At 61.4% G+C, this 138,276-nt stretch overlaps 3 protein-coding genes across 10 annotated transcripts in view; 2 read left to right on the forward strand and 1 right to left on the reverse strand.

The window, feature by feature from the left end:
- Positions 11,581 to 73,637, forward strand: MROH5 (maestro heat like repeat family member 5). The gene is made up of 34 exons (XM_021090549.1): positions 11,581 to 11,611; positions 13,672 to 13,719; positions 17,087 to 17,126; positions 18,215 to 18,396; positions 19,493 to 19,638; positions 20,213 to 20,341; positions 23,970 to 24,129; positions 25,666 to 25,718; positions 33,172 to 33,279; positions 33,568 to 33,684; positions 33,962 to 34,081; positions 34,988 to 35,134; positions 35,693 to 35,815; positions 36,531 to 36,610; positions 38,777 to 38,917; positions 40,148 to 40,325; positions 42,151 to 42,255; positions 44,067 to 44,202; positions 44,499 to 44,671; positions 48,301 to 48,450; positions 48,951 to 49,105; positions 59,564 to 59,723; positions 60,672 to 60,855; positions 64,939 to 65,026; positions 65,180 to 65,329; positions 65,532 to 65,669; positions 66,100 to 66,214; positions 66,857 to 67,000; positions 70,132 to 70,308; positions 70,815 to 70,970; positions 71,346 to 71,468; positions 71,595 to 71,697; positions 71,902 to 71,976; positions 72,250 to 73,637. The coding sequence occupies exons 1-34, from the start codon at positions 11,581 to 11,583 to the stop codon at positions 72,345 to 72,347; spliced, it is 4,233 nt and encodes a 1,410-aa protein (XP_020946208.1). The 3' UTR covers positions 72,348 to 73,637.
- On the reverse strand, positions 74,580 to 106,226 carry PTP4A3 (protein tyrosine phosphatase type IVA, member 3). 8 transcript variants are annotated; one of them, XM_021088813.1, is made up of 7 exons: positions 93,832 to 94,152; positions 93,015 to 93,243; positions 80,293 to 81,159; positions 78,498 to 78,590; positions 77,167 to 77,297; positions 76,599 to 76,673; positions 74,580 to 75,297 (listed from the first exon to the last, which is right to left on the reverse strand). In XM_021088813.1, exons 3-7 carry the CDS (start codon positions 80,395 to 80,397, stop codon positions 75,180 to 75,182), a joined length of 522 nt encoding a protein of 173 aa, XP_020944472.1. In that variant the 5' UTR covers positions 80,398 to 81,159; positions 93,015 to 93,243; positions 93,832 to 94,152; the 3' UTR covers positions 74,580 to 75,179. The 8 variants fall into 8 exon arrangements, 7 of the variants coding, with proteins under 7 accessions (XP_020944472.1, XP_020944476.1, XP_020944474.1 ...); XM_021088817.1 differs by lacking the exons at positions 93,015 to 93,243; positions 93,832 to 94,152 and adding exons at positions 83,245 to 83,322; positions 83,679 to 83,800; XM_021088815.1 differs by lacking the exons at positions 93,015 to 93,243; positions 93,832 to 94,152 and adding an exon at positions 106,163 to 106,226.
- Positions 124,756 to 138,276, forward strand: part of GPR20 (G protein-coupled receptor 20) — a 13,534-nt gene continuing 13 nt past the window's right edge. The window contains exons 1-2 of the mRNA XM_013996444.2: positions 124,756 to 124,842; positions 134,494 to 138,276. The exon at positions 134,494 to 138,276 is cut by the window's right edge and continues 13 nt beyond it. Coding sequence (XP_013851898.1) covers positions 134,520 to 135,578 — 1,059 coding nt within the window. The 5' untranslated portion in view covers positions 124,756 to 124,842; positions 134,494 to 134,519 and the 3' untranslated portion in view covers positions 135,579 to 138,276. The remainder of the gene's footprint in view (positions 124,843 to 134,493) is intronic.

Here is a 138,276-nt window from a genome sequence, read left to right on the forward strand (position 1 = left end):
GAGGGGTACAGACAAGCCTCGAGGACTCAGGACAGCCCGGACCGCTCCCTGGGCACAGGTAGGACTGGGGGGCATGGGAGGAGGCGATGGATGAACCTATACAGGGCTGTGACCGTGGATGCTCAGGTTTCCAACACCCCTGCAAGGGGGTGACAGTGTTCAAGGGGAGACAACGCTCAGCTGTTTTACTGCTGAGGATACAGACCCAGAGAAGCCACGCACTAATCCGACCGCACTCCCAACCGTGTGACCATGCGCCACTGTGCCACACTGTCCTGGCTCAGCACCTCTCCTCCCTTCACCCAAGGACCCGTGGGGCTCTGGCTTGTGCCAGGCACCACCACAGCTTCAAGCAACACATGCTCAGCTCCTCCCAAGTGCCAGGGCCAGGAACTGGCAGCCCTGGGTCGGACGGCCTCCCGTCCACCTGGAGAGCCTGTGCCTTAGATTCCCCTTCTAAAAAAAATGGAGCCGCCGAGCCTGTTCTCCCACCACCGCAGCTGAACCTCTTTGTCACTGGAAAGTGCTTTCCTTGCTAGACGAGCCAAAGCAGCTGCTCCCAGAGCCATGGACATGGGACGTGGGACTCGGGAGAGGCCGTGGACCAGCTCTGCCCGAGGTGTGAGGCCAGAGGGACCAGCTTGGGGCCCGTTGCACTCAGCACCATGGACAGATCCAAGGCAGCCTTGCAGGCGCTTCAGATTCTGATGGACAGAAGGGCAGTGCCCGCATCCCAGGCAGCCTGTCCTTTCCACCAGGCCACTCCTCCCTGAGGGCCTCCAGGATGCGTGGCTGAGACACAGGGCTGCCCTGGTGTCTCCACCACTGGCCTGGCCTGGCAGTTAGTACTAGTGCGTGGGTGGGCAGTCAAGGGGAGCTGTGGGCTGTTGAGGTGGGGGTGAGAGAAAGCTGGGGGAGGGGAGTGTGGATGGGCCCTCGGGAGAGGGGAGGGGAGGCTGCTGGATGCAGGGGAGGAGTGACCCCTCTGACTTGCAGTTAACCAGGCGAGTCCTGCGTTTGGGGTGCAGACACCTGAGGGGGGAAGGGCAGCAGCACAGAGACCAAGAGGCAGCCAGGGCCGTGACCCAGGGAAGAGGGCTGGGGGCTCGGTCACGATGGCCGAGAGAAGCTCGCAGATTCTGAGCGTGTCTTGAAGGTGGGACCCACGGGCCCTGCTGATGGAGGGGAAGTGGCGGGGGCGGGGGTGTGGAGGGAAGATACTGAGGTTTTCAGCCTGAGCAGCCGGAGGAAAGGGGCTCCCGTTTGCCGAGAGAGGAGCAGGGCGAGGAGCCGAGCGTCTCATTTTGGAAGGGGATGTCTTCAGACAGGCCGGGAAGAGTGCAGAGGCCCGAGGCTGGAGTTGAGACGGGGGCTGCAGGCTGGAGCTACACAGATGCCTCGGAGGGAGGTGGTATTTAAGCCACAGAACTGGATGGGACACGCCAGGACAGAAAGAGAAGAGGCCTGAACAGCCAGCCTGGGGCCCCGGCTCAGCGGGTCAGGGAGAGGAGGATTGGGCAGTGACGCAGGGGGACGACCAGGAGCGTGAGCAGTTGTGGGAACCACGCGAAGAGGCTGGGAGACCCCCAGAGCAGAGAACGGACCCCAGGTTTGGCAGCGTGGAGGTCACCGATAACCCGGAGCTGCCGTAGCCAAATGCTAGAAAGAAGGAGGTGGCTCCAGGGGCTTCAGGAGCAGAGAGGGGAAGGTGGAGGCAGCAGGTGTAAGTAGCCTTTTCCAGGAACTTGGCTAGAAAAGGGGGGCGGAGGACTAGGGTGGTAGCTAAAGGGACGTGGGTCAGCAGACAGGACATACAACCGCATGCTTTATGCGGGAAAGGTCTCAGGGTACAGGGGAGGAGGGCGGGGAGGTGCTGGGGCGGTGGGGAAGACCCGCCTCGCTGGGGAAGGGGTGGGCCATGCGGGGAGCAGGCGGGAGACGGGGGCAGGCACAGGTGCGGGCGGGCGGGCGGCCCGTGGTGCTGGGAACCTGTGGGAATCCTCTTTCTCCATGCAAAAGGGAGCAAGGCCAGCAGCTGAGTGGGAGAAGGGAAGGAGGGGTGGGGGCTGCGGGCGGAAGGTGCAGGGTTGTTGCTAAGAGAGACGAGTGACTGGACAGGAGGAGCGAGGCAGTGGGACCCGTGGCTCGTCACGAAGCCTCCCCTGCAGCTCGCAGTCAGGAATTGAAAGAGAGCATGAGCGCGGTTGAGTTTATCCCCAGCTCCGCTCATCTGTATGGGTGCAGGTGAGGGGTGGGCGGAGAGCTGGGGCTTGCCAGGCTGTACAGTCAAAGGACAGGCCCGGGGAAGGGTGGGGGGAGGACGTGAGGAGCTGGTTCAGCTGGGGGGGGGGAACAGGCGGGAGGAGGCGGGAAATCTGCTGGAAACGGGACTGCGGTTCTGCCCACGGAGCGCCCAAGGGCTGCTCCAGAGACGGGGGTCAGGGCCCGCTGCAGTTTGGATGCCGCCAAGGCCAAGGACATGACCAGGGTGTGGGTGGCTGGGGAGCGGGGGCGGGGGCTGGGGACACGTCTCCTGGAGAGGAGTCTGGGGACGGAGGGGCCAGGAGAGGAAGGAAAACCCCAAGGTGATGAGAGAAGAGACAGAGAGGGGGTCAGTGGCCAGAGTCAAAATTCAAGCAGTGGGGGACAGTGACCTCTGGGGTGGGTGACTGCCCCTCCCCAGCACCAATGAGAATGAACTTCTGAGAATCGAGGCCCAGCACCGGGGTTTTAGGGAGGGGAAGGGAGGGGGCTCTGAGGAGTGAAGCGGACCCTGACCCACCTCCAGGTTCAGGGGCCCAGGGCTGCAGGACCCCTGGGAGCGCAGCAGGACAGCAGGAAGAACGGTTGGGGATGAGGTCCATGCCCCCTGGCCTAGCCCCCCGCCCAGGGTAGAGTGGCTGCCTCCTCTCGCCCTTTCTCAGAGCCTGGGATGCCGCGGACACCCCTTCTCCTCCATCCCTGCCCCCGCCACGCGTCTCACCTGGAGGGGCTACAGGACATGGGGGCAGACCTGCCGTGCTGGGGTCCCCGGAACAGGGGGAAGCCATGGCAGCAGCCTGGGGTCTGGCTTGTTTACCTGGCTGCCCGGGAGACCGGGGGAGGGGCTTTCTGAGTGGAGAGAATCTTGCATTTAAAGGGGCCCCACCTGGAATCATGGAGGGGGAGGGTCAGCAGACACAGGGGCCCCTCCCCTGCACCCCCCAACTCACCTGCTCAGGAGCTATCGGGACCCCACCCCAGCACTCAAGAGACTCCCCCTGCACCAAGCTAGTAGGCCCCAGGAGGCCCTCCCTGCTTATTCCACACCTTAGATCCTACAAGGCCCAGCTGGCTGTCCCATTAGCAGTCACCTTGTCAGATTAGGTCCTGCCCCTGCCGCCTGTGGGCTCCGTGTATCCTGGTGAGGACACCGAGGTGCAACAGGTGACATGCAGCCTCTATCTCTGAGTCCCCAGCCCCTACCGCTTAGCCACCGCCACCTGACCAGTTCGGGCTCTGCCCGCCTCATTGGAGTCACCAGTCAGGTGCCACCCTCAGGCCTTGGAAGATACGTGAGCTGGAGGTGGGGACACTGTGATTCCCAGCCTTGTCCTCTCCCCTCCCTGGAAGCCCCTCAAGGGCAGGCCTGGGCATCTCCTCTGGGCCAGCCCCTGTGCATGGGCACCCAGTCCTGTGGGAGGCCCAAGTCCCTCCTCCCCAAGTGAGCACACCCACCCATTCCCACTCGAAAGAAGAGGAGATGGGGCAGGGGCTCCTGCAGGCTGGAGGCAAGGTACCACCCTGAACCTGTTCCCATCTGCAAAATGGGCTCAAACCAGCCTGCCTGAGGTTAAATGGGAAAAGCCGTGAGCTTAGGGGAGGGAGGATACCCGGTGACAACACGGGGAGACTCCACCTGCTCACAGATTGAGCTGGCTGCCCTCCAGGTGAGGGATCTTGGTGCCAAAGGGCCTCCACCTTACAGGGCATCGGGGCTGGACCGGACCCTCCAGCTCTCCTCTGGAAGCCCACCCTAACAACAGAGGCAGCACGGGCACTAGAGAGAATTCCCGCATTCCTCAAGCTGGCAGACGGGGTGGCACGGTGTGCCCTACCCACCCCAGCTGGCCCGCAGCTACCCTCTCCTGTCCCAAGATGCCCCAGCACCAGCACCAGCCCCGAGAACCGTTTCTGGGGTCCTGCCTCTGGCACAGAGGCCCACGCCCTGAGTGCCCTTGGGGACCCAGAGCCCCATCAGCCCCCATATGGGGCTGATACCCTGCCAGGTGGGCCCTGGGCTGGGACGCAGAGGAGGCCTGGAGGCTGAGGGCTTGGCCCTCCCAACTCGTGGCAGGAGCCTAGCCAGCCCTCAGGGCTCAAAGGCAGCTCTGGGTGACACGTGGCCATGTTTCACAGCCCCAGCCGTGTTTTCCATGGCCCCATGTTCCAGCCATACGGGCCCCCAGATGCCGGCTCTGGGGGGAGGCGTTGTACCGGCTCAGTTCAGCCTGGTGAGCTCCCGGCAGCGGCTCGCTAACCACATGGAGGGGCTAACACTGGAGAAAAACCCTTGAGTGACATTCTCACTTAAAGACGGACACTGAGCAGACAGGACAGGCGTGTTCGTGCCGCTCAACCACAGTGTAGTAGGGGGACATCTCAACTGCAGTGACAAAGAGACCCCGACACAGTGGCTTCAATGACGTGGAGTCTTGCCCCCGGCCCCACAGGACCCAGGCAGCCTGGATGCCCAGGGCCGGTCGGGCCCAGGCTCCTCCCCGCTGTGGCTCCGCCCCTCGAGGGCGTGGTCTCCTCAGCGGATGCCCCAGGCATCCTCACCCAGGAAGAGAGGGGTAGGGGGCAGTCACAGGCCAGCAGCTTCCTTTAAGATCAGTAGCGGGCGACCAGGCACTCGCTTCTCAAATGCCAGGGTGAGGATTAAGCCACGTGGTCGCTGTCGGCTGCAAGCGAGGCTGGGGAATGTAGTCCATACCTGGGCAGCCAGGTGCTCAGCGTTGGGAGGGACAGCTTGCCGCCTGCCACCGTATTCAAGTCAGACCCAGTGTGTGTTCGTGTGGGCCGCCGTCGAAGCACGTTGTCCTGTTTCCTCCGGCCTCTGTTGACAACACAAACTTGGTGGTTTAAAGCTGTGTCCCTGGGGAGTTCCCTAGTGGCCCAGTGGATTAAGGATCCAGCGCTGTCCCACTATGGCGCAGGTTGCTGCTGTGGTAGATTCCATCCCTGGCCCCAGAACTTCCGCAAGCCGCGGGTGCAGCCAATAAAATAAAACAAACTAAAAGAAAGTACAGTAGTACCACTGGGATGTCATCAAGATGAGTGCTCCCCCAGCCCCCAGAGAGAACCTGCTTCTGTTTCTGGCAGCTGCCAGCATCCCTTGGCCCCCCTGCCCTGTGGGCACACAGCCTCCTCCTCTTCTGCCTGTGTCGGAACTTCCTCTGTCTCCCTCCATAAGGATGCTGCGATTGCTTTAAGGGACCACCTAGATAATCCGGATAATCTCCCCATCTGGAGATTCTTATCTTAATCACAGCCACAAAGCCCTTTTTTGCCATATAAGGCAACAATTACAGTTCCAGGGATTGGAACTTAGATATCTCTGGGAGCCATTATTCAGCCTAGCTCACGGTAGAGACAGAAGGAAGCCAGTGATAAAGGGTGTTATCTGGCAAGTGGTTATCTCTGGGAGCCACTGGGACTCAGTCCCACAGGCCAACCTGTCAAGGGGTGAGGGGCTAGTCTCCCACCTGCCTCATCAGTCATGGGTCAAGCCCTGCTCCCAGGTGGGGTGACTCCCTGGCACCTTCCGCCAGGGACCAGAGAGCCCTTCAGACAAAGAAACACAGGGCCTGGCATTGAGCAACAGGAATGGGAAGGCTGGCATTGAGCTCCCAGGCGATGGGTGGGAGTTCTACATCACCTGCCCCAGCCCCCACCTCAGGGGGCCTTCAGCCTGCTGGTGAGAGGGACACGGGACAAGTCAGCAAATAAGCGCCAGCGGTGATGGATGTGGAGGAGCAATCAGAGACCGTGTGAGTGGCAGTGGCAGGGGGACGTCCATGCACTGCTCCGGGTCAAGGGCAGCTTCCTGGGGAAAGGATATTGAAGCTGAGGGTAAAGATGGGGTGTCCCGTGAAGGGAGAGAAAGAGGGTCTGAGGACGTGCAAAGGCCCTGTGGCAGCAAGGAGCTCAGTACCCTGAGGAGCCAGAAACAGCCCAAGAGGCCTGGTGGCTGGCGAGCAGTGAGCGGAGAGAGGGGCAAGGGCATGAAGCCAGAGCGGGGGAGACCCGTGGGGAGCCCGCCGAGGGCCTTCTGCAGCCTGGGGTCCACACCCAATGCTGCTCCCTCCTCCACCAGCACCTTTGCCTCCCTTCTCAGCAGCGCCCCCACTGCACGCTCCCCCCACCTCCCCCAGCAGGGGAGGGAGGGGCGGAGGGGGCCAGGCTGAGGGCAGCGGGCAGCATGGGTGCAGGCTGCGGGCACAGAATGGGGAGCTCGGGGGGGGGAGCCAGGCCCTGCAGGACCCGTGCAGCCCACACTCCCCGCATAATCCTCTCCGGGCGCTGCCTCCGCCTCCTGGTTATTTTTAAAATCTCATTTTCAGAAAGTGGAGGAGAAAACCTCTTTCTTTGCCTTTCTTCCCCTCTTTTTTCTGGGAAAGCTTAGGAGAGGGGTGTGGGGGGAGGAGGGAACTGGCGGTGCGCCTGGTGGCAACCAGGGCCCGGCTGACTCTGCACCCATCCCGTGGGCCCCAGAGATGCAAGGCAGGCCCCCTCCCTGGTGGTCTTCTTCGAAGGGCTCATCTCCTGCTTTCACCCAGTGGGCGTTTTGTGGGTACCTACCAGTGCGGGGGCACTGCAGGGAGGGGATCCTGGGTCTCCACCTTCATGGGGCAAAGAGTCTTATGGGGAGAAGGCCCAACGGGGGAGCCCCAGGGCTGGGAGCTGGGGGAGGGCAGCGGCTGCCTGGAGCAGGGCCGGGGTTCTAGCGGGTGAGGACTGGCTGCATGAGCAGGGCCCGTGAGCCTGGCGGGCTGGCAGGACCCAGACGGACCCAGGGGCCAGGGACCCATGGGCCTGCCAGGCAGGTGCTCCCGCAGAGATTCAGCAGGGGAGGAACTCCCTGAGCCAGCAGGTGCCAGAGCCGAGGCCGGAGGAGGAGAGCCAGGGGAGGTCCCAGGGCCCAGGCTTGGCGTCCCAGCTCTGCGACCTGAGGCTGGGCTGGGCATGCGCTCTGGTTTTAAACTTGGGGGAGGCTGTCAGGTGGTCTGATGGAGCCACTGTGCTCCTGGGAAACCATCCTTGGGGAGGAGAGCCTGCCTGCCCGGCACCTCCCCTTGGTACCCCGGCCTCCACCACCAGAACTCAGAGAGGTCATGTGGAACCAACCACAGCAACAAAAAGAAATGCTACGGGAGCCCAGAGAAATCAGGACGGCATCACAGAGGAGGTGACCTGGGCTGGGGTTCTCCAAGGGCGATACGAGAGCGCAAGGAGTTTCTTTTTTTTTTTTCCTTTTTACAGATGCACCTAAGGCCAGGGGCAGCACTGGAGCTGCAGCTGCTGGCCTACGCCACAGCCACCGCAATACCCGATCAGAGCCGCGTCTGTGACCTACCTCAGAGCCGCATATGTGACCTACCCCAAAGCTTACAGCAATGCCAGATCCTTAACCCACTTATCGAGGCCAGGGGCAAATCCACATCCTCCTGGAGACTATGGCGGGTCCTTAACAGCTGAGCCCCAGGGAACTCCACCAAGGAGTTTCTTTAGGAAAGCAGGGATGGCGGCACGGGCTTGACACTGGAGATGGTATAGCAGACTTATTGGAGAGCAGGGACCACAGTGATAGAGCCGTGCAGGGGGAGAGACTGGGCTCGGCTCTAAATACAGCAGGGCCAGTGGGGGTTTACAGCCAAGGAGCGGGATGGCTGTGGGAGGCCAGTGGCTGGAAGATTGCTAAGAGGAAATATCGGGCGTGGGGGTTCCAGCTGCACTGCTGGATGCTCACGCCTCACCTGGGGGAGGTGGTGAATAAGCAACCTGATCAGGTGGGGGCAAGCAGTTCTTGCTAAAGCTGCATTTTCGAGGAATGCACAGATGGGCCAGGAGAAGGTTCCAGGGCCCGACTAAAGCTTGGTCAAGCAGAGAATCTTTGTCAGGGGTTCCAGGAGGAAGCACAAAGGCTCAGTGGGCTGAGCTGGCAACATCTGGGAACCAGAGGAGCTGGATGGGTGGGGGTGGGGGATGGGGGGCCTGGGTAGCAGGGCAGGGGCTGGGCTCCTGGGCCCTGGCTCAGGCCCCTCCTCTTTGGGGCAGTAACAGCAGCCTCCCGTATGATCCCCAGCAGGAGCTAGAGCTCGAGGCTCCCAGGAGGGGGACACTGGGCCACGGCCGGAGGTGGGATGAGCAGGAGCTCTCCCACAGCTGCCGCCCCCAGTGGGTAGCAGTGTCACACCCCCCAGGTCTGCCGGGTACCCGGGTGATGGGATGCCAGGGCCCCGTTCCCGACCTGCTGTCTGGATCAGGAGGGCTGCAGGTGGGGAGAGCCCATCACTGCGGACGCCTAACCACCCTCCCCTCCCGGCACCTCCCCTGAGTCCTGCCTGGGCCGGCAGCGCCATCTGCTGACAGATCCGGGAGGCGCGGGCAGGAGGGGCCCCAAGGCCAGGTGAGCTCTGCTACCAGGAACGATGGGTGTGCTGGGGAGGCAGGTGTGAGGGGGCCCAGAGCCCTCACGCTAACTCTGGGCTGAGGCTTGAGGGCCTGCGTTTGAACCTGGCTCCTTCACTGACTGCTGTGTGACCACCAGCCAGTTCCTGACCCTCTCTGAGCATCATCCCGATCCCAGGGTGGTGAACACACCTGGTTCCCAGGTTGCCGTGAAAAGTGGCCTCCAGGCTGGGAGCCCACAGCCAGCTGAGGCTGTGCCCCTGATGCTGGAGGTGCTCCCCAGTTCCTGAGAGGTTCACGTGGGAAGCAGGCATGAGGCATGACCCAGCCAGGAGCCCGCAACCCAGATGTCTCCATTTTCAAACCAGGTGAAGGGAGCCAGAGATGGACGAGGGTGAGATCCAGGTCTCAATAGGTGTCCTTCCCCCTGTCCCCTGGGGTTAATGTCTGTCCACCCCCACCCCCACCCCCATGTGATGCTGGAATCCCTGCCCCCCACCCCTCCCCCTCCCCGACCTCCAGCCTCCAGGGACCCTGCAGGCATAGGGGTGCACTCCCTCTAAAGCAGCCTGTTCATTGTCCGGCCGGGGCTCGCTGGAAAGTTCTCCCGTGGAAATGAGGTTGCAGAAAAGCACTGTCATCCAGATCTGAATTAGTCTAGGGCCTTCCAAGAGCCCAAAGGCCCCAGGCGAAGGTCTGGGGCCAGGACACACGAAGCCCCAGAACTCATCCTCCTAAGAGGCCAGCCTCTCTCCCTACCCTACTTCTCCTCCCCGGAATCCCATAGAGGGTGGGTAGCCGTGGAGGACGCACCCCCACATCCCTAAGGGGAGGACTGGGGGCCCAACCTGCCTGGTCCAGATCTAACAACCACTCACCGAGAAAACAAATAAAAAAACAGACACCCTGGCTTGAAGCATCGCATGTCACCATGGCGTAGATGCCCCAGCTGCCACAGCGTCGGGCAGAGATGCTCGATTCCTCGCCACGTGTAGCTGGAGAGCCGGCTCTAAATAACCTCTAGGACAGAGGTGACGGTAAAACACTCAAATCAGCAGGAAGGATTGAGTTGGGGCTGCTTACTGAATCTGTTTTTAGTAGAGTCCACCTAATTGGAAGCGTCTATGGCGGGACTGAACAACCACCTCTCAAAATGGCTGAGAATTTCAGCACCAGGCAGGCAAGCCTGCAGGCCACCAGGCGAAGTGGCTCAGGAACACATCGGGAAGACTTGGGGGCCTCAGAGAGGGGACACGGCCAAACGCCACGACCTGTGCTGGGTCAGGTCTCCCAGGGACCCTCCTTCTCCAGCGGCATTGGGGACCCAGTTTTCAACAGTGCCCTTCATGAGGCTGAGAGGAGGGGAGAGTGCAAATCGGGCTACGGGAGGCTACCTTCATTTCAGAGCCACCTGAGCAAACAGCAGCCCCTCTGTACCTTGGAGAGAATCTCAGAAGCCAGCTCCTGGCCTGAGGTGAGGGTGAAGACGTGAGGGGTTCTGTGAGCCCCCCCATAAATACGCCCTCCTCCTTCTGCTCCCCGCGGCCCTCCCAGCCCCGGATCCCCGCATCTCAGGTGGGAACCCGTGATCCCTTTTTACACGTGTTGTTCATCAAGTTTACAGCTGGTGCGGCCGCCCAGGCATCCCGCTTGTGCTAAGCGCCTTGCAGAAAGTGATTTGAGTCTCAGGACAGGCCGGGGAGGGGGCACTGTCAGCCCGTTTGTTAGGTGTCACAGCCTCAGAAAGGTCACCCAGACCGCCGAACCAGAGCCGGGGGTTGAACCCGGGGCCAGCTCTAAAGCCCCCGAGGCCTCGGTGGTGGGCAGTTGCCAACTGTTGTCCCTGAGGCTGTCCCCGCAGTGGCCCTGGCCCCGTACCTGGCTGTCTCCAGGATGCAGTGTGGCCACAGGGACTCTTCCAGCCCCTGGCTGGGCAGGGGAGGGGCCAGTGAGCCAGAGCAGCAGGTGCAGGTGCCAACCGCCTGTGGGCCCTGGAGCCTCCTCTCCGGTAGCCCCTCCGTACCCAGCCCCGTGCCAAAGGCCTCCAACAGCTGAGAATGGTGACAAGGGCACACGCTGGGAGTCCCGTCTGCCTTCTGGACCCAGCTCACCTGCAGCCATGCAACTGGACCACAAGCGGGAATCCCTGGGAGTTCCTGTTGTGGCTCAGAGGTAAGACGCTGACTAGTATCCTTGAGGATACGGGCTCCATCCCTGACTCCTGCGTTGCTGTGGCTGTGGTGTAGGCCAGCAGCTGCAGCTCCAGTTCAACCCCCTAGCCCGGGAACTTCCATATGCCGTGGGTGTGACCATAAAAAGTAAAAACAAAAGCAAAAACAAGGGGGAGCCTGCTGTGGAGCAGCCCCGAGACAGCTTCTGTGCGGCAGGCCACTCACAATCCTGTCTCTGCCACCTTGTCCCTGCGTGGAGCAGGTGGTAGTTATAACTGCTGCGTAACAAACGACCCCAGACTTAGGAGCTGAAGACACACATTTACTGCCTCACGGTTGCTGGGCTCAGGAATCCAGGTGTGGGTCAGCTGAGGCTCCCGCCTCTGGTGTCTCGCAGGTTCATCTAGGTGTCTGCTGGGGCTAGCACAGGTGGCCAGGAGACAGCTGAGAACCAGAGGTGGGGGGTTAGGGCCCAGGCCACACGGGGGAAATAGACACACACACACACACACACCACACACACACACACACACACATACGTGTCGTGCCCAGAGCACAGCGGCCAAATCCACCTTTCCTGTCCCTGGGTCGTGGAAAGGTGCCGTGGGTGCTGGCACCATTATGACCTCAGGGGTGAGGTCAGGGCTGGCTGGGGTGGGGGAGGGGCACTCAGAGATGGGGCTGCCCCCCCAGGCATGAGGACAGAGCTGGCAGCACCTCCAAACTGCACTGCAGCATGGACAGGCAGCACTCCGAAAAGCCACACAGCCACTCCACGGCTGACAGGACTCCTTAGCCAGGTCCCAGAACCCCAGGTCAGCCCAGTGCCAGAGGGGCACGTGCGAGCCAGGGCAGCAAGGGGCTGAGGGGGAGGGTCCTGCCACCAGAGCAACCTGGCGGCCCTTGACCTGGTGCAGGGAAGGGGGAGGGAGGGGATGGGGGGGACACGAATTCCAGCAGTGGCTTCACCATCTTGCTGCCCAGTGACCACTGACTGCTGGTGGGGGCAGACGAGCGTGAGTGAGCGAGTGGACAGATGGACAGACCCCGGACAGACTGTCCACCTGCTTCCCTCAACTTCAGCTTCTTTGTCTGCAAAACAGAGGACACGGCAGGGCACATCCTCACAGGCTCAAGGAATGGACACAGAGGGAGGCTCCTCCTGGGTTCCAGCCCCGCATCCCTGGGGTCCCGGGCAGGCCCAAGGGCAGCTGCACCTCCCAGGTCCAGCGGTGGGTCGGCAGCTGCCCAGCGGGCTCCCTCCGCTGCCTCCCCGGCCCCCCATCCCTGGGTGTGCGCCTCGGGGCGTTCCCGGCCCCATGGCTCATGGCCCCATGGCTATGGCTGTCACCGAGGGGGTGGCTCGTACCTCCTCTGACGCAGCCACTGACTCTGCTGCGTCCCGGCTCACGTCCAGGGTGGGAAGACCTTCCCCCACATTCTCTGTCTTTAGAGATGCCGTCGGCTCTGGTCGCTGGGGCTGGGATGCAGCTCTGGGCTGAGTCTCAGAAGCCTCCTGGGCACAGAAGGAGGCTGGCTTGTGTGAAAGGCCAGCTCTCTGAGAGGCCGTGGAGGCCGGGCCTTCCAGGAGCCGTCCAGGAGCACTGAGCCCGCGGGCCATGGTCCGTGGGATACAGGCCTTGGAGATGGGAGGTTGGGGACAGGCAGCCTCCTGCAGAGGCTGCGCGTCCTGGGACGGGTCCCTGAACCTCTCTGTGTCTCAGCACCTTGTGGGCTTGCGGTGAGGACAGCACGGACAGGATCGAGCCCCCAACACATGGTCTTCCTCGTTGGTGGGCGGAGGCGCTGGGGAGAGGGGTGGCAGGTGGAGGGGAGGTGCTGGGAAGGGAGGCCCTTGGCCCCTCTCAAGCAGGAGGAGCAGCCCTGTTCCCCAAAGGCCTCCGTCCACCCCCACTCAGCCATGTCCTCAGTCATCCCTCTGGGCACCTCCTGGACAGCTTTACCAGCCAAGCCTCCCTGACCCTCCTATTTAAAATAACCCCCACGGGAGCTCCCGCTGGGGCCCAGCAGGACAGCCCTGGGACACAAGTTCAATCCCCAGCCCGGTGCAGTGGGTTAAGGATCCAGTATGGCCACAGCAGCAGCTTGGCTCTGATCCCTGGCCTGGAAACTCCATATGCCAGGGGGTGGACAAAAAGAGAAAAAAAATAACCCCCGGAGCTTGTCCACTGCCTGTCTTACTTGACTTTTGTCCTTGTCACTGTCCCCAGAGCATGAGTGCCACAAGGGAAGGAGTTCGTGTTCTGTCCCCTGATGAGCCCCCAGGTCCTGGAGAGGTGCCTGGTGCATAGCAAAGCCTTTGCTAAACACTCACTGAAGGGAGGCAGGCAGGAAGGCGGCTGCTCATGGCACCGCACTGGGCTCAGGGACTGCGGAGCTGGTCAGCCATCCTCGAGCCCCCAGTCTCCATTCCCTACACTCTGCCGCCATCCCGGCATGTCCCCTGGGCACTGGAGCTTCCTGAGGACAGCACTGAGGCCACAGTGTCACCAACACTCAGACGTGCAGGAATACAACTCCTTGGGCAACCCCGGGAGTGTCCCCTGCCTGGCCACTCGTCCCCAAAGAGGCAGATGGTAGGGAGGTAGGAGGGTCCCCAGGCTGGGTGAGGTCAAAGGGTGGGGAAGGGGGTCCCCCCACTGCAAGCAGGAATGCCACCTGGGAGGGGCTGAGGGAGGCAGGGCAGCTGGTAGCAGCTGCAGGACAAGAGGGGGTGGTCCCACCAGCCAAGGAAGGACCCAGGAGCACGCCCTTGGCAGCCTTTGCTCAGGGCCTGCGCTGGGACATGCCGGGGGCCCAGAGGCAGCCAGCACACCCACAGGGAGACTTGGGAGGGAAAAGGAACCGGGGGTTAGTCAGTGATGCCACCAGGGTTCAGGCACCTCGGGGAGAGCCACAGGGGACCATCGACCAGCCAGGGAGGCAGGGACACAAGCCCGGATGCTCCTACCCAGCCAAGAAGGCTGAAGGGTGGCTTCAGGTGGCCCTCGCAGGGGACAAGGAGGAAGCAGGGTGACCAGCGGCCGTGGCTCAGGCTCCCTGCGCCGCATCCTCACAGCCCTTGGTGTTTTCCGGGTTTTCTGGCTTCATCCGTGTTGCAGCAGACGTGTACCGATCCCCCACTGCGGTTCTGTCCCTCGTGAGGCCTGACGCCACGGGCTTTAGGGCTAATTTGCCACTCGCTTTTCCCCTTTGGTGAAACATCCATTTGAATCTGTTGCCGGTATTTTCTTAGGTGTTCATGTTTGTGTTGCATCGTGTGCGTTATTTGCATATTTCAGATACAGTCCTTTATCAGATGCGTGATTTGCAAATACTTCCTCCAAGTCCGAAATTTCTCTTTCGTTTTTTTTATAGGTGTCTTTCAAAAAGAAGCTCTTCATTTTGGGAAATTGATCCACGTTTTATTTTACAGATAGTGCTTTTGGTGTTACATGCAAAACATCTTTGTCCAATTCAAGGTCACAAAGAGTTCCTCCTATATTTTCTTCTAGAAGTTTTAGGATTTTTGGTTTTACCTTAAAGTCTGCTATCTATTTGGAGTTCACTTATATAAAAAAAATGAGGTATAAGTTGGGATTTTTTTTATGTGTATATCAGATTATTGCAACACTGTTTGTTGACTCGACTATCCTTTCTTCTTTTTTTAGACCATCCTTTCTTAACTGAATTGCTTTTGCACCTTATCACAACGTGTATCTTTCTCTGGACTCCACGTTTCGTTCCACTTGTTTATATTTCTGTGCTTTCATCAGTATCACACTGTCAGGATTCCTATAGTTTTATAGTAAGTCATCAAATCAATAGTGTTGATCCTCCGTTTGGTCTTCCTCAAAATTGTTTTGGCCATTTTCTTTCTTTCTTTTTTTTTTTTTTTTTTTTGTCTTTTGTCTTTTTGTTGTTGTTGTTGCTATTTCTTGGGCCGCTCCCTCGGCATATGGAGGTTCCCCATGCTAGGGGTTGAATCGGAGCTGTAGCCACCCGCCTACGCCAGAGCCACAGCAACGCAGGGTCCGAGCCGCGTCTGCCACCTACACCACAGCTCATGGCAACGCCGGATCGTTAACCCACTGAGCAAGCGCAGGGACCGAACCCGCAACCTCATGGTTCCTAGTCGGATTCGTTAACCTTCCCCTCAAAATACTGCCATCAAATAGTAGGTTAATATCTACCTTGTCAGTTTTGGAGAGAGGGATATTAAAATCAACTGTGGCTGTTGATTGTCTATTCCTCCTTTCAGTTGTGTCTTTTTTGCTTCCTGTATCTTGAAGTTCCTTATTAGGTTCCTGAACATGTACAACTGGTAAGTCAAATTGATGAATGACCTTTTATCGTTATAAACTGATTCTCTTTATTCCTGGTTATATTATTTGCCTGAAAATATCCTTTGATATTAATATAGCCACTCCAGTTTTCTTTAGATTAATGTTAGCATGCTGTATCATTTTCCATCCTTTTATTTTTGCTCAATTTGTGTGAATTATATTTCAAATGTATTTCTTATAGGTAGCATATAATTGGATCTTGCTTCTTTATTCAGTTTGACAGTCCCTATTATTTGATGGCAGTATTTTGAGGGGAAGGCCATGCCCATGGCATGCAGAAGTTCCAGGCTAGGGACTGAACCCACACCACAACAGTGACAATGCTGGATCGTTATCCCACTGAGCCACCAGGGAACTCCTTGATTGCAGTATTTAAATCATTTATATTTAATGTGACTATTGACATGATTTGAATTTAATCTTCTGACTTGATATTTCTTTTCTCTTTGCCTCCTCTTGTCTTTGTTCTATTTTTCCTTTTTATTTTCTATTTTTGAATGTTGCTTCACTGTCCTTTGCCTTTTGCATCACTTCTGACAAGAACTAATTCTTATTCTTACGGCCCTCATTCTTACCTTTTTTTTTTTTTTTTCATTCTTATCTGCATACCTTCATACAAAATGTGGGGGTTTTTTTCCTCTGAATGTTTTTAAGATTTTCTCTTATCATTGGTTTTAAGCAATTTTGTTTCACTGTGACTTGGTGTCATTTTCTTCATATGCTTTTGCTTGGGATTCAATGCGTTTCCTGGCTCTGTGTTTATAGTTTTCATTAACCTGAAAACCTCAGATATTATTTCTTCTTTGTCCTCTCTCCTTCTCCTCTGAAGACTCAAATTACACTATGCCCTTTTCCACTGTCCCGCAAATCACTGATGCTGCTCCCTTTTTTTCAGTGTCTTTCTATTAGTATTACATTTTGGGATGGTTTCTGTTTTATCCTCAGGTTCACTCATTTTTGCTTCTACAGTGTCTAATCTTCTGTTAAAACTCATTCTGTATATTCTTAATCTTAAACGTTGTATTTTTCGTCTTTTTTACAATTTCTGTGTCTTTCCTTACTGTGCTTGTGTTTTAATCTCCTGTGTTGATCATAAGGAATAGAATTACAATAGCTTTTCATGTCCTTACCTGTATCATTTGTGTCATTTGTGTGTTGCTTTTGATCAATTGATTTTTCTCCTTACAATGGGGGTCATATTGTCTCGCTGTTTTTGCACACCTGGTAATTTTCTATTCAGTGCTAGGCATTGTGAATTTTTACCTTTTGGGGTACTGAATATTCCTGTACTTTATAAATATGCTTGAGCTTTGTTCTGGGATGTAATTCGATTATTTTAAAACAATTTGGTCCTTTGAGGCATGCCTTTAGGCTTTGTCAGGGAAGGAAAGGCATTCTTGTCTAGGGCTGCATTTTCTCCTCCGCTGCTGAGATAACACCATTCACAGCGCTCTGACTAATGCCCTATGAATTACAAAGTTTTCCACTCCGGCTGATGAAAAAAAGGAGCTGTTCTCAGCCTGGGTGAGCTCCAAGGATTGTTTCCTCTGCTCCTTTTGGGGGGCTCCTCTTTGCACATACACTGATCAGCACACAGATAAAGCCTTGGGCTGGGGGTCGGGGCAGGCGGGCTGCTGGAACCCTCCGGAGCTTGCATTCCTTGCCTATGCCCTACAAACTCCGGCCACCTTGGCCTCCCCCGACTTCCACCTCCATTTGCTCCACTCAAGACCACTGGGGTTTCTCAGGCTGCCTTCCCTTGCACTGCAAATCGGAACTTTCTAGGCAGGAAGCTGTGGCAATTTGGAGCTACTTTTGTTGGCTTTATACCGCTCAGGGATCGCTGTCTTGCCCTGCTTGCTGTCTGACATTCCTGATTTTGTGTATTTTTCCCAGTGTTCCAGTCGTTTAAGGCAGGAGGACGAACCTGGTCCTCGTGAGTCCATCTTGGATGGAAGCGCCGGAGTCACCACCGTCCTTTTCAGGACTTGGGCCCTTTCCTCTTGTGCAGCGGGCACCGTGGGAGATTCTGAGTGACGTGATTTGACACACGTTTCTTATTTCACTGTGAAGAGGGCTCAGCCACACGTTTCTTATTTCACTGTGAAGAGGGCTCAGGCACACGTTTCTTATTTCACTGTGAAGACCCCACCTTCTAATACACCACATCATGCCCCTAATTAAGTTGTCGGCTCTTGGTTGTCTATCTTGGTCCCTGTTCCATCCCTTGGCCCTAGAAGGAGCAGACCACTGCCCCCACGGGACGTACAAATGGAGAGTGAACACGAAATGAGGTCATGAAGCAGATGGGGCCCCCACTCCCACCACAGGGGCTCCCTGGGGGGACCGGCACCCTCGACGGGCTCCCTGGGGGCACCAGCACCCTCGACGGAGGGTGTTTTCTTTTTGGCCCTTTACGACAACGTCCACAGTCTGAAGGGATCTTTCTCCACAAGAAGGGGAAGAGGAAGTGGGAGGCAGGCGAGGGAGAAGCGGCTTCACGGGGCCCACATCCCCTTTGCTCCTGCTGCACATGTCTTCTCAGAATCTCTCACACAAGAGGCCCCGAAAGGGTGGGGCCTGGGCACAGGTGAGGGGGCCCCATACACCCAGCTTCATGGGTCCTGCCCCTGCAGCTCTCACACCTCCCTCAAAGACCCCCACCACGAGGTCTGGGGAGCCAGGGCATTCTCAGGTGTGGTCCTGAAAAGACTGGCTCCCCCAGGTCAGGGAGAGAGCTGGAGCAGGGGTTGCCAAGCCCTGTGCCCTCCACATCCTGCCGTGTCTGTCCCACCAGCACGTGCTAGGGAGCCAGGCCCCACCAGGCCCACGCAGCAATGTCCCTGGGGTCTCCAGACCCCCGCCTCCTCCAGGATGCAGCCAGTCCACTGAACAGATGGGCAGGTGCATTGAAGGGTGGCCCTGGTCCTGACCGAGGTGATTCCCAGGGTCTCTGCACCTGCATCCAGGAACACACCCAAGGGCACCCTGGTGTGTACACCCGGGATCCCTTTTCCATTTCAGAATCTCCTTCCCCATCTCCGAATCCGTGAGGACCCAGGCATCCACAAAGGTACCCCAGGCTTCTGCCCACAGGAACAGACAGACGCACCCCACCACCATCGTGCTCTGCAAGTCATGGAGCAGCCAGGCTGCCCTGGAGCCCAGGGAGCACACGACGGTCATGGAGGAAGCCTACAACTCAGGTACCGCCGGCCTGGGACTCAGGCAGGGCAGGGGTGGTCAGGCACCAGCCGATCCCACAGTCCTTCCATCCGAAAAAGTCCTGGGGAGGACTTCGGCAGAGGCCGTCCACCTCCGGGCCCTCCGGGAGGTGAGAGGTGTGGATGTAGTGAAGCTTTCAGCAGGTGCCTGTCCATCCTCCTTGGCTCTTCATGCTCCTGAGGCACCATCCAAAGCCAAAAAGGGCCCCCTGTCCCCCCCCCCAAAGCCCTTCACATCTTCAAGCCCCAGCGTGGGCCTGGCCCTCCCTCTGAATGCGCCCCTCCTTCGAAGGGTGACTGGCCCGCATCCTTCCAGGCAAAGTTCAAGTGCCGCCGCCTCTGAGAAGCCAGGTCTGACTGTCCTTCCAGCTTAGGATTTATTGCCTCTCCCCTCTCTGTGTGCCCAGGGCCTCTTACACGACTTCCCCACCGAACCCAAGTCCACTGATGTGGGGTAGGGTCCCCTGGGCTGGGGGCTCCTTCAGAACAGAGCTAGACTGGACTCCCCTTCGAGTCTCGCACAGCCCCACGAGCACATAGTGAACAAACATCAGTGAACGCCGGGTGACTGGATGGAGGGTGAAGGAAGGAGGAGAAGGAGGGATAGAGGGATGGATGATTAATCCATGAATAGACGGGTGGAGGGATGAGTGAATTCGAAAATGGATGAGCAGTGAGTAGATGGCTGAAGGTGAATGTATGAATGGGTGGGTAGCGGGATGCGTCCATGGGTGGAGAGATGAGTAATTTATTAATGGATAGATTGCGGATGAACAAAGAGTGGGCAGGCAGGTGGATGGACGGGTGGATCGCTGAAAAGGTGAATGAAAGATGGGTGAGCAATGGATGGATGAGAAGGAGGCTGAGTCTGAACGGATGGAAATGCACGTGGGAATGCGTTCCCGCGCGCCCTAAACTAGCTCCATCCCCGGAAGGACCAACCGAACACTCAGGAGGCTGAGACCCTCCCAGTGTGTTCGGCCGGGTCACATGTCCCAGCCCCACGCCTTCCTCGCCCACGCAGCCCAGCGGGCGCACAGGACCCCCCACACCCCACCCTCCCACCTTCTCGCCTTAGCCATCTGCTTCAAGATGCTGCGGGACCTGACTGACTCCGACCCCCTCCACCTGAAGCACATCACCAAGAAAATCAAGAGCATGGCTCGCGGGGCCCCCAACCCGGTGCTGGAAACCATCCATGAGTACTTTGTAGACAACCCGGAGGTGGGGGCCATTCGGGCCCTTCGGGGCAGGCGTGGGAGCAGAGGGAGGGTGGGATCCGGGGGGATCCGGGGGGATCCGGGGGGATCCCGGACCTCGGAGCGGCTCAGCTCCTGATCCCTCCGCGCGGCAGCGCCGTGATCTGGGACGAGTCAATCGCCCCATGGGTCCAGCCAACCGAGGGACGGGGGAAGAAGGTGGACGCCCCTGTCCTGTCCACAGTCCCCTGCCACGAGGTCATGATCAAGGAGACAGGAACCTGAGGCTCAGGGAAGGGAGATGATTAGCCGGAAGTCACAGAAGGATGGACGCTCTGGCGGCGTTTTAATGGATGAGTGTATGAATGAGCGGACGCAGTGCTTCCAAAACCCCCCAGCAGTTCCCCGAGGACAGGGACACATTTTCACTCTGCAGCACCTAACTCGGGGCTCCTGTGGTTGCTGGATTCACGGCCAGATGCATCTACTGTGCTGTCTCCTCTCCTGCCTCCTCACGTGTCCCCCCCACCCCGGGATGCTCCCACAGGTGCCTCCCTGCGTGGCAGACCCTGAGCCTCTGTCCACGCTGTCGCCCCCAGATCTCCGTGAAGCACAAGTTCCGACTCTTCCACGTCCTGGAGACGGTCATCAGCTCCAGCAACGCCCTAGACGAGAGCTGGGAGAAGACCTTCATGCAGCTGGCCCTGGAGAACATGACCAAGTCCACGGTGGGCCCCCCCGCCCCGCCCCCAGCAAACAGGCTGCCCCACAAGGGCTCCGGGGAGCGCAGGCAGCTGCCCGGAGACCCAGATGTGCCCAAGTGATTCTGCCCGATTTCTCACTTTCTTACCACCAACCCCTTCAGAGAGATACCCTCACACACCCACTCTACAGATGAGAAAGGTGAGGCTCAAAGAGCTCTTTGCTGGCTGGTGCCTCTCGGCCACCCCCCAGGCTGTAACTCAGCCCTCAGCCGCCTGCCTCTGGGTCCCCGCCTGATGCGGGCCACGAGTTTGGACCCAAAGTGCCCCTCCCCTGCCACCTCGGCCCCGGGCTCAGCAACAGTCTCGGCTGATTGCTGCTCCAGGGGCTTGAGGGTCAGCGGCTGTTATTCAGACAGATGAGCCCAGGGCTGCCCACGGCAGAGTGGACACTAAATGCGAGTCGTGGTTGGAGAGCAGTGACAGGTTCCCGAGCCCTGGGCCCCACGAAGCAGCAACAGGCGTCATTTAACCCTCCTGCCACAGCTTTACAGCCCCGTTTATAGATGGTGGGGCCGAGGCTCAGAGTTTTGGACACGTGCCTGAAGTGATTGCCCAGCTGGCAAACGGCAGGGGTGACAAGCTCCCACGTGCCCCACCCGGAAGGTGTGGGTCCGTCTGTTCTACTGTGAACATCAGAACAAAGCGGGAAACAAAGTCCATATCCACCTTGCTTGTTTTCTTTCTAGAATTGCTTTTAATTTTAAAAAATCATTCATGATTTTAAAACATATCAGGCATATTTTATGATATTTTTTAGGGCCGCACCCATGGCATAAGGGGGTTCTCAGACTAGGAGTTGAATCAGAGCTGTAGCGCTGGCCTACACCACAGCTCATGGCAATGCCAAATCCTTAACCCCCTGAGCAAGGCCAGGGATCGAACCTGCATCCTCATGGATGCTAGTGAGATTCATTTCCTCTGAGCCATGATAGGAACTTCATATCAGGCATATTTTAAAAGTTCAAGGCATCTAGGTCCAAATCACAGCCTGTTAATCATACAAGGCTGTGGGCGAGGGGCGGTGGGGACCCAGGCTGCCGAGGCCTAGGGGACAAACAAAGCCCGCCAGTGTCTGGGTGACAAGAGCCCCCCTGGGCAGGGCCAGGCTGGCGGGGCTCCTTTGCACTTTCTGCTTCTAAATACACCGCAGCCAGCCTCCAGCTCTCCAGCAGCTGGGAGCAGGCACTTCTGGGGGTCGCACGAGCTGGTCCAGGACTCACAGCAGAGAGCGGGGTCAAGCCTCACTAAGGTCAAGCATCTCGGTACCCAAAGGCCAGTCTTCAACTCCAGTTGCCCCCCCACCAGGGTCCCCTCTCCCACACTCAGGCCGCCCTCTTCCCTCTCCTGTGTTGGAGACTCGATCTCGGCGGCTTTCTGAGACAGTGTGCTCAGGACGTGCCGTTTCGAGACCATGAGTTTGTCTGCTTCCCCTCGGACTGTGTGTGTTGATGGTGAATCACACCCTCCTCCTCCCCCAGGGCTGCAGTGGGGACTCCAAGCCCTTCTGAACGCTGGCCCTTCATCCACCTGCCTTCTGCAGGCAGGCTCGAGACACCTCCGTCCTGCAGGGCGGGGCTGGCTCTGCATCTGTTTTAGCCACCGTGCTTGGCCGTTCTGCATCCTTGCAGTCTGGCCACTTGCAGTCTTTTGCTTCTGGAAAATGCTCGCTTAATTCATTGATGACACCGTCGCCCATGTTTCTCTGCCCCAGGCTTCGGAAATGCCTAACGCTCAGACGTGGAACTTTCGATAGCTCCTGAGATTCTTATCTCACCTCTCCCTTTCCACGGCTCCGTCCTTGTTCCCGTATCTGAAGCTCCATTATCTTCCTAACCTTCTACTCAGCTTTCCATGCATGTCTGTGAGTCTTTAACTTCCGAGAGATCTCTCCTTTTGTTCTCAGAATGTTCCCGTTTCATCCCGTTTATAGCTTCACGGATGCTGTATCTTCTCTGATCTCTCAGGATATTAAAGAGTGTTTGGCTTGAAGTTTCATCTCTCCACTTGGCCTCTATTGCCCCCAGTAGCTTGTTTCTGGATTTCATCAGGTTTGTGGTTGTGGCTGTGTTTTAGTCCCTCCCGCGTCCTCGGCCCCTGTGTGGGGCTTGATAAGGCGCTCTGAGCGCAAGGGTGGGTGATGGGTTGGGGGTCCATCACAGAGTTATGAAGTGAGTCCGCTGCTGGCCTCTCCATGTCCCCTTCCCCCACATCAGCACCTCTGTGTCTTTTCTCCTGCGCCGTCCAGATCGCCCAAAGAAGACCCCAATCCGGTGCCCAGCCCCGGGCGGTGTTGTAGAGGGCCTGGCCCAGGAGGCGTCTAGCCCCTGGGCTTGCAGGCTTGGCCTCCCGGCCCGGAGACCCTCCAGTGTGCAGAGTGGGGACAGTGTGTGGACACCTGACCCCTTCTTAAACCGCTTTACCCTCCCCTCCTCCTCTCTGACTCTCGCATCTGGGAGACGCAGCATCTAGGACTTCTGCCCAACAGTGGGACCCCGTGCAGGGTAGCTGGGGCTGGTTCTCGGCTTAACCGACGGCCAGCTGGTGCTCAGCCAGTCACCTCTCCCTCATCTCCTTTGCAGCTTCAGAATGAGGTTGCTACCGTCCTTTTGAAAAGTCTCCTGACTGTAGTGTCATTGAGGCCCTTTTTTGAAAGAACAAAATCAGATTCAATCCGTCACCTTAACAAGAAGCCCTCATAGCCACGCTTTCAACAAATGATAAATGAAATAGCAACTTCATCGGCTGATTCAAACAGCAGGGGAGGGACCAGAGACCCCTCACTTTCAGATGCCACCTGATGCAGGGCAGACGCTGGTCGTAACCCAGCCACGGTCCCGTGGCACCTCCCTCACACCAACAGCCAGGGAACGCACCCGACGCGCCACCAGGAAACCGAGACGAGGGCGACTCAAAACTGGGGCAAGATCCCCAGAAACACCAGCACCCTGGTTGAGAAAGTGGTGGCCGTGGCAACTCAGAGCCAGGCTGAGCCCTCTGGTAGAGTGCGGCGGGCCTGGCAGGTCTACGGAGGGTCAGGGGCCCGGCCAGCTGGGCCTCTGCCCCCGAGCAGCTGACACTGTCTCATGAGGCCAGGGCACTTGGACAAAGCACAGGCTCTTGTTCCGAATCCGTGGTGATTAAGACTCAAAGGATGTGACCTTGTCCTGAGCTTCAGGAGCTCAGGACGAGGTGACATCAAGCAGAGGCATGCAAGCAGGTGCGTCTCCTGAGTATGGGCCTGGGAGTGAGCTTTCAAAGTGGACGAGGAAATTAGAAAAGAAGAAAAGAAAAGCGGACCGGGTTTGGATACACAAGGTGGGAAGCACGGCGTGAGCAACGCCTCAGACGTAGGAAGAATGCCAATGAGTTTCTGGAACGGTCAGAGGACCAGGCGCGGTGACAATCACACGTAGCTCTGAGCCCCGAGGTTGAATCTGCTCTTCGCCCGCCAGCTGTGTTCACTGGGCTTCCTCCCTCAGTTTCTATCCCGAAGCTGAGCTGACAGTCGCCGTCTTCCCCACCGACCCAGAACGTGTGTGTGAGACACCAAGGCCCGTCTGAGCGCCCGCGCTCTCCTTCTGCCCCCACCCAGGAGCTGGAGGAGGCGTACCAGGACGCGGCCAGCAACGTGCTGCTGGCCATCTGCAGGCACTCGTGGCAGGGGGTGGCCCGGCACCTGGAGACCGAGCTCCTGAAGGGCGTCTTCCCGCACCGCAGCCTCCTCTACGTGATGGGCATTCTGTCCTCCAATGGTATGTCCTGAGCTTGGGGCCCAGGCTGGGCCCCCTCTGTCCCCAGCCAGCAGGCGGGATGGAGCGGGTCATGGGAGAGGTCAAGGGTGCTCAGCGGGGCTGCTGACCAGCGGGATACACACAGACCGTGCATCGGCTGCACAATAATGAAGCATCTCTGTGCCAGAGGGTCTCAGGCTGCGGCATGGGCACCCCCTCAGCCCACCTCCCCTCAGCCAGCCTGGGTGCACTGGGGACTTCCAGGACAGGGCGCCAGGGCTCAGCGGTGCTGCCCGACCTGACCGGCCCAGCGCACGCCCCTGCTGCCAGCATTTCAGCAACAGGCCTGGAGGGAACCAGGATGGAGCTGGGAGGTGCCAGGCGGCAGCCCTGCACCACTGCAGGCTCCTCTCCCTCGACCCCCCAGCAGCCAGGGAGGCTGACTCACGGAGGCTGTGTGACGGGGAAGGGGACCCAGCCACCATCACAGGCCTGCAGGGCCAGGTCTCCGTGCTTGCTCTGTGGCCACTGTCTCTGAGCCACTGGAATGGCCGCCCTGGACAGTGGGGGGTCTCTGAGGATCCCGAGGGAGGAGCTGGAGGGAGAGGTCTTGCCAGGAGGAGGGCTCAGCTCCTACGAGACCCCACACACCAAGCACCTGCCCCGTGCCTGGCTCTGCCATCAGGCGCTCACAGCCTCACCAGGGAGGCAGCTGCCAACTTTGATTTCTCATTTATTCGTTCATTTATTTGTTCACAAGCATGAGCTGAGCTCACGGCTGCCCAGCTGGGGAGGTCCTGGGCCACCCTGGTGGCCATCAGGGAGGGCTTCCCAGAGGAGGCAGCCAGCCAAGTCTGAGCCACGCCTTGAGGGATGAGCAGGAGTTTGAGGAGGGAATGTGGTGAGCATCCCTCAGGGCCTTCGGGCGGAGTTGGTCCACAGGCTCAGTGAGGGCCTGAGGTCGAGGTGGAAATGGGTGTGCAGGCCCTGCTCCCTACAAGAGGCCCAGCCCAGCAGGGAGGCCTCGAGGCCACACTTGGGACTGTAGACTCTAAGCCTTGGGGGAGGCAGGCCCCAGCCTGGCTCAGCTTTGCATGCGCTGCCCGGGACTGGTAGGCTGGGTGGAGGTCCCCCATACCTCAGGGACCTCCGAGACCCCTGGGGACATCCCGAAGCAGCCCCTCCCTCTGAGACTGGGTTTCCAAAGCACATTCCAGCCTCCCAGGGTGCCCCCCTCGGAGCTTCCTTTTCCCACCCTGGAGGGGACTCAGACACAACCCAAGGGACCGTGCCAGAGAGCCCTCCATTCACCATCGATGAGCCTGAGGCCCAGAGAGGGAACGCTGCCCACCTGAGGTCTCCAGCCAGGGTGGTGGGGCCACAACTCCAGCCAGCTCACCATCCTCCAAGCTCGCTTCCCCACGGAGCCGGGATGGGCAGAGACAGGACACTGTCACCCTGACTCAGTCATGTCCGGGGGTGGAGGAGATGGAGTCCAGACCCAGCCCTGGCCATGGACATCAGGCCTGACCTCCAGTGACCCCCTCCCTCTCACAGACGAACTCTTAAAGGAAGGAGACAAGGCATGCTGGGAAGAGCAGCTGGCCAAGGTAGGAAGGGCCACCAGGGCCCTCTGGGGGAACGGTGGGGAGGCAGGCAGCAAACCAATGTGGGTGAGACCCTGCAAGGTGGGAGGAGGGAGGAGGGGGCGGAGGAGGGGGGAGGGAGAGGCCCACTGTTACAGACGAGCCCAGGCTTGGCGGGGAGAGGGCTTGACCACAGTCACAGGACTGGTCTCTGGGCAGTTGAGATTATTGGAAACTTGATCCCAAGACTCCTGGGAGAGCTAAGTGTCCAGCACACCCAAGGGCCTTCCCGGCCATCCTGGGGGCTGGTCCACGATGAGGGGCTCAGAGAGGATGCAGAGGCCAGATCTGGGGTCAGAGGAGGACACAGCGAAGGGCAGGGGTCAGGCTGGTCCATCTCTGACCACACACCCAAGTGAAGGGCTTGTGTGGCTGGGAGAAGGGATGTGGAGCCCTGGCAGACCTGGGTTCAAGTCTAGATTTAACCAGTCACAGCCGTGTGTCCTGGGTGACCTGCCTCACCTCTCTGTACCTTAGTCTCCTTGTCTGTCCAGTGAGGGTAAGTGCCAACCCCAAACGCTGGTTGTGAGAGGACGGGAAGGAATCCACAGGGTTTGGCTCTGCACCTCACAGACGGGAAGCCTCCGATACCTGGTAGCTGATACCATCACGTAGTAGCAGCACGGTGGTAACTAAGTGGCTTTCAGTAGAAATAATACCAGCAGCAGCAGCAGCAACACAGGTAATTAACAGAAAAAGAGGACAGAAAATCAGTAAGGATGTGGAAGACTTGAACAAAGCAATTAACCAAATTGATGGAACTGACATTCCTTTCAAATGTAAATAAAACATTCACCAAGATAGATCATTTGCTGGGCCATGTATCAAGTTTCAATAAATTTAAAAGGGCTGGAATCAAACAGTACATTCTCTGACCAGAACATAAATTAGAGATCAATAGCAAAAGTATATCTGGAAAAATTCCAAATATTTGGGAATCAGACGACACGCTTTTAAATAACCCATGGGTCAGAGAAGGAGTCACAGAGGAAAAGAGAAAATATTTTCAATTGAATGATAAAGGAAATGCGACATGAAAGATGGTGGAGGTCAACAAAAACTAATGCTGAGAAGGAAATTTCTATTTTGTAATGCCTCTATTAGAAAAGAAGAACGGTATAAAATCCCTTATTTAAACCTTCATTTTAAGAAGCTTTCCAAAAACGTGCAAATTAAGTCCCAAGTAAGTAGAAGGAAGGAAAAACTAAAAGCTGAAGTAGAAGTCAAAGAAAATTTTTATACAGACCAAAAAAAAAAAAATAGAGAAATTTTAAAAATAAGGCATAAACCCAAAAAGTAAGGTATTCAAAATTTTCATGAAATGATAAGCTCCCTGATAGACTGATGAAGAAAATAAAAAATATTTAATATCAGAAAAGAAGGAACACCACTGCACATGCTTTAGACATGGAAGAGTAATAAAAAATGATTCCAATAAATTAGTCGACCTAGACTGAATAGACAAATTCCCTAGGAAATGCAAACTGCCAAACTGACACAAGAAGAAGCAGAAAATCTGAGTAGCCCTGTAACAAAGAAACTGGAATCCTTGGCCTTACCCCAAAGGAAACTCCAGGTCCAGGCACTCCTGTGCTTAATTTTATCACAAGTTAAGGAAGAAAGAATACCAATCCCATACACATTCTCCTAGAAAACAGAAGAAGGAGCAACACTTCCCAGATCATCTTACAAGGCCAGCCACGACTCTGACACCAAAGCCAGACAAAGACATTACGAGAAAACTGCAAACCAATATCCATCATGAAGACGGACTCAAAAATCTTCAAAAAAAAAAAAAAACACCAAAATCAACCCGGCAACATAGAAAAAACATCCACATGTGTTTACCAACCTGGAAACTGTCAGACTCCCGCCCTTTGGGGCTTTTATGGGGCTTCGTTAGTAGGTGTGATTAATAACATCCTTGGCCACTGGAGTTCCCGTTGTGGCCCAGCAGGTTAAGAACCCCACACGGTGTCCGTGAGGACTTGGGTTCCATCCCTGGCCTCTCTTGGGGGGTGAAAGAAGCGGCAGGGTGGTGCACAGATGTGGCTCAGACCCAGTGTTGCTGTGGCTGTGCTGCAGGCCTGCGGCTGCAGCTCTCATTTGACCCCTAGCCTGGGAACCTCCATGTGCACAGCACAGTGATAAAAAGAACAAAAGAAAAAAGAAATCACTGACCACCGACAATTAAAGCCCACATCCAGCCCCTTCGCCTCCCGAGGTTTAGGGGTGAACGAAGGTTCCAACCCTCTAACCACGATTGGCTCCCCTGGCAACGTGCCCCCATTCCGGGGTTATCCAGGGTTTTGAAAGTGGGACCAGGCTTGCTGTGAATAGCAAGAGACACCATGACAGTTCCAGTCTCTTAGAGGAGTGCTTTAGTTCTGTGCTAGATGAAGACGGAGCTGAAGACCAAATACATATCTTATTCTCCGTTTAATTTTAATATATGTTTACATAATCTTATCTAATTACGTAACTTTATCAAACATTTATCATAAGTGCATCACAATATCATAACGCGAGAGGCCCTAACGAAGGAGGAGCAGGCGGAAACTGACATCGATGAAAACCTTCCAGTGAACGTAAGTCATGAGGAATGAACAAACCCCTTCCCACCGGAGCAAAGTAAGGCAAAGGTGTCCACGCTCCACTTCTGGTCCACACTGCCCTCGAGTCCCATCAGCGCCATCAGGTAAGAGGAGGGAAGCAGACACACAGCTTGCAATGGAAGACGGAAACCTTCTTTCTTAGCAGTCACCATAATTGCAGGCAGAGCAAATCTCAGAGTTCCCTCGGGGCTCAGTGGGTTAAGGATCTGGTTTTGTCACTGTGGCTTGGGTCACTGATGGTGCAGGTCTGATCCCTGGCCCCAGAACTTCCACAGGCAGAGAGCATGACCAAAAACAAAAAAAAAAGGAAAAAGAAAAAAAAAGAAAATCTTGCAGAAAAATGTCTTTTTAGGGCCACACTTGTGGCATGTGGAAGTTCCCAGGCTAGGGGTCAAACAGATCTGCAGTTGCCAGCCTAGGCCACAGCCATGGCAGTGCCAGACCCAAGCCACATCAGCAACCCAAGCCACAGCTTGGGGCAATTCCAGATCCCTAACCCACTGAGGGAGGCCAGGGATCAAACCTGCATCGTCATGGACACTCTGTCAGGCTCTTAACCCACTGAGCCACAATGGGAACTCCACCACAGAAATTTTTTTAATTCTAGAACTATTTATTACTAATAATTGAATTTAGCCAGATCTTAGAATAAAAAATCAATATGCAAATGGCAGTCAAATTTGTATGTACTTACAACAAACAATTGGAAAATAAAGCTTAAAAAAACAATGACACAGCCCTATTAAAAACATAAAAACTCTAAGATAAATTTAGCAAATATGTGCATGATTCTTACAAAATCTTGCAAAAAGAAATTAAAGGAAACCTAAACAAATGGAGCTATGTGGTCGCGGATAAAAAGAGCCAATAATGCTAAGTCTTCATTTCTCCCAAAATTAATTTACAAGTTTGATGCAATGCCAATCAAAATCCAAACCAACTTTATTACAGAATTAAATATATACATATAAATATATATATATATATATTTTTTTTTTTTTTTTGCTTTGCTTTTTAGGGCCGCACTTGAGGCATATGGAAGTTCCCAGGCTAGGGGTCAAATCAGAGCTGCAGCTGCCGGTCTACACCACAGCCACAGCAACACCGGATCTTAGCCGCGTCTGCAACCCACACCACAGCTCACCGTAACGCCAGATCCTTAACCCACTGAGCAAGGCCAGGGATCAAACCTGCATCCTCGTGGATCCTAGTGGGGTTTCTTAACCATTGAGCCACAAAGGGAACTCCCATTATAGAATTAAATACAATTTAAAAATTAAAATTTTTACATGGAAATTTCAAACGACCTAGAACAGAAAAACAATCTTCAAAAAGAACAAAGTTGCAAGAAGTACGCTACCTGACTTCAAGATTTCCCACCTAGCTACATAGCTCAGGAAGACAGTGAGGGTACATCCCCTCGTGGCGCCGTGGGTTAAGGATCCCACATTGTCATTGCAGGGGCCTGAGTTGCTTCTGTGGAGTGGGTTCAATCCCTGGCCCAGGAACTTCCACATGCCATGGGTGTGGCCAAAAATAAAAGACAGGGAGGAACTGACAGATTAAACAAGTAAATCTACAGAACAGAATAGAAACTCCAATATAAAACCACACGTACATGGTAATTTTTTTTTTTTTTTTGGAAGGTACCAAAGCAATTCAATGGGGAAAGTCTTCTGAACAAACAGTTCTGGAACAAACCATTTTTTCAAGGGGAGGGGAAAAGGAACTTTAACGCCAGCCTGGAACCATACAAAAATTCATTTGAGATGGAACCAAGGCCCAAATACAACAACGAAAATGAAAAAGCTTCTAGAAGAAAACACAGGAGAAAATCTTGCCAACCTTGGAGTAGGAGAATATATCTTAGGACCCAGAGAACCCTCATCATAAGAAAAAAAAAAAATGGATAAACTGGAACTCATCTGCATTAAAGCCTCTGTTCTCAAAGAATACTACGAGAAACATGAAAAAGGGGAGCCAGAGACATGGAGAAAATATTCACGAGACACCTTTCTGACAAAGGATTGTGTCCAGAAGAAATAAAGAAATGAAGGGAGAAAAAGACACCAGCCCAACCGCAAAAATGGACCAAAGATCGAAAAAGGCACATCGCAAAGAAAGGCAAATACATGACCCATCAGCCAAAGAAACCACGGTCGGCGTCTTGAATCCTCAGGAAAAAGCTGGTTAAAACGGGTGTGAGCTGGCACCACAGGCCCCGGCCGAGCTCAGACGGGAGAGAAACCCCACCAATGCCAGCGGGGAAGCCCACGCTGCTCGTGGGACCGCGAGACCTCCTCGGAAAACTGACTTTTTCGTATAATGTTAAACCCCTGACTCAGCAATTCCACTTTCAGGCTTTAACCCCAGAGGCATGAAACCCTCGTGCACAAAATTACACACACGAGCCCGTTGCCGGCAGCCTGATTCCTAATAGTCTCAAACTGGAAACAAGCTGTACTTGGCCCACGGAGTCCCTCACCTCGGATCTAAAATCAATTACTTGCCTGTCCACCTGAGGAAACGCGAGAAAGCCCAGCTGGTTCAACTGAAACCGAGCCTCAGAAAGGAAATCAGAAAAACGAGAGCAGAGAAAGAGAAGCGAACTTGCTGATCCACGCAGCAACACGGGCGGATCTCGAGAACACGCGGAGGAAAAATCCCAGACACACACAGGTGCGCACGGCACGACCCCAGACCCCATGGTGTGAACCTCTAGAAGAGGCAAAGCTAACTCGGGCGAACGAAATCCAGTCAGTGTCGCAAGGATGAAGCTCAACTGGGAAGGAGTAGAGAGGGTTTTCTGAGGCAGCGGAAAATGTTCTAGATCCTGATGGGGTCTGGCCATCCGACGACACTCATCGCACCGCACACTAAAGATACGTGTGCTTCGGTGTAAACATACCCAATTTAAAAATCATTAAAACTTGGAGTTCCCGTCACGGCTCAGTAGTTAACTAACCCAACTAGGAACCATGAGGTTGTGGGTTCGATCCCTGGCTTTGCTCAGTGGGTTAAGGATCCGGTGTTGCCCTGAGCTGTGGTGCAGGTTGCAGACGCGGCTCGGATCCTGCCTGGCTGGGGCTGTGGTGTGGGCCGGCGGCTACAGCTCTGATTCGACCCCTAGCCTGGGAACCTCCGTGTGCCACAGGTGTGGCCCTAAAAAGACAAAACAAAAAGACAAAAAAAATAAAATATTTAAAACTGAAAGAGATTAAGTTTGGAAACAGATGTGTTTCAAATTTAAGAAGAGGCAGAATTGCAGGGAGAGGTCGAAGAACTATGTAGTTTATGTACAGTCAGTAAACAGCCTTAGCTGCATCTGGGGCAGATGCAGAATCAAATATATGAATTCTCTCTTAACAGAAACGGGCAAAAGTCCCGCTCGTTCCCATAAACAGGGTCACATCAGTTTGCACCAGCTTTGCCACCAAACGCTGGCACGTGCAGCAGCGAACAGAAGAATATGGTCGTTTGGGGGAGGGCACGGGAGCCCCTGGTGCTTCTAGAAACCTAGGAGTTTCCAGGAGGCCGGGGTCCCATGGGGATTCAGCAGACACCTGTCCTGTGGGTAAGTGAGAGAGCACCCAGGTTCTGCTGTACCCCAAAATCCTGTAAATGGGCCAGATGGGGAGCATAACCAAATCAGACAAGCTCCTCCGGATTCTGGCATAAGCGAGAGCAATTTCCATTTCAGGGTCCGAAGGAGTGTGGCCAGAGGGGGTGCAAGGGATCCTGCCTGGGCGGGGGCGCAGGGGCACTCTGGGCAGGTCTTGCATCCAGCAAGGCTGCGGGGAGCTCCTGAGCTCCAAGGGTGGCACTCTAGCACTCCTCCAGGGGCGAGTCCCGGAGATAGACTCCCGCGGGGAAATGCATGCACGTTATAAACTTCAGTCAGCGCTGCCAAACCCTGCGCCTGACTGCAGTCCAACCACCTCCCCGACCCAAGGTCAAAGCTACGTGCTGAAATTTGGCGGTTTTACTTTCTGCCAGTCTTGGTCAACATGATATGCTCTCTTCATTCCCATTCCTTAAATATTAGCAAGGCTGAGTTTATGCAGCTCCGTTTTTATGTGCGTTGTCATCCCTTCCGGCGCGGTTTATAAAGCGTCCTTTATCCGTGACATTAACTCTTGGCAATAGATCACAGGCAAAAGGCTGCTGCGTCTTTCAACTTAATTTATGGCAGCTCAGCTGAACAAACTTCTTGAGATGTTCATCTTCACTTTTGCCAACCTTTTCTTCTTGTAAGATTTTTTGGATTGGGAGCAAAATTAGAAGACCTATCTCCACCCCCAAAAGAATCTTAGGATCAAACGTCGCGGAAACGTTGGAGACGTTTGGTCCCGTCTCAGTCAAACCATAAAATCATGTGAGATCAGGGCCGAGGTTTTAGGACTTTATAATTTGAAGGGATGTTTCATTTATTTAATCATCGATTCCCTCATTAAAACATATTAATGGAGCGTTGACGACTTGCTGGAGAGACAGCTGTGGACACACAGGACACACACACTCTGGAGGAGCCGCCTTCCGTGGACAGGGGCCGAGCATCTCTGAGGACCGAGCCCCTGCCCAGCACTGGGGACATGCTCGGGCTCCCGGTCTCCAGCCCCCCACCAGAACACCTCCAGGGAAAGGAATCTCGAGGAATGAGGGCTGGCTAACAAATCAGGGAGCAGGCCGTGGAGCCTCAGAAGGGGGAAAGGAAGAAGACAGCGTGGTCGGGGCTCTGCGGGGCCGGGGGTGGCCGGGCTGCTGGGAAATCACTTAGGCTGCCCACCCCCGTCTGCACACAGATGGCCATCAAGTCGGTCCAGTTTCTGGACAGAGAAGCGTGGTCCAAGGACCTGCTGGAGGCGCTCACCAAGCCTGACCGGACACATCAGGAGCAGCCCCCGGAGAAGGTGGCCCCAAGCCCCCCTGCTGCCCACGGCCAGGCCCGGGCTCTGTCCCTGGGCCGCACACCTAGAGCGAGGCCTGGGCCCCTGGAGGAAACTGGAGGGACGGGGGCTGGCAGCAAGGCTGGAAGCCACACCCTTGGAGCTTTGCCACCAGGCAGGGGGTGGATGGTCCATCCCCAGGCTGACGAGGGCCAGGAAGGCCAAGGCGCCCGGACAGGGGAGGGGCTGGTGCCCAGGGTGGACAGGGAAGGGGGGGTCCGGCGCAGGACTGGACGCCAGACCCGCCCCCAGGCCTTCCTGTTCATCTTCTACGGGCTGGTCCTGCAAGCCGAGGAGAGCGGCACCACGGTCAGGACACACCTGAGGAGCCTCCTGGAGACGTCGCACCAGTGGCCCAAGCAGAGGGAGGTGAGGCCCCGGCCCCGCCCATCCCCCACCCGCCTGCCCCGACCACGGCGTAGCCTGAGCCTGGTCCCACCCCGAGCCCGGACCCTGCTCACATGCGAGTCCTGACTCCGGTCACCTGCCGAGCCCCTCACGTCTGGGTCCTCCTCCTTGTCACATAGCTACTTCCTGAACAAGTCCCCTCCCTCTCTGGGCCTCGGCTTCCACCCCGCCCCCCAGGTGAAGGGGAGGCCTGGTCCTGCGACCCTGCCTCAGGGACCCGGGTCCCCTGTCCCCGCAGGGCATGGCCCTCACTGTGGGACTGGCCGCAGCCCGCCACCTGGACCACGTCTGGGCCGTCCTGGAGCAGTTTGGCCGGAGCACGCCCATCAAGTGGAGCCTGCACAGCTTCTCCCCGAAGGTATCGGCTCCCCAGCTGTCCGAGGCCTCGGCCAGAGGGGGGAGGTTGGGACCCCTCCCTCCATGAAGGTTTAGGCCTCCCCAGGGAGATCTTGGAGCCAATTAGGGGACCGTCCATCTCTGGGCCCCCTGTGGGGTGGCCCCTGGGCCTCAGCCCTCTCCTCCCGAGCAGGGACTCCCGCCTCCCGCTGATGGGATGCCAGTGAGCCTGGCAGGAAGGCCAGCACAGCAGGTGCCAGGACGACAGGGTACCTGTTGCGTGTTGGTTAATGGCTCTTTGATCTCGGGCCGCATCTGACACCCGAGGCACAGGCCAGAGGTCAGCCCTGGTTCCGGTCGATGGACGGAGCAGCCACCTCGCCCCGGGCAGAAGCAGAGCCTGGGGCTGCAGGAGGGGAGCCGGGTTAGACAAATGGGGGAAGAGCCATAACTAAACCACGGCCTCCTGGGTGCCCCTGGCCAGCAGGTGGCAGAGCAGCACTGGGGACGTATGTCCACACCTCAGGGGTCCACTCGGCAAGGGAGCCATGACATCCTCAGGGGATGTGGGTGGTGTCCCAGGTGTCCCCTCACCCTCTGGTCTCGCCCAGAGCCAAAGCCCAGGGCCCTGGGCCAACTCCCTAGGTCCGGGCAGGACCTTTCCAGGCCCCCCGGCCACCCGAGGAGGGGGCAGGAGGGAGATGGGTGCTGGGCTCCTGAGGACAGGGCTGCCAGTTCCATGCACCCCCAGGTGACCCCTGAGGCCCATCCTGGGGCGGTAAACCAGGCCGCCAGCCCTCAGACACCCTGCCTCCAGGCCCCTGCCGTGCCTGCGGTCCCTTCTGTTCTTGCTCCCAGAGCAGGGATGGGGGCGGGGGGTGTCAGCAGGGCCCTGATGCTCTGCCTGCCCCACCCGCACCCCGCCCAGCATCCCGAGGACCTGCGGTGGAAGTGGGCCAGCAGCACCCTCCTCCTCGCCTACGGCCAGATGGCAGACAAGGCCAGCGCCCACGTCCTGCCCTGGGTGGACAGCACCCTGTCCCGGCTGGTCTTCTACTTCCACTACAGCACCTGGGTACCGGCCCGCCCAAGCTGGTCTGCGCACTGCCACCCCCCGGCCGGGAGCTCCCTCCCCACCCGCCTGCACCCCGGGCTCCCGCAGGGCCGGGTCCGGCCTCCTCGCCTCCTCCCCACCTAAAGCCTCCTGGCCTCGTCAGGGCCCCACCCCGCCTCCCCTTGAAGCAAACCCTGGCTTTTCCCTTGGCTGCTGGGGGGCCGGGCACCTCCCACCACGGCCTGTGACAACAGACCCTGCTACACCCCCACCAGGACCTCTCCCGCACTCGGGGCCCGGAGCCTGGGGGGCCCCACAGCTGGGGGGGCGTGCACAGGTGCCTTCAGGACTCTTCCTGATGCCAGAGGGCCATCCGTGTATTCTTACTTTTAAACAAAGTCGCATGGGTTCCCCCCCTTCCCCCAACTCCCGTGGGGCCCCCGTGGGAGGTCTCTGCCAAAGCCCCTCCAGCCGTGGCCCTGCTGCCACATGTGACGGGGCTCTCCTGCTCTCCTGCCCCTCGGTGCCTCCACTCCGGACCCCACCCCCTTGCTCGGCGACCTGTGCCCCCCGCCCCAGGACGAGACCCTGAAGCAGAGTTTCCTCACGGCCGCCCTCATGCTGGTGCGGGCCCTCGGCCGCAACGCGGGCGCCCAGAGCTACGAGTTCTCCCAGGTCCCTGAGCTCCTGGAGTGTCTGACGGTGAGCGCCAGGCCCCGGGCGGAGGAAGGGCTCCCGGAGGGGGCCTCCCGCGAAGCAGCGTGAGGGGCACCACCGGGAGACGGTGGGCACCTTGGATTTCGAGTGGGCACAAACCCTTCACAGGCCTCCACCCCTCATCACTCACTTCTTACCATGCCCCTGAGCTGGAAGGTCCCCTTCCAGCCGACGTGGCTGAGACCCAGAGAGGCCAGCGCCACCCGTTCTGCTGAGACCAACCTCGTTCACAGCATGGTTCCTTGAAACGGGGCCCCAGAGAACCGCTCGGGGAGCGGAGGAAAGACACAAGGGGTGCCCAGTTAGAGCAGAGATGACAAGGGTAACAACAGCTCTAATTTACCGAGCTCCCGCTGTGACTCAGACATTCTGCTTTGCATGCCTTGCTTCACGTGCAACACAGGGGCCACGACGTGGTGTTATCTGTGAATGGACAAAGCTCAGAGCAGTTGGGAGACCTGCCCAGCGTCCTGCGGCTAGTGGCAGGGCAGCCAGGGCTCAGACTTGACCTGTCGATTCTAAAGTCTATGCTCTAGTTAAGTGGGGGCCAGGGCGCAGGGGCTCCCTGGGAAGGTGAGGGGTGTGAGCCTGTGGATTCCAGGGATGCTGGGCCCCAAGGTCCTCAGGCAGGGAGAGGACTCGGGGTCAGAGGTGGGAGAGGCCAGGCCTGAGTGACTCCGCCCTCCCCTGGGATTTGCAGCTTCTGATGGAGAAGGAGCCCCAGGACTCGCTGTGCACGTCCGCTCGCCAGCAGAGCCTCCAAATCATCTCCAGCCTCTGGTAGGCTTCCCGGCCCCACAGAGGCCCTTCCTCCCATCCAACACAGCCGCTCGCCTCGGGCTTGGTGCCAGCCAGACAAGTGAGATGAGAGAGACCAGACATCAAGGCCCGACTGGGCAGGGCTAGGGACCTGAGCCTGTGCGGGCCAAGGGGGCGGTGAGGACGGGCAGCTTATGGAGACCAGAGCATGTGGTCTCGGCCACAGCCACTGGGCAGAGTAAGCTGACCGTCCGACCCCCACAGACACTCAAGGTCAGAGCAGTCAATTCGTGGCAAGACCCCAGCCACACGCAGAGTCTAGAGCAGGCTCTAGCGGTCGGGGAAGGAAGTGCCAAGGGAAACTGAGTCTAGACGCCAACGACCTCCTAGGGGAGGGAGGGAGGCTGGCTAAGGTCCGGAGGGAATCCCAGCGCCAGAGGTGGCTCCCGACATAGCAGCTACAGGTGGGGCGAGGCTGGACCAGCCTCCCCGCTTGGCCAGATCAGAGTGAGCCTGACGAGCCAGCGGAGGCCGGGGAGTTCAGCTGCCTGCTCTCAGACCGCAGAGCAGGTGCGGGCAGGAGCCAGGCATCCTGCGGGCCCTGCGTGGCCCTGGGCACAGTGGCAGGTGGAGCTGGGCGGCCTTCCCCAGAGCAGGTAGAACAGGCCGTGAGCTCTCCGAGCCTCAGCTTCCGGATCCGGTCATTCCCAGTGACCTCTGACCACCTGCAGCATCCCAGGCACTGTTCTGAGTCCTAGCAGCCCGCTGGGAACCCGCAGGGAAGGTCCCTGTGCTCTGAGAGCTGACAGCTGGGGAGGGGGCACAGAACGAGCAAACCATACATTTCAGAGACTGACGAGAATAATGAAGAAAAATGAGACGGGATTAACGAGACAGGGAGGGAACGTGAAACCCTCGGGCTGAGAACTAAATGAGGCTCAGGGCCGCGACAAGGAGAATCAGTCGACCGAGTATCGGTTGACTGAGCACCTCCCTGGCGCCAGGCACCCCGAGGCTTCTGTCGGAACGACACTAAGCAAAGACCTGAAGGTGAGAGAGGGAGCCGTGTGGGTAGCCGGCCGGCCGAGGGGAAGGCAGGGGCAAAGGCCCGGGGGCTGGAGCACAGCTGAAGAAGAACCAGCGAGGGCTCAGAGTGGTTGGAGGGGAGTGAGAGAGCGGCGGGCACGGCCGATGCCCCGGGGGTCACAAGGAAGGTCGTGCAGGGATACTGGCTCTTGGCTGAGCGAGGCGGGGCCCCTGCATGGACCGCCTTTGAGAAAGACGTCTGGCAAACATGGCGCGTTGATGGCACGCACAGTGGGCGGGAATGGGGAGCCCGGGTGAGGCCCAGACGGCAGGCCCGAGGGCCCGAGGTTGTGGTCGTCGGCATCCGGATAGCATTTAAGGCCAGGGATGGAGGAGAAAGGGCCGAGGCCTGGGCATGAGAGGGTGAGGAGGGGGCCAGAGCCAGCAAGGGAGTGGGAGCAGGTGCGTGGGAGATGGGGGCAGGGAGACCCGAGCCCGGGAAGGCCCTTCTGAGAAGGAGGCGGTCACCTCTTCAAAGCTACCGATGCCCCCGAGACCAGGCCACGGAGCTGCCAGGTGGAGCCCACCTGGGACAGGCCAGGAGCAGGGGGTGCTCGGGCAATGTCTGACCCGGTGGACTCGGGCGGGCAGAGCGGTCAGTGCAGACCACCCTTGCAGGGGCGGGGGGAAAAGCGGGAGGAGAGAGGCGGGCGCTGCCTGGAGAGGAGTGGAGTCGGGGAGGGTTGTGGGAAGCAGGAGAAAATGCCACTCACGGGAGTGCCAGGCGGCCGTAGCCCACGTAAAACGCTGGATGGTGCTGGCAAGTAGGAGGCAGGCAGTCAACAGAGCTATTATTCCTTGAGACCTCGGAGAATGAAAGTTTGGCATCAGTCGCTGAAACGGTGCTGTTAAGGTCCCAAAGCTGGCTGGGGCAAGACCAGCCTGCGCAGGAAAGGGAGCTGGGCTGAGGGCTGCTCGAGGCCCTGCTCCCAGGCCCAGCATCCCTGACAAATCCTGTCCAGAGGTCCACACAGCCCTGGGGGCAAAAGGCCGGCAGACAGTAGTGTGCCCGTGAGCCGCTGGGCAAACGCAGGAGGGCCTGGGTCTGTTCTGGCAGGTGCCTGGCCCCCACACCCCGTCCCTGCCCTTGTTCACACACAGTAAGCTGAGGCCGCCCCTGGACTTGGAGAGGAAATCTCGGCTTCTGTCCATCAGCCTCCACAGTGTGCTGTCCCTGCCACTGATGGAAGTTCTGGAAAAACACACCTGCCTCTTTCTGGAGCCGCCCAACATACAGGTGTGAATCTAGCATCCCCACAGCCTACAGGAGGGGACCCTCAGGCAGGGTATCCAGCTTTGCCTGCTGCTCTCGGCTCGGGAGGGGGCAGGCTGGACGGGCAGAGGGCCTTGACACCACCCCACCCCCCTGCCCCAGGCCGGGAAGGAGCCCTGACACGCTCTCCACCCGCTGGCGGAACACCCACCCCACCCCAGATTCCGCCGCGGAGAGATGAAGCCGCTCAACTGGGAGGCGCCTGCCATTGCGGGCCTCCGCCACCAGGGGGCGCGCGCCATCTCACCAGGTCCTGCCAGCCCCTGGCGCCTGAGTGTGGGCTGCAAAGGGCTGGGAGGCCTGTTAACTGAGCACCTGCTGTGTGCCAGGCGCAGCATCTGCGTTAGCTCATCCTTCCAGTAGCGACTGTCCAGAGAGTGAGGAAACCAGTTCAGAGAAAGAGGGTGTCTGGAGGGAGGGTCAGCGTTGCCCCACCCCCGACCCCGGCCCTGCTCTTCACACCACACCCCCAGGCCGGACCCAGGCTGGAACCTTGGCTGAGGGGTGAGAGTGAGGGGCCCCATGGGCCGGGGGCAACACCACTGCAGCAGCCCTCCAGAAGGGAGGGTGTCTGCCTGCACCCCAACCCTGCAGGAGTCCAGGGTGCCACTGTGGCCAGATGACTTCACAGCTGGCTGCCCCAGAGAGCACAACCGTGGAGCCAGGCACTGAGCAGTGGGGCTCTGTCTATTCACAATCAGTGTCCACCTCCACCCTGGCAGGGGGCTGGCTCCAACCAGTTCTCAGGTGACAAAGGCAGCTCAGAGAGCCGAAGTGAGCTCCCCAGGACCCCCAGGGAGTTGATGGTCAAACCACCCCCCTGCCACCGCTCTGCTCCAGTGGGTCCTTCCTACAGCCCCTCCATCCCTGAGCAGACCAGGCTAGCAAAGCAGCAAAAGTGGGGGGCTCCTGTGTGAGACCCAGGAATCAGGACCAATGTAAAATGAAAATGTGACTTCCATTGGAAATTTTTTGAGAATTTCAAGATGGCAAGAGCAGAGCGCTAAATCAAGCACATAGAGCCTTCTGAGCCAGGTCTTGTGCAGGTTGCATGCCTGTGAACTTGGAAATGATGTTGCCTCAGCCACCTGAGAAACCTGTGCCCAGCTGCCCAGTGGGGATTCCAGGGGCCTCCCTGGGCATGATGTGAACTCACTGGTGTGCAGCCTGGCCTGGGGAGTGTGCAGGAAGTGGGTGCCGCCAGCATCGGGAGGCCACTCGGCCAGCCTCCATCCCACCTGGGCTCGGCGGCCACCTGACCTGCTCCACGTCCCTGCACAGACCCTCTATAACCAAACCTCGGAGGCCCTGGACCAGATGCTGCAGAGCTTCATCGTGCAGAACCCCACGGCCGACGAGCTGCACTTCCTGCTGTCGGTGAGGGCGGCAGTGGCGGGGCAGCTGGGGGTGGCACAGGCAGGGCAGAGGGTGGACAGAGGAGGATGCCCCAGAGGAGGCAGGGCCTGAACCAGGGGTAGGAGTGACCCAGGAGCACAGAGGCTCGAGGACTGTCCGTCACTAAGGATCACGGGGGTTTGAGACAACAGGTGCAGCCTGGCAGCAAGCGGGCCATGAACACCACACCAAAGGGAGCCAGTGGCCTGGCCTGGAGGGAGCTGCCCTCCCCCCAAGGGACTTCCCCTGCAGCAGTGTCCCCAGCCATGAGGGGGCTCATAAGCCCACCACCCCCACTCCTGTCACTGCCCTCTAGGAGTCCCTTCCTGAAAGGAGAGGCTACCCAACAGGAGGGACAATCCAGTGTCGGTGGGGGGTGGGGGCAGACAGAGGAGGCTGCCTCTCCTGGGAGGGTGGGAGGTCGGGGCCAGTGGCCTTCACCTGGGTGATGACAAGAAGGCCACTAGGTGGGAAGGGAAGGGAAGGGCCCAGCAGGCAGAGGGCACAGTGGGGGCAAAGGCGAGCAGCACCAGTGAGCACAGTGGGCCAGAACGGAGAGAGGGCCCTTGAGGCTGGGGCCTAGGGAGGGTGCTGGGGGGGTGGGGCTCCGAAGCAGGGGCAGCCAACCCGGAGCACAGATGGGAGTCGGGGTGTGAGCGCATCCAGGAGGAAATACTGTCTGCATTTTCCTTCACCTTGAGCTGCAAAGCAGTACGCCCCTCCCCGGCAGGGTGGCAACAGACCCCAGCAGTGCCAGCAGTGGCTGTCTGCCTCCAGTGGAAGGCACAGTGGTTGTCACAGGATGTGACCGAGTCACAGAATTTCCAAACACGTTATCCTCGGCCAGCGTCAGAATCACTAGCTCGATGATCATACATACATTCCCTTAACAGAGAGGCTCAGACATGGCTTAGAAGTGCCCAGCATAACTGTTTTTTGTTTGTTTGTTTGTTTCCCGCTTTTTAGGGCCGCACCCAAGGTACATGGAGGTTCCCAGGCTAGGGTCCAATTGGAGCTACAGCTGCTGGCCTGCACAGCCAAAGACAGCCACACCAGATCTGAGCTGCGGCTGTGACCTACACCACAGCTCACGGCAATGCTGGGTCCTTAACCCACTGAGTAAGGCCAGGGATTAAACCTGCAACCTCATGGTTCCTAGTCGGATTCGTTGCCACCGAGCCACGACGGGAACTCCAGCATAACTGTTTCAATACGCCTCAGTATTCCTTTGTGATTCCATGCCTTCATTTATGGCGTGCATAGAAAAGCATGGTTCTGGAAAGAGGTGTACTGCGAGAAACCAGTAGGAACCAAGAGACTCAAAGGGCTTTGAGCAAGAGGAGCGTGTCTGCTACAAAAAAAATGACTCTTCCTCTTGGTGCGAGGTGGCCTAGAGCCGGGGGATGAGCCGAGGCTGTGCCAAAGGACAAGGAAGGGGAGACGGGAGAGGGGTGGAGCCCGAGCCTTGGCTGGGAGTGAGAGGGGCCTGATCCGAGGCGGTGGTCTGGTCTCGGGCGGGTGGTGTTAGGCCCCTGAGCAGAGCTGGAGAGCGAGTGAGCTGGAGAGCGAGTGAGCTGGGCCTGAGCCAGGAAGTGGCTGGGCATGATGATGGGTGTGGCTTGAGCCAAGGGGTGTGGCCTAGGCTGAGGATAGGCGAGACCTGGGCCGGTGGGTGGGGCCTGGGCCAGGGGTGTGGTCTGGGTTGGCGGTGGGCGTGGCCTGGTCGGTGAGCAGGGCCTCCGCCCAGGGCAGGGCGGAGCCAGCCCCGAGCAGAGGTCCCAGGTTGCAGCACCCTTCCCACCTGCAGCATCTGTACGTCTGGCTGGCATCTGAGAAGGCACACGAGCGGCAGCGGGCTGTACACCTATGCATGAGCCTCCTCAAGTTCCTGAGCCACAGCCTCTACCTGGACGTGAGTACTCGGCTCTGCAGCCCCACACCCACACCCCCTCTGCTCCCCGCGGAGCCACCCTTCTCCCAGAGGCTGCGAAGGCTCATGGGGTTCAAGGCCCGTTGGGTCCCTGCCATCAGGACAGGCTGGGTCCCGGACTCCCGTGTGGCCCGGCCAAGTAATCCTCCTTTTTATACGTGAGGAAACAGGCTGGGTAGGGGGTTGGGGACACGGGCTCAAGGCTGCCAGCTGAGCGCTGAGCCCACGTGCCCTGAAGCCTGGTCCAGGAGACGGCTCTTACCTCGAAGCCTTGGGCAGGGTCTCCCCGCTGAGCCTGCGTTTCTCGGGAAGCGGGAAGAAAGGAGACCTCGGAGGGCTACAGTGGGAGTCAGGTGGGGTCCGGGGCCGTGAAAGGGCTCGTAGAGGCTGCAGTGCTGCCCTGGGCTCAGGTCGACGGCCTCGCGGGAGCCGCCATCCTCCCCGCGCCCTCGCGCATCCCAAGCCCATCCTCACGGATCACAGCGTACCCGCCGTCTGCCACGAACACCCTTAGGGTGAATGAACATCAGCATGGGTTCAGGGAGCGAGTGGTGCTGCGTTCCTCAGCCCAAACCAGCATCAGCTCCTCAGGGAGAGGAAGAAATGAGTTCCCCGGAGGAAATGAGTTCCCCCACCTGATGCCTGGCGGGCAGCGCCTTTTTAAGGGAGGCGGAGAGGCAGGCGGACTGCCAGGCGGTGCGGGCTGGCTCTGCCCGAGGAAATCTCCCCGGACAGACCTCCTCCAGCACTCCTTTGATGAGGGGGCCTCTCTCCAGGGGTTCAAATTGCCTTCAATTTACTCAAAATCAATTTCCAAACACAAGACTGGATCCGGAAGAGGCAAGAGAGGCACTTACCTCTGGGCACAAAAAATTATGGAGACACCAAAATACTCTCTCTGCAAACAAGATCAATATTTTAATGTGCGGTTTGGAACAATCGAATCGCCAGACTATGGCCACCTGTGGTTGGGAATAAAGTTGCATTGGAACCAGGGCTGGGGTTAGGGTGAGGTGAGTGGGGCCGGGCGGTGGATGTGCCGGTCAGAGCCCGTCTTTACAAAGTTTTGAAGCGTTATTCCTCATGGGTTTTTTGCCTTCATTTTGACTTTTATAAATATCACCTTAAAATACTATTTCTCAGAGTTCCCTGGTTGCCTAGGGTTAAGGATTCTCACTTATTGTCATGTATGGTCACTGCTGTGGTGCGGGTTTGACCCCTGGCTCGGGAACTTCCACGTGCCATTGGTGCAGCAAAAAAAAAAAAAAAAAAAAATACATATATAGGAGTTCCCATCATGGCGCAGAGGAAACGAATCCGACTAGGAACCATGAGGACACGGGTTCAATCCCTGGCCCTGCTCAGTGGGCTAAGGATCTGGCGTTGCCGTGAGCTGTGGTGCAGGTCACAGATGCGACTGGGATCTGGCATTCCTATAGCTGTGGTCTAGGCTGGTGGCTACAGCTCCGACTGGACCCCTAGCCTGGGACCCTCCGTGTGTCGTGGGTGCGACCCTAAAAAGACAAAAAAAAAAAAAAGCATACATACAAATATATACACACACACATATACTTATATGTTCGTGTATATGTATAGATGTGTGGGTGTGTATGTATGTGTGTATATAGTGTTATTCCTCTTGAGTTCTGAGTTTTTGGTGTACATTTTGCCAGACCCAAATCCCAGCCCTGGCACACGATTTGAGGGGATCCATTCTGACACTGGCTGTGCTGCCATGAATGTGTGGCGGGGCAGGATCTGCCGCCAGTGGTTCCCCTGTGCTCTCACCACAGCCAAAAGAGGACCTCAAAAGGATGGGGCAGCTGGTGGGCATGCTGGGGATTCTGTGCCAGGACCCGGACAAGGCCACTCAGGGCTCCAGCCTGGAAACAGTGGGCCATCTCTACCAGCTCCTGATGCGCCAGAGAGGTGAGCTTCTGCCAACCTGCACAGCAGGCCCGCTCCCACCCCAACCACAGCCTCAGCCCAACCCACTCCCGCACCCCTCAGCTCACCTCCCCGCAAACTTCCTGCCGACTCACGTCTAACCTCAGCCAGAGCCCAGCAATGGCCTCCATCTGCCTGCCACACTCTGACTCACAACCCCAAACTCTGACACTGGTGTGACTGATTACAAACAACCCCACCCTACCTCCTGCCGGCCCCAACCTGGACCCCAACCCGCCTTTGCCTGCCCTCACCCCTGCCCAATCCCACCTGGCCAGCAGGGGGAGCTTCACAAGTGCGAGCCCCGGCCCCCAAGCACCTGTCCCAGGCCAGTGAGGATGGAGCCCCCTTCTGGAGCAGCGGGGACCAGAAAGCCATTCGCTACAGCCCCCAGGAGATGGAGCTTCCAAAGGAGGGCACCTTCCAGCCCAGCAGCTCCCAAGTCTTCAAGGTCAAAGCCCTTAGAATCCTGGGCAGGTCTGGGCAGGGCGGGGTGGGGGGCGTGGCCATGCTCTGCCCCAACCCCCACTCTGCCTCTCTGACGGAGCTCCCCCTGGAGCCGGGTATGAGTATTAAAACCGAGGCCAGGACCTGGCCTCCGCCTCTGGTGCTGAACGGAGAGCTCTGGAGAGCCCTCAGCCCCCAACCCCTAGCCTGGGAAGGGGTGGATGGGGGAGGGGCCTGGGGGAGGGCTGGGGACAGACTCTGGGTGGGCAGCGAGGCCTGAGCCCCAGCTCTGTTGCTCGTGGCTGTGCAACCTCGGACTAGCCCCTTCTGCCTGAGGCTCAGTTCCTCTTTGAAATGGGCACAGTGGTGCCAATGACGTTCCGGGTGCCAGGAGCTCCTAATTATCGGTGGTGCTGGCAGGGCAGCTCCCACAGTGGGCATTCTCCTGGGCACCAGGGGACAGCTTTTCAGTTGGTCTGATTTTGCAGGTTGACCGCTCTGCAGCTATAGCCCCAGAGGCCTCACTCTCCCCCCACCACACACACCCCGAAAGCCAAACCCTCCTCTTTTGAAGGCATAGCCTGTCTCCCCTCTTCCACGGTCCTCGGATCTCCCGCTGCCACACCCTCCTCGGTCAGTGGCTTGGGGGTGTCCAGCAGTTCCAGTGTCCAGCTCAGTGAAACTCCGTGTCCCTGGCACAGTCCGTATCTGTGTGAATTGTGTCCTTTTCTGAAGATGAGCGAGGCTGGGGCACAGGGTGTAGGCTGGATGGGGCTTCGTGTTCTGAGGGGTCAGTTCACGACGTCTCCACTACGGTGACTTCGGCTTCTTCTTCCAGTTGAACCCCCGCCTGATGGAGGCCCTGTCTTGCGGGGCTTGTCAGTCTCCTCGTGAGACCTCCAGGCCAGACAGGGGCCTCGCCAGGGCCCAGCACAGGGCCGGGCTTCAGCAAACACCGTAAAGTTGAACCAAATGATGAAGCAGCAGCACAGGGCTAGTAGGTGCCCAGCGGGTTTTGAATCCAGCCCTGCCTGACTCCAGAACCCGTGCCTGCTGCAGCTGCAGTGGGTCGTCAGCATGCTGAGGCTAATTGGAAGTTTAGTACAGAAAATCTGAAGCCCTGGGGCCACTACGTCAATTTCCAGGCCCAGAATGGGGACACCAGGCGTGGCTTTGGTTTCTGCCAAAGATCCTGGGCTGAGGGCAGAGGAGGGGCTGAGAGGAGGGCTCCCTGGGGACCAGCTCGGGGGAGGGGTGGACCCTGAGTGCACTTGAGCTCTCAGGTGGGCTGAGTGGCTAGGAACATAAGGTCCAGGACCCGGGAAAGGCGGTCCGCCCCACTCTGCATGGTGCCCACACAGGGGGAGCGGGCTTTCAGCTCTGGCTCTCCTTGGACAGGAAGCATGACGGACAGAGCACAGAAAGGGAATAGGAGGGAAGAGTCTGCTACTAAAGGGATGGTAGTTCTGGCAAAGTTTAAGATGGAGAACAGACCTAGATTCTGGTCCCAAATAAGTCCCGGATTCCGCGTGTTGTCTTATATACACGATACCTTCCTCCCCACCGTCATCACCATCATCACACCATCATCTCACCACCATTGCATCACCATCGCACCATCATCACCATCATCTCACCACCATCGCACCACCATCTCACCACCATCAGACCACCATCTCACTACCATCTCACTACCATCTCATCACCATCGCACCACCATCGCACCACCATCTCACTACCATCTCACTACCATCTCATCACCATCGCACCACCATCTCACCGTCATCGCACCATCATCTCACCACCACGTCCACCATCACCATCGTCACTGCCACCACATTAACCCCCAGAACCGCATCCCCACCACCCCCATCAGCCCCCCACCACCACAACTGCCGTTACCATCTCACCACCACCACCACCACCAATCCCATCACCTCCATCACTGATACCTCCATCTCACGTTTACCCATGCCCTGGGTTAAAACAAGATACCTCAGGAGTTCCCCTGTGGTTCAATGGTAACGAACCTGACTAGTAACCATGAGGTTGCGGGTTCAATCCCTGGCCTCGCTCAGTGGGTTAACGATCCGGCGTTGCCGTGAGCTGTGGTGTAGGTTGCAGACGCGGCTCGGATCCCGCGTTGCTGTGGCTCTGGTGTAGGCCGGTGGCTACAGCTCCGATTCGACCCCTAGCCTGGGAACCTCCATAAGCCTTAGGTGCGGCCCTACAAAGCAAAAAAATAAAAATTAAAAGTAAGATACCTCAAAATATCTACCAATCCTGAGATAGTAGTCTTCTGGATTTAGCCAGAATTTAACAGTATAGGGAACAATTTTAAATGTAATATAACAAATGTTCTCACCAGATTTATGAATCTAATAGTCTAACACAAGAAGTTCTTTTTAGCTACAAATACTCCATTAAAATTATCTTAACATTCTAACCAATAACTAATAACCTAACCTTCTCCCATTTTACCAGAATTTTAGAATAGTGAAATCCTAATAAACCTTCTAACATTATTTCACACTGATTCTTATGTCTAACGTACATACAAACATCCTCGCAGACTTTCAAACACCTCAGCAAACGCCTTAACCTGCAAAGAAACAGTCTATCGTCCTAACATCCTCGCAAGCATACAGTTTTCCATCAGGCCCCCCAACCATCTCTCCCTCAGCAACATCTGTCTTCTTTGGTCTCCAGGTGCTCAGAGTCGGAGCTTTCCAATAGGACTTTCTGGGAGAATGGAGCTCTTAGCAATTGAAATGTGGCTTGTGCAACTGAGGAGCTGAATTTTCATTTTTACTTAACGTGAAATAGCTCCGTGTGGCTGGTGGCTACCCTCTTGGGCACCACTGCTCTGTCTTTCCAGAAGGTTCCACCCCTAAGCACCTCCTCTAGAAGACTGTGGTCTGAAGCTGTACAGCAGGGACCCCACCTCCCCATCTTGCGTTTCCCAAGAGCCCCTTCATCCCCCGGAGTGGTTCATGGCCTGGGGTCAGAGGTGACACTCACCCCCCTGGACCTTCAGGGTCCCTCCCGGGAGAATGTGAGCAGCAGCAGAGTCAGGTTCCCGGGCAAATCCTGCTGGGGACAGGAGCCCTGGGTTCTGGACACAGCCTGGCCCTGCCCAGCCCTACTGTGCGCCATAGACACACCTTCTCAGGCCTGGGCGGTGGCCAAGGTGACCTTGAAGATCCTTCAAAGGGCTGGAGCTGGGTTGCTCTTGACTGAAACTCTGTAAGAAGCAGGACTGGGTGGCAGCTAGCAGATGAGGCAGCCCCTGAGGTGAGGCCAGGGCAGAGGAGGGAAGGAGAGGACGCTGGCCTGGCTACCAGTGTCCCAGGACAAGACTGGGGTCCGAGTGAGGAAGGGGGCTGTGTCCTGGCCCTTCCGTGGGCATCAGCCCTCTCATCCTGCCGCTGGGGTGTCATGGGCGCAGAGACGTGCAGACGTGAAAAGTGGGTGACATGCTGGGCACCCAGAGGAGTGGGGCTCAGGCATCTAGATTCTAGTTCAGAGACTCAGAGAGCCTGGAACAAAGAGGAGGAGAAGCAGTGGAGGTGGGGACATGGGCGCCCAGCCCAGGTGGCCACGGTGACCCGGGCCTCCATCCCGCTGCTACAGGAAGTCATGAAGCAACTCACGATGGCAGAGCTGGCCGACCTCATCTGGACAGCCGTCAACGGCCTGGGCTCCTCCAGCCCCTTCCGCGTGCAGGCGGCCGCCGACATGCTGCTGGCTGTCATCCAGGAGCATGGGGCCAGGCTGGAGACCGTGAGGGCGTCATCCGCTGAGGGCCCGCCAGGACGGGGCAGGGGGCAGAGGGACGGGCCCAGTAGTCAGCACCCGGGGGCTAGAGCCTCAGGGCCAAGGCCGTGTCCCTGAGCATGGGCCTGAGGGGGGAGATACAGTCCCCACTCTCAGCAGTGACCACTCTGAGAGGTTCCAATGGGGGGCGGGGAGGAAGGGCCTGAGCAGGTGTCCCAGGGCCCTGGGTGTCGTGTGCAGGGTCTGGGACAAACATGCATTGACTGAGCGGCTGCTCCACGCCCAGTGGGGCAGCAGGGGCGGTGGAGGGGGGGGCACATGCAAGAGCGAGTGGAACTCGTCTCCCCATCAGGCTGGGACACCCTCTCTGACCTGGTGTCAGCGCAGACTCCCAGGGCAGGGCTGTGCCACCCGCTCAGAAGAGCACATATCTGAAGTGGCTCCAAGGGGGGGCCTGGCCTCCCCCCAAGACCAGCCCTCGCCCCATACGCCTCCTCCCTGCACAGGTTGCCAACCTGAGCCGGGCCATCCACCTGCAGCTCTGCTCCGTCCGCATCCCCCAAGCCAAGCAGAACGCCCTGCAGGCCATCACCCTGCTGGCCCGGAACCACACCCCCGAGCTGGTGGCCGCCTTCCTGGACTTCTCCATACCTCTGGACAGGTGCCCAGACCACCGCCCTCCCTGCCCCACGGCCACGCCCCCATCCTCCCCGGGGAGGGGGGACCCTCCCCCACCCAGGGCTGGGAGCCACATAGCTGCTCATTTATCGTGCACCTCCTGGGGCCGGCTCTCGGGAGGCACTGCTCACCGTTCATTCTGTCGGTTGTAGCATCCAACACTCCCACCCCAGCCTCGACCCCTGTCACCTGACCAGAGGGCCCGGAACCCTGGGTGCTCCTGGCAAGACCCCAGCCAACACCACCCCTTGCCATCCTTCCTGCTCCTCCAAGGACCTCCCTTCCTGCCCCACGGTGGCCACCACAGCCCCCAGACCCCTGAGCCTGGAGATGGTACTTTCTCTCCCTAAAATTCCAGTTCCGAATCCTGGGTCTTCCGTCTCTACCACCTGCTACCCATTCACCACGTGCCTGCCTTGAGGCACTCCCTGGACCTTGAGGACGTAGAGTGACCTTGGGAAATCTCACCATGTTTCCCTGGCCACGATGTCGCTGTGTCTGGATCGCCCCTCTTCCAGCGATCTGGCCTCCATCCCCCCCTCAGCCCCCACTCCCACGGTCATGCCCTCGTCTCCATCACCCCCAGATTCAAGCATCTCTCCCCTGCTTCTGACCACCGCCCACCTCACTGTCTCTGGTACCCAGTGAGCCTCTGCCCTCCAGGACCTGCCCATTCACCGCCTTGCCCACCTTCTCGTGGCCCCTCGCCTGTCTTCATCTCCCTCCTGCCAGCATAGATTCCATCTTCCCGGGTTTAAGGAACTCCCTGGACACACGCCAAGCCCCTGGGCCCCTCTGTCATGTTTGGCTGGCAGAACTCACCTCCAGTTAAACCTGCCTCTACCCTGCACGCCGGCACCTGTGCAGCCAGGTGCAGGAAGAACACACCCCACCCTGCGTATCCCGGTCGCACACCTCCACAGGCCCCTCAGTGCTGCCTGGAAACGAGCTGCCTGTCCCCGCCTCTCCCTCTCCTCAAGCCCCGCCCCTCTGCCCCTCTTCGCACCCAGCTGCCAACCTTGGTTCCATTCCACTGAAAAACCAGAAGCCACCAGAAGAGAACTCCCACAAGCTCCCAGCACCTGCACCTGCTCCCAGCATCTGCACCTGCTTCCGGGAAGATTTCTAACTTCCTTGTGACCTTTTTGGTTCCGTTAGTAATGTCTAGTTTTCTTGCCTTGTGACCCGAGACTGGCATCTAAAGTGTCTGCTTTCTGGAATTTACTGATCCTTTGAACAGTTTATGTGAATATTCCACGGGCAGCTGAGAAGCTGTCTTTTCTGTTATCAAATGCAGGACTGGCTGTACAGCCACAGGTTTTAGCCTAGTGATTGGTGCTAGGTCTTCTGCCTCCTGACTCAATCTGTGTCCATTTGATCTGTCTTGCACTGAGAACAGGGAATTAAACCCGCCTGTTCTTCCCATGTTTCTCTCTGTGTATCCTGCCATCTCCTGGGGTTTAAGTCACAAGGTCGCCGTGTTATTTGGTGTGTACTTATTCACAAGGGTTCTGTCTTCTTTATGAATTGTGACTTTCAGCATTAAAAACTGCCCTGCCTGTCGCATTTAATGCCCGGAGGGCTCGAATCCCACTTTGTTGTCAGGAGCACTACCTCTGCTTTCAGTTGTTTCCTACCGGCCCAGCAAGCATTCGTCCATGTTTTAGTTCAACCTTCCAGAATCTCTTTGTTTTAGGCGCTATCTTGTAGACAGTATATAGTTTGGTCTTGATCTGTGATCTAAGGTGAAAATCTTTTTCATGGGTGAGCTAAGTGCATTTACATTTTTTGATATGAATGAGAGGCTGAATCTCAACTCTGTCGTAATATTTTGTAATTGTGTGTGTTTTATGTGCTATGTTTTTTTTTCCTATGAGACGTGTATTCTTTGATCTTTAGCTGTTTTTTTTTAAGAAGGGTTGTGTTTTTGTTCCAGTTGTTGCCTTTGTACTCCTAACCTATTTCAACACCCTTAGCCCCTTGTTTTCCTATTTAATCTTTCAATATTAACTAAGAACATTTATCAGTTTTCACGAATATCCTTAAACGCTCATCCATCCATCGCCCTGTAACAACCAGTGAGATAATTCTGTCTTCCTCTCAGCACTGCCTTCACTTCTTTGTCCAGATCTTTCCCTGTGATGACAACTCTCAGGACTTAGAACAACTTTCACATAAAATAGACCTCACATGTTATTATATATTATAACACAGGGTATACTATTAATACTATATTAATAATGTGGCACATGGCGTCCCTGGTACTTATCTGTCTTATAACTGGAAGTTTGTACCTTTGACCCCCCTCATCCAGTTCCCCCTCCTCCCCTACCTCCCACAGCCTTACCGCTGGTCTCTCTTTCTATGAGTTTATTTGGGTGTTTTTGGTTTTGTTTTTGTCTTTTTAGGGCCGCACCTGCGGCATACGGAGGTTCCCAAGCTAGGGGTCAAATTGGATCTACAACGGCTGGCCTACACCACAGCTCACAGCAACATGGATCCTTAACCCACTGAGCGAGGCCAGGGATCGAACCTGCATCCTCATGGATCCTAGTCGGGTTTGTTACCACTGAACCACACTGGGAACTCCCTGATTCACTCTTTCTATGTGTTTCAACATGAGCACCACGGTAAGTCAAGTCGCCACCTGTCAGCACACAAAGATACCACATTGACCCTGTGCCCCACACGGTAGAGTCGTCCCCATGACTTAATCATTTTGTAACTGGAAGTCTGTACCCCTTAATCCCCCTCTTCTCTTTCTCTCTTGATTATAGTTTTGAGTGTTAGTGGTGCTCCATTTTTGGGCGCCGTCTTCAGAGGCTCCGGTCCCTCGAGCGCCAGTCTTGCCTCTTGCCTGTCTTCCACTTCCACGACTTTCTCCGTGGCCCCTTCACGCCTGTCTTTAACGCATCTTTATTTTCTTGGTGGTCAGAACGCTTCCTCAATGCCCCTTACCACGGTTTTTCATTGGAGCCTTATCTTTCCTGAGCACCTTGTAAATTTTTTCCACTTCTAAATTCAACTGGCTCTTTCCTTTCATATTAGAGGCTCTTTTTTTTTTTTTTTTTTTTTTTTTTTTTTTTTGGTCCTGTTTGAATTTAGAATTCAAAGTGGTTTTTTATATCTTCAAATGTGTTCTGGAGTATATTGGCCCGCATCTGGAGTGCTGTCCTAACAACTTTTCTGCTTCATGGTCGTTTTTCGGGGAGGAATTTTCTCATTTGATGTGTGTCTTTTTGTTTCCTGGGAGGTTTTTGCAACAACTCTACAACCTATAACTTCTCTCCGGTTCATCTACAACACTGTTGGAGTGTTTGGTAGGATTTCAAGTTCAATGGCACCCTCTTCTGTCAGTCCAGCGAAGTCTGGATAACCTAGCAGGTTTTCAGCTTGGAGGTAGGTGGAAGGAAAGGCTAGGAATCCAGTTTTGGGTGCTTGTTTCTCTTGCGGGTCCTTCAGTTTTTCCTTTTTGCACCTTTTTACCAGCCGGTTTCCAATGGGGACGTTTTTCTCTGGTGCCCTTTTTTCCTCCCCAAAGCTGTGTGTCTTGAAAGCTGCCCTTCAAATGAGCCTACTTCTCAGTCGCCTTCCTGTGGTCCCTTGGTCTCCCTTTTCACTTTTTTAATATTTTCAGACTTCAGACGGACCTCGTCTTCCCGAAGTGATCTAGATTAACTCTGAGCCCGCTGCTGGCTCTGTCTGCTCTCCTCTCCTCTCCGTGGCTCCTCCCGTGCTGCCTGCACCTGCCGCAAAGCCTTGCCGCCGAGCAGAGCTGCGCTGGGATGGAAGCGGCTGCAGGCTGGGGCAGGCAGGTCGCTTTCCCGCTTCTTGCGTGTTTCTCGGAAGTCACGGTGGGGTATAGTTTTCCTTTCCCTTCTTGTTTTTCAAGGAAATCCTTATCAGCGGGGCACCCAGACGGCCACAGTGGTCCTTAGTTGCCCAGGTCTAGAATTCAGTTTTTTCCGTGCTGGAATCCACATCTTATTACCTCAGTTCTCAGAACCCCATCTTTTCCCGCTTCAACATCCGTGAGGTGGGAGCGCGTTTTACACTGATGGTCTGACGTGGGGTCTCAGTCACCTGGGGACCCTCTCAGCCCGAGACCCTTCACATGTAAAAGTCTCTACTGGAGGGGGTTTTTTGTGGGGGCACTGGTGATGTGAATTCAGACCCCAAAGTAGACTTTATGGCTCGGATTCTCAGGAGACCCCCTCTGCTTTCCTCAGGTGCTGAGGGAGCATCAGGTTTTCTTGCTGTTTCTTTCTGCAAAGGCAGGGTTTTCATTTCCTTCTATCGCCTGCAGCCCTTGGGGTGCCCCCATTAGACTCCCACCTGGATAACTTTTCTTTCTTAGAAGCCCATGAAATCATAGTGATGTGTCCTGAAAGCATAAGCAGAGTCGAGTGGGAGGTGCCTTCCAGGATTCTCTTGTTATCTGTCTTTTCTCTCTCACGTTGTTTCATGCCTCAGTGTTCAGTATATCTGGAGTTTGTTCGTGTTCGTTGCTGTATAGTATTCCATCGCTGGCTGCGAGCTGCCCAGTGACCACAGTTGGGCACTCAGGTTTGGGTCTTTGGTTATCAGTGCCACTGTGAATTTGCTCATACGGGTGCCCCGAGGCCCATCCACACCCATTTTCCGTAGTGCTGGCACGTAGCCACCTCCAACATAGGATGCAAAATGTTGACAAAGTGCTAAAACCCCCACTGGCTCCCACAGCAAGAGTTCCTGCTGCTTTACATCCTCACCAACACTTAACAACAATGCTTTAGCCACAACCATCAAAACCTTAGCCCCTCCGGCAGGTGGGATGAATCATAGTTGCATATCGAGGTTCACTTTGCTGATTCGACAGTGAGGCTGTCCGTCTCACACGCTTTTGGCCACTGAGACGCCGCCTTTGGTGAGATGCCTGTTCAGGGATCCTACACACTTTCCTATTGCGTTGTCCCTCTTTTTCTTACCCATTTCTAGAAACTCTTGATGTAATCTGCATACACATCCTCTGTTGCTTATCATGTGACCTATCTCCTTCCGTTCCGCAGCTTTCCTCTCTCTCCCTTACGAGGGTCTTTGATGAAAAGGAGTTCCAAGTTCCATCAGCCTCAGAAGTGACCTTATACAACAAGGTCCTACTCTACAGCACGGGGAGCTGTATTCAATATCCTGTGATCGATTACAATGGGAAAGAACCTAAAAAATCAGGTAGCGTTCCCTGGTGGCTCAGCGTGTTAAGGATCTGGCATTTCTGCTGTGGCTCAGGTCACAGCTGTGGCGCAGGTTCAGTCCCTGGCTTGGCAACTTTTGCATGCTACAGGCATGGCCCATAATAACAACAATAATAATAAATAATGTATATGTATATATACGTATCCCTGGATCACTTTGCTCTACAGCCAATACTAACACAACATGGTAAATCAACTATACTTCAATATTTTTTTGTCTTTTTTTGCCTTTTCTAGGCAACTCCCACAGCATATGGAGGGTCCCAGGCTAGGGGTCTAATCGGAGCTGTAGCCACCGGCCTACGCCAGAGCCACAGCAACGCGGGATCCAAGCCACGTCTGCGACCTACACCCACAGCTCACGGCAATGCCGGATCCTAACCCACTGAGCAAGGCCAGGGATTGAACCTGCAACCTCATGGCTCCTAGTTGGAGTCGTTAACCACTGAGCCTCAACGGAAACTCCGACTATACCTCATTTTTATTTCCTAGAAGTCCTAGGGTTTGCCTTTCTCATTCAGGCCTCCACCCACCTGGAAGTGATTTCCACGTAGATGCGAGTTGGGTTCCAGCTTCTTCTACTGTCCGGCATCCTTTCTGGAACACCCCTGCCTCTTCCTGCAGCTCTGGGTGCTTCCTTCCTGGGGTCGAGGGCCGTATGCTGGGGACCTGCGTTCGGGCTCTCCCTGCTCAGCAGTGCTCTGCTGGTCTGTCCCGCGGCCATCACCTGGGGTTCTAATTCCTACAACTTTATAATAATTCACCTCCCGGATGCAGAAAGGGCCCCCTCCTCCGCAAAACTGTTTGCATGTCTGCGTAACTTTTAGAATCGTTTTGCCAAGCTTTCTGCTTTTCCCTTTTTCCTTCTTCACCCTTGGCCGGCTGCCCTAATTAGATCGGCCCTCGACGTTGGGCCAGGAGGAATCCTTGGTTTGTCAGGCACATCCATCATCGCTCTATGCATGGCCTGCTTTAATTTACTTCTCTTCTGAGAGCAGGGATTCTTCTTGGTAACGGAAGACACGCCTGTGCGGCCATCACCCGGCCACAGCGCGGGCCTTGGTCAGGAGCCACGTCTAAGGACAGGGATGCCAGCCGTCCCTGCTTCCTCCCCCGCCCGCTCAGCCACCCAAGCCCCCTCATTCTTTCTTTTTAGACAGTGTGATTGCATCTAAACATAGTCCTAAAAACTTTCTTATAGCTCTTATAATTATAGTTTTTATAATTTTTTATAAAGAGTATCATGTCACGTGTAGCCTTTGGAGAGGTGGTTGCTGGCCGGAGAGCAATAGAGACGTTTAGATCCGGGTTGTCTGTTCGAATATAAATCTATTCTACTATAAATTCCCTTCTTTAGTGTCGCGTTGTGTGTCCCTTTCCATCTTTTTAATAGGCTATCTTTCTTTCTCGGGGCGTCGTAGGTGTGCGGGAGAATTAGGCAGAAAGCACAGCGCTTTCCCCCACTGGCTTCCTCCCTCGCTGGGCTCCTGCCTCGGCGCCGTCTTGCCTTGGTGGGGCTCGCTTGGCGCAGCGGCTGAGCCCGTGCTGCTACATCGTCACTCACTGACGTCCACAGTCTACCTGGGGTTCACTCTCGGTGCCGCACGTTCTGTGGACGTGGACAAGAACTCACGACTACAGTATCACGCGGACTAGTTCCCCCGCCCTAAACCCCCTGCCCTCTGCCTCTGCCTCCCTCCGCCCACAGCCCCCTGGCAACCACTGATGTTTTGACTGTCTCCATGGTTTGGCCTTTTCCAGAATGTCACGGAGTTGGGATCACTCTATTCCAACTCTGTGTGCAGCCTTTTTACGTTGGCTTCTGTCGCGTGGTGAATGCAGTTCAGGTTCCCCTGTTTCTTCCCGGCACTCACTCTCACCCTTAGGAACCCTTTCTTTCTTATTTCCATTTTTTGGGGGGAGGGGGGCAAGGCGACATGATTACCATCGTAAGTCCAGTTAACGTTTGTCATCATACATAGTTACGGATTGTTTTGTTTTGAGAACTTTTCTTTTTTTTTTTTTTTTTTTTTTTTTTTTTGTCTTTTTGTCTTTTTAGGGCTGCTCCCGCGGCATATGGAGGTTCCCACGCTAGGGGTCTCATCGGAGCTGTAGCCACCGGCCTCCGCCACAGCCACAGCCACTCCAGATCTGAGCCGCGTCTGCGACCCACACCCCAGCTCACGGCCACGCCGGATCCTTCACCCACGGAGCGAGGCCTCATCCTCACGGATACGAGTCGGATTCCCACCACGATGGGAAAGTCAGGTTTGTACCTTTGACTCGCTCGCCAGTGTCACCCCAGCCCTCGCTTCTAGCAGTCGCCAGCCCGTTCTCTGCACCCGTGAGCTTGGGTTGTTTGGTTGGGTTGGGTTTTGGTTTCATTTTCGATTCCACATCGAAGCAGGACCATACGGTGTTTGTCCTTCTCTGTCTGACTCAGTGCCCTCCGCACAGTGCCCTCAAGGTCCATCCGTGTGGTCCCACCCGGCAAGTGGGCCCCTCCTTATAGAGCTGAATAAGGGGTAGATTTTATATATATATATAAAGTGCTGTATATGCTACCTCTTCTTTATCCATTGATCACCTGATGGACAGTTAGGTGGTTTCCATATGTGGGCGATTGTAAATAACGCTGCTGTCAACATGGGGGGTGGACAGCTCTCTTTTCAAGTTAGTGGTTTCATATTCTACAGATAAATACCCAGAAGTGAGGTCGCTAGATCGTATTTCCGGCTCAATGTTCAGTATTTCGATGACTCTGCGTGCTGTTTTCCGCAGAGGCTGCGCCACTTTACATTCTTGCCGACGGTGCACGAGGCTCCCTTCCCCACAGCCTCACCAGCACCCACCGTTTCCTCTCTTCTGGGCCACAGGCGTCCTGCAGGGGCGAGGTGAGGTCTCCTTGTGGTTTGACGAGTGATGCTGAGCATCTTTTCATGGGTCTTCGGCAGCTGTATGTCTTCTTCGGGAAAATGTCTCTTCAGATCCTCCACCCATTTCTCAGATTGCGTGGGGGTGTTTTTATTTGCTTTTGCGATTGAGTTGTGTCATGTGTTTGGATAGTGACCCCTTTCATATATACAGTCGGCAAGGGTTTTCTCGCATTCGGTACGTCGCCGTTTCATTTTGTCGGTGGTGTCCTTGGCCAGGCAGACGTTTTTGGTCTGAGGTGGTCCGGCTGGTTGGTTTTTGCTTTCGTCGCCTTTGCTTTCAGATCCAAAAGACGATTTTGACAGAAATGATGCCAAGGAGCTGACCACCTGGGTTTTCTGGGCGTTCTATAGTTTCCGGTCTCGCATTCACGTCACCGATGCCTGTTGAGCGCATCCTGTGTGTTGCCAGATAGAGGCCCAGGTTTATTCTTTCGCCCGCGGCTGTTGCGTTTTCCCAACACCGTCCTTTCTCCGGTGTGTGTTCTTGGTTCCTTTGTTGTACATTAATGGACCATGTTTGTGTGGGCTTATTTCTGGGCTGGGAACACTCTGTTGACTTGGCTCCCAGAAGCCCACGCCTGGCTCTCCCCCCAGCGCCCCCTGACTTTCGTAGCTCGGAGGCCACAGGGCTGAGCCTCACGCCTCATCTTCTCTAGTGGCCGCTTCTATTCCCGTGGCTTAAATATCACCTAAACCCCGACGCCTCCCACGTGCTCACCCCTGCTGATGGCCGCACTGGGACGTCTAAGGGGCAGCCCACACTTGGCCAGCGCAGACCACAGCCCTGACCTTCCCCTGCACCTGCTGGTCCTGCAGACTCCCTGTGGCAGACGTGGCGATTCCATCCACCAGCTCGGCGTCATCCTGGCTCCTCCCTACCTACCCCCACAGCCCGACCTCAGGGAAATCCTGCAGTTCCCTGCCGCTCCCCCCCCACCACCCCGTCAGGACACGACCAGCCCTCACCGCGAGTCTGACCCATTTCCACCCCCTCCCTCCTAGCAGTCCTTTACATACAGGTCAAACCACCTCTGGCGCCAACGGAGCCCCAGCCCGCTGCACACCCTCGCTCCCAGAGAACATATCACCTAAGCCTCTCTAGGCAGCTTTGCCCCCAAGACGCGGAGTGACTGGCCTGGGTCACCCGGCCAGCTCGGGGCAGAGTGGAGATTGGAGCCCAGGCCCTTCAGACACCGAAGGCCCCCCTCCTTCCAGGTGGCTGGTGACCTCAGTCTGGAGTCCCCCAGTGTCCTCTGAGCCAACGCAGCCCAGCATCAGACGGGACTGGGGTGGCCTCCCCAGGGGTCAAGGGCAGCCTGCCTTGGGTCTGTCTCAAAGCTGGGGTGGCAGCTCATCCGGCCCCCAACTTTGCTCTCCCAGCCCCCACCCCATCGTTCCAGAGTCCCTCCTGCCCTTCCAGCCCCTTCCACCCAGTGCTCAGGCCAAAGACACCTAGTGCAGAAAACAAGAGGTCCGCCACAGCCGCTGACGTGGGAGAGCCTCAGGGCCCCCGCCTCCGCAGGCCTCACAGGACCAGGCCGAAGGGCTGTGGGACGAGGCAGGCCTGACCCCAGCACCGGCTTCCGGGTTCCAGGCAGGGCCCTGATCAGGGCACATTCTGCCCCAGTCCTTGGTTCCCTCACGTACACAATGGGCACAAGGACACTGCAAAGCTCTGCACACGACAGTGAAGGCCCCTCCCTTGGCCCAGGTTAGGCCCAGGGGAGCTGGATTCCAGCAAACCCAGGCCTAAGAGGAAGCACTCAGGGAAGGCTTCCAGGAGGAAGAGACTGCACAGTGAGCCTTAAAGGCTGAGCGGGAATAGGCCAGGTGAGGAGGCCCAGAGGCAGGAGAGGAGGGAAGGCAGACAGGCCCTACAGGTCAGAGGGTAGGGGTCAGAGGGTGACAGATTTGGGCACCAGCTGGACTGGTTCTGATAGTACTTGGGAGCCATTGAAGGTGACAGAGTCAGAGTCTGAGCTGGGGTGAGAGGGGCCTGGAGGAGAGACCCTGAAGGTGGGGAGACCCCGGAACACAGTTCAGGGCAGCTGGCCCAGGCTCTGCCTCGTCGCCCAGGCAGTGCCCACCCTGTCCCGCCTCCACCCCTCCCCCTCCTCGAGATGCTCTCATCCACCCTCACCCACCCACCCTGCCGGGGTCCAGCTCGGGATCCAGCCTGCCCCTCCCACCCCAGGCCCCTCACCCGAGGCCCTGGTCACGGTGGCCAGCTAGGTGTGACCCAGCACGGCCCTCACGGCCCCTCTCTGCCCACAGCCACACCTCCCTGCTGTGGAAGGCCCTGGGGGCCGAGCAGCCCTCCAGCCATCTGGCGCTGGCCATGCTGCTGGCCTGGCTGCAGGAGCGGCCCCTGCCCACCAGACCCAGCGACAGCCGCCCCCAGCCCAAGGAGAAGGGCCACCTGCTCTCCATGGCCGTGAGTCTGCCACCTCTCCCAGACGCCAGCCCCACGGCCCTGCCGGGGGCCTTCAGCCAGACCGTGCACCAGGCCCCCATTCCCAGGCCTCTGAAGCCCAGCCCTGCCCAGCCCTGCCCAGCCTGGCCTGGAGGAGGGGGCCTCCTCCACACAGGCCCTGGGTCCAGGCCCGGTTCCCCGCTTCCGGCTCTGACCACCCCAGCCGGGTTCAGCTGGAGCGGAAGGGCGCGGAGAGATCCGTGAACCCCCACACTTGGTACTGTAAGTGGTCGATTCTGGAAAGATCCTAGAGGCCGCCTCCCGCAGCTCCCACCTTCCCACTGGAACCTCCCCTGACCCCAGCTTTCCCCACAGGCCCTGCACGCACAGCCCCAGGAGCAGGGAGCTCACCTCCTAACACACCACACCTGCCCCCTGGGCTGCACCCCAACCCTGTTTTATGCCAGGCTAAGAACGCCCACCCCACCCCACAAGCCCCCGAGCTGTGGCCCAGAGCCCATAGCTGCCCGCCCCCACCCGGAGCCCCCCAGACAAGCTGCTGCCCGCAGCAGACAGGCGCAACGGCTGAACCTGGCCAAGGGAAGCCCCAGTCTGTTCCCACGCTCACCCAGGGTCAGCCCTGCTCTGTGGCCCCCAACCCCCCACCCTCCCGTAGAATATCACACCTAGTGTGGGGCCAGCAGGGCAGCCCACACAGGGGACAGCGACTAAGCTGGGCAGGCAGAGTGACAGGGTCAGTGGGATGCAGGGCCCAGGCCGCAGGGGGAGTGGCAGGAGATGGGGAGGCGGCCAGAGGGATGGCCGGGCCGGGAGGGGGGGACGTCTCGGGGCCTTGGCTCTGGCCCTGGGGGCTGTGGCCAGGGAGGCGCAGCAGGACAGGGGTGTGGGCAGAGGGCTGCTCGCGGGCCTGGCCACCAGACCCCTCAGCAGCCCCCGCGGCCCCAACAGGCCATGAACGTGCTGCACGAGCTGCTGTTCGCCCGAGAGTTCGAGAAGGCCACGCGGGAGGCCTTCCCCGAGCTCCTCCTGGTCCTCCTCACCCAGATGCACTACGTCCTGGAGCTGACCCTGCCCGAGGAGCCACAGCCCAGCCAGGAGGCCCCGGGGGCGGCCATGCCCCGGGCCCAGAGGTAAGGCCAGGCTTCCAGTGGAGACACTGGCTTTGGGGCTGAGTGCAGGTTCCAGGCCGGGCAGCTCGGAGCAGCAGGCATTCATTCTCGCACGTCCAGGGCGAGGGGTCGAACCCCCTCGTGCGCCTCCGGCTTCGGGCGCCTCTGCTGTGCTTGCTGTTGCTGGTCGGAGACGCGGTCCTTGTGTTTCCGCCTCATCTTCACTGTGCGTTTCTGTGTCTAAATTTCCCTTTTCTTCTAAGGACACCTGCCATGATGAGTTAGGGCCACCCCAATGACCTCATCTTAGCTTGATTCCATCAGCAAGGCCCCAACTTCCAAACGAGCGCACACGCATGGGGACCCAGGGTCAGGACTTGAAACAGCTTCTGGGGACACAACTGCGTCCCCATCAGATGTGACTCCACACACAGCTGTGGCCAGTACGGCAGCCAGCACGCAGGGGGCATCCTGCCTCCCGGTGACCGTGGGTGCCTGGCAGCAGAGACACCCGGACACAGCGGGCACATGGGGACTCCAGGTGCCACAGGGGGCACCATGTCTCACCCACTGTGGTCCCTGCGGGATTCTGCGAGATGAATGTGCCCCTTTCATAGATGAAGAAACTGAGGCTCAGAGAGGGTCAGAGGCTTCCCCTGAGCCACACAGAATGTCCACGCGTTGCTAAGCCAGAGCCTATAGGATGGTAGAGGTGTCTGCCCTGCCACCACTCGGCCCCTGTCCACAGGGCTCTGGACCCTGGCACGTTTTTGCTCTGGTGACATAGACGGTTGTCCGTCTGCCCCACATGCCTGACCGGCGTGGACAGGATTTGCGTGGGAGGATCCGTGCCCCGCCAGCCACGTTCAGGCCATGGCACGAGCTGGCATCCTTGCCTTCCCTCTGGACAATAGGTCACATCTTGAGAAACCCACCAAGCAACTCTTTCAAAACCGCCGGGGCCCAACTCTTTTCATTTGTTTGTATTATGATGTGAGCTCCCGACAATTTGTCAGTTTTAACAGCTCTCCCCAAGGCACGTCACAGGAAAAAAATGTCACTTCTTCTCATATTGCTTCTGAATTCGAATGTGCATTAAGTTCCTTTTTTATTCAAATCAACCATGCAAAATGCATGAATCTTCCCTAATAAGCTAATAAAACATTCTCCTCCCAGAAATAGGAGGGTTAGGAGAAGGCTGTGATGAGCCGCCTCCATCCATCAGCTTCCTCCCCACCCCGCACAGGTCCAGCCTCCCCAGCTGTCCCTGCTCCCCCCTTCCCCCCGCCCCCACTTGCTCCCCGCCCCAGCTGCCCCTAAATCAGATCAGGTGGTGCCTGTGCTCAGAAGCCTCCCTGCTCCTCCCCAATCAAGCCGAGAAGGACGGCACCCTTACAGTGGCCCACTGGCCCTTCTCATCTGGCTCCCCATTGAGGAGGGCAGCTGCTACCCCGGGCCCTCGGAGGGCAGCACTGCCCAGGTGGGCCACTGTGGTGATGCCAGGCAGGTGCGATGTTACCATCAAGGAAGTCCAGGGCCAAGGAGATCAGGGCACTCACTACCGAGAGTGCCCCTGTCTGGTGGGGGGTCCCCGCAGAGTGGTTTGACCCGGGACACCTGCGGCAGGCTCAAGGCAGGGTCAGACTGGTGCTGGGGTCTGGAGTTCCTGACATCCTGCTAAGCTGGACTGGCCCCAGGACCAGCAAGTAGGGGTTGGCAGGGCTTGCTGCCAGGACAGGAAAAAGTGTTACCAGCCCTGCCTATGGGCCCTTCTCATTCCTCTGCATCTCCAATGAACAAAATCCCTTTCTTTTAGAGACACTTTCTGCTTTGGTCCATTCTCAGCCAGGCCCTCCTCAAGCCCAATTTCCATCCTGCCCCATGTAGGACTTCTTCCTCTTGTTTCATCCCTTGTGGGCTGAGTCTCTTTAACGGCAGTGGAGCGTCTCCTTTCTCTTTATTTCAAAGACACTCCCTTCAACAAATTTCCTTTTTTTGCCCTGGCTGCCAGGAAGCTCCTATATAAAGTTAATGTTCAGTAATCCTTCACTGCAGCACGGGGACGCTTCCTTTTGTTTCTCACCTCCTGATCAGTCCTCTTTTAAACATAATTATTAAGTTTAATTTAAAGCTCTTGTATTTAAAACACTATACATGGTCCTGGGTTTTGGCAGTTGACCCGCGATGAATACACCATTAATACTGCTATGCTGTTTGGGGTCCGGATCTGAGAGCTAAGATCACATCCTAACCCCCCTGCGAGCCCACTGAGCTGCTCTCTCCAGCTCACGGTCTGGTTTTTCCATCTGTGCCATGCGGCCGCTCCCCACCGGGTGCAGCAAAAGACCGGGCTGCTCTTTTCCGGCCACTCTGGGCCTCCATTTAGGGTTCGAGTTCCTCTCCTCCACTTGCTCACTTGGGCTGATGTGGCCTCGGGCCCAGGGGGCCTCCTGCTTCCTCGGATCCGCAGAGGGTGGTGACTTCCCAGGGGGGAGCAGGGATCCTGAGCGGAGAGGGACCGACGGGGAGGTGTGCTGCGCCGTCCCAGCGTGTCCTCCGCTTACCTCCCTGGTGTCCCCACAGCCCTGCGCGGACCTGCCTCCTTCCCCGGCCCCTGGCCCCACCTCAGCCTCCCTTTCACTCCGTGCTCCCCACAGCTCTTGGTGGAAAAGAGGAAAGGACTGAAGGGACTGTTGATGGTTGTGCCAGCGCTTGCCAAGCATGCCGTGTGCCCCACTCTTTTACTTAATGAATGCGGTGGCGCCTGCTGTGTCACAGACGGGGCTCACCACGCCACCAGGGAGCTGTCTCTGTGCTCAGGAGCTCACTGCCCCAGGGGAATGTGGACAGCATCAAGTAACAGCCCAGGGACACATGACACACCATGGACAGTGCCCTGATGACCCGGGGGCGGGGGCGCCTCCGGCACACGGTTGCTGAGAACTGGGCCTCTGAGCACAGACCCGAATGGTGGTTAGAGCTCACCGTGTGGGGCAGAGGGCCTTCCGGGCCAGGGGACCCCAACGGGGAAGGGACAGGAAGGAGGTGACCCCAAGGCTCACCCCAGAGCAGTGGGGAGCCTCGGGGAGCCCGTGCAGAGGGAAGGACGAGCTGCGGTTGGCACTGGGGCGACGTGCAGAGACGAGGAGACAGAGCGCTGCCTCCTGCTGCTCACGTCTGATGCGGGGGTGTCTTTTGGCTCTGGGTCCAGAGGAAAGGATGGTGTCCCACTTCCTCATCACCTGGGGACATCTGCAGTCCGTGCCCGGTGGCACTGGTACACAGGATGCCTCAGCTCTGAGCGGACCCTGCAAGCTCCCCACACATCCGCATCCTGCCTCCCACCCCGTCTAATGTGCCCCTTGGGGTGAGGCTCCAGGAGGGCACGACCTCGGCCACGGAGGAGAGAGGCGTCCCCAGGGGCTCCATCTTCTGCTGGTCACGGGGCTGCAAGGACTTCAGGCGACAGGGTCCCTCTGTGTTGCCAGGGATCCTGGGCTGGGGGTGGTCTTAGATTTTGGGACCCGCAGGGGGTTTATTCACCCCAGCCAACAAGGGCGCTCCCAGCCCAGCCGAACTCATCTTCCCAGAAGCCCTGGTGCGGCTGCAGGGACACAGTGACCGTGAAAGATGGGGCCCAAAGCGCCCCAGGACCCGGAGTTTCCAAGAGCCGTCACAGAGCAGACAAAATGCCACCGCGCCCAGAGTCCCCTTCTCCGGAAACCGTCGTCACTCTGGCTGAGACCAGTGACCTGGAAAACCTCTTTGAGTGGCACCGCTTGGGGCCGGATGACAGGCCGGCTGACATTTGAGTTGGCGCCACCGGGGACTTTGGCGGAGTGGCATTTCAGCCCTTCATATGTGGTTTTTGCAAATTCCATCAGAGCCGTGCGTGGTCCGAGCCGACAGCCCAGTTCCAGGGCTGCGCCTGCTCATCCAGGTGATGCCCCCGGGCAGGGTACCTGGGGAGGCAGACAGGCCACAGAGCGCTCTTCCCGGGCCTCACCTGGCTGCCTGCGGCCCAGGGCAGCCCTGGGCCCGCGACTCAGCCCCACTGTGCAGGGTTGGAGCCAGAACCTGGCCAGACTCTGCTTCTGCCACCCCAGCTGGGCTGCGGGACCAGGGCGGTGCCTGGGCAGCTCCTGTCCCTGACCAGCACACCACCTGGCCGTGCTTCCGCTCTGGCACTCCTCCGTGAGTGCAGGCGTGCAGGCAGCCCAAGGAACCCGGGTTCCCTGGTCCTCAGGAGTCGCTATGAACCCTCCCCTGGGCTCCCACGATGCCACAGCCCAGCGTCCTCCCCTCTGCTGCACCCCCTCTGCGGTCTCCCCGGCCCTGTCCCCACAGCTCCAGCCCTGGACAGCCAGCTGTGGACACAGCTATTGCCTCCAGAGGCACCACCCTCCAGATGTGTCTAGAGCGTCCCCTGGGCCCGCCCCCTCAGGAGTGCTCCGCTCTCCAGCAGCACCCTGGGGTGCTAGGCCTGGGCCTGACTGGGCACGTGCCGCCCCCACCCTCAGCATAGCCCACACCCATCCCACACGCCAACATTTCTGTTGAAGGAGGGGGAACGAGCTGCCCCAAGGACCCCTGTGCTACCGACCCTGAGCCGGGATGGGAGCCAGAAGGCACCTTTCCAGGGAGGGTGGCGGGTCCCCTCCCCGGGCAGGGCTGGCCGGTGACCCCCGCTCTGCCGCAGCCTGGCACTGGAGGCGCTGAAGAGCCTGCTGTCCAGCACCGGGCACTGGCAGGACCTGGCCCTCCTGGAGCTGCAGGGCACCTGGGAGCTCTTCGCCACCATCCACACCTACCCGCAGGGCGTGGGCCTTCTCGCCAGGTAGGGGCGGGGCCAGGCTGGGGAGGGGCCTGCCCGGTCACCCTGACCAGGAGCCCGGGCAATGGACTGCAGTGACCCCCAGGCCAGCCCAGGAGCCCACAGACTCACGCGGGCATACAGGGCTCCAGGGCACGGAAGCACAGCGACCCGCCCTGTCTCACATGCACACCTGGGGGCCCAGGATGCGGGGATTGTCCTCCTGCCCCCACCCTGGCCTGAGGCCTCCTAGGGGACAAGGGCCAGGTGGGTGCCCATCTATCCCATGACCGGCCCAGGCCTGGCATCCAGGGGGCCGCCAGTGGGGCAGAGGGAGCTGGAAGCGGGCAGAGGGGCGGGGCGGGGGTGGGCCTACCCACCCTCCGTGACTCCCGCTGGGTTGGGTGGTGGTGGGCGAGTGGACACAGGGTCCTGCCCTCCCCCTGTGCCCCAGGGCCCTGGTGCAGAACCGCTGTGGGCAAGTCAAGGCGGTGACCACCCAGCTGCTGCCCAGGCTGCAGAGGCAGGAGGAGCGGGAGAGGAAGGCGGCCGTCGTCATCCTCACGGAGGTGGGGGGGCCCCTTCAGGACCACACCGGGACCCGCCAGGCACACACCCCACTCTTCCTTCCTGCTCCCGGCTCCTCAGAGCCCATGGTCGGGGCTGCTTCTGGCTGCCCACCTCTCAGGCACCCCTCAGCCTGCAGCCTGACATCTTGGGGTCCCACCCCCAGACTGTGAAGCTGATAGGGCAAAGGCTAGAGCAGTCAAGCGCTGTGCCAGCCTCACAGCTGCCAGCTGGGGCATGGGGGGGTCATTTCCATAAGGGCCATCAGTAGAGGAAACTCCTCAAAGCCCGTGCCACTCCCCATCCCACCCACGGTCGGAATGTGTGGGCCTCCCTCCAGGAGCTTTGTCCTCAAGCACCCCAGGAGCCAGGCTGCTGAAGTCTGTTCCCAGCCTCGCTGTGTGACCTCAGACGAGGCCCTTGCCCCTTCTGGGCCTCAGTTTCCCCAGCTATATATGGAAGGATTGAACCAGCTCGGAGGTGGGTTTCAAATACTCACTGACCAAGATTCCCGAGAGAGCAGGTCAGCCACCCTCCCCGAACCCCCCTGCCCGGGCCCTGGGCCTAGAGCCTGGCCCCCAGATCAGGTGAGGCTCCCTCCGAGAGGGTGCCCGGCCTGACCCGCCTGCCCTGGGGCTGCCCAGTTCCTCTACAGCCCTGCCCTGCTGGAAGTGCTCCCCAAAGAGGCAGCCCTGACGGTGCTGGCCCAAAGCCTCAGGGACCCCTGCGCCGAGGTCCGCGTGCTGAGCCTGCAGGGCCTGGGAAACATCCTCTTCCACCCAGAGAAGGTAAGGGGAGCGGCCAGGCTGCGGTGTAGACGAGGCCCACTGGGCTGGCATCGGGCTCTGTCCCTTCCAGCAGTGTGGCTGGGACACGCGACTTCCCCTCTGCGGGGCTCAGTTTCCTCACCTGTAGAATGGAGCCGGTGCCGGCCCCTCGGCAGGGCTGCGGGAGGGTGCGGCATCCATTCCCCGAGGCGCCCAGCAGGTGGCACCCCAAGGCAGGCCCACAGAGGGGAGCTTCCCTTTCTACCATTAAACACGAATCTCACTAACTGGGCGCTGGCACGGATACTGGGAGACCCGCATGTAGCCACCTGCAAAAGTCCCAAACCAACCTCGCCTTCACCGAGGCAGAAGTGCGTTTCTCTCCAGCCGCGTGGCCGTCCCATTCTGCAGCCCCTGGGAGCAGGCTCCTGGTTCGCTGCGCCCCACCCTGGGTGCCGCCCTTCTCTGCGGGGCCCGGGCGGCCACCCCCACGCCCACTCCAGCCAGCAGGCACAACCACCCATGGGTCACGGGCTTCTGCTCCAGGGCAGTTGGCCAAGCGGTCCCAGCAGCACAGGAAGGGTGGGAAAGTCCACCCCTCGGGGCTCCCAGAGGCCCGGCCACAAAGTGGTCTTCTCGCCAAGGAACAAGGGTTGACTTCCGCAGGGCCCCCCACCCCCTCCCACTACTCACCTCAGGAGAAGGAACCCCGACGACCCGCTCAAAAGTCCTCAGCCCACACTGTCGTCTGACGGTCCCAGATCTGACGCTGTTTTCAGGAATGGCGCCCTGGCCATTTCGTCCTCGTTAGAAATTATATTTTTGCTTTACAAAGATGCTCCCAGCATAATACCCACATCTCAGTGAAAGAGTCCACTGGAAACACTGCAGGTGTAGCCACCAAAGGTTACACAGACACCCTCCGGCGAACATCCGCGACTCACAGCTGACCTGAAGTCGCTCCACCCACTGGGCCCCAGAACCCCTCCCTCACTCGGTCCTTCTCCCACGATGAGGGTGGTGCCTGGTCAGCGCCACTGGCTTTTCCTCCTGTTCTTGGACCCTCTCCCCATCCCTCTTCTCAGTCTGCTCGCTCCTACCTTTAAGGACCATCTCTTAGCCAATCGCTCCCAAACCTGAATCCCAAACACAGCCCCGAACTCCAGCCTACTTCTTGGATTCTAGCAGCATCTCAAACTAACCTGTGCAACAAACCCTCCCCCAAACAGGCTCCTCCCATAGCACGCACGCCCACACACACACACACACACACACACACACACACACTCACACCCGTCTCAGTTGATGGGAACTCCACCCATCCAGTTCCTCTAGCCCCAAAACTTAAGTTCATTCAGTCAACAAACCCCACAGACACCCAGGCATGCCTTTGCACGCGCTGCTCCCTCTGCTGGAATGCTCTTCCGGTACCTCTTTGTAAGAATTTGCTCAGCTGTCACCTTCTCAGTGACACATGTCCTGATCCTACTGACAAAAATTAAAACTTTACGGAGTCTTTGTGTGGCTCAGCGGGTTAAGGATCTGGTGTTGTCACCGCAGTGGTTCAGGTCGCTGCTGTGGCACAGTTTCAATCCCTGGCCCAGGAACTTCCACATGCCGAGGGCACAGCCAAAAACAAAAAACACCTTCTAACCACCACCTGTGCCACCCCCGCACCCACTGCCCTGACGGATCGTTTCATTCATCAACGGCTGACGCACTCGTGTTGTAGGTTCAACACTGGGTGCTCCCCATCAGAATCCATTCCGCTGTCCAGACCCTGCTGGACCTGGCTCCCAAGCCCCTGGCTGCACCCAGGTGGTGCTTAGAAAGTGTTTGGTGCTGTTAAGTGAACAGCTGAAAATGAATTTAATATTGTAAAGCCAAACAGATCTTCTTTAGGAAGCCAACGAAGTTGCCTAAAATTTACTGTTTTAAATTTGTAAAAATTGGTAGTTCCCATCATGGCTCAGCAATTAACGAACTCGACTGGCATCCATGAGGACATGGGCCCAACCTCTGGCCTCACTCAGTGGGTTAAGGATCCGGCGTTGCCGTGAGCTGTGGTGTAAGTTGCAGATATGGCTTGGAGCCCTCATTGCTGTGGCTGTGGCGTAGGCCAGCGGCTACAGCTCTGATTGGACCCCTAGCCTGGGAACCTCCATATGCCGCGGGTGTGGCCCTAAAAAAAAAAAAAAGACAAAAAAATTTGTAAAAATCCGCCTGGCTTGCACCCAAGTCATTGATAAGGGGCCTGATGGCAGGAAACACTATTTGCTACCGTGTTATTTTCTGACAGTTGATTCAGACAATTCCTGATCACACCGCACGCAAGAGGAGCAGAAAGAACTGGCTGAACATGAACTTAGCTTTTCCTCTTTAAAGTAACATACAAATGGAAAAAGGTCATTGCAACAGGGACAGTCGGGAGACCCCCCTCTATGCACCCAGCTCCCTGTGACATGAGGTGCCAGTGACTTCAACGTGTGCCCACATGACCCACCTTGTCATGCCCAGTCCACCAGGCTCCCTCTGACCTACGGGGAGGCCGGGAGTCAGAGCAGAGGCAGGGTGGGTGAGCGAGGGGAGGCTGGTCTCCAGGACTTGATCAAGGCTCCCTTAGCCCCTGGAGGACGCCAAGTGGCTCAGAGAGGGAAAGCCCAGGAGTTCCCATGTGGCGCAGTAGAAATGAATCTGACTAGTAACCATGAGGTTGAAGGTTCAATCCCTGGCCTCACTCAGTGGGTTAGGGATCCGGTGTTTCTGTGGCTATGGTATAAGTCACAGACGCAGCTCGGGTCTGGCGTTGCTGTGGCTGTGGTGTAGGCTGGCAGTTGTAGCTCCTATTCAACCTGGGAACCTCCATATACCTTAGGTGCGACCCTAAAAACCAAAAAAAAATAACAAAAACAGAGAGAAAGCCCACCCACAGCCCACAGCTGCCAGTGGATGGGCCAGGGCTAGGAGCACAGTTCCCTGGAGGGCAGAGCCAGGCAGGATCCCAGCCAGACAGGGGCAGGGCAGGGGCCCAGGGGGTCTGGGAAGGGGCAGAGCCTGGGTTTGTCTTGGGTCAGCTCGACAGGGCTGCGGGTGCAGGGGCGCAGGGGCGGCTGGTCCTGGTGCCCTCGGCCCACTGCCCCCGCCTCCCACAGGGAAGCCTGCTCCGCAGCCAGCTGCCGCCCTTCCTCGACGGCTTCTTCCAGAGCAGCGAGCCGGTGGTTGTGCGTCTCATGGGCACCGTGTCGGACGTGCTGCACCACCTGGGCACACACGGCCCGGGGGCCCAGAGCCTCGCCATCGCCACCAATGCCCGCGCCTTCTTCGACGATGTGAGTGTGCCCATGCCCCTCCTGGGCCTCCCCTGCTCCCTGGAGGACCCCAGGCCACCGTCCAACTGGAGGCGGAGGCCCCAGGAGCGCCCTGGGTGTGCACCCTGCGCAGGTGGGCCGCCTGGGGGGCCTCCAGGTGGCACTCATCTCTCTCCAAGTGGCTGAACTGGTGCCAACACTGTCTCTCCAACCCCACCTGTCCCCTTCCTGACCTGCCCCACTCCCGCGACGGCGGATTAGCCTTCCCTGGGAAATGAGAGGGATAAGCCCCACTCCAAACTGCGTTCATGACACTTGGGCCGTCGGGACGTGAGTGTGAGTGGGAGAGAGATGATTTTAGTTTCTTGAAGACGGCCCGTGACCCACCCTGGAAGCCCCGAGCCGGGGAACAGGGTCCCGCTGAGGGGACTGAGCCCGTCCCCAGCACAGAGCGAAGGGCCCCAAGTGGGGTGGGGGCCAGGACCCCCAGGCAGGCTTGGCTGTGGCTCTGAGCCCCCACTTTGCAGGAGCGGGACAGGATCCGGGCAGCAGCCATGGCGCTGTTTGGGGACCTGGTGGCGGCGATGGCCGGCAGAGCGCTCAGTGGCCTGCGAACCCAGGTGCACCAGAGCATGGTACCCCTGCTCCTGCACCTCAAGGACAGCTGTCCGGCCGTCGTCACGGTCAGTGCCCACCAACCGGCCTTGGCCTGGGCAAGGCTGAGGGCCGGGGGTCTGCAGATGGCAGTGGGGCTGCCCGACAGCAAGGGGTGCTCCTTGGGGCGGCAGGTTTGGCCCCCTCGTTGGTTTCCCCACTCTCTCCACGAGCACACACCCGTGCACACACACGTGCACATTGGCCAGTACACAGTCTCTCCTGCTAACTGCTGTGTCCCCAGTGCCTGGCCTATCGTGGGGGCTCAGGTTGTTCATTGAACCTGTTGCAATACAGCCTGAGCCCTTCTGCGGCCCAGCCCACGCGCCACACCAGGCCACTGAACACATCTCTGCTCAGAGCCGCCCCCTCGGCCGGTAACCCCTCCCCCGCGGTGCCCACAGCAGGCCAAGCTCACCTTCTACCGCTGCTCCGTGCTGCTCCGATGGCGCCTGCGGCACACCCTCTTCTGCGCACTGGCCTGGGAGAGCGGCCTCAGCGCCCACCACTTCCTCTGGACCTGCCTGGTGAGCGGCCGCAGCGGGGGCCAGGATGGGGGTGGGGACTGGCTGGGGCTCCCCAGGGCTGGTGGGTGGTCTTGGTCTGTGCAGGGCCAGCGCTCTGGCCCTGGCGAGTGACCGGCCTGCCCTCAGATGAGCCACAGCCAGGAGGAGTTCAGCATCCACCTGGCACAGGCCCTCAGCTACCTGCACAGCGGCCACCACCACATCAAGACCTGGGCAGTGCTCTTCATAGGTGAGCGGGGGCTGAGCTTGGGTCCCCAGGCCTGCCCCACCGAGTGACCCGCACACATCCTGGCCGCCCATCCCCAGCGCCTGCCACACCACTGCAGCTGGAGCTCAGGCTCCACAGACAAGGAAGGTGGGGAGTGAGGGAACCTGGGAGGGGCGGGTGGGCCTGAGCCCCGACCCCCAGCGTGCTCCTCCCTCTGTCTCGCAGATTATACCATCTGCTACCACCCCCGGGCCGTGTCCCAAATGGTCAATGACACGGACACAAAACTGCTGCTGTACAGTAAGAGGCCCCACCCCGTCCACACCCCACCCGCATCTACAGGGGGGATGGGCACCTGAGGCTGGCATGAAGCAGGGCCCTGGGTCGGCACCCCCCCCCAAGCCCCAGGGGCCGGCATGGGGCGGGGTGAAGAAGGGATCTCCCCCACCCCAGCCTGGAAGGCCGAGGAGGCGGGGTCTGGGCGCCGATGACCTGCCCCACCCCCACCCCAGGTGGGCAGATGGGACCTGGTTGGGGGGTGGGCACCTCTGACTTGTCCTTCTTCTCCTGGAGCTTTTGAAGATCTCAAAAATGACCCAGAGCCCGGCATCCGCGAATTCGCCACCAGGCAGTCCTCCTTCCTTGGGGAGGTGGCAGCCAGACGGCAGTGACCCCCAGCCATCCTCCCTCACCCTCCTCCTCCCCACCCCAGGCCCTCCGCGTCAGGCAGCCCGGCCCTGCCCGCAGAGCTTGGTTGCACAACATTTTTCCACTAGAAAGAAAGATCTAGATTCAACAAAGAAGCGTCCCCTGTACGCTCCCTGCCCACCATCCACGGGCCCTCCAGGAAGGCTGCAGCCCCAGAGACAAACGGTGAAGTCTGTGCAGGGCCCCGCAAAGGACAGCTCAGCTCCCCTCGTGGGGATCAGGTGGGGTCCCCTCCAGCGGAGCGCGAGCCCCAGCCCGCCAGGGCCCTGGGTGCTGACAGGGCCACTCACCAAGGAGCCCCTGCGGTCATCAGCTTGTCTCAGCTTAGAGCTCCACCGTCACTGAGGGGCTGACAGTGGGGGGGGTCTGGGTGGTCCCTCCGCCTCCATATCCAGCCTGAGTCCAGTCAGGGCTGGCACCCAGGCCTGGCAGCAGAACCAGCCAGCACCCAGAATCAGACCTCCCGGTGGCCTGGCCTGCCCTGGACAAGCTGTGTGGCTTGAGGCGGGGTCTCAGCTCTCTGAGCCTCGACTGTCCCACCTGTAAAATGGAGAGTAAGACCTTCTCCCAAGACCCCTCGGAAGGCTGAGTCCAGCAGTAAACTGACCCCGAACTCCCAGGGAGCCCCCGGAGCCCCACATGACCTTCACCAGGGCCCTCCCCTCCCAGCCTTGGTTTGCCCACTTGCAAAATAGGCAGGTTGGCCCCCCCCTTACTGTGCGTCCAGGGAGTGTCCTGAGACCCTGCCGACCGGGGTTCCCTCCAGGGCTCCAGCCCAGCCGCCCCCTGCCTCTTCTCGCTTGCGCCTCCCTGGCCGACCCTGCTGCACTCAGCACCCCCCCACCGCCGCCCTGGGAGCCCCTCGGGGCAGGGATGGGGCTGCTCCGGAGGCCCCAGAATTTGGATGGCGGGTTGAAAGAATACAGCGCCTTCATAACCTCATCCCAGACTTGCTGACTTTCCTGGATGAGTTCGGGGAAAGGAGGAAATAACCCTGAGTGGCGCTGGCGGCCCCGCTACCCAGGACGCCCGTTGTCCAGCCCCGAGCAGGGGCTTTGGGTGATTCTGCCTTTCAGGACTCCCCCGTCTTGTCCCCTGGCCTCCGTGGGCGCCCACCAGGCCCTCCTCTGCTGCAACCCCCTGGCTGGGGCCGGACCCAGGGGGCTGGGGGAGGGTCCCCTCGGTCTGGTTGGTGGGCGGGGTGCCATCTCCCTTCAAAGGGGAGGCTGCCCTGGTCTCCCTGAGCAGGTGCCCCTGGCCGCCACTGGGCACCGCGCGGGCAGGCCTCCTGCCTGCCGCCCCCTCCCCGCCCCATTTGGGTTGACTCTTCCTCCAGAAAGTCTGCTTTAGTGAAAGCTTGGGGCTGGGTGGGCCTGGACCCCATGGGCTCCTGGAGCCAATGGTAATGAGACTAAGCCCCCAGGAACACGGAGATGGGCTAAGTCTGGAAGTGGAGGGAGGTCCGGTCTCGCCAGCAGGGAGGTGGGCTCGAGACCTGGGCACAGGGAGAGGCCCCGTTAACAGCACCGGCGGTAACAGCTCACTGCCAGGCCGGCCATAGCAGGCCGGGGGCACAGAGACGGGGCCTTCCCCCACGCAGCCCACCCAACCCAGGAAGGGGCCGGCCCCCGGCTCTGCTGAGAGCTGCCCGCAGGAGCCCGGAACAGCGATCCAGGCCCTCACGTGCCCCGGCCCCTACACACACCCAGACCCACCACCCAGGTGCCCGGGTCACCCCCGCCCTCCCGCCTCCCCTCCCTGGTAGGATGGCGTGTCTCCCCCCCCCGCCGCAAGCCGGGTCAGCCGTCACCCCCACTCCTTTCTCTGGGCCTCTGGCTGAAATGAAGACGCCACGTGGGGGCAGGACAGGGCAGCCACCCTGCCCAGAGGATTTACCACGCGAAGCCCACCCCACCTGCACAGAGACAACGCTGGTGACCTGGCCTCGCTTGCTATGGCCCCAGCCCCCAAAACAGCAACCAGTGGGCGAAGCCTGCTCAGGTCAGGCCACAGCCCTGGCTCTGTTCCAAGCAGGGTCCCTGCGCTCACTGGCCTGGACACCAGGGGGCGCCCTGGCACCAATGGCCGGTGCGGCTGCGGCTCAGGCCCTGGAGAGCGGCCTTCCTGGGCCCCTTTTGCCCTGCATGCACCCCAAGGCCGCCGGGCCCACACCCCACTCCACAAGCACACACAGCCTCAGGGTCCGGTTTTATTGCCTTCGAGTGTCCGGAACACCTGACCGCCCCAGACCCAATAACTTAAGGTGCCAAGAACAGGTCAGGGTGAGGGGCTGCAGAGGAGGGGCCGGGCCCAGTGGTTAAAAAATACACCGTCTGCCCCCAAACAAACAGGCCAGAGAAGAGAGCTGCCAGGGGGCGGGGGTCATTCATGGGCAGGAGAGCCAAGGACACAGGGAGTGGGGGGACTGAGGGGCAATAAAGCCTCAGAGGGACAGAGTCACAGGACCCAGAGAGAGACACAAGGCACAGGGACAGAGAGTCACACACAGGGCCCAGGGACAGACACAGGGCACAGAGGGAGAGACAGGTGTAGGGCATGGAAACAAAGGGAAGGACGGACCAGACGGTGGCAGACACACACACACACGCACACGCACACGCACGCACACGCACCAAGACGCGAGGACAGGGACGCAGGGGTCAGACGAAGGAGCCGGCGGGGCGGAAGCTGGACCACTGGTGGCGGGCGTGCTGAGGTGTCGGCAGAGAAGGCGAGCCGGAGGCACCGCGGCCAGGGAGCCCTCGGACCCGGCGGCCAGGCGCTGAGGTCCTGAGCTACATGACGCAGCACTTGGTCTTGTGTGCGTGCGGGTCCTTGAACCGCAGTCTCTGCTTAGGCCGGTACTTTTCCAGGTAGGTGAGCTGTTTGCTGTTAATGGCTCCACGCCGCTTCCTGGGCAGACAGGACCGGGGCGGGGGTCAGGCGGGACCCGAGCTCGGCCACCTGCCCTGGCGCAGAGTCCAGTGCAGGGCACGGGCCCTCGTGGCCGGCAGAGCCCCTCCCACCCCTGGGCCTCTGCCTGAGCTGTTCCCACGGCCAGATCCCCCTTCCCCCGTCACCTGCCATCACCCCTCTGGCCTTCAGCTCACCTGGCTATTGCCTGCTCCTGGCTGACTCCCTGACCCCCTCTCCAAGGCTTATGGGTGACCCCAGAGGCCACAGGCTTTCTGGGAGCGAGCAGGGAGGGGGCCTCAGGTGTCCAGGTATAGGGGCACCCAGGGCCAAGCACCAAGGCATTTGTGGAGGTCATCTGACCCCCCAGCCAGTGACCTCAGGTGTGGCCATGGACTTGCTCTGGCCAACGAAACGTGAGCAGGAGAGAAACAAGCCTGTGTGGCTCAGGACCCGGGGTTGGGCCCAGCCTCAGAGTCACGGGCCAGGGAACGGCAGGCGGGGGCGGGGTGTGAGAGAGGAGGGGCCGTGGGGAAGGCCCGGCTCTGCCCTGGGCACCCCGCGGACCTGTGCTCACAGGGAGAAGTGATCTGTGCCCGCGTGTGTGCCCGGCAGGTGCACGCGGGGCTGGCCGCTTGGCTGGGAGAAGGAGACGCTGTGCCCACGGAGCCGCCGTGGGGGGGCAGTGCAGGAACACTCCCAGGCAGAGCTGCGTGTGCCACATGCACACTCACTGTGGGCTGTGTGGGGGTGGGGGTAGCCCAGGTCCCCCGTTCTCTTGGGGGAGCGGCAGGCAGGAGGCCCTCCCCATGGAGAGGGAGGCGGCAAGGCTCCCTGAGGGGCTGGGGATGGGGGGGGGCAGGGACCACGCCATCAGAAGGGCAACTCTGAGACCCTGGTGTGATGGCCTCTGGGAGGTGAAGGAGGGGGCCCCACAGGAGGACCACCGGAGGCTTAAGAAACACCTGCCTCGACTCCTTCCCACCCTGATTGATGCCCCCAGGCTGCGGGAAGCACGGCTGGCAATGGGGCCAGCCAGGCCCGCACCCGGCCCCCCTCACCCACCTCCCCCAGCACTGCTGAGCAGGCCATATACAGGGGCTGGTCACCCATGGGGACCAGGGGGCCTGGCCGTGGGGCCCACTCGGCCTGGGGGATGCGTGAGGTGGGACCGGGGGACACCTCAGGGGACATGTGGCGGCTGGGGGTCAGGACTGCCTGCTGGCCGGGCACTGGCCCCTGTGGGGTGGGGGGGCAGGAAAAGAGCCCCCTCGACCCGGCCCCCTGCACCGGGCACTCACTGTCGGATGAACTGGATGGCGTCCTCGTACTTCATCCCGCTCTCGATGAGGGCCAGCGCCACGAGGACCGGAGCCCTGGGGAGACAGCAGGGCTTGGTCGCCCAGCCTCCACATCCACCCCCTGCCCCCAACAGGCCGCCTGATGAGACTCAGAGCAGATCCCCGCACCCTCAGGGCCTGAAGGGCTGCCCGGACCCCCCCAGTGCCCTCCTCTCCCTGCTGTGTGACCTCAGGTGGGCCAGGCAGCCTCTCTGTGCCTCAGGCTCCTCGAGCGTAAATGCATTGGTGGGAGGGTCGAAGGAGGGAGAGCGAAGCAGGGAGCTCAGGTCTGGGGATCAGAGCCCAAGACTCGGCTCTCGCGCCTGCGCGCTCCTTCCTGCTCGGGGCAGGGACGAGGTCACGACCGCAGCAGGAGGCAGCGGGTCAGACGTGAGAAGGACCTCCTCCCGGCCCACGTCTTGGAACCCCCAGACGGAGGTCGTGCGTGATGTGGGATCGGCACACAGCCGAGAGCGAGCGAGCCAGGCCACAGGTACCAAGCTCGAGGGAGGCTGCCCCCCCCGCTCACCGTCCCAGGCCGGCCACGCAGTGCACGGCCACGCAGCTGCCCGGGTCGTCACAGAACTTGGTCTTCAGCAGGCTCAGCCAGTCCTCCACCACCTTCCCTGGCGGGGGCGCCCCATCGTCAAACGGCCAGTCCTGCAGAAGGGGGCCGCCTGTGAGGACCCCCAGCCCAAAGGCGGGGCGAGGAGCGGGGCCCAGGCCGGCCCGCCCACCAGCACTCGGAGAAGCTTGGAGGATGTCAGGAGCCCAGGCCCCGGAGAGCTCCCACTGCCAGGCTCCTCCTCATTCTCGCCTCCAGGAAGCCTTCCCAGAACACCCGGCTCTGCTCTTCTGCGAGCCCGGGAGCCCCCAGGCCCTCCCGTCAGGCCGCAGTGCCTCTGGGGTCAAAGGCTGACCCTCAGCCAGCCTGAGAGGTTCTGGGTCAGCAGGCCCAAGGGGTCTGGTCCATGAACGCAGTTGAACGTGGCCTGTGTCCCCAGCCCCAAGCTCAGCTGCTCAGAGCCCGCCGGGCCCCAGGAGGACGAGCTACTTCAGTGCCATGAGGCAGATGCAGGCAGGCCAGAGGGGCTGCCTGGAAGAGGCGCCCTCGGCGCCAGGGGAATCCGCGGGGGCCACCAGGGTCAGGCCCCGGGTCGGCTAAACCCGCCCCCAGCCTCCGGATTCGCAACCCCTGGAGGAGCCTGGTCTGCCTGGTGGCTGTATGTCCAGCCGACCCCTTCCTGCTGCGGTGGGAGGGGCGGGAAAGGCCCCGGCTCCCTGCGCGCCTGCTTCACATGAGTTCACTGGGGCGCCTCTCAGGCGCTCAGGCTCTGCAGGGGAGGTGCCTGGGGCCACACCACGGGCAAGGGGCAGAGGCAGGATTCAGGCAGGCCTGTCTGACCCCGAGGCTCTGGCCCCTTCCACCACCTTCACGACTGTCGCCTGCCGGAGTCCATCCCACAGGGCTGGCGCCCGGGCTCTGGCTGCTGTGGCCCATCCAAGACATGTGGCAGCAGAGCTGTCCCACCTGCCACCTGCATGCCAGTCCCCACAACCGGGGACCAAGGAAACAGCCCCAAGGGTCCCTCCCCATGGCCTGGGCAGAGCCTCTCCAGGGCCCTGCCAGGTGGCACCCTCCCGGAGGCACCTGCTGCCTGGCAACGGGGCCCCAGATGCCAGGCAGTGAGACAGAGATGAGGCCCCTGGGAAAGCCCAGACACTCAAGATGGGGCCTGTGCCCAAACACAGAGAGGGTGGCAGGTGGCACGTAGCGAGGCCACGTGCCTGCCTCGCAGCGAGGGCCCCCAGCCGCCCACCCCTGTGGCAGCAGCGAGGCCACCACGGCCGCAGCCTCACCACGACAGTGATGCCGTCCTTCTCCAGCGGGGCCTTGTCGTAGGTCACCTCGCAGACACGCACCACCGTGGTGGCCCCGTATTTCTTCAGATCCTGGCAGGGAGGAGGAGACAGGGCTGCACCGGGGCTGCGGGGCTCAGGGGTGGGGGCCCGCCGACAGGGCCCTGCCTCCCCGACAAGACCAAAAGGCTGACGCCCCGTGACTCACAGCGGTTCACAGACTTTCGGGCTCAGGGACTTGTGGGGAGTAGAAAAGTCCTTCCTGATGCTTCTGGGACAACTGACCCTGGGCCCAGCCGACAGCACGGAGGGAGCCCCCACTGTCCCCCGCCCTCACGGCCGTCACCTCCCGGCCTCTTGGTACTCGGGACCCTAAATTCCCAGGAAGGGACAGAACACCACCAGCCCACGTAGCGGCCCCCGCACGGTCCTTGCTCTGAACAGCCCTCCCGGCCAGGGCTGCAGGGACAGGTCCAGTCAAGGCGCGCAGCCAGACCCCACGGGGCCTTCAGAGGCTTGGCGGGGCAGGCCTCTGAGGGCGCCTCAGGGAGGAGAGCAGGCACCTGCTCAGGGGTCAGCTGCCCAGCAGCGGGGAAGCCCCAGGTACCAGGGAAGAGGTCAAGGCGCCTCACGGCCAGGCATGGGCATTTATACCCGGGGGCGGGGGGGTGGCGGGGGCCACCCCACAGGGTCACGTGCAGGGCTGCTCCCACCCCACCTGCCCCCGCAGCTATTTTAGGAGGGGTGAGGCATCAGCTGCTGGACCCTGCTCATCATGCGACAGGGACGCCGGACAGTGAGGGCAGCACAGAGCTATTCTGAGAATGGAGGGGGTGTTCAGGGCTCTGAGACCCAAGGGGCACCTCAGATCCCTCCGTGTCTGCAACAGAGTTGCTGCCACCCAGCCAGGAATGAGCCCTGACCCTGTCACACGCTGAGCCCTGACCCTGTTCAAGCGCTGAACCATGACCCTGTCACACTCTGAGCCCTGGCCCCAGTCACAGGCTGAGTGCTGTGCTGTCTTTCCCAGGCCCTGCTCTCACCTCTAAGGTCCCAGCTATGCAGGGGACAGCCCTCCTCTACAGGGTCGCCAGCTGCGTGCAGGGTCCAGGTCCCCCGAAGGCCCGGGGCCCACTCCCTCCCTCTGGACAGTTGTTGAAGTCCTCTTGTGCCCAGGCCCCTGATTCCTCATGACAAGTGCTCGAGGGGCTTTCTCTCCCGTTGCCGAGAGAATGGCTGGAGGTCTGAGATCACCAACGGCCCTGCCCACAGCCCCAGGCTCTGCAAACAGCAAAGAGAGCTGCAGAGGCCTGGCTCCTCTGGGGGCCTCGCGGAGAACGGCCGGCTCGACGCACACCTGCGTCCAGTGGTCACTCTCCTGTGGCCATCGCTGACCCCGGCCAGGCCCCTCCTCACACAGACCCCTGTGCCCTGAAGCCCCCAAGGACTCCCCAGAGCCCGTGGGCTTCCTGCAGCCTGGGCTGGCCCTGGAGCAGGCCTTCCTGCCTCCTCTTCCCGCCCGCCTTAAGCAGCCTCTCCTCGCCCGGGGGGGCCCTTGCCTCCTCCTTCCTGCTCAGCCTCCGCCCAGGACTGGCCGCCACCCCACTCTCCTCCCTCTGAGCCCGCCTCTGCCCCACTGTCCACATGCCAGCCCGCCTGCAGGGTCCCCGTGGCCCCCCTACCCCCAGCTCCAGGCCTCTCGTGTGCCCCCGGGGACCCTGTAAACCAGGGTGGCAGTTCTGCTCCCCGGCGCGGTCCTCGGGAGGCCGTGCGGCCAGGCGTGCGGGCCACTCACCTCAATGAAGGTGCTGAGGGTGGCGTTGGTGGGGTTGTGCGTGATGAGGAAGCGCATGTTCTTGTACTCCACCTCCACGGGCGCCGGCCGGTTCATCCGCGCCATGGCTGCGCCCCGGCCGAGGGAGCGGCCGGCCCACCGGCACCCCGGGCCCAGGCAGCAGCGGACCCCTGTGCTTGTCCGAGAGCGGAAACGCTTTCTAAAAAACCCGCCCCCCACGCCCCGCACAAATATTGTGCAAATACTTGGGGGGGGGGATGGTGCCGGGGAGGTGAGGATGTTTAGGAAACAAAAGGAACGAAACGGCCCCCAGGAAGGAAAACGGGCGAGTCCAAGCGCGCGCCTCCCAGAGCTGGGTAATGACAAGGGGGCAAGAGAGAAGATGACGACGACCCAAAAAACTCAGCCGAGGAAACTTTCCAAAGGCCAAGGGGACGGCGGCCGCCGCGGCCGTGGCTGTGGCCAGCACTGTGCTGTCGCCGGGGACACCCTCTCTGCATCAGTGGACGGGTCACCGGCCGCCTTGGCTCAAAGGCCCCAAACCCCCAGCGAGCAAAGGAAAAAGGAACTTGAACTGAACCAACGGGGTGGCCCTGGGGTGGCGGGCAGGCGGCGGCTATGGCGCGGGGCGGCCGTCACGTTACCCCATCGGGGCACGGCGAGTCCTGGAGGCGGGCAGGGGGCTCAGGCGGCGGAGCCGGCCCCGGGCCGGGCAGCGGGGGCCATGGGCGGGCGAGGGCAATGGTGAGGGCCGGGGGCGCGGGGGCCTCAGCAGCGGGCGCGGCGGCGATGCTGGGCGCGGCGGTACCCAGAGCTGCCCTCCAGCCCCTCTCCATAAACCCCAGGCTGGTCAGCAGCAGGCGGCGTCTGCGGGAACAAGAGAGGAAATGAAGAAGAGCGAAGGCAGGTGAGCCCCCGCCCCGCGGTCACGCCAGTGCTTCTCCCCGGCGCCCCTGAGGGCCACTGAGCTGAGGGACCCTCCTTGGGCCTCGGTCGCCCCGCCCGCGAGCTCGAGGAAGGAGCACTCCCACCAGGGCTGACCCGGAGCCCTGAGCGACAGGACAGCCACCAGGACGGGGCAGAGAAGGACGGAGGGAGGGACCCACACCTCCCCAAAGACTGTGCTGACCCCCAACATCAGCCGGGCCCCTCCACGGCACCCCCCCCCGACAGTCACCCCTCCTCTGCGGAATTCTGGCCTCTGTGGATTTTCCAAGCCCAGATTAGCGGGCCAGTCCTTTGGGAGGGGGCTCAGGCATGGGGGCCAAGGTGCCGGAGCACCATGGGGTGTGATGCCCCCATTCACAGCCATGAACTGCCTTAAAAAGCCATGAACTGCCTTAAACGTCTCCCACGGCCCCCGGGGAAACCTGTGGCTCCGGTCAACCTCAGCCCCTGGGCCACGGTCCACTCCTCGCCCGCAGGGCTGGCCAGGCACCGAGGTAAACAAGCCAGCTCTGCCTCCAGGCGCTGAGAAGCAGGGACAGACCACAGGGGCCAAAGGGCCAGGGCCAGCCACCAGGTACATGCAAGGTGATGGCCAGGCAGGCGGCCAGGAGAGGGGTCTCACTGTGACAGAGCCTCAGAGAGGGACGTCGCTGGGCACAGAGACAGCCATCAAGCACCTGCATGCCTGTCTCTCCCTCTCCAGGCCCCGAAGGGCCAGGGCCAGGGGCCCCGGCAGGAAAACCCAGCCCCACCCCCACCCCATGGACTGGCTGGGAGACCTTAGGCACGTCATTGGCCTCAGTTTCCCCATCTGCACAATGAGGGGCCAAATAAGTTGTCCCCCGGGGTCCCTCTGGCACCCTGGGCAGGGCCGGCATCCCACCTGCGCACCCCCCAACCCAACACCTCTTACCTCTGCCCCTGCCCAGCACCCCCTCCCCCAGCTGCCCGCCAGGCAGCCTGGGCCCCTGAAGCCTCAGCCCAGAGGCAGGCAGGGCCCGCGACTGGGACCCCAGACAGCAGGGGGGAGTGGGGTCGGCGGGGCAGGGCGGAGCGGGGGAGTTTCACCTCTGCTCCGGGCTCAGGGCAGGTGCCACAGCTCACCCTCTGCCCCTTGCCTTGTCCAGGAGGGTGACGAGAGGGCCCCCAGGGCTGGGGGGGAGACAGGGAGCAGGCAGGCACCCGCACCATCCCAGAGAGAGCGAGCTTTGGCTGGGAGTGCAGGCGAGGAAAGAGCCCGCCGCGGGTGCCCAGAGCAGCACACAAACACCCGCCCCTCCTGGGGCTGTGGGGTGCTCCCGAGTGCGCACGTGTTTACCAGACAGAACGGAGGGAGAGGCCCAAGGAGGCCACAGGACTACAGGCTCCTCCTGAGGGGCTGACCCCGCACCTCACCGCCCACAGCCGCTGGGCACCTGGGGACACCCCCTGGACAAGGGCAGATGGCCTGGCTCTGCTGCCAGCATCCCTGGGCGGCCCTCAGGGCTGAGGGCCCAGAAACACCCCACACTACTGCCCAAGTGAGCCTCAAGTGTCACCTGTTGGCAGGGGTCAGGGGTCAGACTGGCCACGGGCACGGAGCAGGGCCTGAGCCACATGGGGTCAGGGTCTGGGCCAAGGTTAGACCAAGATCACTGCCAGGCTGGGCTGAGGTCTCGCCACACGGCGCACTTGTCTCCACAGTGTCTGGGGCCTCCACCCATGTGGGAGCAAAGCAGTGACTGCCCCCTCCTGCCCCAGGCAGCCCCACAGCTCACTCTGGCCTTGACCTCTCCCAGACAGGGGCCCTCTGTCCTGACCACACCCCCTTGATGAGGTCACTGAGCGGAGCCCCCAGGCCACTCCCTGCCACTGGCCCACAAGGCAGCGCTGGGAACCCCCCCCACCATGCCCAGCCCGCAGGCTCGGAGCCCTCTCCTGAGTCCAGCACAGCCCCCCTTTCCTGACCTTTCTGGCCCTTGTTCACAGAGGAGTAAACAGGCCAGGCAGAGAGGGGGGACTTGCCTGGGCCCTGACCAGACCAGGCGCGGGGACACTGCTCCCCCGCGGGGTTCCTGAACCTCAAGTCCTGGAGACTCATTCCTGGTGGCACAGCCCGTTCGTTAAGAGCTGGCCACCTTGGACTCCAGAGGGCTTCCGAGAGTGCCAGCCTCCCTGGACCTAGCCGCCATAGGATGCCGGGGACAGGCTGGAGGACTAGGGCTCAGCGGGTCCCAGGGGAGCCAAGGTGGGGCCGCGGGAGCACCGTAGGCAGGGCTGGGCCCGGCGGGCTCAGGTGGCGCCGCGGGCGGGGGCACCCTGTCCCGCGGTGCGGGGGCCACCGTGCGGTGCGTGCGGGCCGCGGTCGCTGGTTCCGAGGGGTGCGGCTCCCTCCCCCGGGCGGGGCTGGGGTGCTCCCGGCACGCCCCCCGCCCGCGCCCAGCGCCCGCCCGGCTCACCCGCGCGCAGGCGTCCCGCCGCCGCCTCCATCCGCGCGGGGCCGGCCGGGCGCGGCGACCGAGACCCAGTACGCGGAGCCGAGCGCGCCGGCCTCCCCGCGGGTGCTCCGCGGCCCGTCTGCCAGGGGCTATTTATAGCGCCCGGGCGTCACGTGGGTGGCGTGGCCGGTGACCAGCGAGCGACCCGGCTAGTTGTGGCTCCCACACCTGCCTCCTAAATATAACCACGGGCCGGCCCCGCCGCAAACAAAGGGGCGGCGGAGGGCCGGGCCCGGAGAGGAAGCGCTGCAGAGGAAGGGGAAACGCAAGGGCGGGGGCGCTGCCCACGCAGCCCGCCTTCCTCCCGCGGTGCAGGGGCGCCCCTCACCCGTGCGCGCCCCCCAGAACGCTCTGGGACTCCCCACGGCCGCATCTCCAAGGAAGGATTCCCGCAGCTCAGAGGGAGGGGCTGCACCAGGCCCGAGGCGCTCAGCTTGGAGCCGGGCTCCTGGCGGGGACCTCGGCCCAGGGCCAGGCCTGGTGGGCAAGCTCCGCACGCGGAAAATAGAAAGGCGAGGGCCTATGGCCCAGATGGGGTTCCTAGGTGACCTCCCCAGCATGGTCTGGCTCTCCAGCAGCAAGCCAGTGGCCCCCTCCCCTGCCCGAGCACCTACTAGGTGCCAGCCATTGCCAGCCATGCTCTCTCCTGGCCCTTGCTCAATCTCCACTGCTGTCTTCCCCGGCGCCCCCACAGTGTGCAGGTGAGCAGAGGAGGCATGGGGACACACAGCAAGGCAGCATTCACCCAGGGGCGGCTCCATATGGCTCATCCTCCAAAGCTCCCCGGCAGGCCCCTCCCCCTGAGGCCTCTGGGATGGGAACCCCCACCCCTGGGCCGGGCCTGCCCCCACCAACAGGCTTCACCTTCACCTCCTGGAAGCACCAGGTCAGGAACACACGTGCTCCCCAGACTCCGAGCCCCAAGAGTGCAGCCTGGCGTTGCAGTCAACCCTGTACCTGTCCTGGCAGCCCCCAGGCCCCGGAACTGGGTGGAGCAGGGTGGGTAGTCACCCCGGCACACAGGATCCCCAGAGGCCTTGGCCTCGCTGGGAACCCAGCTCTGAGTCCAGCTCCCAGACAGCCCGCCTGGCCCCTGCAATCATCGGTCAGCGCCACAGGGGCGGGGTGGGAGGAACTGGCCAGGGCCAGCCCAGAACACAGCCCCCTCCCAGACTCTCCCCCCACACATCCCGGGGTGTCAGCCATGCCTGGGACCCACACTCCCACCCCCACTGGGGAGCAGGCGGAAAAGCGGCAGAAAGCGCGGCCCCAGCCAAGCCAGGGGCAGAGCCCCCAGGCAAGGGCTCCTCCACCCAGAACCGGATGGGCTCGGCCAGGACTCCCGCTCCAGGGCTCTTAGGTCCCCACTTCCAGCAGCATCCTCCTGAAGGCCAGCTCTGGGCACTCAGTACCCAACCCCCGGTCTTCACCTTGAGAGCGTCCTGAGGGTCTGTCCCCTCAGACACTGTGCAGACACCGTCCGTGAACGTGACACAGAGGTCACCATATTAACAAAACAGCAGCTCAGAGGGGTCGAGGGATGTGCATCCTCTCCCATCACGCTCTGCGATCCTGCACCTGGGACCCGGGGCCACCCTGCCGCTCGGGCCACAAATCTGAGCCCCAGCACCCGTCCCCCTTGCCTGGGGCACCCGCTCTGGCCAGGCCTAGGGGGCACCTGCCGCAACTGGCACCGTCCCAAGCCCTTCGGAGAAGTCTATTTTTATCAGGGCAGGAGCCGTTCCTGGAATCCTCCCAGAGGGAGCCCAAGTCCACACGGGCTGGGGGGCGGGGAGGGGAGACCCGATCCCCGGGGAAACCTTCCCAGAGCCTTCCTGCCCTGCACGCGCAGCACCAAAGAGCCAGCACCCCCTGCTGACCAAGCTCCGCTGCCTCTCCTCCTGCCACCCCCCGCCCCCAGCCACATGCCCATCAGAGCAGTGTGTCCGGACCCCGAAGGAGGGGGCCGGGGGCTGATCCCGCCCACCTCCAGCACTGGGCCTGGCACCAGGGGGCTCTCCACGTGTTGTGGAAGGAGAAATTACCCAACGTTCTGGGCAACGATCCAGATCTGGGAAACATCCAGAACCCATCATGGGATCTTAGCTCTTGAAGTCCAGAGGAAACTCAAAGGTCATCTAAGCCACCTATACGCCAGCTTGCATACTTCTGGTGACGGGGAGCTCACTGCTCCTTGGCAATACCTGCCACCTTCGGGCAGCTTCCCCAGTATGACCCTCCCTCCAGTGCCTCCTGAGTGCCCACTGCTGGGATGGGAAGCAGCAGGAGGAAAACTTGCGGGCAGGTCAGTGGCACGGCCAGCGGTGTGGGGGGCAGAATCAGAGGTCAGGGGGTCGGGGAAGGCGTCCTGGAGGAGATGAGCTCATCCTCAGGGCTTGACCTGCTGCCCTGACGCCCTGTGCAGCCCGGGCCATCCCTTGCTCTCTCTGGGGCCAGTGGCCTCCTCTATAAATGGTGACACTGCCAGGAAGGAAAGCCAGCTTCTCTGGTGGTGCCAGCTCCGAGCCAGTCACGGGGCGCCCAGGCTGTGACCTGGAAGCAGAGCTGTTGGGATCAGGCTTGCGTTTCCACCCGGGGAAGGCACCTGTTCCACCCGCCGGGGGCTGCAGATGGAGGCAAGGACTGCAAACACGTCCCCAGAGCTCTGTCCCTGCCCACGGGCGCTGCATGGGGCCACCCTCACCACACCTTGGCTTTAATAGTGCCCCGAGAGGCATGGTACCCACTTGCCAACCCAAGTGGCCCGCCCTCATGTACCATCAGCCACCAGCACTGCCCGGGCAGGCTACAGCTTTACTGCGGACAGGGAGCTGCAACTGCCACCTCCCTGGGCAAATGGGCACCCGTGTGAGTGCGGGCAAGGCTGCTGGGCTCCAGCCTGGCTGTCAGCAGTGGTGGGCACAGAGCAGACAGGCAGGCAGCCAGGCGAGCCAGACCAGCCACCCTTGGGTCTCCTGACCCTGTGGCCACCCGGAGCCCACCTGGCAGGCGCCATTACTGCCACTGAGGCCTGCCGTTGCCACAGTCCTGGCCAGGGCCTGGCCCCTCCCCTGCCGGGCCCCTGTAGGACAGGAAAGGAGCTGAGCGGAGGAGCAACAGGAAGGCAAGGCCGAGCCTGCCTGCCAGGTCGGGACCGGGCTTTGGGCTCTCAGGCCTGGGGTCAAACCCCACACTGGCTGTGACACCTCGCTCTCCAAACCCTGGATCCCACCTGAAAGAAATATGGCAAGCCTTGCTTGCAGGGGTGGCCAGGGGACAAAGGGCCAGCAGGCACCGATGACCAGAAAGGGCCTCGGTGGCCACCAGGAGGCAGCTCAGACGAGGACACTGAGATCTAAGAGGGAAGCAGGACCCCTGAGTCCCGCGCACGTGCCCCTCTGCCCCCAAGAGCCCCCTGCGGCCAAGGGGGTAGGGTGTCTCCCCGCCCAAGGGCCTGAGACAGCCGCCTCCCTCAGCCCCTCCCCTGACCCACAGCCCCGGGTGCAGCCCTTCCTGCCTGGAGCTCACAGCTGGGGCGCAGATGGCAGGGGTCAGTGGCTTGGAAGGTATGGCTCCTACTGGCCAGGCTGCCTGGGACATCGCATGGTGACACACTGGCCGCAGCTCCTCCGGGTGTCCAGCGCATGGGGGCCTGCACCTGGGGCCGCCGGCCTCTGCCCGAATCCCCGCCCATCACTGACCGGACATCCCACCCCCACGCTGCCCCCTCCCCAGGGCCTCAGTGCTGGCTCTGAGTCCTCCCCCCGTTGGCCCCTGCTCCCCTCCCAGGACTCCCTCCAGGGGCACCAGGGAGCTGGCATTCGCTCCTTCCCTCCTTCAACTCTAAAGACATTCCCTGAGTATCTCCCAGTGCCGGGGCTGCGCTAAGTTCAGGGCACACAGGGGAAGAAGCCACCAGAACAGGCAAAAAGCCGGCCCCACCCCACCCTGCCCTGGGGAGACACGTCCCAGACCCGCCTGGGTGGCCGGGTGGTTACAGTCCTGCCCAGAGGATGCAGGTACCCGCATCAGGCAGCACTGCTGGGTCAGGGGTCACCTCGCCCTGGAGCCAAGCCCCTGGGTTCATCACAGAGATTTTGCTCCATCCTGTGCCTCGGTTTTCCAAGCTGTCACCTGCATGGTTAGAATGTGGCATTTTCCCAGGGTGACCTGTTCCCCAGCTACCCAGGTCCCACCTGGGCCACACCTGCCACCAGCCCACCCGCCCCTGCCCTGGCTCCTGCTGGGGAAGCATCACTCCCACGGAACTCCCACCTGGCCTCCAGGCCCTTGACTGTGAGCCCTCCCCGGGGACTGCCCTGTGCGCCCCCTGCAGCCCACCTCCCTAGGCTCCGGATCAAACATCTTCTCAAATCCTTACTCTCTGCACCTCCGCTTCCTCATCAGCAAAAATGGAAACAACAGCAGCTGCCCGGCAGGGCCTGGCACGGAGCAGTCACAGCCTGGCCGTCGGCATTGCCCGTAGGACCCTCCCCACAGAGCACAGAACGCCACCCCCCTCTCCAGTCTCAGCGCGGCCACCTAGGCGTCCTCCAAGGCCAAATGTAGTGCCTCCGACCCCTGTCCCCACATCAGGGTGCTGCCTCCCAGGCCCCTCCCCCAGGCCCCTTCCACCCCGGGACCCCACCTGAGACCCCAAATCGGGGACACAGGGCTGCCCTCAAGGATGCCCACCCGCCCCACCCCCTCAGGGGAGGGGAATCCCAGGGATCCCCAGCTCCCCACCCCTCCCTTCTCTCGACCAAGCCCCCCTAGCCAGCCGGCTCACCCATCCCACCAGCGTGTGAGAGATCGAGTATTCTTGGAGTTTCCGCTGTGCAGCACACTTGGGACTCAAGTTCGATCCCCAGCCACTCGCAGTGGGTCAAGGATCTGGCGTTAACCCAGCTGCGCCTTAGGTCACAACTGTGGCTTGGATCTGATCCCTGGCCCGGGAACTCCATATGCCGCGGGGCAGCCAAAAAAGAGAGAGAGAGACATGCGTTCTGGCCTCAGAGGGAGGCTCAATATGGTTTTGATACTGGGATCAAGGGGCCCACCCACCCAGTAAGCGGTGCCACAGCGAGGCCTGGCCTGAGGCTGGAGACAGGAAGGTGGTACCCACCCAGCTGCCTCTCACACACCATCTATGGCTCCCTGTGGCCTGCGAAGCTGAGTTCTGACTCTTCAGCCTGGTCCACTGACCCCTGCCCCTCTACCCGCAGCATCCTCTTGGCTCAGGGCCCCATAGTGGGTGCTGGGGGTCAGAGGTGAGCAAGACCCCAGGACCCCACCCTCAGTCTGGGATGGGGGTCCGTGGGGGGGGTCCCACAATAACCAGGCAATGGGAGGAGGGGGGGCGGGGGCAAACACCGAGGCCTCTCTGAGGAGGTGGCCTTTGGGCAGAGACTCAGGACCCACACCAATGGTAGGGCCCCCGAGGGGGACGCAGCAGACTCTCTGCGAGCCCCATGGCCAACAGTGAGCCCGTCTAGGGCTGCTCGCCAGCCCAGGATCCGGATCACGCCTGCTGGCTCCGTCACCCTCACCCACCACGCCCCCATCTGAGGCCGCAGGCTCTGAGCCCCTTTCTGCACGAGGCCGGGGAGGCGGAGCAGAGCCATCTGGAGCCTGGTTTTCTGGTTCTCGCTGCTCCAATGCATCGCGCACATTCGGGATTCACAGCCCAGGACCTGCGGCGCGCCAATGTGCAGGAGGCCCGCAGAGCAGCGGGAGGGGACGCCAGGTGGCCCAGCTGCAAGCACCAGCCACCGTGCAGCAGGCCCCCAGCTCAGAGCCCAGCACCTCCTCCTTTGCACACAATTGTGACCAGCTAGAAAGCTGTAGAAACTTCTTCCAACCCCTCAGTGGACAGCAGCGGATGACGGGCTCAGCCAGCCCTGGCAGCCACCCCTTGGGGAGAGCCCCCTTCCTGACACAGCCTAGAGATGATCGGGGCCAGAGAGTATTAGCCGGAGGTCCCGCACCCCTGAGCTCCCCCTGGTTCATGCAAGGGGACTAAACACAGACCAAGCAGGTCCCCGTACAGCTCAAACCCCGAAACGGCATTAAGGGCCATGCCAACCTCTCAGGACCTCCAAGCGCACCTGTGACCACATGACCTGGGACAGCTGCTCACCCAGCTGTCCTGAAGCAGTGACTCTAGCCGTCTCCTTTCTGTCCCCAACATGACAACAGATGATCAACTACGCGGTCCCTGTGCCCTGACCCTCACTTAACAACAGGGGACGCGGCCACAGAGGGCTCAGGAGCACTTGGCTCCCCCCACCGCTGGCCCTGAGTCCCTGCCGTGCCCTGTGATCCCATCCCACCTCTGTCCGTGCGACCAGCAGTCCTGGTCACCCTCTCCCCCGCACCACTGAGGCAGGAGTGCTGCGGCCCGCAGGCTCGGTGCACAGCACTGGCAGAGAGCCGGGAAGGGGAGGGTACGTGCCAACACGGTCCAGTTTGGGCTCTGGAACGAAAGGGACCCCTCACCCACTGGACGGAGGAAAGCACTGAGGCTGCAGGGGAACTGAGCGCAGGAGCAGGAAGGCCTGGGGACCCTGGGCCCCGCCCCCTCGGGGGCTCCCGGCCTCCTAGGTGCCCGCGTCCTGGTCCTCACCCACCCCCGAGCCTGCCAGGAGGCCTCAGACACTCACCCTCTGTCCAGAGTCCCAGAATCCGGCAGAGGCCGCACCCCCAGCCCAGCTTTATCCCAGGCGGGCCTTCCTCCGGCCCAGACCGCCTGCCGGTCCGCCCGCCCAGGAGGCGGGGGCTCGGGCAGGGGCAGCATAGCTCCCAGGGCAGCCCAGCAGCCAGCCGAGGAAGGGGGCTGGGACGCAAATCTGAGGTCGCGCGGTGCCCTGGGCCCAGGAAGAGGCCAGGAGAACCCCCCCCAACTGGCCGGGCTCTGGGGCCTGCAGGGGAATGGACAGTCCCCAGGGCCCTGTAACTGCTGGCAGCCAGAGCTGAAGGAGCAGGAGGGGGCAGGCACACAGTTAACCGGGGAGTGGCGGGGTGGAAATCAGAGCCCCCCCCCCCCACAGACCCTGCAGCTGGCAGGGTGGGGGTCTCTGGCTTGTCTCCCCACTGCGGGCTGGGAGAGGTGCCAGGGCCGCTCCTTTGATGGAGGGGGAGCCCCCTGCACCCCCCAGCCGCCCCTGCAGAAACAGCCCCGCCCTCTGCTGCCTGCCCCCGACTTGAGCAGCCCCCGTGCCCTCCACGGACCGCTCAGGGGGCCTCAGGGTCTGTCCCTCTCAGGCTCTTGCTCAGAGCCCCCCCTGAGCTCAGCTCTCAGCTTCTCTATTGGGTCTCCTCCATGAGGCCAGGGAGAAGGTCAGCTTGCAGGCCAATCGGCCCAGCCCACCCCGGCCTGGGATCCAGGGCCCTGCAAAAACCCTGAGGAAGTGGGAGCCCCCGCCAGAGGGGGAGGGGCTGTTCCTGCTTCCCAGGGTCAGGGTCATCCGTCCCTCCCCCGCCAAGATGCGGCCCCAGGCCTGGGACCTCAGGAGGGGTGGAGCCCAGGGAGTGAGGGGGAGGGGCTATCTCAGGCTCACCCAGCCCCCACGACTGTACCTCCCAAGGGCAGAGAGAGGCCACCAAGAAGGCCATGCTATGCCCCACCCTCAGCCAGGTGAGCAATGGGGGCAGTTCCCAGCTGGAGGAAGGGCCTCCACCCCTGCCCCCCAGAGAGCTGCCTCATGACCTCACCACCCCCGGCCCCATCCACATGTCCCACGAGTCCCCACAGGCCGCCACCCCAGGCCTAGGCCCTTCCCAAGGGCTCGCCACCCAGGCTCAGCCCGTCACAGCCCCCCAGTGCCTCAGCCAGTCCTCTAAGCCCTTCTCGGCCACGCAGGCCACCTGCCTCTCTGCTGGGACCCACACACTTGCCACAGGGCCTCGTCCCCACTGCTGTGCCCTCCCTCTGGCTGCCCTTCCCCCACCACAGGCAGGACCCTCCCCTGCTCCAGCCACAGCCCCCCCTCCACTTCCCCACCCCTCCCTCTGAGCCAGTCCCAGGGGCACCAGGGACCACCGACCAGCCTAGGCCCCCCAGGACGGGGCCACGGGAGGATAAAAACCTCAGAGGGCACCGTGTGCTGGTGGACGGGACTGCGAGACCCAGCAAGGGGACAGACAGCACCACGACAGCTCAGGCGGGACGTTCAGCACCCACCCCGTCTCCGTGTGGACACGGCCCGAGCGCCGCTGTCAGCGTGTGTCGGAGATGCACACACTCACCTGTGCCACACACAGGGATCTCCAGACCAGATGCTGTGCCCGGCGGGGTGGGGACCGCCGCCCGCAGCGACCCTCCACATAGCCCACGCCCCCTGGCCCACACCCCGCCTGCGTCTGACCTGGGAGGCCTCCACCCAGGCTGGGACGGGCGAGCCCCCCCACCCCACCCTCCAGGGACCTCTGCCCAGAGATGGGGGGGTCCACCTGTCTGAGCCCCAGGCCTCACCGCCCACTTCAGGGCCCAGGATCTGCACTCCCACGTGCAGCGGGGCTGACTCCCAGCCTCCCCTCTCCCGGAGGGCTGCGAATCTGAGATGCTGGAGGCTGCTGCCAGCCCAGAGCCTGGCGCTCTAAGGTATAGGGTTTCGGGTTGGGAACTTGCGGCCCAGACTAGACAGGAGCAGAGCTTCGGAACCTGCCCTGCCCTCAGGGTTAGACGTGCGCCCACGTCCCGCCCATTCCTCCTGGGCCCCGCTGAGCTGGCACCAACCCCTGGCATCATACCACCACGTCTCCAAGGCCCCTAAAGGCCGGTGCCCAGAATGGGCGTGGTGTCCCAGCAGGGCAGGGAGCTTCACGGAGCCACTTGAAGCTAACAGCCCCTGAGAGGCCCTCCATTCCCCCCCCGCCCCTGCCGCTCAAACCCCTGCCAGGAACGTGGAGGCCCCCAGGAGGCCCAGAGGAGGCCCCCAATCCTGGCCTCCCCAAGAGCTAAGCCCTCCCCAGGCAGAGCCCCAACCGCTCCTGTTCCATGAGCAAATACACAGGACCTCAACAGCAGAGGGAATTCTGGGCTCAAACCGGGCCCCCAGGCTGGGGCCTCAGAGAACAGGGGTGGGTGCCAGGGCCTTCACAGAGGGTCCATGTGGCCTAACGGGACCTCTCACTGGCCAGGAGGAGGCTGCCCACCAAGTCCTCAGCCCCCAGGATCAGCTGGAGGCCCCACAGGGGGTCCCCAGCTGGTAAGGGAACAAGGCCTGCCCTGGGATGCCCGTGGCAGTTGAGAAAGCCCGCCCCTGGCTGCTGTGTGCCCTGGGCCCACCTGCTCACCTCTCTGGGCCCTTCTGAGACATCAGCACCCTTCGCGAGGTGGGAAAACGGAACTGCACCCCGTAGCTGCCATGGAGCTGTCACGTGGCCGGAAAGGCAGGGGCGGGGTGCACACGTGTTAGGCAGGTTCCAGCTATGCCCGCTTTGCAGAGTGGGTCCTGAATCACGCTGGGCACGGCCCCCAGCCCCTCTCGGGGGGGAAGCGGCTGCGGCTAACTCCTTGGGACTCCTGGACAGTGCAGGACAGGGAGGGAGTCGAGGAGGAGAGCCGGAGCAGAGAAGACGGGCCGTCAGCAGGCACCAGCACCTCCCCACTCTCGGGCACCCCCACCCCAACAGGCAGCAGGGTCGGGTCCCACCCCAGCACCCTCGGGGGGGACGGTCTGCCCTCAAACACTGCACACTGGGGAGACGGGGCGCAGAGCCGGCCCGACCTGCAGGAAGGACACTGGAGTCCCAGGGGTGACTGGACCTCGGAGCACCTGGAGTGGCGGCCCCTCTGCTCAGCACCACACCCGGAGGCCGGCCCAGAGCAGGAGGGATGCGTGCTCCTCAGGAGATGGAAAGGCGGCCCCCCAGCACCCCCAGGCCACACTCGGCCACTGCCCAGCTCACCATGGCTCCTACCCCCCATGGCTGTCCCACCCCTGGGCTCCGTGTCCAGTCCTACGAAACGGGAGAAGGCCGGAGCACTCCTGCCCCATCCGCACAGTCACAGCCCCCCCACAACCACCCTCAGCCCAGCGCTGGAAGGCGCCCGCCACCCCACCGTATGGGTGAGGAAACTGACGCCCAGGCCATGCCATCAGCGACTTACCTGAGGCCACACGGCCGAGCTGCCAGCCCCAGGCGGCTGCAGGTGGTGGGGGGGGCACTTTCTATGTCCTTCCCCCTTAAAACAGCCCCTGAAGGGACACTGAGGCCCAGCCCTCCACTAGCTGTCCAGGCGCCTGCCTCTGTCCCCAGGGTCCCCTCCCCTGGTGCCCCGGAGCGCAGGGGCACCAGGGGGTCAGGCGGGCAGGAAGGGTGAGCGAGATCCCAGAGGTCGCCAGGGCCGCTGGCCAAGGCCCAGGTGGACGCACGTCAGAGGGGCCGGCAGGAGCCACGGGAAAGAGCTCTGACCTGGCTTCGGGAGGCCACGTCCAAAATAACCAGCCCCACCGCCCTGCAGGGCCCCAGCCGGGCGCACGTACGCCTCTCCTCCCTGGGCGCTGCCAAGCTGGGTGCGGAAGGTCACGGCTATTTCTGGGCCGGCCTGGCAGGGAGACGCGGCCCCCCGGCACCCCCAAAGAGCCAGCGCAAGAGGGGCAACCGAGGCCCGTCAAGGCCGGTCACAGCCACGGGACATGCGGCCTCGACCTGGCGCCGAGGGCCTGCAGGGGGGCCGCATGCTGCTGCCCTTCCTCCCCGAGCTGACTCCCTTTCCAAATGCCCCTGGCGCTACTAGCATGTCAGGGTCACGCTGGCCCCTTCTCAGTCCACCAAGCCCGTGCGGGGCCCTTGGCCGGACAAAGAACCACATCTACCCCGAAACAGCCGTGGGCCCTGCTCTCTGCTCTCCAGCAGTCCCGACCCTAAGCAGAGCAGAGCCGCAGGAGGCTTTGACCATGGCGGGGACCACCCCCCCACCCCGTACCCACACAAGAACCCCATGTCCTGCCAGCCCACACCCCCAGAAATGCCAGCACTGCCTCCTGCAGCATGCAGCCTCCAGCCTGAGGCTCCACCTGCCCCCGTAACTTTGCGGGCGCCGATGACCACCTGACCAGTGGGAACACGAGGCCCAGAGAAGGCATGAGGCAGCCCCACTCAAACCCCCAGGCCAGGCAGGCTCTCTGGGGACAAAGGGGCAGGGAGGTAACAGTTCCCTGTCATACCCCATACCCAGGCTTCTGCCCCACACGCTCCTGCAAGCTGCTACTGCCCACAGCACCTGCCCCCCAAGCATGTGGCCAGATGGGGAGCCTGGCCTGGTTCCCATTCTGGCTCCCACACTGCAAGCTGCGTGACGTGGGGCACATCCCTCAACCTCTCTGTGCCTCAGTTTACTCATCTGTTACGTGGGTTCACTAGGAGGCCACCCCTCATGGAGCTGCGCTGGCTGTCCCCCTGGGTCTAGCAAGACGCTGCCTCCCGAGCAGCCTTGCCGGAGTCCCTCGCACGCGTCCACGTGCTGGGTAGCCACAGGGCTCTGACAGGACCCTGGGATCCCGGGGAGCCCACATTCACGTTGGTGATTCTCCCCGTGGGTTTCTTGGACACCGAGGGGATGCCTTGCCCCAAGGACGTCTCTGAGCTTTAATTCTCTACGGACACGGGGATCTGAAGGGGGGGCAGCCGATGCCAGAATGTTTCTGAAGCCAGGTCCTAGCAATAAGGTACATCACAGACCCGCCTCGGCAACGCCAGGCCAGCCGGGCGCCCCTGCTTCCCCAGCGGGAGGGTCTGAGAGCCTCGTGGCCAGACCCCCACCTCCTGCTCGCCTCGCTGAGCCCAGGCCCCATCTGTGAAACGGGACCCTGCAGACCCCTGGTCGTAGCCACAAGGAGTGGCAGGCAGGCCACGCTGGCGGTCCCTGTGTGACCATCATAACAGGGGAGGGGGCAGCGCCCAGGGCCGGCCACTCCGACACCCCGAGCCCCTCCCGGTGTCCCCACCTTGGCTGTGCCTCAGGACGTGACCTGAGGGTGGCAGGATTAGCTCCTGGATGCAGGTATCCCCTGCCCTGAGAACTGGGGCCCAGCAGGAGCAGGCAGCAGAAAGGCCCCACCACAGGGAGCCCCGCCCCAGGTGCCCAGCCACTCACCCTCCCCACTGCCCCTGCCGCCCGCTTGGCAGCCCCGCCAACAGGCAGCCCCACCAAGGCCAAGAGAGCTGCTTTCCCAGCCAGAGGCCGCACAGCGCGCCCTGGAGAGCCAGGCATCAGCACCCAGGTGCCAGCACCGCCTCCCTTACTGTGTGCCTGTCTCCAGAGAGGAAGCAGGGAGCCATCAGAGCGGGTGACCCAAGGACCTGAGGATCCCCGGGAGGGACGGGAAACCTACCGGCCTTTACAAGGGGCTGAGGCACCTTCCAGCCCAGGGGCCCTTGGGAGGCCCTGTGCATCGCTGCCAGGTGGCGGGCAGCTCCCACCACCCCACAGCCTGGCTTTCCCTGGGCTGCACGGCCCCCAAGGGGAACGCTGTGGGGAGGGCTCAGAGGCACTGGCCTGAGGGTGGCACCCAGGGCCCAGGAACTCGGCCCCACCTGGCAGTGTCACACACAGGCCAGGCTCCCAGGCCTTCTCCAGCAGAGCCTGGTCAGAACTCGGGAGGATGGCTGCCGGTCAGCATCTCGGGGACCAGGAGGCGCTGGGCAGCACCTGCTCCACGCCGGGCACAAATGCCCAGAGCCAGGTGGTGCAAGCCCGGCAGCCCCTCCTTGGCAGGTCCAGCAAGGCCACAGTAAGGACAGGACAGAGACAACCAAGTGTGTGCTCTATCTGCCTTGGCTCTATCTGCCCCTCGGCCGCTCTGTGAGCCCCGCACAGGGCAGGGCCCGGGGTGCAGAGTGGGGTGGGGCGGCCCAGGTGCCCGGCTCAGATGGGGCTGCCAGCAACACCCCCAGCCACGACTCTATGCCTGCACCCCGTGCACCCTGCCGCCCGGGCTCTGGGGACCCACAGCAATGGAAACACCCCAGGGCGGAGAGACCAGTGACACACCCCCGACAAAGAAGCCAGGCCACGTATGTGGGGGGCCAGGGTCACAGAGAGGGGAGCAGGGACCCTCTGCACACAGTCGTCGACCTGCCCCTAAGCCACCTCCTACCTTCCCTGGACAACACCCGGGGCGGGGCATGGCCTACCTGTCCCCCCCGCAGCTGAGCCCCGCGTCCCAAGCAGCGAGCAAGTGCTAGCCTCACTTTCTTCTCGAAGAGCGAATGAAGTCCCTGCCTGCCGCCAGCCCGGGCCACGGCCAGTTAATCCTCTTTTGCAGACAAACCGCGACCCGCTCAAGCCAGGCCACGTGGCGCAGGGGAGCTGTTGACTTTGTTTTTTTGAATTGACATAAAATTCACCGGTCATCACAGTCACCGTTTCAACCATTTTAAAGTGCGCGCTCCAGTGCTTTTCAGCGGGTGCCCTGCGTCGTCTCATTGTCACCACCCCCGAGCTCCAGACCACGGCCTCGCCTCCCAAGAGACCCCACGCCGGAGGCCCGCCTCCCCCCACCCCGCCCCGGCAACCAGGAATCTGCTCCTGATGGCTACGAGTTGCCTGTTCTGGACACGTGGCCCCCACGGAACCACCGCCGGGTGGCCCTTTGTGTCGGCTCCTCTCACGCAGCGTGACACTTCCAAGGGTGGCGCATGCCTCGACGCAGCTCAGGACACCTTCCCTCGTGGCTGAGTAACAGTCCCGGGGGTGGGGAGATGGCATTTAGCCTCTCTGCTCTTCGGCCGATGGACGTTTGGGTCATTCTGGATTCCTTTCACCCCCGGGACTGAGCAACAGCACATACCAGGGAGAAATGCTGGACGGGGGTCCAGGTGACACGGGGTGGCAGGTGCCTGGCAGCCCTTCCCCAGCCCATCAGGGCTGCACCAGGCTGCCGAGGATGCTGACAGGCCTGAAGGGACAGAGGCCCAGCAGACCAGGTGGGAAGGGCCCCCCCAGGGTCCCAGGTGGGACGGGGCTGGCTTCAAGGGTGGGGGATGTGCCAAAGCCTTGCAAGAACTTAAAACACAGGCGCCCCGCAGAGAGTGACCAGGGGTCTCAGACCTCCACAGTCGCTTGCGACGGGCCTGGCAGGAGGCAGCGCCGGCTCAGAGGGTGTGCAGGGCCCTGACTGTGCCTTCAGCCTCACAGACTGAGCGCTAAAACCAGAGACGGGAGCAGAGACGGGCAGTGATCCATAGGGCAAGGCCACCCTCGCCCGGGCGAGGCCACCTCCTCCACCAAACAGCACGTTCATGCGTGACTTCCCGCCTCCAGGAGCCACTCAATCGTAAGCAGGCAGGACATCCCCGGAGAGCTGGGCTGGCCCAGGTGGCGTCCTGGACAGCACCCAGTAGGACACAGAAGGACATGCCACCCCCCTTTGGCCTTAAGAGAGCCAACTGGGTGAAGGGGGGTGGCTGCCCCAGCAGAGGGCACATCCTGAGCAAAGGCCATGAGGCAGGAAAGGGCAGGGAGCTGCCCACCATGGCAGGCGGGCTTTGGGTACATGGATCAGAACCGCTGCGAGGAGATGGGCAGGTCTCCGCAGTCCCACATCCAGGCTCGTCAGAGTCAAGTGCAAGGTGAGAAAATGGAAGCTCCCCAGAACCCCCAGCTCGGGACAAGAGAGCCACTGGGGTGGTGGCATGGTCACACCTGGGGCCAAGTGCTTGGAGCCACCTGGGGTGGCCAGGAATCTGGGGAGCATCTGCCTGGAGCCAGTCCCCCGCTGGCATCCCTGGCACCCCCACCCTGCCCCCTACTCCCTGCATGGTGACACCAAGTCGATCCTGTCCTCCTTGGCTGAAACCCTCCAATGGCACCCAGGTCACACAGAAGCAAGGCCTATGACGTCCTCAGCACCCACTCTCTTCTCAGGCTGTTCCAGCCTCATCTGTCCTCCTGCTGCTGCTGAGACCTGCCACAGAGATCCAGCCTCTGGCCCTTTGCACCTGCTGTGCCCTCTGCCAGGAGCTCTCTGTCCCTGCCTCGTCCCGCGCTGCCACAAGAACTTTGCCTACAGGTGCCACTTACCTAGGGGCCCTCCTGGCTCCCCTGTGCTGCCCAGACCCCGCCTCCGTGAAGGCCTGCACACCAGCTCACAACCATCGAGCACCGACTGGAGGCTGCGGCTGGGCTGCAGGCCAAGGGAGCTCTCAGGGAGAACAGCTCAGGTCCTTGTGTGATGGTGACCAGGTGGTGACCCCCAGGCACCCCCAGGCCACAAGCCCAGCAACAGCAAGAGAAGGAGAGGGACCCTTGGCTGCCAAGGAGCCCCTGCCCCAACCACACCCCCAACACACTGAGGAGCTCTGATCTTTGACCCAGTTTCCACCCGGACGCCCTCACAGAAGCGGAGGGCCGTGGAGAGCCCCAGCCCCTCAGCTGCCACCAAGAAAACACGGTGCACCCAGGAAGAAGTCTGGGGCTGAGGCTACCACTGTCCCAAGGCCAGCCTCCCCGGCTCCAGGCCCACGGCTCCCCCAACACCCCTAAAGCTTCTCCCATTTCAACGAGCGCCAGGGCCTCCCCGCCTCCTGCACTCCTGGTCACGTACGCAGCCAACGCCCCTTAAAGAAGGCACCCTTCCTTCTCCCTGCTGCGTGGGACTCAGTGTCGCGTTACAGGCAGTGGGTGAGGTCAGCCGCACTCTGCTCGGGCAGGTAGCTGACCCTCCACTAACAGATCAGCGGTGAGGCTGGGTCACAGAGCAAGCCTGGCGCACGGTAGGCGCTTGGCAATGGTCAGCGACCCTCCTGAGCCGGGACAGGCCGGCAGACACGCCTCCTGGCAGTGGGCTCCTGGATCCCGGATCCGCCCCAAGCCCTGGTTCTCACGCTCACTTCCTGGGGGGCGGCGTAGGGGCGGGGTACCCAGCACACTCTCTGGGAGGGCTTTGCCTATAAGGCCCCTGCGCCAGAGCCTCCCGGGGCAGGGGAGGGAGGGGACCAGGGAGAGAAGCAGAGGAAACCAAGGTGGGCGCCCCGTGGCCTCCCCACGGCTGCCCAGGCGGAGCTGTCTGACACCGGAGTGCATCAGGCAGGCGCAGAGCAGCCAAGACCACAGCCTCGAGGCCCCAGGGCTCAGCGTCCCTCCTGGGCCAGGCAGGCCCAGCTGGCAGTGTCCGTGGGAACGGTCCCCAGGCCCGGCCAGCCACACTCGGGTCAGGCAATGGGCATGGGGCTGCGGCAAATGCCAGGGCAGCTGGGCATGTCCCGAGGGGCGGAAGCCCAGCCCGGATCCTGTGCCAACTGAGTCCAGACCCACAGGCTGGTCTGGGGGTCTGGCCCAGGTCCCGAGGGAGGGGCGGGAGGGGCAGAGTGAAAGCGGGCACGACCACTGCGACCTCCACCTCGCCTCCTGCCACCCCCAGCCGCAGCCCCGCCCTCCCGGAGGCTGCCCTCTTCGGCCCCGCAGCCCCGTCCCCCACCGCCTTCCCCCGGCCCCTCCTCCTTGATCCTGAGCTGGCTTCAGAGTCTCTTCCTCAGGCCCCTGCCCTGCGGCTTGGGGTCTCCCCCTCCAACTTCCGGAGCCCACACCTCCCCTAAGGTCACACACTCCCCCAGGGCTCCGGCTGCGGCGGCCTCGTCCGGGTCTGCAGACCGAGACTTCGTGGGCTGCAGCCGCACTGCGCCTCGTCTGGGGCCTCGGGGGGCAAGGCTGGCTGACAAGGTGCGTGGACACAGTGGACGATCGGCTCGGCCCACACTCCAGCCCACATGCTTGGCAAGGCTCTGCCCGGCTGTCCCCCGAGCTCCCTGCCCCCCACGCTCCACCCGGGGACCCCCAGCCACTGGCTGTCCTCACAGTCCTGGGGGCCCCTTGGGACGGCCCTTCCGGTGACTTCCTGCCAGGGAAGCTGGGGGGAGGGGTACACAGGCCTCCAGATGGCTTCCTGCGGCTGCCTGGCCACCGTGGGAACAGCCCAGGCCTCGAGGCCACGGAGGAGCGGGGGGGGGGGGCGGGGGGGAGCGGGGAAGGGCTGCTTCCCCATCAGCAGAGCCCTTCGGCTCGCCTTGGGAGGCCCCCTTTTGCACCCCTAACCTGCCCACAGAAGGGGCTCCCACCTCCGTTTACAGAGGGCGGAACGAGGCCGGGACAGGTGAGTTACAGCAGAGGCGGAAGCAGGACCTCCAGCCCGCTCACCAGGAGGAGGCAGGTCCTCCCCGACCTGTTCGAGAAATAAGAAAAGGAGCTCCCTTGTGGCTCAGTAGGTCAAGGATCCGGCATTGTCCCTGCAGCGGCTCAGGTCGCTGCTGTGGTGCAGGTTCGATCCCTGGCCCAGGGACTTCCACAAGCTGTGGTATGGCCCAAAAAAAGAGAAAAATAAGGAAAATTGAGGCCAGAGAGAGGAGGGTCTCCCAGGACAGGATAAGCGGGTGGGGGCCATCCTCCCCCCACTCACACCTGTAAACGAGGGCTCCAGGCCACTCTACAAGGACCGCACAGCCCCAGCTGAAGGGGCACCGGGCGCGACACGCCCGCCACCCTGAGTGGGGTATGTGGCCTGGGAGACGAGGCAGCAACAGCCACTGCCACACAGCCGACCGTGAGGATGGAGGCGGCGGGCTGGACCAGCGCCGCTCCAGCCCAGGGCAGGCTCAGGATGCTCTTACCCCGGGGCAGGAGCCTGCAGCTGCCTCCACCCAGCCCCGCCCCCCAGGACCCCGCCCTCCAGCTACTGGGATGCCCGCCCCCCCCAAGCCCAGAAGACACCCCTCCAGGAGGGCAAAGCGGCCCCCTGCAGGTCCTGTTCACCCACGGTCCCTGCTGGGCTTAGGACCACCCCTCTCCGTCTTCTCAGTACAGGCCTGGCAGGCCCTCCAGAGGCACAGGAAGGGAGCAGCCCATAGCCTGGGTCCCCCACCCCCTACACAGCAGCCAAGATGTGGTGACGGAGCCAAGAGGAACGCAGGGCGCTGGTTATGAGCCCATCGCGAGGGGTCCAGCTCATAAACGGGGTCCCTCTAGCCTCGGGGCCACAGTTGCCATCAGGAGAGAGGCCCGTGGCCACAGCGACATTTCACATGCGATGCATAACCACACATGTGGGCTGGGAGATCCAGCCTGTGCCCAGCAGCCCAGAGCCCGCAGCAGTTATGAGAGTCCTGGGCTGTTTGGATTTTCAGAAGGGACATGACCGAACCTGAGCTTAAAGCCCTAACCGAGAATGCTGTTTGGACATCACCCGAACCCCAACATAAGTTCCTGGTGTCGGGTGGCACTGTCCCTGGAGGACCCTGGGCCCTGGCACAGGGCCAGACCCAAGAGCACAGCTTGACGGGCAGGAACTGAGGCACCCATGGACAGCCCCTCCCGAGGTCGCTGGCCTCAGAGACCACAAACAGCGAGTGGGTCACATGGGGCAGACGGAGGGCCAGAGGTGGGTTACCTGGCTCCCGGGTGACTCAGGCTTAACCAGCAAGGCCACCAGCTTTGTTCTGGTCCCTCCCCAGTCTGCTGCGGGGTCCAGGGTCTGCTCCAACCTCCTCATTCTCTAGAGACGAAAGCTGAGGCCCAGGAAGGGCAGGGGCTAGCTCAGGGTCACCCCGAGAGGCCTGGCAGAGCTGGGGCCATGGCTCTGGGCTCCCTGGGGCTGTGTGGAGGGGACAGTGAGGGCGAGGTCACTGTGGGGAGCCCCAGGCACCCTCAGGCACCCCCTGAGCTGTGCATGGCAACTCCCAGCAGATGGGCCACAGGGCAGCAGGCCAGAAACGAAGGCCAGAAGGAGGCCCAGCAGCCGACCCCATGGGGAGATGAAAGACGAGAAAATGTTTGGCTTGGCAGGGCCCGGGGCCAGACCAGGGAGGGAGGAGGGGGCCTCTCCCAGCACCAGAAGCGGGTCCCCGGAAGGTGACAGCAGAAGCAGCAGGCAGGCACCCTCCGGGGGCAGGCGCCGAGCAGACAGCAGGTAAAGGCCACCGTATGCAGCCGTGGGGCGGTGATGGGACGCACAGGCAGTGGCGGGAACTCCGGGTGGGGTGGCAGGGAATCCTCGTCGCCCTCTCGAGCCTCTTCCAGGAAGCCTGAGTCACAAGAGGGGCCCCAAGGCCAGGAGAGCAGCCGGAGCTCCAATCCCACGGGGATCGGATGGGGCAGGGCTCCTCCAGCTGCGCCAGCCCGGGCTTCGGGGTCTCTGTGGCGAGTGAGGCCGTGGGAACAGGCCCCTGCAGCTCCCAGGAGGGGCTGGGGGACGGAGGGGCTGATGACAGCAGGTCAGAGCCCCCCCGCCCCGCTGCAGAAAGGGAAACTGAGAGCCCCGAGGAGAAAAGCTGGCCCAAAGCCAGACGGCTCATGACCCATCATCCACTAAGCGTGCTCTGGGCAGCCAGGCCCGGGTGCTGGGGAGAGGCCCTGCAGCGCCCTCCACGCCTGGCCGGGTCCTGTTCCCACACGTCAGCCATAGGCCACGCACCACACGCCATCCCACCAGCCCGCTCTAGAACGTTCAATGCCGCCCCTGCACCCGGAATCTGAGTCAGGAACTGGAAGCACAGCCTGATGCAGTCTGGGGGTTCCATCTACCCACGGCAGCAACGCCTCCCGCGGGGGAACCCAGCGTCTCCCGGAGGATGTGTGGGAGCCCCTCAAAGAGCACCAAGCGACTGGGACTCGTCCCCTTGACAACCACGGATCTGCTCCAGCCCCTCACCTGCTGGCGGACACCCACCCCTGGACTCAGCCAAGACCCAGCCAGGCTCGGGCTGGGCACACAGTAGATGCACAATAAAGGCAGGGGCTGAGAAGACCCGGCAAAGAACCTGGGGCAGTGAGAGGAGCCGTGGCGGGCTCAGGCCTCACTCCTGGGTGAGCTTCTCCTAAACTCCTCTCCAGCTTCGATGGCCCAGGACAGCAGAACCCCTCCAGCCCTGCTGCCGGAGCATCACCTTCTCACGAGAACGCTGGTCTCCGGGAGGCCTGAGTCCCCCCCAGGCCCCCTGAGGCCTCGGGCACCATGGCTCATGTGCTCACGCCCAAACGTCCACACCACCTGCCTTGTGAGGGCTCGCGGAGGACACGCCCTCCCCACTGAGGCCTGGGCACGGGGAAGGGACAGGCCCCAGGCCAGGGCAGGGTGGCCGGGCAGCAGAAAAGTCACTGCGGCAGGAACTGGGCTCAGCTGAGGCTTCCAGCCACCCCTGGCCTGGGCAGCCTTCCAGATTCCCAGCCTGCGCGCCCGCCCGGGGGCTCAGAGCAGCAGGCCGGGGGCGAAGTCAGCCTCCTTCCTGAGCCACCACAGCCCAGGGACCTCGGGACATGAGGAGCCTCGGCAACCTTTGGCCTCTCACTGCAGGACGGGTGGACAATGACTCCCAGCTGCTGGGGGACAGACCAGGCTGCACACAGCAGGGACCCCACACACCCTGGCGACTACCTTCTCCGAGCCTCAGCCTCCCCACCTGGAAGTGGAGCCACCATGCTGCTGCCCAGAGCCGAGGTGGTAAGAGACACTCTGGCCCCGGGGACGTGGACAGAGCCTTGCTCCACATAAAGGATCTGCCCTCGTTTCCTCCAGCCTTCAGAATCCCTCCAGGCCTGGCTTCCTGGCCAGAAAAACAGCAGGGCCAAGCGTGGGGCCCTCCAGCCAGCCAGGCAGCCCAGGCCCCGAAGGCAGGGTCCGAGGGGGCAGGGTTCCACCTGTGCCGTTCCCTGGTCCTCAGTGCCTGCAGCCCCACCTGGACACATGCACCTGTTAGCACACACGGCCCCATCGGTGGCACAGCGTCACTGTCCCAAGTGAGAGACGGTATGGTGAGGCTTGGCAGGGACGTGCCAAGATGACACAGCCACACCAGCCCCTCCTGGGGCGACCCTCCCCCACCCCCGCCAACCCCCAACCCACCTCCACTTGGTCTTGGAAGTCATCCCCTGTCGGGGGGGGGGGGAACACCTCCCCCGACTGCCAGCTCCATGGGGACGGGGCCCGGGTGCGTCCTGAGAACAGCCTATGGGGACCCAGCCCCCAGTATGTGCTCCAAGTGGGGAGCCTCAGTGGAAACCGAAGCCTGACTGGCTGCCGAGAGCCAGATTCCAAACCACCTGGGACTGCCACTCAGGTGACAGAACCCTCCCTGCTCCCCAGAGGAGGCCCAGTGCCACGGCCTGAAGCTAGACCCGCCATCAGTCCAGCACAGCCTAACACAGATTGACTGGTAAACTCCGTGGGGGCACGGCTTGGGGGCGGCAGCCTGTCCCCCAAATACCTGCAGTGAGGGAGGCCTGGGTGGTGGGGGGGAGACCCCAAGCCTGTCTCGAGTCCTGTGTACTCCTCACAGCAGCCTGCCCAGGAGGCTAAGCAGAACCCACTTCACAAATGGGAAAACCAAGGTCTGCAGGCTGAGAGGCTGGACAAGACACTTCCTCTCTGGGCCTCAGTCTTCGCATCTGAGAAGTGGGATGAATAACCTCATGGGAGGATTCAAGGTCCGCAAAGCACGGCGCCTGCACAGAGCTGCAAAGGGTTCTCCTCCGCTGGGCCAGGCCAGAGGCCCCCTGCGTCCACCTCCCTCCCTAGCCCGCAGCTCCACGCAGCGCCAGCCCAGGGGCAGGGCCCTCTGGGTCCACACACCATGGAGGCCAGGCATTTACTGTCACATGCCGGGCTGACAGCAGAGCCGGCCAGCCGAGAGAGGAGGCGCAGGGCATGTCCACCTTCAAAGCTGGGGTGCCCACCACACAGTGACCTGCTGGCCTGGATCCCACAACCTCAGAACCACTGTCAGGGTCCCACCTGTGGGGTCACCACACTCCACCTGGGAAGGCCAGGAGGCCAGGGCAACAGCTGCTCTGCTGCCTTGGAGGTAACATGCTGCCCACCCCAACTCTGCCACCAGCCATCCACCCAGAGCACAGGAGCATGGCGTAAGCCACCTAGGACAGGGCTGCTGACCTGCTGGAAGCCAAGGTACTGCCTGGGTGGATGAGGGCCCGCCGGGCTACCTGCCCCAGCATGGGTCTGAGAGGCTCCGACTGGTACCACAGGGACCTGGAGCTCAGCCTTGGCGACATCCACTGACACCCCTCCATCTGTCAGGCAGCAAAGCCCCGGGGGTTGTGGTGGGCAGAGGTGCCAGAGCTCAAGTCCCCCCAAACTGTGCAGAGGAGGAAACTGAGCAGGGAATGGGGGGACAGCGAGATTCCCGGCCGGCCCTTGGGGAAAACGGACTCGGGCCGGGGGTCGCTGGCCCCCAGAATTGGGAGCGGGGGGCATCAGGTTACCGCGGGGATAAGTGGCGGACGGACGGCGCCCCGACCGGCCCCCGGGTTGGGAGGCGCACGTGGCAGCCGCCAGGCCCGCGTTTGCGCTGGAGCGGCCGCCAGGCGCGGGGTCCCGGGACGCCGGGAGGCAGCCTGCCCTCGGCCCGCGCGCCCCGCTACGCGCCCGCACCACGCGCGCGCCCCCGCACCACGCGCGCGCCCCCGCCCAAGCGGGCGCGAGGAGACTGACCTGGCAGTCCGGGCGCCGGCTTCACGGGCGGAGGGCTTGGGGCGCGCGCGCGCGCACGCGGGCCGGCGCGCGCAGGCGCGGGCCCGCTCCGGGGGCGCGGGCTGGGCCCGCAGGGTCACGTGGACGGCGCGGCCCAATGGGAGCGCTCCCCACGCAGGGACACGCGGGCACACGCGCGCGCGCCGGGGCCCTGCCGGGATGAGAAGGGGCGTGGCCGGGGGGGGGGTCCGCCTTCGGTCAAGTGTCCCCCGCAAGCCGGCTGCGGCAGGACGGCGGGGCGGTCGGCAGTGGCCTGACCCCGAGCGAGGGTGAAGGGGGCGGGGTGCGTGGAGGCTGAGGGGTGGAGTTCGGGGTCCAGAGGTTCTGCCAAACTTCTGGCGTCCCCGCCTTCCCCTCGGGCGGAACCCCGCGCGCGCGCGCGCGCGCGCGGGCGAGCACCCGGCCCGGTGACTGCTCGCCCAGCCCTCTGTTACAGCGGCCGGGAAGTGGCTTTCCGGGGCTGGGGCCCTGCACCTTTTAAGGCCAGGCCCACACGGAGGTGCTCGGAAAGTGGCAGCTGTCCCTGTAAGGACCGCAAAGAACCCGGCGGAGGTGGGGTGGGGTGGGGTGGGGTGGGGTGGGGGTGGGGGACCTGGGGAGATCTTAAGGTGCCCCCTTGGGGACCGGTGAGGAGGTCCTCTTCTGGATCAGCCCTTCCTCGGGAGCTCACTGCTCAGCCAGTGGTGACATGTGGAGACTCAGGGCAGAGTAACGAGAGGTGGGCATGGAACCTGACGGGGTCTCTCCCTGGCATCACTCACCCAACCCTGTCCCCCACACCAGTCCCTGGACCCCTGGACCCCTGGACCCCTGGAAGGCAAGAGAGCCTGCCCTTCTCTGCAGAATACTACTGGCGGCATCTCACTGTCTTCAGGCCACCTGACCAGGCTCCCTCCACTTGCCACCTCCCTGCCACAGCCTCATGCGCCTTCACGCTGTTCCTCCAACCATCAGGGTCCCAACTGCCTCAGGGCCTTTGCACTTGCTGTTCCCTCTGCCTGGAAAGAGTGCCCCTTGATGCTGCCCTTCACACGTGCTCCCTCTCAGCTGCAGCCTCCTCCCCTCACTCAGCCCCGCTGTGCCGGAAGCTCTGCCAGGGAGCCTCCCCCGCAGGCGGTTACACACACCGCTGACGATCTGGGTGAGGACCCCGCCCGTATCCCCATCTGTGTCCCCAGCGCACAGGCCAGCATCTGGCCCGCCAGAGGTATGCTCGGCCCTGGATGGGGGGTGGTCAGGTGACCCCCAGGGGCCCCACCCCATTCCTCCCTGAGACAACAGGGGGTCAGAGGGCAGAGCCCTGTAGGCCTGGGTTCAAACTTCAGTTCACCAGCTCATTGAATGTCTGTACAGCCTCCTGAGACTGTGGTTCTCATGTGTAGATGAGACACAGAGAGGTTAAGCAACTTCCACAGATCACACGGCAAGTTGGGGGTAGAGCTGGTCCAGGCCTCCCACATTTAACCACCAAGCTGGGGGGTCCCTGTCCTCAGTGACTTCAAGCAGGGGACAGTGGGAAGTCTGTGCTGCCAGGAGAGGCAACAGCTGGCATGCATTCCAGCTCTGAGTTCCAAGGGCCCCGCCGCTGAAATGGGAACTCACACCGCTAATGCAGCCCATTTCCCTCATCACTGTGGGGCTTCCGGGTCCATGTTAATTATTCCTTGGCGCTGTTTTTTCTTTTTTTCTTTCTAGGGCCGCACCCGCGGCATATGGAAGTTCCCAGGTTAGGGGTCAAATCAGAGCTGCAGCTGCCAGCCCACACCACAGCCACAGCAACGCAGGATCTGAGCCGCATCTGCCACCTACACCAAAGCTCACGGCAACACTGGATCCTTAACCCACTGACTGGGGCCAGGGATCGAACCCTCATCCTCATGGATACTAGTCGGGTTCGTAACTGCTGAGCCACGTGGGAACTCCAGTTATTGCTTTTCTTTTAATGTTTAGTTTGACCTCCCGGAGCAGCGCCTGCATCCCTCCAGGCTCCTACTCTTCCTCTTTTGCTGCCCGCATCTCAGGGAGGTTTCCCCGGCGCCCTTTGTGTGGGGCCGTGGGTGTGGCCCTCCGCACGGGCTCGCGGGCCGGAGTCTCCTTCACCTCCACGCTCCTGGCATCGCTGTGGGAGGAGGCTCCCGGGGCTCCATTCCCCAGGCGTTTGCTGAATGCCAGCCTCGGGCCATCCCACCGAGTCCACGCCGTGCCCTGCCGAGGAGGGCCCGCCACCCTCATCGTGCAGAGGAGGAAGGCAGAGCTGGGATTCGAATCCAGGTCTGGGGAGGCCAGAGCCTGCACCCCTGCTGTGAGTGGAAGGGGTGGGGCACAGAAGGGGAGAGCTGAGTGGTGGTTTCCTAGCAGGAAGATTGGCCCAGAACTGGTGGCCTTTGCCCGGGAAATGGGCCGCTGGAGCTGATGGCTGAGTGAGGGGAAGGCAGAGTCGGAACCAGGCCTAAATTCCAGACGCCCAGAGCCTCCGTGGGACTGTGGCCCCAGCCCCACCTGCCCCCAGTCCCTGGACCTACCGAGAGGGGACCCCCAGCGGGGGAAGTGGGCCTGCGGGAGCCGGGGGTGGGTCAGGGGATCGGCCCGGGGCGGCGCCGCTGAGGCGGGCAGGATTAGCGGATTAGCACCAAGGAGGACAAGGACGAGGTCAGTGCTAAGTGGATTTCCAGAAAGTGGCCTCCAGACCAGCAGGCCTGGCCCCGATGCAGCAGAGCCACAAAGGGGAGGCCAGGGGTCCCCGCCCCTGGGCTGCCTTCGCCTCTTCTGGCCTCAGTCTCTTCATCCACACGGGGTCAGAGTGACAGCTCCAGCCGGGGCGGCGGAGGGTAGCAGTGCGGGCCTGGTTCCACCTGGCGCCGAGCACACGTGGATGGTTTTAGGACCGCCCTTCTGGAATGGTCCTCAGGTCCCAGCATCGAACAGGAGCAACGACAAAAGAGCTGCTGGTTCAACATTAGGTCAGGTAAACACAAGAGCTGGCTGCGAGGTATAGGACCAGAAGAGCAGCCTTGGGACTGACCCCTGGTGGCCGTGTCACCCGCATTTCGGCTGCAGAGGCAACAGCCAGTTATGATCTTGGCAGGACCCTCCTGACCCTGACCGTGCCTCACCCCAGGTGTGCCCTGGGCCCCTGAGGTGTTAACACCCAGGACAGCCCTCACCTGTGGTGCTCACCCCAGCCCCCCCCCCGCACAGACCATCCTCGGGGTGTCCGCTGGGGGGCCTGGAAGCCTCTCGAGGTCTCCACCGTGCCGACGCGTTGTCTGTCCCGCCTGCACTGCACCCGCGTCCCCACCGGGCTCTGCTGTCACGGGAACTGAACAGCAGCCGTGTTCCATCTACGAAGAGGACATTGGACTTGGAGGACGAGCACTTGCGGGTTCATCTCTCTCGGGCCCCCATTTCCAGGAACACAGTCAGGTTGCTCAAATGATGAGACATTTTAGGTGTTAGCCATGTGTTGGTTACCCCGTGTGCTGCGAAACAGTCATCTCAGACTTAGCAGCTTGAAACAGCAATAACCACGTGCCCTCTCTGGGTGTCTGCGGGTCAGGAGTACCAAGGCTCAGCTGAGTGTCCTGGCTCAGGCTCTCTCGGGAGAGGCAGTCATGGCACCTCGGAAGGCACACTCGGGGCGCGAGGACCTGCCTTCATGCCGGCTCACTGTCCCAGCCGGCCAGCTGTTGGCTGCAGCCCCGTCCATCCTCTCGAGACCAGATCTCCAAGGGGCTGCGTGGGTGTCCTGGCCACACAGCAGCTGGCTTTCCCCCCAGTCAGCGATCCCAGAGAGCGAGGCAGAGCGGCCATGCATGTGTAAGCCAGTCCCAGGAGTTCCGCGTGCTCCTCCCACCCTGAGAACAGCCACAGCCAGGTCACCCCAAACCCTGCTGGCCCCTAGGTCCATGTGCATCAGCTGCTCCGTACCTAGAGCCCCCAGAGCCCCAGGCCAAGCCCACCTCCTGGCCTTTGCACAGGATGCTGTGGCAGAGAGCCAGCAGCCAGGGGACCCAGTGGACCAGGGCTCCCATCCACGAGGAGGCCCGGACACCCACACTGCCCACGTTCCCCACACCTCCCAGGTCAGTCGGGAGGACCCCTCTGGGCACCAGCCATCTGGCGCCCCTAACAGCCATAGGGCACGCCTCGTGGACGCCCCCTTGTGGTGACTGTGGAACGGGCCGGTTGCCTGGGAGTAAGAGCTAGGGGGTCACAGGCCTGGGCTCAGGGCCCAGTTTAACGCTCTAGTGTCCCCATCAGGCAGCATTTATGAATAAGGAGGGCCGCGGTTTCACTTTGCGCTGGGCCCTGGAAATTATGTAGCCAGTCCTGCCTGGCCCCTCACCCAGCCCTGGGCACCGGGGACTCCAGGGAGATGGCGACAGTGAAATGTGTGAGCAGAAACCCTACGCCACCCCGTTCAGAATGAAGCACAGACACCGGCAGGCACCACATCCTGGGACTGGCTCCTAATCCCTGCCCAGGGCCACCTCAGGGAGGGAAGGAGGGCGGGCGCCGCCCATGCAGGACGTGTCACCACCTGCTGACAGTCCCGCTAAGCTCAGCCCGGGGGTAGGTCCCTTATCGCGGTCCTTTAGGGCCCCAGTGTATCTGAGGGTGTCCCCACCTCCTGTGGGCCCATCAAGGACAGGGTCCCGCCCCGTCTCCCCTCTGCACCCCAGGGGCCAGCAAGGCCAGACCAGAGTGGACGTTGGGATCGGGGCCAAAACTCTGCTCCAGGAGCAGGCTTGGGGCTCCAGAGCCAGGCGGGGCCCGAAGGGTGGCAGGAGGCTCAGGGCCTCAGGGTGCCTGCAGCCACCCTGACACTTCCACCCGCAGAGACCGCGGTCCTGGGTGAGGCCCCTGCGGGTCAGAACCCCTGCCACACAAAGTCCGAAACTTCAGCCCAGGCGGGTCTGTCCTTCCACCCCGACCCAACTGGGGAGAGCCCGGTTCAAGGCACGGACCCTCCTCAGCACATGAGGTCCGGGCTGATAAAGCCGGGAGCCCTCCCAGGGGCGGCGGTCCACAGGCAGGGGGCCACAGTGGGCACTGAGGGTCACTGCAGGCCTCACAGGAGTTAGCACAGAGGAAACAGGGTGCGATGCCTATGCAAGGGGGGAGGGCGGTCTCTGTGGGATAAAGCCAGGAGGCTTCCTGGAGGAGGAAGCTCCCACCAAAGCGGGAGTGGGGCTAGGGTTTGTCCAGGTTACAGTGGGGAAAGGACGGACAGCCAGGACCAGCAGCAGGCCAGGCATTGGGGGGGGGCGAGAGGGAACGGGGGGGCGCTACAGCAGGGCCATCAACTGTGTCTCAGGAAGCTCACCTCCAATATAGAAACCCCCCAATGTAGAAGCCCCCCAAAGTAGCATAACCCCATTCATAAGAGCCACAATGAAGGACCCGTCTCCCCAGCCCCCCCCGACCCCTCTCCCCAGCGCCGTCTCAAAGGTGGCAGCTCCTGACAGTCTGGGGAGCAGCAGGGTCAGCTGCTTGGAGGGTGGAATGGTGCAGGGAGGGTCCAAGGAGACCCCGTAGACCCAAGAGAGCAGAGGCGGCCGGCCAGCCATCTGGGACACGGGATTGGGCGAGAGCTGTGTGGCCGCCCAGGGCGGTGGGGACTGTCCAGCCAGGTCTCCCCACGTCAGGCATATTCTGACCCTGTGTAGTGAGGCCCCCCTTGGGGATCCTTGTCGGGGACACACAGCAGCCTCAGAACAGGTGACACTGTCACGAGGTCATGGGGCCCCCAGCAGTGACACTTCCCAGGAGACAGCAGGTCCAAGCCAGGGAAAGCTGATGGGACAGGGCCCACGTGAATCCAGGGGTTACGCAAGGCCACCATCAGGCCCTGGAACCTGAAGATGCTCCATCTTCCACGTGTGTGTGTCTGTCTTCTCCGTGGGGTCTGTGATCCACTTTCTGCCCCTGCCCCTGCCCCCTGCATCCCCAGTGGCAGGACCCCCAGAGGGGTGAGCCCTGTGGCCGGAAGAGCTTGGGCGCCTGCAGGCGGGGGCCACCAGGGGGCAGCACCCCTCTCTCTGGAGCTCCCAGGGAGTAGGTGGCGAGAGGGACCCCGTGGCTCATCACACCCACCATCTCACACCACCCCAGGCTGACTGCGCCCCCCCCCAAACAGAGACAGTGTGAGGAGGCTGAGCCCTCATTCCTGGAAAGCCGCCAGCGCTGAACGTACGGCCCAATGGTGCAATGAGCTCCCCGTCACAGGAACATCCAAATGCACGCCACGTGCTGAACCTCTGATGCTCTGAGCCCGAGGGTGCAAACCGTGGCGCCCTCCCTGCAGTCAGAGCTGGCCACGATTCAGGAGGTCACGCCCTGCGCTTCACGCACTGGGACGTCTCTGCTGGGACAAAGCCAGGAGGCTTCCTGGAGGCGGAAACGCCCACTGAAGGGGGAGTGGGGTGGCTTGGCCGTGGCTCCCTGGGTGGAAGGAGGGCCCGCCCTCGGCTGAGGCCCCCATCCATCCCCCAGGTCACCGTCTGCGGGCTCTCCAGGGGCAGCAGATGCTCAGAATCTGGGTGACATCAGGAGGGTGCTGCAGGTCCCAGGTGGGCAGGCAGGGGAATGACAGGTGCAAAGGCAGAGGTGCAGAAGTTTGTGGCACGGTGGGTACGCGAGGGGTACGCAAGGGCAACTGGCAGCACCAGGATGTGGGTGTGCCCAGAGAGCAGAGGGCCTCGGACACCGTGTGATGTGCCCAGGCCTTGCTCTGTGGTGCAGGATGTCCTTCCAGGGCTTGGCAGGGACTTGTTAGGCGTGGCTATGGGCCCCATCTGGCATCTACTGGGCGCTCGGCATGTGCCAGGCTCAGGCCAAGCACGTTTCCTGCTGCATCTCCTATCCTCATTGGACAGAGGAGAAAACCGAGCTTCAGAGAGTGGCAGGAGTGTGCCCAGCAACGGAGGAACCAAGGCCACCCGGGCCAGGACACCAGTTCTCTTAGCCACTCACCTGCTTGGGTGCTGAAGACACACTGGGGTGCCCTGTGATAGAGGGGGAGCTATGACGATGGCCCAAGGCAGCAACAGAACAGGAGGCTTGGAGGGAGGGACTCCCATGTTTCTCTAGGTTTTAGAGAAGAATGGTAAAAAATGGACCCCACTCCTGGGCTGGTGATGAGCGCCCCGTTCTTGGAGGTAACCAAGCCCCACCCTCTGGCGGCAGATGCGCAGGCAACACCCCCAGTGGAGGGGAGACCAGCTTGCTGTTCCAGGCATAGCAGCATCTGAAACTCCTTTTGGGGAATTTTCTTGTGAGTGGTTTACAAGGCACAGGAAGGAGCAGGCGCCGCCCAGCCCCACCTCGCCTGTGCCCAAACACGGCGTTTGGCAGTGGGCACCCTCAGCTGGCTCCCAGCCCAGGAGGAGGGGCTGCCCACCAGCAAACGGACCCCCCACCCTGGCGCTGGGGACGTTTGGGCGGTGCTGGTGGAGGAAGCAGATCAGTGAAGGGTGGTGGTCAAATCTTAGCAGATTTCTCTCTGCAAATAAAACTCCCCAGGAAGCCCAAGTTATGGCTCCAAATTTCTTTGTGATGCAGGGAGCGTCAGTAGAACACCTGCCTGTGCCAGGAGGAGACAGTGACAGGAAGACGCCAGGAAGCTAGGCGGCATGAGCCGAGGGCAGCAGCGTCTGATCCCTCCATGCAAAAAGCAAAACACACCTCACGTTCCATGTGCCCTGTGGGAGACAGGGATTGTCAGCATCCACAGGTGCCTGGCAGGAAACAGAGGCACAGCGGGCACGTGCGCCTGCAGAGAGGAGTCGGGGTGAGGGAGGAGCGCTGGGGAGACGCCCCAAAGGCTGAAGGCAGGGACTCAGACCCAGCCTGTTCTCGAAGGTGCCAGGGCTCCGCTCAGGAAGCCAGAGGTGTAAGCAGTCCAGGTGTCAAAGAGCAGGCACCGCGCAGTCCATCCGCCGTGGAATGTTCCGCAGCCACGGGAAGGAGTGACGCCCGGACACAGGCCGCAACGCAGGTGAACCTTGAAAATATCATGCTCAGTGAGGGCGCCGGGCGCCCAGGACCGCGTGTCCCTTTTGCACGCAGTGTCCAGAGCAGGCGAATCCACGGAGGCTGAGAGGAGACGAATGCTCACCAGGGGCTGGGGGAGGGATGGGGTGACAGCTCAATGGGAACAGGGCTTCTTCTTGGGGTGATGAGAATGTTCAGGCCCCCGAAAAAGGTGATGGTTGCACGACATTGTGAGCGGACCAGCGCCACGGGATTGTCCACGCAAACACGGCTAATAGTCTGTTATGTGGGGTTTTTTTGTTTTGTTTTGTCTTTTTGCCATTTCTAGGGCCGCACCTGCAGCATGTGGAGGTTTCCAGGCTAGGGGTCCAATCGGAGCTGTAGCCACCGGCCTACGCCAGAGCCACAGCAACGTGGGATCCGAGCCGCGTCTGCAACCTACACCACAGCTCACGCCAACACCGGATCCTTCACCCACTGAGCAAGGCCAGGGATCAAACCCGCAACCTCACGGTTCCTCGTCGGGTTCTTTAACCGCTGCGCCACGACGGGAACTCCTGTTATGTGTTTTCCTGAATGAAAGCAGGGTGGCAATGTGGAGGAGACCGAGGGCCCTGGGAACCCGAGGTGGGTGCCACTGCTGTGTGTCCCCCCTCCCAGTCTCGGCGGTCACCGTCCCACCCCTGACGTTAGGCGTGGCCGTGCCACTGACTTAGGCCCTTGGAACATGAGCAGAGCGACAGGGGCACTTCCAGGCCAAGCGTTTAAGAGCCAGTGACTGATGTCCCTCCTCCCTGTGGCAGTGGACCCCGAAGCCCCACACTGGGACAGCAGTGGCTTCATGTGATGGGGGAACCTCTGTCACTAGGGTCCGTCCCTCGGCCCAGGAGCCCCAGGTCCCTCCCCTGATGTGCAATGGACACGTGGTATGAATGAGAAATGCGCCTTCGCTGTTTCGGCCCCTGAAACTCGGGGCACAACCTAGACTGTGCTGACGTCTCACCCACTCTGGCAGATGGCATCTGAGCAGGGCCCTCCATGACGCTAGAGGTGTCACAGTGCAACACAAGGGAAGAGCATTTCCAGCCAAGGGAACAGCAAGAGCAAAGGCCCTGGGGCAGATGTGTGCCCAGTGTGGTCAAGGAGAGCCAAGGTGCCAGCGTGGGTGGAGCCCAGAGGCCGCAGCGGAAGGCACAGCCCATGGGGCCTCTGGGGCCCCCAGGAAGCACAGGCTGTCCCTGTAATGGGATGGGAGCCCGTCGCTGTTTTAAGCAGGGAATGACACGGCTAGATTTAAGCTCTAGGAAGATGGCTCTGGACTGTGTGGAAAACAGGATCTTTGGGCAGCAAATGATGAAAACCAGCCCTACAGGGGCTTCCCCAGGGTGGAATATTGTCTCACACAACAGGAAACACAAAGGGAATGAGGGCTGCAGGCATAGGTTGATCAAGGCTCCAGCTGTGCTTCTCCGAGAGTCTCCCCCACCTTCACTTTTTTTTTTTTTTTTTTGCCTTTTCTAGGGCCGCTCTCGCAGCATATGGAGGTTCCCAGGCTAGGGGTCTAATCAGAGCTATAGCCGCGGGCCTACACCAGAGCCACAGCAACGCGGGATTCAAGCCGCATCTGCAACTTACACCACAGCTCACGGCAACGCTGGATCCTTAACCCACTGAGCGAGGCCAGGGATGGAACCCACAACCTCACAGTTCCTAGTCGGATTCATTAACCACTGAGCCACGACAGGAACTCCCCCACCTTCATTCTTAAGTGGGCTCCCCTCATGGTCACAAAAAGGCTGCCTGTTTATCCAGGACAACAGAAAGCATAGAAGCTGCAAGGTCAACACTGGTCACCTTTCACTGGCTTAAATCAGCCTATATTGCCCATCCCTTAACAAATCACTGGCTAGGAGGGTGAAAGGGTGACCCGTGATTGGTCAGAGGGTTGCACTGTAAAACCTCCAGCCTGACTGCAGAGAAAGGCACTGGGAGCTCAGAGCCATGCACTGTCTGGAAACCTGGCCAGAGCCTCAGGACTCTATCCACCTCGGCACTGCTCGACCACCTGCCATGGCTCCCCCTGGCCCTCAGGGCGTAGCCCAGCCTCATGAGCGTGGCTCCCACCTGTGTTCCTAGACTATTTCATCCCTACAATGACCCTGAAAAGTCAATACTATTCCCTTCACCCTCAAGAAGAGGAAACTGAAGCACAGAGAAGTTAGATAATGTGCCCAAGGCCACACAGCAGGGACATGGTGGAGCCAGGATTCATACCCAGGCAGCTGGCTCAGAACCCCCCGCCCTTCCCACACTGCCTGCATTCTGGCCACTCTCTCCATGGATGGCCACAGCCCAGCCTCCTCTCTCTGCTAGTGATGGGCCTTTCCCTCCCTGCCCACCACTTTGCTCCCCCTCAGTCTTCAGAGACAACCAATATTCAGATGTCACCTCCTCCAAGAAGGCTTCCTGGACTCCACCTCTGAGGGAGCAGGGACCTGGAGGTCGGGGCCAGGACTCTGGTCTGTCCCTGGTCCGCCAGTGACCTCTGAGGACTCATGTGGGAAATGGGGATGGTGACAGGTCTGAGACACCATGTGGAGGGTGCCCTGAAGTCCCCTGCGCCACCCCCACCACCCCCACCACCCCTGCCAGCCGGAATGAGCTCAAGACCTCCCTCCCGCACTTGGAGTTTCCGCTGACAGCCCCAGTGTAAACACACAGGGGCGCGGGAAAAGACATGTCAGCCAGCCTTAAACAAACCTGCTCAGCAGGCCGGAGACAAGGAGCAGGCCAGCAGGCTGCGGGGGCTCTGGCTGGAAGGGCTGAAGTGGGATTTAAACAGGATTTAATTTACACAGGGGAAAAAATAATTATCTACAAGGCCTCGGACAAAGTAAGGTCTGCTTGTTCTTCGATGGATGGAGGGACGCAGGGAGGGAGGGAGGGGGGGTGATGGATGGAGGGTGGAAGGATGGATGGAGGATGAATGGCTAATGGACGGATGGAGGGTGGATGGATGGATGAGAGATCATGCCCGCCTGAGACTAACCTCGGGCAGTAGCTACGTGTCGGCCAGGGTCTAGGTTAGAAACTGGGAGGAGAGCATCAGTGTCCCCTCTGACCAGCATCTCAGTGTGCTGGTTGGAGCCAAAGTTGACCCACTGCTAGTCACTCCTGGCTGCACATCAGAATCACTGGGGAGCCTTTTGAAATGCTACTGGCTGCACCCCCAAACACAGCTGTCATCACTTGGCTCCTCACTGCAGCATCCAACACCGCTGTCCTCGCCACACAGGTGGGGACATGGGCTTGGAGAGGCTCCTTGGATAGGAGGCAGCAGGGCTAGGATTAGAGTCCAAATCTGCCACCCCCAAATGGCCCCATCCCCTCTGCTGAGGCCCCATCCCAGTCTCTCCAACCTCTCAGGGGACCAGGCCACGCTCAGACGTGGGCCCCAGAAGGAGGGTCCCGAGGGTGGGGGCAGACGCACTCAGGCTGCTAACTGGCCTGTCCTGGCTCTGAGCCTCCAACTCTGTGCCGCCGTGGGGCCACGTCCCCATCTGCAGAAAGGCTGGGCCACTAACCCGCACACGGCTCTGGCAGACCCTCGCCACCCAATTTCACACACAAGTCCTGGGCATTCAGAGATCTGCTGAAGCCACCCAGGACTCCGGATCCAGACCCCTGCATCAGAGGACTCGGCTAAAAGGACAGAAGATTCTAAGAGCTTCCTCTTAGGGAGGAGGGTCTTGAATGACCTGGTTCAAGGTGCCTGGTGGAGGCAGAGGAGGCCGGTGGCCCCACCCAGGGGTCTTCCTGTGGTCTGAGAGACGCACACCCACCTCCATGCCCAGCCTGCCGCCCCCCGCGACACCCACAGACAGGACACAGAGAAGCCAGTGGCCTCCAGACACAGCCCCCACTGCTCCCTGCCCAAGGTGACAGGAGCACCCCCAGAACTGGCTGTCAGCTGTGACTCCTGGCCCTGGCCCCACTCCAGGCTCCCAGTGGCGGGGTCTCCCTTCCCTCCCCTCCCCTGTCGGACCTCAGCCTCAGTCCCACCAGCTGCCCAGGCCCTGTGGGCTTGGGGAGAGGGGCTCTCCAGGGGCTGGATGGGGTCCATGGAGCCCCCAGGGCTCTGCCCAGTCCTTGGGCTACAGCTCAGGGCAGAAGAGGTGGAAAGAGGGGTGGCGGTCCCCTCCCCCAGCACCCCCAGGGCAGCCTCTCCCAAGTTTATTCGCGGCATCCGCGTGCGATTTCTTCAGACTAGCACCCCACAATCCCAGCTTTGGGGACAGGGGCAAGGGACCTGCTCCCAGCTCCCTTCCCACTCAGGTCGTGGGGAGCAGTCCCTTCTGTCACCAGGGTCCTGAGGCTGCAGGTCTCCGAGGTCCGGCCTTCCCAGGACAAGTCAGCGGAACAGAACCTGGTGCTTCTCAGTCCAGCAGGTCCTCCCCCGACCCCCGGCCCTGCCCAGTGGTGACTGGCCCTCCCGCAGGCTTATTTCAGCCACACGGGGGAGGGGTTCTCTTCCGCAGCCATCGGAGCAGGGCCGTGGGGGAGCCCGTCTAGGCCTGGCAGCTGGTTGGCTGCCGTCACCTCTTACTGATGGTCCTGCTCCATCTCCGCCATCGCCACCGGGTCCACTGGTGTCTGTGCTCTATGACCCGTTTCCCTGCCGGATCTGCACGCTCACGAGGGGCCCGAGGTGCAGGGCCTGGGACCAGCACCCAATCGGGACACTTGGCTGACTTCCTGAGAGCGGGTGGGGGAGGGGCCAGAGCCTGGAGCCCCCCTCGCTGGAGGGAGAGCAGGGCCCATGCCCCCGACCTTCAGCCCAACGCTCGTGCCCTCTGCCAACTTACCAAGGTCACCCCGGCGGGGATAGGACCCAGACTGCTGGCCACCCGCAAACACCCTTGACCACGCGCAGGCACCCTGACAGCCTGCAGAGGGCCCCACCCTGGCTGTCTCGCTCCTTCCCCAAGCGCCTCCGACCCACGCCGCACCCTCTCCCCCATCTAAACACCTTCTGGGTCTGGCCTCTGTCCTCCTGACATCCTGGTAAGCAGGAAGTAGCCAGCAGGCCCCGCCGGGCGGATCCCAGACACCACCAGCTTCGTGGGGAGAGAGAGGAGGGCTGGGGAGGACCTCGGGGAGCACCCAACCCCCCTTCCCCTTCAGAAGGAGGAACCCCCGCAGGGGCAGGGCCAGGCAGGGCACAGAGGGCACAGGGCCATTGCAAAGTGTGAAGGCCTTCCTTAAGAAGTGCCAGGGTCGGATGGGGGGTGGCATATCACCACGCTGGGTGCCCTGACTGCTGACTCCAGCCTGGTCAACATGAGCCCTGACCCAGGTCACACACTGAGCCCCGACTCTGGTGGTCACTGAACCTTGACCCTGTCCCACTGTGGGGCAAGGGGCAGAGCTCTCCCTGTTTCTTGCTCCAGGGGAACCAGCTGAGGCTCGGGCCATGAAGCCCAGCCCTGGCTCCCACGGTTGGGCAGTTGCCAGTCTGGGACCTGAGCCCAGGTCTTGAACTGACTCTGGCACTGTCACTTCTCTCCCACCAAGGCTTCTGGAGACCTGGTCAGGGCCCTGGAGGGGCCACATGGGAGAGAGCACAGTCTCTCCTGGGCAAGTGCCCGGGGGCAGGGGCAGAGGGCCTGTGTCCAGCATTGACAGAGGGCAGCTGGGGGGCCGAGGCCCCTGGAGGAGACGGCTCAGGGCAGAACAGACTGATCTGGGGGCAGGTACTTCTTAATGGGGGAACACCTGGCCTTGCACCCCATCAGCAAGACCAGGGACTCTGGCCTGGTGGGGAGCAAAAGTCCCGACCCCCAGGGAAGACCCCGCTCACCCCATCTGTAAAATGCGCAAGACACTCAGATCCACAGCTGCTCCTGAGAACCTTCTGGAGTTGCATGCGTTTCTGGCTCCAATTTTAGAAAGACAATAAATGCATATACTGTCTATTTTGTGACACCCCCATGGGGTCTGGGGCAGCCCCCCTCACACACACACACACACACACACACACACTGGTGGTTCTGCAGCAGGAAGTGACAAGCTCACTCTGAGCAGGACACACAAATCCTAACACCCTCTGGCTGGTTTTGATCCACTGATGCCCCTAAGGAGGCCTGAGTCAAGCCCACCTGCGTGCTTCCCCATCTCAGAGCAGTTTCGTCCCCAGGAGCCTGGGTGGGGGGACTGTGAGGGCACGTGGCACCTGGCCTACGCCTTTGCCCGACTGCCTGCTGCCTCCCGCTGCCCGACACCGGCCCCCAGTGCCCAGCCCTCCCTCCAGCCCAGAGAACTGGCACCAGCTTTCCGGAAAGCCACCATCCTGGCCAACAGAAACAGTGTCCCTCCTCCTGTTCCCACCAGCCCTCGGGGCAGGGGCAGTGGGGGGAGGCGGGGCCTGCGTGGACAGGGACCCTACATCCTGCCACCACCCTTGGCTGGGCTTTGCTCCCCCTGCCCAGGTGGACAGACGGAGATCAGGAGACAAGCTGGGATGGGGCCGACGCAGGCTCTGCCAGCGGCAGGTGGGGCTCACATCCCCAAGTGCCTGGTTCCCTCCTGGCTCCACCTCCCACCAGCCTGGTGGCCTTGGGCCCTGCCCTCTCCAAGCCTGCTTCCTCCCCTGTAAGAGGGAGGCCGGTATGGAGGGTAGCCGCCTGGTCCCCGGGGGAGAGGGCCGGCCGAGCAGCTTAAACCCAGCAGCATCAGAAGAAGCCACAGGAAGGAAAGGTCGGCGTCCTCTTTGTAAGGGGGGTGGGTGGCACCGGGAAGGCCCTCTGGGGACGCCTGTAAAGGCGGGGAAGGGCTCCAAGGGCCTGCCACCCGCCTGCGAGCCTGCCTGCCTGCCCATTTAAGTGGGTGGGCATTTACATTTATTGAGCTCCTACTGTATAGCTGAGCTTCCGAGAGAGAGTAACGAGTGAGACTCTGGCCCTGTCTCGGGGACCGAGACACCTGGCTAGCGACAGAATACAGGGCTGAGAGAAAGAGGACTGGAGACGCCGGTCACAACGGTGTGGATGTGGCAGGAGCTCGGCCTTCCCCGAGTCGGTGGGGAGAGGCCGCAGGGTGGCCTCCTGACCCGGGGCGGTGGGCAGAGCCTGGGGAGGGTCTGTCCTGGAGCCTTAACCCCAGGCTCTCAGACGTGACAGCAGCTTGGAAGTCTGGAACCACAGACTCTTAGAATCGATGACGACCGGAGCCTGGGGTCTCTGTGTCCCTCTCCTCAGAGGTCATCGTCCCCCTGCCCACCCGACGCTGCCACCCACACAGCAGCTCTGGGGTGTGTCCATCCAGCCTCGGCTTGGCCACTCACAGGGACGGGGAGCTCACCACCTTCTGTGAGGGAAGGTGGACGGGGTGGTGCGGAGAACGGCAGCTGCTGCCTCGGTGTCCCTGCACAGACGCCACCCCCTCGCCGTCCCCGCTCCCACTCCAGGGCTGGGGAGTCGAGCCCAGGCACCCAGGCCACCCCTCTAAGGCCTGCTGAGCAAACAGAGACAGACGGGGCTGTTCTGGTCCCACGGGGCGGTCCAGAGGCCGGGAAGGGCTGAAATAGAAAGCGGGTCCGAGGCCCTGCGGGGAGGTGGCCACCCTTGACCTGAGTGGGCTGGACTGGTCTGGCGCCGCTGAGCGAACCGAAGCCCAGCCCAGGCCAGAGCGGCTTTTGGGGGCCGGCCTGAGCCTCTAGTGCAGGCTCTGTCCCTCTCTGGGCCTCAATTTCCCCACCGGTAAAAGTTGAAGGCAGCACAAAGTGAGCTCTGAGGGACTTCTGGGTGACAAATGGGGCCTGGAAGAGTGGCCCAAGGAATTCGGAGGACAAAGCCCAGGGGTGGCGTTTCCCTAGCATTTCCAAGTGAGTCCCCACGACTCTGCACCAGGCCCGCGCTCAGGGCCCTGCACGGTTCCGCCCAAGGTAGGCTGTGGTCCAGGGCTGGTTGTTTCCTCTAGGAGAAGGGGTAGGGAAGCCCACCCCCCACACTCATGTCTGGAAAATCCCACCCCAGGTTCTCCAGCTCCCCCACTCGCTGCGGTGGCCCTGACCCTGGGGACGAGGGTTCCCGTGGAGCGTCCCGCGTGAGGCGGGACCAGGACTTCCCGAGGGGAGAGGGGCCTGGCCTGGGGCCTTTCACAGGTCTTGTCCCCACTTTGCGGGGCAGACACTGGAGGTCGGAGCACATAAGTATGTGGTCCGACCCGGCTCAAGCCCAAGAGCCCCCCCACCCAGACGTGCAGCACCACGTCTCCCCAGGGGCAGAGAGAGGCCCTGACCACCTGGGCCTCCCCCGTGGGTGCCAGGCCCTGCCAGGGAGGCAGAGCACAGGAGGGGGCGCCTGGCCACCCGCCCAGCCCCAGCGGTCACCGGTCTTCTTCGGGTCACCCCTTCGGAGGGCAGAGGCCTCCCCCCGAGCTGGCTGGCATCCCCTCTCCCACAGGTCCCCTGGCCCCCCGCCACCGCCTCGCAGACAGCAGCACTCAGGGCCAGCAGTCCCGGCGTTTGCATCCTCCAGGGGCACCAAAATGAGGGGGCTGGTTGAGGTCTGGCACTGCAGGCACCAGGCCGGTGACAGGAGTGGCCTGGCAGTCGCGGAGTGTCCCCACCTGCCTCTGGGGGCCCTGGGCTTCGCTGTTGCTTTTGTGGTTTAGTCCCTCAGAACGGCAGGCCCTGCAGTGGCCCCGGGAGCGCTGAGTCCTAGAGATGCCATCGTGGAATCTCACAACACAGACACCGACAGAGACACAGAGGGAGGGCGGGGCTTCTGTGGCTTAGAGAGGGCTTCCCGACGGGTAGGGCTGCCCCACCCTAAACTGCTCACATCAGACCCAGAAAGGGTCTTGACCCTTGACTTGGCCAACATCTGACCTCTGACCCCAGACACAGACAGCCTGGCCTGGCCTGGCCCAGCTCGTGGGAGGCGACCAGGGTAAAATTGCTCCTATGCTCTTGTCTCTGCTGCGGGCCACAGGAGAGTCACCCCGAGCCTCGTGGGCTCCAGCACCCCCACCCCAGGACCCCTGGGAACTACGGAGAAGAACCCCAAGGGCAAGGAGCGCTCCCCCAGTGCAGGATGTCAGCCGTGTTCCCAAGAGCCTCTCTGAGGTCTCTGTGGGGACCAGCCCTCCTGTGCCAGGCTAAAGCCCGCAGCCCTCACAGTGGGCACCAGGCCTGGCCGTGCTGCCTGTGACTCAGCGGCCCATAGCCGTCTCCAGCTCATAAAATTTGGGCCTCCGTGTGGCTCAGCCCTCCTGCTCCCATCCTCCCCCCCAAACATCCTGGCCGCCTCCAGCACCCCGCACAGGAATAACACCGAATCCACACTGCTTCCCAGCCAGGGACAGTGACAGGGATGGGCCAGTGGCCCCCGCACCTCTCTGACCTCAGCTCCCCACCCCCGGAAAGTTACGACAATGTGCTAAGGAGATGATGCCAGCCTGAGGGGCTATGTCAGTGGGGGTCTGGCTGAGGGGGGCAGGCAGCTGGGACCACCCTCCCCCAGATTCTGCAAGGACTCCCCGCAGCCCCCGGGGTCAAGTTCCCTTTCTGCTCCCTGCCCACCCCAGCTTCCTGGCTCATCCCTGCCCCCGCTCCCACTCACAGGGACCCTGATTGGCTTTCCCATGCCCAAGGGCCCCCCTCCCTCTGCCCGTCCTGCTTCCTGTTACCTGGCTTTCTGGACCATGGCCCCCAGGCTGGCCAGGGCCCCCAGCAGCCCGCACCCTTGACCCCAAAACCCTGACCCCTGGGCTGGTCACAAGCCTCCACCCTGGCCAGGGTGTCTGTCTGGGGCGGGATGTCCCTCTCGGCCACCACTTCTAGAGCCGGCCTTGGCCGGTGTGGGTCACCACCCGCCGTCCTGCCCCACCCCCGTCCCTTGTCACATCCAGGTCTTTCTCACGGGCCCGACCCCATGTGTCCCACAGAGCCACCACCACTCATAGAGGTTATGCCAGGTCACGTGTGGCACCAGGCTGGTGCCAGCGCCGCAAACACACTCAGGCCTGCGTGAAGCCACATCCGCCCCGGGGACACACAAAAGCCCAGACACTGCAGGCGCTGGGTCACAGTCATGAGCACACACAGGCCCCTCAGGGCCGGAACTGGCAGAGCTGGAAGCCGTGTGGGAACCCAGGCTGGCGAGGGGCAGCCAGGATGGCCAGAGGCAGCCCAGGGCCCTTGAACCCTCCCAGGCAGGGAATGAATCTGCGTGTGCCCCCACCTCCCACGCGTGAGTGCCAGCGAGCTCTCCCGGGCCCAGACAGCGCCCCCAACAGGATGCTGGGGGGACCGACAGCCCAGCCAGGGAGGGAGCCGCCCTCCCTCTCTTTCCCTCCCTGCTCCCGCTCCCAGGTGCCTCAGTTTCCTGGGTCTGGACTCGGCCGCCCTAGGCTCCCTCCCCCAGGGCCCTGGACCCAGGCTTCCCAGGGGGCCGGCGGGGGTGGGGCCGAGCCTGCCCCGCCCCCACCCCGCCCCCACCCTGCTGCCTTTGCCCAAAAGGAGCCCCGAGCACTGGCCTGACGTCAGGCCCCAGGAAGGCGCGGTCCGTCCAGCACGGCAGGAGTAAGTGGCCTGTGGAGCTGCGGCCGGAGGCGGCTCCTCTCCAGCAGCCGGGCGGGCGAAGGTGCGGTGAGCCCCCCTCCCTGAGACAGTCAGTGCCCACAACCTCGCTCCCCAGCCGGGCAGGCAGGGGCAGGGCGGAGAAAGGCCGGGGCACCGGAGAGCAGAACTCAGAGCCCCAGAGGGGCTTTGGGGTCCCACTCTGCAGCTGCAGGGAGCCAGTGCGCGGGGGTGAGGGGCGAGGTGGCTGCCGCTGCCCAGGCCCAGCGTGGGGAGGGGAGGGAGAGCTCCCAAGTGCCACTTGTGCTGCGGGGCTCCCAGTCCCCCTCCTCTGTCCTTCCTCCTTCCCTCCCGCGCTCTCACTGGTCACCCCTGGGTGCCTGGATGTCCCCATCTGTCAAGGCACTAGAGCTTCCCCAGAGGCCAGGCCGGGAAGGAGGCTGGGGGGCCCCAGAGGCATTGATGAGCTCTGGGACCTTGGCCACCCCACGCCCCCAGGCAGGGCAGGGCTGGGGGTTGAGGGACTTGTGGGGACAGGCTCCCGGTGGGGCACGGCTCCTGCCGTCCCACAGCCCAGGTCCTGCCCTTGCAGGGACAGAGAAACTGAAGCCCAGGGCGGCCGGCCCATGCAGCCCCCCGCGTGGACCTCGCAGCTGGCACTGCCCCGCCTGGCTCCTGCCGGCGGTCACTGCCCTGTGAGAAGGCAGCGGGAACAGGGTCCCGAGGGGGAGGGCCGGCTGGGAACTGGCCCGTAGCCAGGGCGCTGGGCAGGGCAGACAAGGAGCAGCTGTGCGTCCTGGGGCAGGACTGGGAACGGGAGGGACCGGAGGGACGGTGGCAAGAGCTCGCAGACCCCAGACAGGCGGCTGGCCCTACCCGTTGGCCTCCGTGTTCTTCTGCCAACATTTGGTCCGTCCAGCCAGAGGGTCACCCAGGGCGCCACCTTCCCTCATGGCTGTGTGGCCATGGACAAGTCACTGCCCCTCTCTGAGCCTCGGGAAAAGCAGAGTCTTCTGCTTCTATAGCCCGGGTATATGGGGGAGGGGGTTGGTGTATCCCAAGCGCCTGCTGGGAGCCTGTGGGCTGGTCTCACTTTCCTGGGGTGACCTGAGGTGACGAGGTGGGCCTCGGCATGCCCACCCTGCGGGTAAGGAAATAAGGCTTGAAGAGGCCAGAGGGCTTTCTTTGTTCACCAGCCAGTGGGTAGTGAGAGTGGAACGGAGGCGGAAGCCAATTCCAGGCTGGCGCTGGGACCCCAGCCCAGATCCTGGCCCTCACGGTGCTGCCAGTCCAGTCAGGGCAAAACGAGAAACGGGAAACAAATAAATATGAAGCTGGCGGGTGTGGGTGGGCTGCGAGCAAAGAAGCAGGTGGAAGGCCAAGCGGCGTGGGCAGCTGGGTGAGCCAGAGGGCCTCCCGGGATGCGGCCTGGGGGCAGAGAACACCAGGCAAATGCGGAGCCCGCTCTGCCCCGCCGCCCAGGCCGCCCCAGGCCTCTCACGGTGCCCCGAGCACAGAAGCCTCATGGCCTGGCATCCTCTAGCCCCCAGCAGCAACTCAAGGGCAGGCCTGGTACCCCCAAAGCACATGGTCCTCGCTGTTGCCCCCACCTTCCCACGGGGCGTGTGGCCTGAGGCAAGCTGCCAGCCCCCAGACCTCCGATTCCCAGGCCATGGTAAACTTCCAGCAGCGTGGGGCAGGCAGGAAGGTCCACAGGGCAGAGTTCAAATCCCAGCTCCTCCTCCCACCCGGATGGGTGACCCCAGACGGGCCACTTAACGTCCTGTACCTCAATTTCCTCATTGGAGATGTAGGACCAGCCACACCCCTGTGGGGGCATCTTGGGAGAAGTAGTGAGACCTGGCGGGGGTCATCTCAGAGACACCCATGAACTGTGGGACTGCAGCTCTCTCCCGGGGGAGGGTGTCCAGGGGCCCAGGAGGATGGCGGGGGTGAAACTTCAGCAGGTGCCACAGGCAGGAGGGCCACGTCCAAGTTCCAGGCTGAGGATGTGCGGGCGGAGGGACCAGGCAGAGGTCAGGCCCGTGCAGCCGCGGGACCCACCCCGCCGCCCCTGGGCCGGCCTGGGCAGTCAGGTGCAGCAGCAGCCGCAGCCACCAGAGCAAGGTGGGTGACCCGGGGCTGCCCGGTGGCTACACCCACAGGACCCCCAGGGGTGGCAGTCCCTGGCGCTGCCCCTCCTCAAGAAACTCGCTTTTCCATCAGAGACAGGATCTCAGCCAAGAGGTCTCGGATGGCAGAACGCGAGCCCAGGGCAGGCATGGTGGAGCCCAGGTGCCCAGAGCTCCGTCCACACCCACGAGAGACCCGTTTCCCTGAGGTGGGCGGAGGGAGCCCTGCCTGGCTGGGCTGGGGATCTTGATTCTGGTTGGCGCCACCTGGGACCTGCGGGGTGACCCAGGGCCAGTCCGGCCCCCCTGGAGGCCTCAGTAAGGGCCCAGACGTCCCTGGATGGAACAAGCAGAGACGCAGACTAGCCAAAAACAGCAGGCAATGTTCTAAAGCATATGCTATGAAACCAAGAATAATCAGGAAAATAAACAGGCTGATGGTTCCCCAATAATGGCTATTTCGGCCTCAGAAGCCTGTGAGGGTCACCCCATCAGGGGCACAGGCATTTCCAGGTACTCCGTGTGCCCAGAATCTGATTGTGCCCAAACCCCGGGTCCAGAGATGCTCACTCGACCCTGGACACCCAACCCCCCACCCCCAGCCTGGGCCAGGAGCCGGTGGACCTGAGTTTGATTCTCAGCTCCACCAATTTCACACTGTGTGGCCCGGGGCAGAGCGTCCTCAGCAGCACAGGTGAAGGGACTGAGGCTCTGAGATGAACCAAAACACCATTAATGAGCACAGGCGGCAGGGGGGTGACAGGGGCTGACAGACCCGACGTGCGGGGTGACTGGGGGGCTTCCTGGAGGAGGTGGTAACCCTGCTCAGCTGGGAAGATCGGTGGGTAGTGAGAGTGGAACTGAGGGTGGAAGCCAGTTCCAGGCTGGCGCTGGGACCCTGGGAGGGTGCCGAGGGGCCGGGCCGGGGGGCGCCGAACAGCTGGGTGAGAAACAGGCCTTGCCCTGCAGGCTCTGCTGGGCTCCACCAGAGAGAGAGAGGCGGGTGGCACTCTGTGTCTGGCTGTTCTGGGAGGCCCACCCGAGACGCTCGCAGTCTGATGGGGGAGGCACCGTGGGGTGGTCGTGGGCTGGCGGAAGCGCAGGATGCTGAGGGAGGAACAGCCAGGCAGGCACCGGGCCAGCCATGGAGGACAGAGATGGCTCCTGAGGAGCTGAGCGCAGGAAGAAGTCCTAAAAATGGGCCGGAATCCTGCAGGAGGGGGACAGGGAGAGGGAGCAGCTTGGGCGAAGACCCAGAGCTTGGAGGGTGCCTGGAGCGCCGTCATGCAGTTGGGGTGCAAGGATCCTGAAGAGAGGGCTCCCCCAGCTCTGCTCAGAGCCTCAGGCTTTTCCCAGGGGGGGACCCCGGCCCAGCAGCCCCATCTCTGCAGGCTGGTGTGACCGCACCCCCCCAGCCTCCCCCGGGGGTCCCGGAGCTCTCCGTCTGCACACCTGGAGGGGTGGGGGAGAAGTGCCACCCTTGCCCTACAATGAGTGACAGCAGATCCTTCCCCTGTCCCCTCCCCCACCGCCCCACCTCTGGCCACACCTGCACCACGTGCTCTGTCACAGCTCAGGCCCACAGCAGTCCCCAAACCCACCTCACAAGCGAAGAGGCTGAGGCTCAGGGAAGACCCTTGCAGGGTCAGAACCCTCACTCCAAGGCCAGGCAGGGCGACCAGTGGCACACAATCTTTGGAGGGAAGCCCACAAGGTCACCCCAGCCAGAAGCCTGCCCCCCACCCCCACCCTGTGAGCCAGCTCTACTCCAGGCTCTTTGCACAGTGTGCGGGGCCATGTCAGGGCAGCAGTGGCCCCAGCATCTATGTTCCCCTGGCAGCTCACCCAGGCTTCCGTATCAGCTGAGTCCATCGCCTCCTCCAGGAAGCCTTCCCTGATCCCACCTCCCTGTGCTTCCCCCGTCACTGTGCCTAGCATCCAGCTAGGGGGGCCTCCTGTCCCACCTGGGAGACCCTGGATGGCAGAGCCATGGCCCCCAGTGCTCAGGTCCCATCGGGGAGCCATGGGTGAATAGAGGGATGGCAGGCAGGGGGTGTCAGGCCTGGGCCTGGGCTGGACCTGCCTTCTCAGCACGGGGCTCATCTCTCCCCACCCTAGTCCTCAGCCTCCTCACCCGGAAATGGGAAGGGCTGGGCTTCCAAGGCTCTTGGGTAGAGGAGAGTGAAGCCCAGGCTTCTGTGAGGCAGGAGGCGCCCTAGACACCCGTGGAGAGTGCTCCTGGGGTGCTTTGAGGGGTCAGCCCGGGTCAGCTCAGCCTCACACAAGCCCAGGCCAGCTGCTGAAGCTCCCTGTCTCTGGGTCCTGCATCCTCATTCATAAAACGTGGATGAATGTTTTCCTCCCATGACAGGAGGAAGCCAAATGTCTCTCCCCAGGTCATTCTCACTGCAGGGAGGGGGAGGGGGCAGAGGAAGCAGGCATATCCACCAGAGGCGGGGGCTCTTGGCTCGGGGCAGAGAAAGCCGGCTTAGGCTACAGTATACGAAGCCCTTCCTTACTGTCAGAGAGTTTTGCAATGCACGGTGCTAACCCGATAGGTAGCAAGTTCCCCGTCCTCAGAGGAAGGCAAGCTGAGTTTTCCACATTCATTCTCTCGCCCCTTTGACATAAACTGAATGTGAGTGTACCGGCCTCCCCTGCAAAAATTACCTGGACACGTGGCTAGGCAATGACAGAGCCACCAATGCTGTGAGGGCCCAGAAGTGGCAGCACATCTGCTTGAAGCAATCAGGGAGGGCTCTCTGAAAGAAGAGGCACATCTAAACTAAAGAAAGCTGACTGGTGAATAAGAAGGTATAGTCAGAATTATTTTAGTCACAAGGGGCAGAAACTCCACTCAAAGTAACTTTACCTAAGAGAGAGATAACCAACAAGTCCCAGACTATTGGCTTCAGGCAGGGCTGGATCCAGGTGCTTGAACTATCCCAGGAGGTCTTAGTCTCTCCTCCTGGTGGGGTTCTTCTAGAGGAATATGACCATCAGCAGCTCGAGTCACATCTGACCAGCCTGGCAACCCCGGGGAAGAGAGCTGCCAGCCAAAGCCCCAGGGCTGGTAGTGATTGGCCAGGCTGGGGTCATGAAGCCACCTGTGACCAATCACTGTAGCCTGGGGGAGGCTGTCACCAGGGGTAGCCTGGGGTTGGGAGTTGCAGGAACCCAAACCTGAGACTAGGAGTTGGGCGGAGCCAAGCCACCAAAGGACTTTATCGCACCAACAGTGGGGGTGCAGGGGCTTCCTGCCTGGAGGTCCCCAGGGCTCCTCCTGTCCTGGGAAGAACTCAGCCTGTGTCCCCACCCCAGACCCCAGAGACCCCAGCCTCCCTCCCCATCCCTCGGCCCTGCTCCCGGAAAGGGCTCTCAAGAGCAGTCGTGCGGGTTTGTGTCAGAAGGTACAGAGACAGGGGCAGCAGAGATGTTCTGGAAGATGCAGGCGTTCGAGCCTCGGAGCACTTCAGGGCCAAGTGCAACTCAGAGCACCTGCCCTTTGCGGACATGGGGAGACCGAGGCCTGGGCGGCCTGGGCAGTGGAGGAGCTCCTGACATCCCTCCCAAGAGGGCAGGAGGAGAAAGAGGAAGAAAAAGATGCAGGGAGAGGGAACCCCCCAGAGCCAGAAACCAGTGGGGGAGAGAAGGGGCTGGTGGGGGCTGACGGGGCGCACAGCCCTGGGCTCCGCCCCTCCCTCCCGCACAGCTGCTCGGTCCATGCGGGACCAGGACTCACCTGCAAGGCCATGGGCCAGGCCCACCTGCCTGCCCTGCTGCCCTCCTGCTGTGCTCCAAAGGGGCCCCCTCGACCTAACTTCACCTTGGCTTGTAATCGGCCCGTCTCCCATCCCCCACCAGCCGAAACCCTCTCAGTTCCTTTCCAGTGCCACCTACCTCTTGATGTGTTGGTCCAACCTCAGAAGTGGATTCCAATTCTGCCCACTTTCCAGACGAGGAAACTGAGGCTCAGGGACTTTGAGGTCACACCCTGTTCTGAGATGGAACCAGGTTTTGGATGGGGCACCCAGGGTAGAGCCGGGCCTCTGGATGGTGACACGCCAGGCCCCTCACCCCACTGTGTGTCTGCTCCACTGACCGACCCTGAGCCCGGAGAGCAGGTCCGCAGCCCGAGTGTGTGCCAGGGTGGTGGGCAGTGCCAGGCTGGTAGACAGGGCGAAGGGGACAGTTGCCCTGGCCCGGTTTCTGGGCCTTGAGCCCCGCACGGTGTAGCACTTCCAGGTGGTGGCCCCTGCCCCCTGGGCTCCGGCCAGCAGGCCTGGGCTGCAGGGTCCACTGTTCCTCACTGGAACCAGAGCCAGGCCTCCCCCCTCAGGCTGTGGAAAGCACTAGTGACCCCACTGAACAGACAAGGCAAGCAAGGCTCACTCGCTAGCCAAGGTCCAGGGGCCAGGGAGTGGCAGAGCCGGGCAGGAACCTAGGTCTCTGGGATTCTGCGTGCTCGCCACGTGGGACGTGTCTGAGGGCCAGCTCTGTGCCTCCCCGCTCAGACTGGCTATGAGGGCCGGGGTCCTGTGGTCCCCACCAAGGGACAGAACCTTCTCTCCTTTGCTCTCATTCCAGGCCACATCTCCAGGCAGAGCAGGGGCAGGCACGTGGGGAGGGCCACTTGCCCAGGTCCCCGCCCTCCCTCAGGACAGATACCCTGGCTGTGGGCTCCCACCAGGCAGACCGGGGTTCGCGTCCTGGCTCTCCCTCCCCGAGCGTCCCAGAAGCTGCAGAAAGAAAGCACTGCTGTTCCCTCACTTCGCAGGCGGGGAGGTGCGGGCTCACAGGGGCGGACCCACACCCGACGTGACTGGTGGTGAGTGGGGCTGCCCCCGGCCCACACCGCCACTGGCCGCTGTTACTATTCAAACACTCCTCACCATGGCCACCACCCTGCTGCCACCTGCTGTGACATCCGACAGCGCCCCGAGCCCCATCTTCCCACGGGAGCGGCAGCCAGGGTGTGGGGCCTGGTGTAGACAGGGTTGCGGGAGAGCAAGCAGGAGCATGGGGGTGCGCAGGGCTGGCGCTGAGGGCATGGAAGGGGGGCCACTCTGCTTGGGGGTCTGGGTGCAGGGGGAGGATACACGCTTGACCAAAGCAGATTCGGGGGGTAGGGGACCCGTCTCATGGAACATCAAGGATGCAGTGGAGACCGATGGGGAAGTGAGGCCCAGAGTGGGAGTGTCTCTCGGAGGCCGTGGGGAGCTGCTCAGCCCAGACACCTCCAGCCCAGCGCCTTCCCTGCCCCGAGGGGGCGGGGGCCCTGGACAGTGGGTTCCCGAGGCCGTAGAGAGGCCCACCTGCCCTGGCCGAGTGCAGGGTCCAGGGACTCTCACCATCTGAAATCCTCATCTTTCAAAACAAGGAATGGTGACCAGATGCCCAGAGAGTAGACCAGCGCATCAGCAATGCGCGGGGGGGCTGGGGTGCTGTGCGGGCGTCTCACACGCAGACAACCAGGCTCAGCTGAGAGCAAAGGGCAGGAGACGGTGGTGGAGGGCATCAGGGGTGAGGGCCAGGGTGGGGCCGAGGTGACCGCAGGGTCCATGGAGTTTCCGGGGGAGCTCAGTGTGTGAGCGGGGTTGGCGCCCAGGCTGACAGCAGGAGCTGAGAATCAGCGTGGGCGGCTGGCGCCCTGTCCTCACCTGGCTGGCCTCGGGGGCGTCCCACCCAGCCCCCTGCTCTGGGGCCCCAAGCCCACAAGCCTGGCCCGCACCCCCGAGCTCCTTTAGCCGGTTGCCGGCCAGCGTGCGAGCCTGTCCCTGGAGAGTTTTCTGGGAGGGCAGGGTCCCCGGGCCGGCGTCATCCTGGGACTCTCTCCCGGAAGAAACATTCAGGGATGTTTATCAACATCTGTCTGTGACACGGATTCAGACCTCGGCAGACACACTGGGAAGCCCAAAAGCACGTGGAAGGAAATTCAAAGACCTGTGGGCCGAGGGTCCGGGCCAGCTCCCCAGTCCCTGGGCCCTTCCTCTCGGGGTGTTTTCCATGGCAGTGGAGGGGCACGGGGAGCCATCTCCCCTCTCCTGGGGGGGGCCTTCTGCCAGAGGATGAAGCCCGCAGCCCCACGGCCCAGCCTCACCACCCACCTCGCTGCACCCTCATGCTCACGGGAAGTTCTCCCTGCCCTGGCATCCTGTCCCTCCGGCTCGCCGACTCCCTGAGCTGCCATTCGACAGAAACATCCACGGACCCCGTGTCTTAGGGGCTGGGCATACAGGGCAGAGGGCCAGCCCTCCCGGAGGACCCCGAGAGCTGAGCCTGGGCCAGGCCTCCCTCCAGGCCAAGTTGGGACCTGAGCCTCAGCTGGCAGGGGCTCCCCTGCGGTGCCTACCCTCGCCAGGCTGGGCATTCGGTCCCCAGGTCCCCAGGTCCCCAGTCCCCCAGAGGGCAGGACAGCCACCAGGTGGAAGCTGCCAGAAGGAGCCTGTTGCCTGAGGCTGAGCAGTAGCCAGCCGGGGGTAGTGGGCAGCGCCTGGCCGGTTCACAGCCAGAAGGCTGCAGGTGGGGGAGGGCACACCCTGCCGCCTGGGTGACCCACGTGCCAGCCCTTCTCCCTGCTTCCCCACAAGCCTTCTCCTTTCTCCCGAAAAAGCCAGAAATGCCCTTATTAGGAGGATCAGCCTGGCCCAGGATGGGGTGGGAGCCTGTTAACCCTTCATTTATAAACAAAAGGATAAATCTCAGCAAGTTCAACAGCCCGGCGGCGGGAACTTAAACAGAGTGGGCGGCCCTGGCCCAGTCCCCCCACCCTCCACCCCCACCGCTGTGCCGGGGCCCACCAGAGCTGGACCAGGCAGGGAGCACAGCGCCTGTTTAACTCACACCCGCTCTGCTGCTGCTGCTGCTGCGACCTGGCTCCAGGCTCGAGCCCCAGCGAGCCCCCGGTCGTGGGCCTCCAAGATAGCAGGGTGGCTGCCTGTCAGGACAGAGGAGAAACCGGGGTGGCCAGGGGGCTGGCTCACCGCGCCCCATTCTAGCCTCCTGGGCAAGGTCCCTTATAAGGACCCTTGCCTGGGGCACTGACCTCGTGCCACCCTTGGAGGAGGTGAGAACAGGCGGGCAACCTGGAGGACAGGGGCCTCGGGCTGGGGTAACCGTGGGCCTGGCTCGGTCCAAAGAGAACTGTGGCTTATCTGGCAGCAAGTAACAGTGCGCTGAGCCCCGCGGTGCTTAGTTAATCCTCCCAGCAGCTCTGCAGTCCCGGTGGTATAGGTTAGGACATGAGGCACAGAGAGGTTTAGCAACTTACCTGAGGTGGCACAGCGAGGGAGGGAGGAACTGGGCTTGGAGCCCGGGCTGAACCCCACTCTCTTGCCCATCATCTTACCTGTGCCACGCCGGTCACCCTGCCTTCCTCGGTCCTGGTGATGTCTTACAAGGCTCTTCACCTCCCGCTACGGGAGGAGCAGGCTCAGAGCCCTAGCGTGCTGCCAAACTCCACGCCGGCAGGCGCCAGGGCCGGGCCAAGCAGAGGTACCAAGGTGGGAATATGGGGGTGCTCCGTGGGCAGGTGAGCCAGGTGGGATCCAGCCTCCAGGGTCACCCCATCTCCTTCCTTCCAGGCCCCGGGCTCGCGCTGGCCGCCATCATGCCCTCTACATCTCCTGCCCCCAACGCCACGGCGCCGGCGGCGTGGACCAACATCAGCATGCCGGAGATGCCGCTGTTCCACCGGTTTGCCCTGCTGGACGAGGAGCTGTACGCTGCCTTCCCGGGCCTGTGGCTGGCGCTGATGGCCGTGCATGGCGTGATCTTCCTGGCGGGGCTGGTGCTCAACGGGCTGGCGCTGTATGTCTTCGGCTGCCGCACCCGGGCCAAGACGCCGTCGGTCATTTATACCATCAACCTGGTGGTGACCGACCTGCTGGTGGGCCTGTCCCTGCCCACACGCTTCGCTGTCTTCTACGGCGCCCGCGGCTGCCCCAGCTGTGCCCTCCCGCACGTCTTTGGCTACTTCCTCAACATGCACTGCTCCATCCTCTTCCTCACCTGCATCTGCGTGGACCGCTACCTGGCCATCGTGCAGCCGGATGGGTCCCGCCGCTGGCGCCAGCCTGCCTGCGCCAGAGCCGTGTGCGCCTGCGTGTGGCTGGCCGCCGGCGCCGTGACCCTGTCCGTGCTGGGCGTGACGGCCACCGGCGGGCCCTGCTGCCGTGTCTTCGCGCTGACCGTCCTGGAGTTCCTGCTGCCCCTGCTGGTCATCAGCATCTTCACGGGCCGCATCATGTGTGCGCTGTCGCGGCCAGGCCTGCTGCGCCAGGGCCGCCAGCGCCGCGTGCGGGCCATGCAGCTGCTGCTCACCGTGCTCGTCATCTTCCTGGTCTGCTTCACGCCCTTCCACGCCCGCCAGGTGGCCGTGGCCCTGTGGCCCGACGCGCCACCCCGCGCCAGCCTCGTGGCCTACCACGTGGCCGTGACCCTCAGCAGCCTCAACAGCTGCATGGACCCCATCGTCTACTGCTTTGTCACCAGCAGCTTCCAGGCCACTGTCCGCAGCCTCTTCCGCCGGCACGGAGTGGAGTATGAGCCCAACAGCTGCGACGCGGTCAGCACGCTCCAGAGCGCCAAGGGCCCAGGCCACCGTCACATCCTCAGCACCAGACCTCAAGCCCCCTCGCGGGCCCTGGCTAATGGGCCTGAGGCTTAGTCCGCAGGACTCTGCAAGGGGACCAAAGGTCAAGACTGGGCTGGGCGTGCCAGGTCAGGGACAGAGCGGACACCTGCTCCACCCGGGTGGCACGTCAGGTTCACCTTGATCGATGGGTGATGGCTTCCCAGTGCACTGCAGGAAGGAAGAGTCTGAGGCCCCTGTGCTATGATTGATTAGCAATGTCTGCCATGGGCACTCGAGAGGGTGTGGTGGTCTGAATGCTGACTCGTTGACATCCCTAGGGTATGTGCTGTGTCCCTGGAAAGCTCAGAGGGGGTAGCCAGGAGCTGCTTCTCACTTGGGCCATTCTCCCCACCCAGCAGGGGCTCCTGAGAACAGAGACAAGGGTGTTTTAGGTTCTGGGAGTTTCGAAGAGGGTCAGAAAGGTAACTGAAGAGGCCCCCTCCCCACAGAGAGAGAAGAACAAGACCAGAAAGCAAGTCCAAGGACACGAATGTCGCCTGAGGTGTTCACGATTGCAGGACCCCCACCTGAGGAGCCACGGATCACACGGAAAGCAGGCGGGACACCATGGGATGCTGGGTCGTGAGCACCGGGGCTTCTGGGCTGACACTTGAAGCAGAAGCCACTCTACAGAGGAGAGACGATTTTCTGCCCATACGCCGTGTAGGAGGGTCTAAGTGGCACGTCCGGGGCCCAAGTCAGAATCAAAACCCAGCCCCATCTCCTCCAACGCCCCCATGCCTGCCCCATGGAGACCGCTCAAATCTTCCCAAAGCCCCCAGCCCAGCAACTGTCTCAGAAGACCCTGCCCACTGCCCCAGAAGCACGGTAGGGCTTGTGGCCCCATCCTGTGAATGAGCAACCAGGGGCAAAGACAGCGACAGGAACCCAGGCCTGCCGGGGTCCCCACACAGAGGCCTTTCCTCCCTCTCGCCTGGCCCGTCACGCTCCCTGCCTTTCCCAGGAAGGGAGCATCTCTCTGGCCTCTGGTCGCCTCCTCTGAGCTGGACTCGGGGATTGCCTCCATGTGTCTTCTGCTGAACATCCAAGCTCCCACGAGCCCTTCCTAGTCTGCAGTGGCAGGGGCGGGGGCAACTGTCACGGGAGAGGAGCTCTGGGCCTCCCAGGCACCTCCAGCCGCCAGGCTGCACCTCACACGTGGCCATCACCACTGAAACAGGTGAGATGGACTCTGAGCCCTAGGCTTGTCTTTTGTCTCCCGAGAGCTGTCCTACACACTCGGTGGCTGCAGGAAGAGAGCCCTGGCCCCTGACCAAGCTCAGGGTCCTGAGGTGAGGCCTGATGGGGGGCGGAAAGGCCATTTATATTCCCATATTACAGATGGGGAGTCTGAGGCTCAGAGAGGCAAGGGACCTTGCCAGGGCCGTAGAGTGAGAACCTGGGTGCTGTAAGGCCAGTATGTCTGCTGGAGCCCCGTGGCAAGGTCAGCTCCTCTGGCCCCAGGACCTTGTGGGGTGGCCAGGGTGGGGGGTGCTGGAGCCCAGTGGAGTCCAAGTCTTGCTCAGTGGGGTGGTGGTGGAGCTGGGCCCCCAGCACAAAGCTGCTTCCTGGCCCGGATGCTCGAGAAGCGAGGGTTGTGGCTGTCAGCATTAGGACCGCCATCCTTGGCCCTGACTGGGCACCGGGCTCCGTATCCAGCCTCCCCCATCTCCCAGCTCAGGAAGGGCCTGGCTCTTGGGAAAGGAGGGCCCGGGCACGGAGCAGGCTGACGCTGGCCCCAGGGGTGGCACTAATGGTGGGTGTTCAGGCAAGGAGTCTCCAACAGAGCTTCGTCTCTTCCTGGCCTGCAAGCTGGCACCTGGGCAGTCACACCGCAGAGGGGGGCAGGCCACTGTCAGGTGTTTGCCCCAGCCAGCACCACCTGTGGACTTGCCTCCAGGGTCAGCGGCCCTGGTCCCAACCCAAGCTCTCACTCTAATTCCTACTAAAGAGTGAGTGGCTGACACTAGCTGACTGCTGTGCTTGGGGGTGGAGGGCTTGCAGTTCTTCTGGAACAATCCCTTCCCCTGGGAGAAGGGAGTCTCCAAGGGAGGCGAGCCAGTGTGGGTCTGACCAGGCACCTGCTGGGCCCCACGACTCTGCAGCCCTGCTTCACTCCGTTGCCTCATTCACCCCCACCGTCTCCGGAGGTGAGGGTCCATGGGCCAGCCCCAGGGGGGCCTGTGCCCTCTCCCCTTTTCCGCATGTGCAAAACCACCGTCTATCCTTGGGGGGAAAGACGCCAGGGCCCAGGGGAGGCCCCCACCACCCCAGCTTGAGCGGGGTGGCCTCACACCTGCCAGAGCTGTCGATGGAGCCCACGCAGAACCCTCGCCAACTGGGCCTCCGTTCCCCACCCTCCACTCCTCACCCTCTTCCTGGCCTTGCAGCTGGTGGGCGGGGGCTGGGGGCATGCGATGCACCCACGTGACCTTGCCTGGCCCCCCCACCCCCTCAGACACTGGCCCCTGACCACTGACTCCCTCGCACTCCTCTCCTCCGTGGGGCCCCAGGCCCAGGAACCCCCAGAGTCCGGGCTGGGACTGTCCTTGGCTGTTCGGGGCCAGGGTGTGAGGTCTCTGCGTCCCCCTCCACGCGGCCTTCCCTCCCAGACTTTTGAAAAATCCAAGCAACGTGTGATGGCGTGTGTATTTATATCTGATGTAAACACTCTTCTTAACGAGGAGTCCTGGTCCTGAATTAAACCTGTTTACTCTCTTGTGCCCTCAAT

The sequence above is a fragment of the Sus scrofa genome, chromosome 4 (assembly GCF_000003025.6).
Source record: "Sus scrofa isolate TJ Tabasco breed Duroc chromosome 4, Sscrofa11.1, whole genome shotgun sequence".
In the NCBI taxonomy this organism is placed as follows: domain Eukaryota; kingdom Metazoa; phylum Chordata; class Mammalia; order Artiodactyla; family Suidae; genus Sus; species Sus scrofa.

Excerpts from the sequence above, each read along its gene's own strand:
- MROH5 (XM_021090549.1), top strand. The coding sequence starts at position 11,581 with ATGGACAGGCAGCACTCCGAAAAGCCACACA. Across the intron at positions 38,918-40,147 it reads CCGCCCAACATACAGGTGTG|GCCAGCATCGGGAGGCCACT; the intron begins AATCTAGCATCC and ends GAAGTGGGTGCC. Across the intron at positions 59,724-60,671 it reads GCCACCTGCTCTCCATGGCC|GCCATGAACGTGCTGCACGA; the intron begins GTGAGTCTGCCA and ends CGGCCCCAACAG.
- PTP4A3 (XM_021088815.1), bottom strand. The coding sequence starts at position 80,397 with ATGGCGCGGATGAACCGGCCGGCGCCCGTGGAGGTGGAGTACAAGAAC. Across the intron at positions 77,298-78,497 it reads AGGACGGCATCACTGTCGTG|GACTGGCCGTTTGACGATGG; the intron begins GTGAGGCTGCGG and ends CCCCTTCTGCAG. Across the intron at positions 76,674-77,166 it reads TGCGTGGCCGGCCTGGGACG|GGCTCCGGTCCTCGTGGCGC; the intron begins GTGAGCGGGGGG and ends CTGTCTCCCCAG.